Source organism: Stegostoma tigrinum, chromosome 19, assembly GCF_030684315.1.
Source record: "Stegostoma tigrinum isolate sSteTig4 chromosome 19, sSteTig4.hap1, whole genome shotgun sequence".
Classification (NCBI taxonomy): Eukaryota; Metazoa; Chordata; class Chondrichthyes; order Orectolobiformes; family Stegostomatidae; genus Stegostoma; species Stegostoma tigrinum.
In genome coordinates, this window is record NC_081372.1 from 40,821,932 (window position 1) to 40,937,364 (window position 115,433).

At 41.3% G+C, this 115,433-nt stretch overlaps 1 protein-coding gene and 1 long non-coding RNA gene across 3 annotated transcripts; one reads left to right on the plus strand and one right to left on the minus strand.

Annotated features, from left to right (window-relative positions):
• Positions 1 to 8,937: 8,937 nt before the first annotated feature.
• On the minus strand, positions 8,938 to 102,521 carry dpm1 (dolichyl-phosphate mannosyltransferase subunit 1, catalytic). 2 transcript variants are annotated; one of them, XM_048550244.2, is made up of 9 exons: positions 102,351 to 102,521; positions 73,345 to 73,444; positions 64,873 to 64,906; positions 47,694 to 47,770; positions 47,582 to 47,607; positions 45,528 to 45,623; positions 34,870 to 34,938; positions 32,554 to 32,668; positions 8,938 to 9,234 (listed from the first exon to the last, which is right to left on the minus strand). In XM_048550244.2, exons 1-9 carry the CDS (start codon positions 102,485 to 102,487, stop codon positions 9,130 to 9,132), a joined length of 759 nt encoding a protein of 252 aa, XP_048406201.1. In that variant the 5' UTR covers positions 102,488 to 102,521; the 3' UTR covers positions 8,938 to 9,129. The 2 variants fall into 2 exon arrangements, with proteins under 2 accessions (XP_048406201.1, XP_048406202.1); XM_048550245.2 differs by lacking the exon at positions 102,351 to 102,521 and adding an exon at positions 77,321 to 77,340.
• LOC125461449 (uncharacterized) lies at positions 76,239 to 83,061 on the plus strand. Its single transcript, XR_007249498.1, has 3 exons — positions 76,239 to 76,524; positions 77,600 to 77,661; positions 82,997 to 83,061. It is a non-coding gene; the product is annotated as an uncharacterized LOC125461449 (long non-coding RNA).
• Positions 102,522 to 115,433: the final 12,912 nt, after the last annotated feature.

Below are 115,433 nucleotides of genomic sequence, written 5' to 3' on the forward strand. Positions count from 1 at the left end.
CTCAGCACACATATGTGAGTACAACTTCATTCAGCATTTGGGTTATTACTACGCCTCAGGCCTGCTCCAGCACTACTTTCTGAGATCTTGGTGGGATGTCCTCCATTTTGTCACACCAGAAAGTTGCAATGGACATAGGGGATGAAAATATGCCCATGTTCAGACCTCAGAATCTACTTACTTTTACACACATGATGTCATATTTGAGAAAGGCTCTCGCCCAGGTGTGTAAAGAGTCACAAATATCTTCACAATGAGATAGGGAGATTTAAAGAACTGCTATCATGACAGCCCAACACTTTAGTAGATTTGGTTTTGAAATTTGAGATTGTCACTACTGCAGGCTATTGTTAATGTTTAGAGATCATGCAATTTGTTATTATGTATGTTATTTGAATTATAGATTGGCTAGTAAATGTCAGTGTCTCAAGTTGGCATACAAGTGTACCATATTTTTTAACATAGGTTTCCATGAAACAGCTATGGTAACTGATCTATCTCTTTGAATCTTTGTATTTCAAAGTTAAAATCAGGAGTCTAGACAGTTTAATAAAGAGAAGCTTTCCATTGCTAGAGAGGTCATGAACCAAAGGTAATCAAATTTATGGTGATTGGCAAAAGATCCAACAGTGTCATGAGGAAATTTTTTTTATTTAAAATGCAAACAGTTGGTAACTGGCAAACCTAAAAAAAATGTTGTGTTGCAGATTTGACTGACATTTTAATGAAATAATCAAAAAGGTTGACGAGGGCAGAGTGGTAGCTGTTGTTTACTTCAACCTCAGTATAGCCTTAGACTACCATGCAGAACCTTGTCAAATAAGTTAGATTATGTGGGATTCAAGATGAGCTTTCCAACGGTGGGGGGAGGTGGTGTGGGTGAGGGGGGTTTGGGGGGATGTTTGCAGCTGGTGGTGGGGGGGGGATGTGGGGAGTGGGAGGTCTGGGGAGTGTTAGGGGAAGGTGTGAGGGGGGAGGTGTGGGGAGATGGTGGGGGGGTGGAGGTGGGGGAGTGGGGAGGGGTATGAGGTGGGGGTATGGGATAGGAGGGTGGAGGTGGTTGGGTGGGGGTGTGTGTGTGTGTGTGTGTTGGGGGCGGTGAAGCGGGGTACGTGGAGGTTGTGTCAGGGTGGAGATGGTAGGGTTGGGGGTGGTGGAGGAGGCGGCAGCGGCAGAGAGTTGTTTGGACTGGAGGCCTGTGAACAGCAGTGTTCCAAAGGATCAGTACTGGGTCCATTTTGGTTTGTCACTTATATAAAAATGATTTGGGTGAGAATATAGAAGGCATAGTTTGTGAGTTTGCAGGTGACACCAAAATTAGTGGAATACTGGACAGTGAAGAAGGTTATCTAAGATTACAAAGAAATCTTGATCAAATTGGGTCAATGGGCTGAGGAATAGCAGATGGAGTTTAATTTGGATAAATGTGAGATATTGCACTTTGATAATACATAAGGGACAGGTCTTGTACAATTAATAGTAGGGACCTCAGTCGTGTTGTGGACCAGAGACACCTCGGGCTTCAGTAACATAATTCTTTGAAATTTGCATCACAGGTAGACAGGGTGGTTAAGAAGGCGTTTAGCACGCTTGCCTTCATTGCTCAGACTTCCACTCATAGGAGTTGGGACGTCATGTTGATGTTGTATAGGACATTGGTGAGGCGTCTTCTAGACTAGTGTGCAGTTCTGCTTGTCCTGTTAAAAGGAAGGATATTATTAACTAGAGAGGGTGCAGAAAAGATTTACCAGGATGTTACCAGGTGGGATGAAATGTTTGAGTTGTAAAAATTGACTGGAAAGGCTGGAATATCTTTCACTGGGATGTAGAGTTAGACCGGTGACCTCCTTTGAGGTTTATAAAATCATGAGGGGCATAGATGAGGTGAATGACAAGGGTCTTTTCCCTCATGGGGTGGGGCGGGGGGGGGGGGGGGTGTTCAAATTTAGAGGCTTATTTAAAAAGGACACAGAGCAACTTCTAAATTTTTTCTTTAAAAAGAGAGTGGCTAGTGTATAGAACGAACTGCCAGAGAAAGTGGCGGATGCAGGTACAGCTACACGTTTAAAAGACATTCAGATAAGTCCATGAAAAGAAAAGTTTGGAGGGATGTGGGCCAAGCACAAGCAGGCATGTCTGGTTTTGTTTGGGAACATCACTGTGGACTAGTTGGATCGGAGGGTCTGTTTCCAATCTGTGTGATTCTGATTCTTACCAAAGCTGACACAGACATGACAGGCTGAATGGCCTTTTCTTGTGCTATAACCATTCCAACTATTTTCATTATTATAGGATGTATAATAAAAGCGAGGCATCACCTTGTACCTCATTGCATTCCTACAAAAGTATCACGCTAATCTTACACGGAAAGTTCAGCACATCCAACAATAATAAAGCTGCATGAGTTTTTAAATTTAAATTCAGAAAAAGTGCATTCAGTGTTTTATCTGAAATTAAACAGATAGTGAACTTTTAAAGGTTGAAGTGAAAGTTGTGTTCTGTAACTGTGGCTGAAAATATGCTTTGTCTAAATTGGTTCTGGGAGACACTGAGCTCGTTACTGACTGAATGTGTACACCAGTAATTAGCAGTAACAGGTCATTTTGAAAATTAGAAGGATATCCAAGTTTCAAATGTAAAGCCCAAAAGCAGTTAGTTAATGGATACCCATTAATTTACTAACACTGTACCTTAAAGTTATTACTTTAGTCAACATGTCATGACTTTTATGTAACTTACGATATTTTATAGAGAACACAGATGAGATGCACTAATTATGTGAACTGATCCCAAGTTAAGAAACTACTTATTGCTTGTCCTTCAACCAATATCTGAATATAGATTGACTATTTGTACTGAGGACATACCTGTGCATGAATGATTAGAAGTTATTCCAAAAGATTTATTAAAAGGGATTTTCATAATGTTTTCAGGTTATTCACAAGTTCAACATATAGCTGTAAATGTTTCCACCTTAGATTTCCTCACCTTATCAAATTGTTTTGTTAAATATTGCAGTTTTCACCCCAACCCCTCACACGCACACATCAGATATACACATATTTTTGGATTTGCATATTCCAAATTCATGGCTTTCTTTTTGCACTCTACCCATCTTAGTTTGGTTTAGAGGGATATGGGCCAAATGCAGGAAAATGGGACTAGTTTAATTTTGGTAAACCTGGTCAGCATGGACGAGTTAGACCAAAGGGTGTGCTTCTCTGTTGTGTGACTCTATTGCTCAATATACCTTAACCTTATTTTTGAATGAAGAGTGACCAATACTCAGTATGGAGACTAAAATCACAGCTTTAGAGAAGAGCTTTATTTCTCTTCAATGATGTGTTGAACTTAAATTGCAACAAGGAACACAGCACATTGTTTTGATTCAGCAGAGTAGCTTTAGTTGTATCTAAGAAAGAAAGCTAAAGGTTATTTAAATCTCCAAAATTGGTTTTAAATTTAATCACCTTCTCTTGATATATACCATTATGAAATGTAAGATTATCCTGGTCTAGAGCTTAAATAAGTCAGTTCTGGAATTCACTTTTAAAAGTGGCGATAATTCATTTCAAAGTTTCACCTCAGAATATAGATTAATTTTCCTACATTCATTAATTGCCATTTAATTATATATTTTCAAAATGAATTCTACCACAGTGAGCCCAAAATCACTGACTTTGACATTTCTTGACTAAATAATTGTTACATTTTGGCCAGTATAGACTGGAAATACACACACCCAGTTAGTAACTACCTCATCTTATCTGCTGAGAGATGTATAACATGAAATCCATTATAAATACAGACTTTGTCCCAATGTTCACCTAATATTGCTTTGTTGCAAAAGTGTTAGCATAATTGACCAATAAGAATTCTGGTACTCAAATAGCTATACATAGTTGCAACAGTTGTGCACATTTGCAGTGCATTGATCAACAATATTATTTCCTATGAACACAAATGCATAGTATTACATCAGTGCTGTCACAAATTTACAAATATTAAATTTAAAATAAATGTATTATTGAATGATTTTATTGAGCCAGTCAACAAAAGTTGGATTTTTAGTATTTTATAAATGTATCTTTAAGGGTGAACGGGTAGAAAACTAAAAAAAAATTCTCCATTACTATTATCAGTCAGTATCACACTTACTTCTGGAGACAGCATACAAGTCACTTTGCCAACAAAGCATAATGACTTTACATGCCTCCACCTTCATATTTCTGTCCTTAAGGGGAATTGAGGGTGATGGATACTTCCCATAATAAGAGAGAATCGAACCATCTTGCCTTGACAGTCATGGTATTACCATTGCTGAATCTTCTACTATCAACATTGACATGAGGTGGTTCCCGTTGACCCGGAACTCAGCTGGGCCAGCCACAAGCCAAATATGATTGTAGAAACAGATGAGAAGCTGGGAATTCCGTAACAAGTAACTTGGCTCCCGATTCTCCAGTATCTGTTCACTGTTAGAAGTCGTAAGCCAGACTGTGACAAAATACTCTCCAGTTGCCTGGATTTATGCAGCTCCGATAACTCAAGAAGCTTAACACCATCCAGGAGAAACCAGCCTGCTTGAATGGCATCACATCCACTATTTTAAAAAATCACTCATTCAACCAATCACACATATTTGCAGTAATGTAAATTATCTAAAAAATGTACTGCAGAAACTCAACATGTGCTCTTTCCAAACCAGTGACCTCTACCACCTAGAAGAACAAGGTGGTTCTTCTGGATGCATGGGAATACATAATCCTGCATCAAAAATAGAAACTGATGCAAAAGTTTAGCAGGTCTGGGAGCATTTAGGGAGAGAAATGAGTTAGCCTTTCAGGTCTAGTGACCCTTCCTCAGAACTCAAATACTTGGATACATCAGTGGCCCCTTTGTCAAATTTGGCATCGTTGAAACAAATGCAACATCGACAGAGAAACTGGGAGAATTGAATAGTGTCTTTATAGGAAGCAGGGTGTGAGGATGTATAATCAAGGTGACTGTGAGAGTGAGTTGGTTTGTAATGGATATTGTTGGCCAGCCTATCTCCAGAAATGGAAATAGAAATGTCAAGGAAGGTAAGGGAGGAGTCAAAGATGGACCAGGTGAAGGTGAGAGTGGGGTGGAAATTGGAAGCAAAATTGATAAACTTTTCCAATTGTGGAGGAGAGAGGGAAGCAGCAGCAATAATGTCAATATGACGGAGAAAGAATTGTGGGTGGGGTATGGAACAAGGAATGTCCACGTACCCCACAAAGAGACAGACGTACCTGGGGCCCATGAGGGTACCCTTAATTATGCCTCTGACCTGAAGAAAGTGAGATGAGTTAAAAGAGAAGTTGTTCAAGATGACAATGAGCTCTGCCACATGGAAAAGGGCTACAGTGGATGGGGACGGTTCAGACCTCTCATCTGCCAAGAAGCAACGGAGAACTCTGAGACTTCTCTGATAGGGGATGGATGTGTAATGGGATTGCATGCCATGGCGAACAGGAGCTGGTTGAAGCCCACAAACTGGAAATTCTGTAACTGGTAAAAGTGTCGGCAGAGTCATGGATGTAAGTGGGAAGGAAGTGGACAAGGGGAGAAACAGAATTGAGTCAAGGTAAGAGGAGATGGGTTCTGCAGGAGCAGGCAGTAACAATGGGTATGTTGCCATCCAAGCCACACGCCATCTTGACTTGAAAATACATCATTGTGCCTTCACCACCATTAGGTCAAAATCCACAAACTCCAACCCCAACAGCACTGAGAATGTTCCCACACCACATGGATTGCAGCAGTTCAAAAATGTAGCTTACTACCACATTCTGAAGGACTAAGGATGGGCAATAAATTTTGGCCTAGCCAGTGACATCCTATGAAAGAACATTAAGAAGTGTAAGGATAGGAACTTAGTATGAGGATCAAAAGCATATTAATAGTCTACTTTTCACTGCATTGATGTTGTACTCCCAAGGTCAGGATTTTCTCTGCAGGGCTTTCAAACCCTACTGTGAGGCTGATGTGTAGGTGAGAAGCCTGCACAGTGCAAAAAACAATCACTCACTCATTTTGATTTTCCCCAGGGCTGACTAAGAATGGCAAGAGGGCAGATTTACCTTCCAATTATGGGCGATGGATGGGCTTGAAGGTGGAGAGCCAGACACAGGCCTTCCAGGTTGAAAGGACCAGCAATCTGCAATGGAAGGTGAATGAGTGAGATGATGCTTCAAAATGGAGCAACCCTCCAAATTATCTAAAATCAAAAAAATAGACTACTTATAAGTGGGAAGGAATTTGCTCCTCTAATGTGCAACCTTAAGTAGTTAAAAGGGCCCCAATGCCTGCAAGGGTCTGAAGGATAACAGGCAAGTCCTGGTTCCTAATCTTCAAATGGATTTACTAGGCTAGTAGCAACCTCAGTGAATTCACTGTTACAGATGAACAGTCCTGCCCACATCCTACCAAGAAAATGGTCCAGGATTGGACAGAGGACTGGGAAACAACTAAGTGATGCCTCAGAATACTGGACTAAACTACCCAGATTACTGTAACATTCAGATCATGAAGAGAACATGCTGAGTGTTGTACTATAAATAAGTATATGAGGTAGTAACAAGAGGGGGAAAAAGGAAATAACAAGTAGGATCAGGAAGAGCCTGTTGACCTTTCAAGGTTGCTCAGTGATTTGAAAAGATTTTCAAGAAGCAACCAACATCAGACCAAATTTTATAAAGATTTAATTAAAGAATTATTTGGTTTTGCCTGTATCAAATGAAGATAGGTTTATGTCATTATAAGAAGTTGAAAGAAGTCAAGAATGTCAGTTACGGTATTCAAAAACACCACTAGAAACAACACAGATTAGTTAAGCAAACATGCAACTGCTTTTCCAATGAGTCTATGCAGTAAACGTACCTGTGCAGTTTTCATTGATAACCTGAAATAATGCAAGATTGAAAGATTAAAATTTGTGCACTCTATTTGAATGCACAATTAACTAGAAAAATGAAAAACTGAATAATTTGGTGTGTTCCAAATATGCTAACTTGAAAGTAAAAATCATAGTTAACTTGTTCACAGTTCGTGCAGTGGAGGCCAGGACGTTGGATGCCTTCAAGGCAGAGATCAACAAATTCTTGATCTCAAAAGGAATCAAGGGCTACGGGGGGAGTGCAGGGAAGTGGTGTTGAAACGCCCATCGGCCATGATTTAAATGGCGGAGTGGACTTGATGGGCCGAATGGCCTCACTTCCACTCCTATGTCTTATGGTCTTATTTTCAACTTCTGTTGAAATGTGATGCTATGAAGAGATATAGCAGTGGTTTACATCTGTTATTTCAACCATGGCTAGTTTCACAGCCAGACTGGTGGAGATGCCAAGTAGAGTCTAGGACCTTCACTAATTTGAAAATGAGATAATAAACCAAAAAACAAACACACGTGTGCCGTTGCCTGTTAATTCAATGGTGGCACCTGGATAGTTCTAAGAGTTAGCTCTCTGTGAAATAAAAAAAAAATTACAATATGCTGGAAGTCAGAAATAGAAACAGAATTTGCTGGAAAAGCTCAGCAGGTCTGGCAGCATCTGTGGGGAGAAATCAGAGTTAACATTTCAGGTCAAGTGAGCCTTCCTCAGAACCGATGGTCGCTAGGAAAATGTCAGTTTATATGCAAAACCCAGGTTGGATGGGGCAGGGAGTAAGAGGTAAACAATAGTGGGGGATAGAGCCCAAAGAGAGACAGACAACAGGTGAACAGACAAAAGGAGTGGATAATGATCTGGCTAGGAGAATAACTATTAATGGGGACTGCTAGTCACTAACAATGGGTGGTGTATTAGCCACTAATAGTGCCCATTAATAGGTTTACACCCACTGGCCAGACTGTAATCAACTCCTTTGTCCAACTGTTCTTCTCCCTCTTTGGGCTCTATCCCCACTTATCATTTACTCCTTACTCCCTCCCCCAACTCTTATCTTCTGCATATCAACCAATATTTTCTGAACTGCCATAAGTTCCAAGGGTTGTTTGACCTGAAATGTTAACTCTGATTTCTCTGCACAGATGCTGTCAGATCTCAGGAGCACAAAAGCTGACACTTCAGGCCCAGAGCCTTCATCAGAGAGCCCTCTGAAGAAGGGTCTGGGCCCGGAGCGTCAGCTTTTGTCCTCCTGAGATGCTGCTTGGCCTGCTGTGTTCATCCAGCTTCACACTTTGTTATCTTGGATTCTCCAGCATCTGCAGTTCCCGTTATCTGCTGTCAGATCTGCTGAGTTTTTCCAGCAATCCCCAAATTATGTAGTTAGATGTAGAGAAAGAAAATTATGGTGGGTGGACTTATTGAGGCAATAAAATATCCAAGGATAATACAAGAAATGAACCTACAGCTGGATGCATCACTTTAAAAGAGGAAATTGTATTAAAGATGTTCACATGGACATTTGTGTACATTTTAGCCTTTAGCTTCTGAAACATGAAAGATCAAATAAGCTTGGAATAAAAATGTACAATTACTTTAATTAAATCCAACTCATCTAAATAAAGAAAATTAAGTGAAAAAGATTGAAATTAAGTTACACAAACTTTTATAACCCTGGATGTTTTATCTTTATACATTGTTTTACAGAGTATGAGAATTCATTCTCAATCAGAACCCAGTTTACGTGTAGAAGTTTGTACTAAGCTACTATAGTAATGAAGTGTATCTGTTAAAATAAAGTTACTCAGGTAGTTTGATTAAATGAGAAAAGTGAGAGACATCCGTTATCTTAACGTATGTTCTTTTGGTTTCACTGGAGGACTGAAAAGCAAAATCTTAGAAATGGCATATTGTGGTTGTAATAAATCATAAGCCCACAACTGAATTCTTAACTATATAAAATAATACAGCAATATAGCCTATGGAAGTGGTAGAATTATTAGCATTAAATGAAGAAAAATTAATATTTAATAGACATAAAGACTAGATTTATTTTATTTCAAGTTATATTTTACAGATGTTCACTTATCAAATGTGCTACAGATTTATACAAATATAAAATCTGACTTTACAAGGAAATTGTGAAATAACGAAATCACAAATCTAGTCTCAAGGCATTCTGGCCAAAGAACATTTCAGTACTAAATATCAGATTTGATTATGTTGTAGCAAACAGATGTAGCAGTCCTTTCAAAAATGACACAATTTCATTTCCTCCCAGTTTGGATTCACCATACACCCGATCCACAAATGTTATAGGAACCTGTAATAATTGGGAAGGAGAAAAAGACATGTTAATTCAGTGTAAACATGAACATTTTCGAACAAGAGAAACATTCAAGAATTACAGAACTTGAAAATTTGTTAACCAGAGAGAAATATTTCTAAAGATTTTCAGGACAAATGCAACAATGTCAAGTTTCAAAAGATCACATCAAATTGTACCATGGCAGAAAACAAAGCTGATTTTTGGACAAGCTCACACTGACTGACTGTGGCAAAATAATGGGGAATGATGGTCTCTCCAAGCTCCTAGCTATTTCAAAAGCAACATGTGGCTTTGCGATCAAATGTCACTTCCAAAGTGCTAGAAGCACCAAACAACAAACCAGTATCCATTTCTCCTTTAGTATAAGTTGTCGTGATCCTTTGAAATTTGGTATTCTTCTGTTTGCCTTGATGAGTGCAAGACGAAAAGCTTTGGTAACATGCTCATTTCTCAACAATATTAAAAATTAGTCATCAATGTACAGATGCACTGCATAAGTATTATCTACATCTTTATGAATTATTTTCCAACAATAAAATTATGTATTTACAAACATTGATAATATAATTATAAAGGAATTTACATTCCCCAATACTCTACTGAAACTATTTTGTGATGCCATACAGAGATTGTGGTGGCAATAGAAACATGTATGAAAATATGTGTGACATGCTGTAAAACTTAATTTCATTTTAAGAAAAGCACATCTTGCACAAAACAGCTAATCATTGCAATATGCTATTTTTGATGCAGGCTATGGATTTTGGGGTAATTCCATCTTCCTTCTTTAATGTCTAGCTGAAAACTTCGGATAATATTGTCATAGGTAGTGTGCACGCTGAAATAAATTGGCAATATCTTATTCTACATTTTCCCATCTTATTCTTTCCAAGTCGGATTTTATGCCTTAAAAAGCATTGGCAGCATGTGTAAAAATATTAGTGAACTCTAACCATATTATAATTTAAAAACATGTATAATTATAGATGCAAATAAATTAATACTATAGAAGCAGCAAAGAATGATTGAAACAAAGAGAAATATTTCAATGGGTTACAACTTAATAAATTTAGCGGATGAGTAGCTCAATCACACTGATCAGGAAGATCCTAGGCTCGAACCCTGAATTTTGCAGGATCAGCTGGGTTTAGCTGGGGTGGCACAGTGGCTCAGTGGTTAGCACTGTAGCCTCACAGCACCAGAGACCCGGGTTCGATTCCAGCCTCGGGCGACTGTTTGTGTGGAGTTTGCACGTTCTCCCCGTGTCTGCATGGGTTTCCTCCGGGTGCTCCAATTTCTTCCCACAGTCCAAAGATGTGCAGGCTAGGTGGACTGGCCATGCTAAATTGCCTGTAGTGTTCAGGGGTGTGTGTGTTATAGGGGAATGGGTCTGGGTGGGATGCTGCAAGGGATGGTGTGGACTTGTTGGGCCGAAGGGCCTGTTTCCACTGTAAGGAATCTAATTTTTAGTAGGGTCGTCCATTAAGATACAAGAAAGAAAGTAGCCATTGGCTCCTACTTTATGATGGTGTGGATTTATTCTTGAAATTTCAATGCCTGAAGTATAAATCCCTAAACATTATATTGAGTTTACAAATTGTAAACTATCTTTCATTGTAAACTAAATTAATCTAGCTTACAAATTGTAAATGATCTTTAGCATATCAGTGTTAAATCACATTACAGTTAATAGTAACTGAGAAGCCACAAACCCCCAGCAACACCATCCCATGCACAAATCATTTGCAAACACACATTACAGCTTCCCTATAAACAATCTCTTAATTAAATTATTGAGAAACTAGTTGGTATGTAATCATACCAAACCAAAAGTGAATGTTAATATTTTTTAATGATGGAAAGAAACACAAGCCATAGGTGACTGCATATCATCAAAGAGTCTTGCTTGTATGCTTTATTACCTTTCATCACCTTCAATGTCACCTTCCATCATTTTGCCCTAAGTTAGTTCTTCAAAGTTTGGATTAAGGAAATACTAGAAACCGATCAATTTCAGGAATTTCTTATGATAGGCTACATCCTACAACTACTTTCTAAATTATACAAAAACAGGTCTTTTGGGGTCACTTCATCATAATTTTACTGTTAGCAACACATTCTCGATGTCATCTGCCAATAATGAAGTGAACATTCTACTTCTATCATTGGCTGTAGGTAATCATATGATAGACTTTGAATGCTTCAGGCACCTGTCACTCCAGTTCTCTCCATGTATCTGGTAGGAGATTTGACAGCCTTGATTGGACCCTAGTAATAATATGACCAATGACATTAACTTTTTTTCATGCATTATTATTGGTCTGTAGAAAATGAAAAATCTCATTTCGCATTCCCTATGGTAGCTGCTACTCTTTGGTCCCTAATAATATGACTTTAACAAGGATTGATACTGTAATGACAATACAACTTCTTTTTGGAACTGCAATGGTACAAATAAAATTTCTCAATTAAATTTTGAGAAGATAATGTAATGTTTTCTTCTTAGCTATTAGAAATTTAAGTGATATATAGTAAGACAGGTAATCAAATTAGGAGGTATAATCAAGTAACTTTCATAACAATAGTAAACAGGAACAGAAAGGGACCATTCAGCCTTGAATCAGTTATGGCATTGAATTCAATCACATCTGATTTCTACCTCAAATTCATTTGTTCACATGCACTCCACATCACATACCCTACAAAAAAAAACTCAGTGTTTAAAGTTTCTCAAAAAATAGTTCGGTCAATTTTAAATGTTTTAGATTTCTACTAACGTTTCACTACAAAATTACCTAACTTTCACTTTGTAAAAAGCTACTAAATCAAATAGTTTCTCTGTATTTACCCTACTCAATCATGTTAAACAAGATAATTTTGTACTTGGACATCCTGTATTGAAGACAAGCCAATTTAAATTTCTGGAACCTTCCCTTATTCTTGATCCTCTGAGCTCCAGTATCATTCTAGTGAATCTGTGCTACATCACCTGTAAGGTCAATATATTCTTGAGATATAATGTCTTCTCAAGATCTGGCTAAGGTTCTCTCCACTGGAAGCATAATTCCTCCTTCTGATTCCCAAAACTCTCAAGATATAGACCAACATGCCACTACCGGTTTGGTTACGTTGTGCACATACAATTTAATTTTATTCCCTTCATCTCAGGTTATTCTAAAATATGATGCACTGGCCAGAGTCCAACCCAGCAAAAGCTTCCAATCAGCCTGCCAATTGGACTCAATGCAAATGTTTGATTGAAAGCAAGCTGCCAGTAGGAATTCAGAGGACCAGCCATTCTCCAGGAAACATTCCAAAACCTCTCACGATAAATGCTCAGGCAACCAGGTTCACTATGATGTTGCTGCCTAATGTATTGTGCCTGGTGACGGCAAGTGCACTTTTTAAACCGTGCCAGCAAATGTGTCCCCACCCTGGTTTTGTTGCTTGTACACCTCTCAAATTTGTTTCTCCCTTTCCCTTCCTCAAGTTACTCGGTGTCTCTGCCTCATTTCAGATCAGCAGGGTTTGAGGGCTGTGTAGATAGTAATCAACTAAGAGTGACCTATTCGGTGGTCTCTTTACAAGTCTTCAAGGTTCAGCTCAAGTTGTAGATAAAGTGGACAATATGATCCAGTTTTTTTTTGCATCCAGAAGTGTTTCACCAGTTGCCTCACCACTCTTCATTTCTGTTTCCATTTGCTGGCAACATGACTTCACCTATTTGAATCACTTGGGGGGCTAGCCCATCTTTTTCAGAACCAAATGTAAGCCCTAAAGTTTTATTGCAGAGTCTCTGGCAGCGCAAGTTCTACTCAGACAGACTCTCATTTGAAAAGTCAACTGTATAAGTGGCAGTAGTCAGCCATGTTGATGTTAATGTTAATGGGACCTCAAAAGGCCCTTTTCATATTCCTATTCTAGGATATGGGGTAGGAGAACAATTAGGCTTGTGTTTTATTGAGACAAGGGAGTGAAAGATTAAAGCCTACAGTACATGCATAACCGAGTTGAAAACAGTAGGATAGGTGAGGTAACAAGTTTATTTACTTTGGAGACAGTATAAAGAAGGTTCACCAGGCTGATTTCTGGGAGGAAGGGATTTGTTTTATGAAGGCCATCACTTATTGGAGTTTTGAAGAATAAAATGATGAATTTTATTGAATCATAAAAGATTCTGAGGGGCCTAAATATGATAGATATTGGCTGGGTGGTTGTTTTGTTGAGAATACCTAGAATGGGTGTGGCTCGTAATTAAACGCAGGATCTCCCATTTAGGACAGAAGTGTAATTTCTTCTCCCAGAGGTTATTATTCTTTGGAATTCTCTACTCCAAACAGCAATGGAGGTTGAATGTATTTTTGAATGTACTCGAGGTTGAGTTTGACCAGCAAAAGAAATTCATGGGGTATGGGGTACAGACAGGAAAGTGGAGTTCAGGCCACAATTGGATTATCTACAACCTAATTGAGTGGGGAAACAAACTTGATGGACCAAATAGCCTACTTCTGCTCCTGTTTCTCATGAGATGGTCTGTATTATATAGTAGTACCTGCGTCGTATGTCCATTTCTGTCAATTGGGTGCAATCAGTATCTGTAATGCTATTTTTTAAGAATAGTTTGGTTGCTTACAGGAAATGGAGCTTTAAAATATTATACATGGGACACGTTCGTCATTAGGATGGTTGCTCACATCCAGGCTGCTCCTTAATTTCTGCACCAGGGTTTCACTCCACCAGATAACATAGGGTCAAACAATCCAACAATCCTCAAAGTGCACAATACACTTCTGAACTTTGTTACTTCGAGACTAGAAATTGTAACCTTTTTGACCCAGTGATATCAAGGAAAAAAAATGGCTATTAATGTTGTTACATTATAACAATAAATATTAACTGTGATATCATTTTGAAGAAATTTATGCAGTTAGCATTTTCAGCCATTCAGATTGAGACAGTTTGGAAATATATGAAAATTGAAGTAGGCACGTCGAACATAGCACCACGGACTAGAACGTGGCCCCATTTTGAGAATAAACATTAAAATATGGTCCCTTGGATAAAAAGATGGGACCATCCCTGATGGGATATCTATCATTTTAAGTAGGAATATGACAATAATAAAATAACTAGGAATTAGAATATGTGACCATTAGCTGCTACACAGTCTAGCTAGAGGTATGAGACATTGTACCTCTGCTTACGTATAACAATAGTTGCTGAACTTTAATGGTGAATGTTTCTGCTGAGCAATCTCATAATATATCTTTATAAATAAACAAAATAGATGTTTAGTTTCCCAGTTCTGGTGACAGATTGGGAAGTTTACTTTAAGCAAACATAGAATCACAACATCACATTATCTTACAATCCAGGAAGCCTTTTGGCTCATACTTTCTGCACTAGCTTGCCAAAATGAGTACTATGACTTAGTGCCAATCTCCTGCCTTGTTCCCAAGCCCTGCACATTCCTTCTATTCAAATAATCATCTAATAGTTTCTTGAATGCCTTAATTGAAACAGCCTCCCCAACATTTCCAGTTTCGAACCACTTGTTGCAAGAGGAAACTTTTCCTCATTACATTTGCTTCTTTTGCAAAGTTCTTTAAATCGGCATCCTCTCATTCTCCATCCTTCTATGAATGGCACATTTTTCTCATCCCTAGAACTGGAACTATTCCTGTAAACCTCTTCTGCACTTTCTCCAATGAGTTTACAACATTTTTAAAGTGTGATGCCCAGAACTGTACACAATACTTCAGCTACAACTAATGACTTATATAGTTCATTAACTACCTTGGTGTTTAATAAGTACCTTGTTCTTGTCTTGTATGCCCTGATTAATAAAGCTAAGGATATTGAATGCTTTATTAACTGCTCTCTCCAAACGATGTCTCCCTTAATAATTTATACACACAAACAAATCCCGCTGTTTCTGCACCTGTTCGATTTATACTGTCTCTCTACATTCTTCCCAATAAAATGAATCATCCTATACCGAACTACATCTGCCCTCTCCACCAACTTGTCTATGTCTGTTTGAAGTTCCATGCAGTCCTTGACGGTGTTACAATGATTCCAAGTTTTGTCTTGCTTTCAAACTTCGAAACTGTTCCCTGTACAATGAAATGTGGACCACGGGTATAGATCTGCAAAGGCAAATATCCCAATAATGACCCCTGGGGAACTCCATTACTAAGACTTTAAGAAGTAATGACAGCAGTGGTACGACTTTGAAGATCACAAGAAGACCAAAAACATTTAAATACTACAGAGGCTGTACGTACATCGCAACTCGGGGAGACAGTACCCTTTACAAACATCACTGGCTAAACACTGATTACAAGATTTGTCAGCAGACCAGATTGGTGATTCATGGCAAGTATGAGTCAGCTTTGAATCGGGCTGAGAGAGGGTCATAGAAACATGGAAAATAGCAGGTGTAGGTCATTCAGCCCATCAAGCCTGCAGTGACCTGCAATTTGATCATGATTAATCATCCAACTCAGTAACCTGTTCCCACTTTCTCCATATACCCTTCAATTCCTTTGGCCCTCAGTCATGATGCTTTACGCATAACTGCCTCCTGTAACAGAAAATTCCACAGCTCACTGCTTTCCAAATGAAGACATTTCTCCTCAGCTCAATGATAATGACCTACCCACATCTTTAGATAATGACCTCTGGTTTTGGACTTCCCAGCCATCAGGAACATCCTGTGATCAGAGACGATGGGAACCGCAGATGCTGGAGAATCCAAGATAACAAAGTGTGGAGCTGGATGAACACAGCAGGCCAAGCAGCATCTTAGGAGCATAAAAGCTGACGTTTCTGAGAGGGGGTTGGGGAAAGGGTTCTGGAATAAATAGGGAGAAAGGGGCAGGCGGACCGAAGATGGATAGAGGAGAAGATAGGTGGAGAGGAGAGTATAGGTGGGCAGGTAGGGAGGGGATAGGTCAGTCCGGGGAGGATAGACAGGTCAAGGGGGCAGGATAAGGTTAGGAGGTAGGAAATGGAGGTGCGGCTTGAGGTGGTGGGGGGGGGGGGGGGGGGAAGAGATGGGCGAGGGGAAGAACAGGTTAGGGAGGCAGGGACGAGCTGGGCTGGTTTTGGGATGCAGTGGGGGGAGGGGAGATTTTGAAGCTTATGAAGTCCACATTGATACCATTGGGCTGCAGGGTTCCCAAGCAGAATATGAGTTGCTGTTCCTGCAGCCTTCAGGTGGCATTGTGGCACTGCAGGAGGCCCAGGATGGACATGTTGTCTAAGGAATGGGAGGGGGAGTTAAAATGGTTCGCGACTGGGAAGTGCAGTTGTTTATTGCGAACCGAGCGTAGGTGATCTGCAAAGCAGTCCCCAAGCCTCCGCTTGGTTTCCCCAATGTAGAGGAAGCCACACCGGGTACAGTGGATACAGTAAACCACATTGGCAGATATGCAGGTGAACATCTGCTTAAATGTGGAAAGTCATCTTGGGGCCTGGGATGGAGGTGAGGGAGGTGGTGTGGGGGCAGGTGTAGCACTTCCTGCGGTTGCAGGGGAAGGTGCCGGGTGTGGTGGGATTGGAGAGGAGTGTGGTGCGGACAAGGGAGTCCCAGAGAGAGTGGTCTCTTGGAAAGGCAGACAAGGGTGGGGATGGAAAAAATGTCTTGGGTGGTGGAGTCGGATTGTAGATGGCGGAAGTGTTGGAGGATGATGCGTTGTATCCGGAGGTTAAGGGAGGACTAGGGGGATTCTCTTTGGGCGGTTATTGCCCACACAAGTCCTCCTCCTGGACACCACCCCCAGGTCCCCTACCCTCCCTCGACCTCTTCATCTCCAACTGCCGTCGAGATATTAACTGCCTCAACCTCTCCACCCCTCTCAGCCACTTCAACCTCTCCCCCGCAGACGGGCAGCCCTCCATTCCAACCCCAACCTCACCATCAAACCCGCAGACAAGGGAGGCACAGTTTTAGTATGGCGCACTGACCTCTACATCGCTGAGGCCAAACGCCAACCCTCCAATACCTCCTCCTACCACCCCCGGATCACGACCCCACCCGAGCACCTAACCATCATCTCCCAAACCATTCACAACCTCATCACCTCAGGTGACCTCCCACCCAGAGCCTCTAACCTCATTCTTCCCCAACCCCGCACTGCCCGCTTCTACCTCCTTCCCAAAATCCACAAATCTGCCCTCCCTGGTCGACCCATTGTCTCCGCCTGCTCCTGCTCCACCGAACTCATCTCCACCTACCTGGACTCCACTTTCTCCCCCTTGGTCCAGGAACTCCCCACCTATGTCCGTGACACCACCCACACCCTCCACCTCCTCCAGAACTTCCAGTTTCCCGGTCCTCAAAAACTCATTTTCACCATGGACGTCCGATCCCTATATACCTACATTCCTCATGCAGATGGCCTCAAGGCGCTCCGCTTCTTCCTGTCCCGCAGGCCCGACCAGTCACCCTCCACTGACACCCTCATCCGCCTAGCCAAACTCATCCTCACCCTCAACAACTTCTCTTTCGATTCCTCCCACTTCCTACAGACAAAGGGGGTAGCCGTGGTTACCCGCATGGGCCCAAGCTATGCCTGCTTCTTTGTAGGTTACGTGGAACAGTCCCTCTTCCGCACCTACACTGGCCCCAAACCCCACCTCTTCCTCCGTTACATTGATGACTGTATCGGCGCTACCTCTTGCTCCCAAGGGTTGCTCGAACAGTTCATCCACTTCACCAACACCTTCCACCCCAACCTCAAGTTCACGCGGGCTATCTCCAACACATCCCTCACCTTCCTGGATCTCTCAGTCTCCATCTCAGGCAACCAGCTAGAAACTGATTCCATTTCAAGTCCACTGACTCCCACAGCTACCTGGAATACACCTCCTCCCACCCACCCACCTGCAAGAATTCCATCCCCTATTCCCAATTCCTTTGTCTCCGCCGCATCTGCTCCCAGGATGAGGCATTCCACTCCCGCACATCCCAGATGTCCAAGTTCTTCAAGGACCGCAACATCCCCCCCCGCAGTGGTTGAAAATGCCCTCGACCGTGTCTCCCACATTTCCCGCAACACATCCCTCACACCCCGCCCCCGCAATAATTGCCCTAAGAGAATCCCCCTCGTCCTCACATACCACCCCGCCAACCCCCGGATACAACGCATCATCCTCTGACACTTCCGTCATCTGCAATCCAACCCCACCACCCAAGACATTTTTCCATCCCCACTCTTGTCTGCCTTCCCGAAAGACCAGTCGCTCCAGGACTCCCTTGTCCGCTCCACACTCCCCTCCAACACCACCACACCCGGCACCTTCCCCTGCAACCGCAGGGAGTGCTACACTTGCCCCCACACCTCCTCCCTCACCCCCAACACAGGCCCCAAGATGACTTTCCACATCAAGCAGATGTTCACCTGCACATTTGCCAATGTAGTATACTGCATCCACTGTACCCGTTGTGGCTTCCTCTACATTGGGAAACCAAGCGGAGGCTTGGGGACCGCTTTGCAGAACACCTACTCTCGGTTCGCAATAAACAACTGCACCTCCCAGTCGCGAACCATTTTAACTCCCCCTCCCATTCCTTAGACGACATGTCCATCCTGGGCCTCCTGCAGTGCCATAATGCCACCTGAAGGTTGCAGGAACAGCAACTCACATTCCACTTGGGAACCCTGCAGCCCAATGGTATCAATGTGGACTTCACAAGCTTCAAAATCTCCCCTCCCCCCACTGCATCCCAAAACCAGCCCAGCTCGTCCCCGCCTCCCTAACCTGTTCTTCCTCTCACCCATCCCCTTCTCCCACCTCAAGCCGCACCTCCATTTTCTACCTACTAACCTCATCCCGCCCCCTAGACCTGTCCCCTCCCTCCCTACCTGCCCACCTATACTCTCCTCTCCACCTATCTTCTCTTCTGTCCATCTTCGGTCCGCCTGCCCCTCTCTCCCCATTTATTTCAGAACTCTCTCCCCATGCCCCTGTCTGAAGAAGGGTCTAGGCCCGAAACGTCAGGTTTTGTGCTCCTGTGATGCTGCTTGGCCTGCTGTGTTCTTCCAACTCCACACATCAGGAACATCCATCCTGCTTTTATCCTGTCGAGTACTGTTAGAATTTTACAGTTTTCTGCGATATAAAGTCTTAGAGACATATAGCATGAAAACATACCCTTCAGTCCATCTCGTCCATACCAACCAAGTTTCCCAAACTACCTAGTCCCACTTTGAGATAAGAAGAAATGCACATGCTGGAATCAGACTCGATACAGTGTAGAGCTGGAGGAACACAGGTCAGACAAGCAGGAGAATCAACATTTCAGGCCTAGATCCTTAAATCAGGGAGGCAGAAAGGAGCTGGGAGTTAAATAGAGGGAAGAGGGGTTGGGCTGGGGCCACGTAGGTGGGATGGTGATAGGTGGATGCTGGCGTCATGGAGCGAGTGGTCCCTACGAAAGATAGATAGGTATGGGGAGGGAACTCTCTCTTTGGTGCGAGGATTGTATTGTAGGTGGCAAAATGGTGGAGGATAATGTGCTGGTTGTGGAAGTTGATGGGGTTGTATGTGAGGACCAGGGGAACTCTGTCGTTATTTTTGTTTAGCGGGGATAAGGGGATTTGAGGGCAGAACTGCGGGAAACGCATGAGATATGGTCGACTTGTTCTGTGGTGACTCTGCTTCACACACTCCACACCAACCCTAACACACCAGGTACCTTTCCCTGTAAACTTGGAGATATTACATTTAGTCCCCTCATCTAAATCCTTAATATATCCTATCCTTTGTTTCCTATCTACCACTAGTCCATTATCAACGCAGTATACTAACCCTAATTCCACGCACTTCAATTAACACACATATCTCTCTCGTATGAGACCTTATTGAATGCCTTCTGGAAGTCCAAGTAAACTACATCCATTGGATCGCAACTCCACGAGTTACAGCTTCAAAAAATTCCAGTAGATTTGTCAACCATGATTTTCCTTTCATAAACTCTTGGTCTCTGTTCAATCCTGTCACTGTTTTGCAAGTGCTCTGCTATTTCAATCTTTTATATCAGATTCTAGCATTTTCCCCATTTTTAATGTCAGGCCAACTAGCCTATATAACCTGTTTTCTCTCTACCTCCTTTATTAAATACCTGTAGTTGGGTTTCATTAGCTACCCTCCAATCTATAGAAGCTGTTCCAGAATCTATCGAATATTGAAAAATGACCACCAATTCATCCACTATTTCTGGGGCCACTTCCTTTAGTACTTGAATAGAATCCCTGCAGTGTGGAAGCAGGTCATTCGGCCCATTGAGTCCACACCTACCCTCCGAGGAGCATCTCACCCAGACCCATCCCATACACCATCCCTGTATTTCCCATCCTAGACGCAATGGGCAATTTAGCATAGCCAATCCACCTAACCTGCACATCTTTTGGACAGTGGGAGGAAACCGGAGCACCGTAAAACCCTACGCAACACGGGGAGACTGTCTATGAGGAGCTTGCAGTCTCTCAAGGCTGGAATCAAACCCGGGTCGCTGGTGCTGTGAGGCAACACTGCTAACCACTGAGCCACTGTGCTGCCAACGTAGATCATCAAAACCCTGGAGATTTACCAAATTTTTATCTCATCAGTTTCTTCAACACGATTTTCCCACTAATACTACTTCCTTCAGTTCCTCGGTCTCACTAACCCCTATGTTCTCCGTCATTTTGGGACATTATTCATGTCCTCCTCTCTGAAGGCAAAACCAAAGGTTTGGTATTTAATTTGTTTGACACCACTGTGTTATCATTTATAACTTCCCCTGTTTCTGACTGTAAGGGAACTACATTCATCTTCACATACAGTCCGTTGTGTATTCCCATATACTCATCCCCATACTCTACTCACCCCCTCTTAATCAATGTCTTTCTCCTCCTTTGCTGAATTCTAAACTGCTCCCTCTCATGTTGGTTGCTTTTTTGGCCAAATTTTATGTCCCTTCTTTGGATCTAATACAATCCCTAATTCCCTATTGAGTCATCCTTGAGTGTCTTTTCCACACAAAAGAAAAACGTGAGGAACAGAAAGTAACCCTTTGAATCACAGTCCGAAACAAAACAGAGATGAGAAAAGCCCAGTGACTGCATTGCCAACTCTCCCTGTGGAGTAGCAAGACTATCAATCCTCTACAGATCAGAATATACTCAGATCTGTGGCACAGAAAAAGGCTCTTTGGTCCATCACATCCGTGCCTGTCAAAACAAGCACTTGACTATTTCAATCCCACATTCCAACACTTGGCCCAGAGCTTTGTATACCTTGGCATCACAAATTAAGTGTTAAGATGGTTTCTGTCTCTACAATCCTTACAGGCAATGAGTTTCAAATTCTCACCACCTATGGGTGAAAAAGTTTTTCCCTTTGATCTCCTCTAAAACTTCTACTCCTCGTCTCAAAATAGTTGATAGAAAACAGGTACATCAGGAACATGACCAGCAAATTCCCTAGCGTGAACCAGATGGCCAAAGATGTCCTATTCAATCGTAGACATTTTAAACGAAAGTAGGAGCTACGCTTTTTGGATGTACTTGTCAAAGAACTGCCTAAGTAAATGAAGAAAATAAAAAGGTAGTGATTGAAAACAAGGAGTTGCACAGTATGAGGACAACAGAAAAATCCTATTAAGCAATGGAACATGCAGGAGGGTGAACTTCACATAAAACTAAATTTTAAAATGCATCATTTGAAGCTTATTTGTTGCAGGCAGCAGCTACAAGAATTAAATAATCAGTTCCTCGGTAGATGCTGTGAGATGGTGAGGATTGCAATTTCTTCCAAACTGAGCTGTCTAAGCAGATAATGGCACTGGTACAAGACATTGTTGAAGCCACTTTTAGAATACTGCATACAATTCTGGTCTCCCTGCTGTAAAAAGGATGTTGTTAAACTAGAAATGGCACAGAAAAAATTTTGAGGATTTGAATTATAAGGAGAGCCTGGGATTTTTTTCTCCCCCTACTGTGTCGGAGACTAAGCAGTAGTTAAAGTTGAACAGCCAAGGTCTTTTCCCAAGGGTAGATGTGTCCAAAACTAGAGGGCATAGGTTTAAGGTGAGAGGGGAAAGATTTAACAGGGACCTGAGGGGCAACTTTCCACACAGTGGGCAGTGCGTGTATGGAATAAACTGCCAGACAAAGTTGTAGAGGCAGATTCAATTACAATATTTAAAAGATATTTGGCTAGGTACATGAATAGGAAGGGTTTAGAGGGATATGGGCCAGATGCGGGCAAACGAGACTAGTTCAGTTTAGGAAATTTGGTCAGCATGGACAAGTTGGACTGTTTTCATGCTGTATGACCTTATGGTTGTAGCTTCAACACCAATCATATCTTCCAGCAAGATCTTGGGGAAAAACAAAGGTCACAATATCAGTATACAACTAAAAGACACAGAACTTATGAAGCCATTGTAGCCAAACAACAAAGCCTGCAAGCATCAAATGCAACTGTCAATACTGGCACATTAGTCAGGACACAGAAAACAAGTAAATTGTGAGCTAAGTTTGGTCTGTTGCATTCTTTGTGGAGTTGTCTTGTTCCAAAACCTTTGCAAATCATGCAGTGTAAAAGGATAATGGGTGCACCTAAGTAGGAAAGCCGGTTCCTGATGTGTGATCAGACGCAACAACAAGATACAATCAAACCAAAAAAGCTTGTTTACCAAACCAGCAGTAACAATGGGGAGTATGCCAGAAACCCATATAAACACAATCACAGGCAAGATTAGAGGCTTTAAATGGAAGGGGAACAGTCTTTCCACTTTATGAATGTGACACATATGTGGATGAAGTCAAACAATTAGATGCTTTTGCTACATTCAGAAATGCGCGGCTGAAGTGACCAGCACAAGCTCAAATCCAAAATCAGCACAGGAGCAACTGTGAACATCTTAGCAGTTGGAATTCCTGAAGGATATGTATTAGATTATTGGAAGTTACTGATGGAACTTAAAACAGCCAAAAGCAACTGCATATAACGGGTTACCTGTTCCTTTCATTCGTACATTTGACACTAAAATGTAGGTAAGGCAAGGCATACATTGAAGCCACAACTGTCTAATTGTCAGACAACTGAAGGAAACCTCAAGTGTGGCAGACATAGTCCAGTATTCAATCTATTCAGGGCATCTGAAAAGACCATACTTGACAATGAGACTAGCACAAAATAGTCTTCAAACACTGGAAATAAATCTATTGCAATTTGGACTATGGTTTTTTGAATCTCATATGGTCACACGGTTGAATTCCATGCATACTGTAACCCTGCTACTACTGGTCCACTCTAGTCCACCACATAGAACACTTGTGGCTTATAGTTCAGTGACAATACCACACAACTCTAGCTTATTTTTGTGTAAGTAGTTCTCACAACTACTCTAATACGTATTTTCCACTTTTAAATGTAGGTAAAGTTAACTTGGTAAAAAGGGACTTTTGACATCACCTTAATAATAAGCCAATGGAATACGCTCAGGTGTAAGTGACCAGTATGTGGAACATGTGACCATTGCAAGTTCAGGTTGCAGCAGAATGTGCAGATGAGTTGCATGTTTTTTCTTGTAAAAATAATTGTTCAGCCTTGCCAGTAAATCTGACTGCAGAGTAATCCTGTAACAAATTAAACTAAACAGAACCTACATTTAGTTAGTGAGCTTGGTAAGTTTGTGTCAAGCAAAAATTGAACTATCACAATCCATCATTTAGACAGTGAAAAGCTGCACCCCAGTACAGAATAGACAGGATCACATCCTGCTACTCAGAATATGCTTCTTTCTATTCTTGTTGGGAAGCAACATAATAGAAATCACCTTGAAGTAAAACACTAGAATTATTATAAGAAAGAGCACTACATCGGTGACTTCACAGAAATGTTTTCTGCTATAGATATTGGACAGGAAAATCAAAAAAAATATTACAGATGTGTCAAATGTGCAAAGCATTAAACAACAAATGGCAGATAGAAATCAAAAGGCTTGATTTGGCATCTATTATTGATATGCAGTCGCAAAAAGACGAAGGTTCGGAACTAAATATTCCAGAATACTTCAGAAGGGATAGGTAGGGATGGAAAAGGAAGAACGGTAGTCCTGAAAATGGACAGTAACATACAGAGAAGTGTTCAGACCTCAGAAAATCAGCAAGTACATTCATTTTAGGTGCAGTTAAGAAACAGCAAGGCAGAAAACATAGGGCCAAATCCCTGCCTTTTCCTGCAACAGTAGTAGAATCGCCAACTTTAGGTACATTTAAGTCGTCATTGGACAAGCATCTGGACGTACATGGAATAGTGTAGGTTAGTTGGGCTTGAGATCGGTATGACAGGTCGGCACAACATCGAGGGCCGAAGGGCCTGTACCGTGCTGTAATGTTCTATGTTCTATGTTCTATAAAGTGTGTGGCCAGCTGCAGCCAAATGGTCTCCTCTAGCACTATAACAATGCTGTGATTCTGTGTATTGTTTCTAAATCCTTGACAGTAGCTGAGGTGCAAGGAAATATGTGGAAATAAGAAGCTCATGTCATTCAAGAGGGTCATCATAGACAGTTGTGTATATATAAAGCAAAATCTTTGTTTAAACATTCTGCCCATCTGCGAGTCATAGTTAACAGAATGATAAACAGGTGAATTTAAAAAATATTTAAAGCTGCATTTTCACTTTTACTTTTAATTCCTTGCCAATTTTCTCCTCCCAGAGGTCCTGGAATTCCATGGAAACTGGCTTCTGTTTGGGAGCTATTATAAGAGATCTTTATCAATTGTGTCAATGGGCTGGAGGACTGGCAGATGGAGTTTAATTGGATAAATGAAAGGTATTGCATTTTGGTAAAATAAAGGGCAGGACTTATACAATTAATGTTAGGGCTCTGGGTAGTGTAGAACAGAGAGATCCAGGAGTTCAGGTACATAATTCTTTGAAAGTTGTGTCACAGGTAGACAGGGTGGTTAAGGCGGCATTTAGCACACCTGCCTTCATTGCTCAGACCTTTCAGTTTAGGAGCTTGGACATCATGTTGAAGTTGTACGGGATATTGGTGAGGGGTCTTCTAGAGTACTGTGTAGTTCTGGTCACCGTGCTACAGGAACTATACTGGTAAATTGGAGAGGGTTCAGAAAAGATATACCAGGATGTTGGTAAGAATGGAGGGCTTAAGATATAAACATAGGCTAGAACCTTTTTCACTGGAGCATAGAAGGTTGAAGGGTGACCTTATAGAGGTTTTTAAATCATGAGGGGCATAGATAAGTGAACAGCAAGGATCTTTTCCACAGGGTGGGGGGTGTTCAAAACTAGGGAGCATATTTTTAAGGTAAGAGGAGAAAGTTTTGAGGACGACATCAGGGGAAACTTTTTTTTTTCTTTACACAGAGCGTGGTTCACATGTGTATAATGAACTGCCAGAGGAAGAGGTGGATGCAGGTACAGATACAACATATAAAAGACATTTGGATAAGTACGTAAATAGGAAAGGTTTGGAGGGATATGGACCAGATGCAGGCAAATGGGTGTAGATCAGTTTGGCAATAATTTCAGCATGGACTAGTTGGACCAAAAGGTGTTTCCATGAAGTATTACTTTTATAGTACTGCAGTAATTATGGGAGAATGTAATCATCATAAACTGGACACACCAAATTTGCAGCGTAGAGGATGTGTTCATGGAATGTGTATCACTTTCTTTAAGATCAGTCAAGGAACCAACTTAGGAACTGGCTATTTTGGATCCAGTGAGAAACAGTTAAGTAAAAACTGTGGTAAACCATAATAGGGCAGACTTTGATACTGAAAGCAATTTGTTAAGTTCAAACTAAGGGACTTGAATCTAAACACAACAAAAATGCAGGTATGAGGGACAAAGTTAAGGTAGATTGGAAAATAACATTTAAGAATATGACTTCAAACAAGAAATGGCCAGCAACTAAAGAATTAATCATAATTTGTAACAAATGTATGCTTCTTTCAAGACATAATGTCCTATTTGTGGTTAACAAGAAGAGTTAAGGATAGTATTTTATCAAAGAAAGAGAATTCTAACATTGCTAATGCCTGAGGATTTTGGAAAGCAAAGGAAGACCAAAACATTTGATAAGGAAACTGAAAAGATAATGAGAATAGGGGATCATGAGGCCCAAAAATTAGACTGCAATATTACTATAGTTGTGTTATTGGGGAGAAGTTAGTGAATGTAAACATGGCCCATTAGGAGGTAGAAATAGATGAAAATGCATTGGGGAATAATGAAATGATACAGAAATATTTTAGGCTGAATCTTTAAACAGCGGAGGCAGGCAGACCTGTAACTTGTCATCACTGGCTGGCATGTGGTTTTGCTGTCTTGTTTCCACTTCACAGCCATATTGAAACATGCCAATGCAGGAGTGAAAATATCACCAGGCACCATTAAGGCTACTCTGTCGATGCCAAAACATGTTGGGGTGTGGGGAAATAGTGAGCATGCTCCCTAACAGTCAAAAATCATACCTGGGATCAAGTACAGACATGATGTGTTGCAGAGACTCAGATATATACCTAACATTGGTGTCCCAACCCTAGAACTAAGTCCAATCGTGTGCGTCTGTCTTCATGATAGACAACACAAAAACATTTCTAGAATTAATGAGGATCCAAGTATTTGTCAATAATGTGGAACTCCAAAGAATTAATGTCAGTGAAAAAATGGTCTGGAAATATCACTGGGATGAAGTAGTAATAAATCTTGCAGATTTAACAACCTGCATCCAAGAATGTTAAAAAGAGGTAGCTACAGAGATAGCAAGTGGTGAATTGGTTTTCATCATGCAGAATTCCTAAGGACTGGAAGGTAGCACAAGAAACCCAGATATTTAATAAAGGAGAAAGAACGAAAATGTGGAACTACAAGCCAGTTAGCCTAACATAGCAGAATGCACAATGTCAGAATCCAATATTAAGAATACAGTAACCGGGTAACTAGAAAATCACAATATGAATAAACAGTGCCACAGATTTCAAAGGGTTTGACAAATAGTGTTTGACAAATCTATTTAGTAGTGCTTTGAGGATCTAACTAGTAAAATGATAAAGGAGAAAACCAGTGGATGGACTGTATGTGGATTTTTAGAAATTTTCAATAAGCTGGGTTTGGGCTAATACATTAGCATGGATTGAGGATTTGTGAATAGACTTAAGAGACAGCAGAATAAAAGCAGGATGTTTTCAGGTTGACAGGTTATAATTAGTGGGGTACTAAAACTATTTACAATCTAAATTAGTTACATAAGACGAATGTAACATGTCTAAGTTTATTGAATATACAAATGAAGCAGGACACAAAATAGTGAAGATGTCACGAGAAGGCTGCAGGGGGATATGGACAAGTTGGGTAAGAAGGCATATGGCTGAGATAATACAATGTGGATATTATTCACTTTGGTAGGGAAAAGTTTAAAATGGTGAGACACTGAAAATGTTTACATCCAGAGGAACCTGCGTACCTGTATTTTTCAAGTCGGGTGACCTGGACCAATACAGAAAATCCAGATTTGAATCCACAAAGCCATCAAGGAGGCCAAGAAGTAGTACCAAGACCAAATTAGAGGCCCAGACCGGCCAAACAGACTCCCGCTGTCAATGGCAGGGCCTAAACATCATTACGGGATACAGCGTAAGATGACACATCTCTCCCTGACACGTTCCATGCTCGGTTTGAGAAGAATACCACCATTTGGCAATGCCTACCCTGACAGCCCCAGACACACCTGTTTCCTCTGTCACCGCTTCAGAATTCAGTTCAGTCTTCCTGGGAGTAAACCCAAGGAAAGCAATGGACACAGATCCCTGGCCGAACACGCAGATCCTGTGCGGACCAACTGGTGGAGGTATTCACTGACATCTTCGACCCCTCCCTCCTACAAGTTGAAGTCCCCACCTGCTTCAACAAGACCACCATCATCCCCGTACCCAAGAAAACACACGTAGTATGCCTTAATGACTATGCCCAATAGCTCTGACTTCAATAATCATGAAGTGCTTCGAAAGGCTAGTCATGGCCCACCAACTCTAGTCTTTCAACCTGCCTCAATCCCCTAGTTTGCCTACCGACATAGCAAATCCACAGAGGATGCCATATCCCTAGTCCTTTACTCAGTCCTGGATCATCTGGGCAAGAAAGACACCCATGTCAGACTCTTGATCATTGACTACAGTTCAACACCATTATCTCCTCCAGACTGATCTCAAAACAGCATGACCTTGGTTTGGGCTCTGCCCCCTGCAATTGGATCCTCAGTTTTCCGTCACAAAGGCCGCAATCAGCAAGGATAGGTAACTGCACCTCCAAAATAACACTCAACACTAGAGCCCCCAAAGGATGTGTCCTCAGCCCCCTACTGCATTCCTTGTACACCTATGACTGCGTTGCCAAATTCTGAATGAATGCCATCTGCAAGTTCGCTGTTGACACCACCATAGTGGGACAATATCTAACAATGAGTCAAAATACAGAAGGGACAGAGAGCTTGGTGATGTGGTGCAATAAAAACAAGCCGTCTCTCAACGTCAGCGAAACTAAAGAACTGATCATTGGCTTCAGAAGGAATGGAGGAGAACACAACCCCATCTACATCAACAAAACTGAGGTTAAGAAAGTGAACAGCATTAAGTTCCTCGGAGTGATGATAACTGATGACCTGGTCTGGACTTCCCACATAGATGCGACAATTAAGGTGGCACAACAATGCCTCTTCTTTCTCAGGCAGCTCAGGAAATTTGGCATGTCCATAAGTTCCTTCGCCAACCTCTATACATGCACTACTGAAAGCATAATAACTGGGTGCATAACGGCCTAGAATAGCAACTGCTTTGCCCAGGACACTAAGAAACTATAGAAGGTGACATGTACAGCCCAGACCACCACGGGAGCCAACCTCTGATCCATGGACTCATTTACACAGCTCGCTGCAGTGGAAAGGCGATATCAAAAGACCATCGCACCCTTGTAATGACCTCCTACAACCTCTTCCGTCAGGCAGAAGATACAGAAGCCTGAACACATGCACAAAGAGGTTTAGGAACAGCTTCTTTTTGGCCATTATTAGACTGTTGAATGCACTGTAGCCTCAAATAACATAACCTGTATGCCTCCAAGTCTTTTGATCTGTACATCTTTAGCTTGCTGTGATCTGCGTGTATCACTCAAAACAAAGCTTTTCACTGTATTTGGGCACACATAACAATGAAATCATCAGATAAAAAGTCAGATAAATCAGATGTTACAATATTACAGAAACTTAAAATTCAGTTTCGTTAGAACCATAGAGATGTACAGCATGAAAACAGACCCTTCGACTCAACTCTTATGCAACAACCAGGTATCCTAAACCAATCTAGTCCCAAATGCTAGAATCTGGGCCGTATGTCCCAAAATCCTTTCTATTCACCTACCCATCCAGATGCCTGTTAAATGCTGTAATTGTACCCATCTCTGCTGTCTCCCCAGCAACTCATTCCATATACATACCACCCTCTGCATGCAAAAGTTACCCCTTATTGATGTCCCTTCTAAATCTTTCCCGTCTCACCTTAAATCCATGCTCTCTAGTTTTGGACTTCCCAAACCAGGGAGAAAAACCTTTGCTATTCACCCTATCCATGCCCCTCATGATTTTGTAAACCTCTATAAAGGTTACCCCTCAGCCTCCAACACTCCTGGGGACAAAAGCTCCAGTCTATTCAGCCTCTCCCTGTGGCTCAAACCTTCCAACCCTGGCCACATCCTTGTAAATCTTTGCTGAACCTTTTAAGTTTCACAACATCCTTCCTACAGCAGGGAGACCAAATTGCATGGCAGTATTCCTAAAGTGGCCTAACCAATGTCCCGTGCAGCTGCAACATGACCTCCTAATTCCTACACTCAACGCACTGACCAAATTCGGCAAGCATACCAAACAACTACTTCACCACTGTGGCTAAATGTGATTCCAAGTTGAAGGAGCTATGCATCCGGCCCCCTAGGTTTCTTTGTTCGGCAACACTCCTTAGGACCCTACCACTAACTGTGTCAGTCCTGCCCTGATTTGCCTTATCAAAATGCAACATCTCACATTTATCTAAATTAAACTACATCTGCTACTCCTTGGCTCATTAGCCCATCTGATCAAGGTCCTGTTGTACTCGGAGATAAACTTCTTCACCATCCACTACATCACCAATTTCAGTGCTATTTGCAAACTTATTAACCATACTCACTACATTCACATCCAGTGCATTTATATATATGATAAAAGCAGTGGACTTGGCGCTGAGCCTTGCGGCACACTGCTACTCACATCCCTCCAGTCCGATAAGCAATTCTCCACTGCCACCCTCTGTCTCCTACCTTCAAGCCAGTTTTATATTCAATTGACTAGCTCCCCTGGACTACTTGTGATCTAACCTTACTAGCCAGACATACTACGCGGAACCTTATCGAACACCTTTCTGAAGTCCATACAGACAATAACCACGGCTTCATCAATCTTCATTGTCTCTTCAATAAACTCAATCAATTTGGTGAGACACGATTTCCCATGCACAAAACCATACTGATTATCCCTAATCACCTTTCCAAAGGCATGTAAATCCTATGCCTCAGAATCCCCTCCAACAACTTAGCCACCACTGACATCAGACTCACCAGTCTACAGATCCCTGTCTTTTCCTTACCACTTTCCTTAAATAACGGTCCATTAGTAACCCTTCACTCTTCTGGCCCTTCACCTATGGCTGTCGTTGATGCAAATATCTCAGCCAGGGACCCAGCAATCTCTTCTCTAGCATCCCATGAAGTTCTGGGAATCATCTGATCTGGTCCTGGGATTTTTCTACCTTTATACAGTTTAAGGCCTCTAACACCTCCTCTTCTGTAATATGAACAACTTAAGACACTGCTATTTATTTCCCTAGTTGAGGCGAAAGTTTTGTTTCGTATCTCAGCACCTCCTGTGGCTCCACACATAGATGGCCCAAGGGGCCCTATTTGTTCCCAGTTATCCTTTTGCCTTTAATGTATTTGTAGAATCTCTTTGGATTCTCCTTAACCCTAATTCCTAAAGCTATCTTATGCCCCCTTTTTGCCCTTCTGATTTCCTTCTTGAGTATATTCGTACTGCCCTTATACTCAAGGAATTCACTCAACCCCAGCTATCTATACCTGACATACGCCTCCTTTGTTTTCTTGACCAGAGCCTCAATTTTGAGTCATTCTGCATTCCTGACATCTACCAGCCTTGCCCTTTGCACTGAACAGGAACGTTCTATTTCTGAACTCTTGTTATCTCATTTTTGAAGGCCTCCCACTTTCTAACTATCCCTTTGCCTGCAAACAGCCTCACTGAGTCAACTTTTGAAAGTTCCTACCTAATATTGGCCTTTTAGATCAGGTCTATCCTTTCCCACAACTATTTTAAAACTAATAGAATTATAATTACTTGCCCCAAAGTACTCTCCCACTGACAGCTCAGTCACTTGCCCTGCCTTATTTCCCAAATCTAGGTCAAATATTGCTCCTTCTGTAGTAGGTACATCCAAATATTTTCTTGTGCATACTTCGAAAAGAATGAATATGGTAAGTTTATTTACAAAGGGATTCAAGTGTATGAGTTAAAGATATATTAATACACAGAGCATTTTGCAATTCCTGCAGTGTGCGACATATTTTCCCTAGAGGTAATGCAGCAAAGATTCACAGAGCCAAATGACTTCCTCCTCCTGTTCAGATTTCATGTTTGATCCGTCTACCCCAACATCCAGTCGTGAAGAGGGGTAGTACCTGAAACCTTGACTTCTTTTCTCCAGATGTTGCCTGGCTTGCTGTGTTCTTCCAGACCCCTGTTTGTCTACTTTGTCTTTTCTTCTTGTTTTGCCTACATCAATCTGTCTAAATATTTGACACTGGCAACAAGAAAACTACATCTTATTTTTTATCTCATCCCTATTGGTGTGCTTACATGCACAGTGTGTGTATTGAGTTTACTGTTTAATTGTCCTGGAAAGGAAACCACCGTTAGTATCCCATATCCCATACATAGTATGTATGACAACATTAAAAACAAATCTGTAACAATACAAAAAGTGCAATGTCCTGCATTTAATCTTTTGAAGTCTGTACAGCAGACGTACAATGAAACAATAGTTATCATTAAGCTTTTCTCAAAAAAACTTCATCTTAGTTATGACATTATGTTCCATACCCAAGACACATTTTGTAATGGAGCACAAATGATTCTCAGAAATTCAGTTTTAGATTTATTTTGTGGAGCTTATTTCATACCTCTCCAATACTGTAATCCAGCTGGCGAGCCCTAATGATCATCTCCATTTGAAAGACATATCCTTTCGATACACACTTTTCTACCAGTTTCTGCAGCACTTCTTTTTTGTATAATCTGTACATAGAAATACATTAGCTTATATTTAAATGCATGACTTTAAGCAGATATTGGAGAGAGAGAAAACAATCAGGATATACACTTGCATTTCCTACAGTTTCTAATCCAAAACTGGAAGTACTACCACTGCAAAGTGCTGTTCCTGTAGTGTGTATAGCTTTCATCTCTGGAAGCTAAAATATTGAGAAACCAATTCATAAGAAATGCTGTGTATGACACCTCAGAGCTGCACAGAGTACAAAGTTCATTTTTTGATCTGAATTGCATGATAGCAGACTTGGTCTCAGCTGGAGCAGTGGTAGGGTAGTGAAGTGTTCCCCTAGAAAAAGGAGGTACAGAAATCTGCCAGGGGCAACTCCTCTAATTCCTTTCCACTGATCTACTGCTGAAAAGCACTTAACCTTCAGGAGAAAGGCAAGATTATGTAGAATCAGCTACACTGGCCTATTTTCAAATAGACAACTTCAGAAAAATGTAAGGGGAAGAACAGGAAAAATTTGGGATTCACAGGACATAGTGCAGCCCAAAACAGCCTCTTGGCCCATGACATTGTGCTGAACGTGACACCAAATTAAATTAATCCATTGTGCCTGCCATTGGTCTTTTCCCCTCCATTCCTTACATATTCATGCACTCATCTAAAGGCCTATTAAACACCCCTCTTGTATCTGCCTTCACCACCAACCCCGGCAGCACGTTCCAGACACCAACCGGACTGTGTAATAAACTTGTCCCTCACATCTCCTTTGAAATTCCATCTCCCACCCGCCCAAGCTTAAATGCATGCCCCGATAAGAGATATTTCAACTCTGGGATAAAGATTCTAACTATCAAGTGTATCTACGCATCTCAATTTTATAGGCTTCTATTAAGTCTCCCTTCAGCCTCCACCACTCCAGAGAAAACGACCCTAATGTTTCTAGTTTTTTTACTATAGCTGACAGTTTCCAGTCCAGGCAGCATCCTAGTAAACTTCTTCTGCACCCCTGTCGAAAGCCTCCATATCCTTCCTGTAGCATGGTGACTGAACTGAATGCAATACTGTAACTGCAGCCTAACTGAAGTCTTATAAAGCTACAACTTGACATCCCGATTCTTGTACTCAATGCCCCGATCAATAAAGGCAAGCATGCCATACACCTTCTTCACCACCCTATCTCCTCGTGTGGCACTTTCAGGGAGCTATAGGTACAGACTTGAACCCCTCCAAAATCCCTTTGTACACTTTAAGGGAGGCAATGACATAGTGGTATGATCACTGGACTGTTAATTCAGAAACGCAAGCAATGTCCTGGGTTCACATCCAGCCGTGACAGATGATGGAACTTAATTTCAATGAAAATCTGGAATTAAGAGTGTGTCAGCTTGACCATGAATCCATTCTCAATTGTTAGGAAAAAGCTATCTGGTTCGCTAATGTTCTGTAGGGAAGGAAACTGTCATCCTTACCAGTCTAGACCCACAGCAATATGGCATCAGTGTGGAATCTTAACTGCCCTCTAGGTTATTAGGGATGGACAATAAATGCTGACCTAGCCAGCAATACCAACATACTGTGAATGAATAAAGGAGAGAGAGAAAAAAAAATTGGTGCTGTTCAGAATCCTGCCATAAACTGTATATTTTTCGTTAACATTTGATCTCCTAAAGTGCAGCACCTCATTTGCCCAGATTAAACTACATCTGCCATTTCTCCACCCATTCTTACTTTCACTGACAATATTCAAGATTAGATTTCATTATAAAAGTGTTTAAGAAAATAAGTATCAGCAAATAAGTGTGTAATGTTAGATAACTAGTAAGCATGCAATGTACATAGTTTGTATTATGAAATAAATGAATGCTAGAAAATTAATATGAATTCTTTGTTGTTGATCTGTGGTAAAAATGCTGACAAAATTCTTCTGTCCTTCCACTCTACCCATGTTAGAGACTTTTACAGCTTTGTACAAACAATCAGATTTTGTAATTAAGTGTTCTGTGGGTTCAGTCAGGTTTCATGTGTTAGAAGATTAGCCTTAAATTATATTCTTCATTACTCCCAGTACAGTAGGAAGAACTTGCTTGATTGAACCTAATAGGAAAACGGCATTTTGGCTGTTGTTTGATAACTATATATACTTCTTTACATGCCTTCAAGGTACAAAATTACACCCACAAATGTAAATTAGAGGAACGATATTAAAACACACTCCTACCTGAAGCTACCTGTCAAGTCTGAAGCTCCTGGTCTCAACAATACCTGTGTGACAAAATTTGCTCCTCGGCTGCATGAAAGAACAGTAGTGAATAATTACAACATGAAAACAAAATGACATAATTTCACTAACATTTGAGAAATTGAAGACAATGCTTATTTAAATTTTACACTTAGCAGCTCAATGTATTAACAAGATTTAAACATAAAACAGTGAAGTAAATTAACCCATTGTCAAATATGTAAACATCATAATTATTTTGTTTTGTTTTAGCTGGATGACAGAAAAAGGATAAAAGGTATAAAATCGAAAAAGATTGCAACCTATTTTAAGCACTAATTTACCACACATTTGATATTTTAAAAAGAGAGTGATTGCAGCACTATAACAAGCTTTTGACTTTTATCCTCAAAATAAAATTCATTTCTTGCTATCAGATTAATTTTAATGCCTGTAAATGGGGTTACAAAACTTAATTCAGACTCCAGTCTACTTTGAAATTGAAATCTTTTTAGAAATCCATTACAAATTAGGCCAGCAATTCAGCTCAATCTTACCGTCAAGATTTACCTGGAAACAGTGTGCCAGTAATCATACTCGACTATTCCACAGGGCGTCCCAACATGTAAACGTAATTGTAAACATATGAAATCTCTATAAGGCCCCCAGATCAATTTGCTTGACTAAATGATACTCAAGACTAAAGCAATTCACACCAGGTTCTTCAGTAATACTATTAGAGAAGGGTCCCAACCTGAAATGTCATCTTTCTTGCTCGTCTAATGCTGCCTGACCTGCTGTGTTCCTAATTCCACAATGTATTGACTGTGACTCCAGCATTAGCAGTTCTTGCTATCTCCAAGTTACATGTATTTTTTACTTATTTGTAGGACATGGGCATCACTGGCTGGTCAGGATTTATTGCTTGGCCCTAGTTGCCTTTGAGAGGGTGGTGGTGAGCTGCCTTCTTCAACTGCTGCAATCCACGTGCTGTAGGTAGACCCACAACGCCTTTCGGAAGGGAATTTCAGGATTTGACACCGTGACTGAGGGAACAGTTATATTTCTGAGTTAGGATGGTGAGTGCCTTGGAGGGAAACTTGCAAGTGGTGCTATTCCTACGTATCTGCTGCCTGTGTCCTTCTGATGGAAGTGATCTGGGCTTGGGAAGTGCTAAGGATCTTGGGTAAATTTCTGAAGCGTATCTTCTAGCTAGTATACACTGCTGTTACTGAGCATTGGTGGAGGAGGGCGTGGATGCTTGTGAATGTGGTGCCAATCAAGTGGGCTGCTTTGTCCCACATGGTGTCAAGTTTCTCGGGTGTTGTTGGAGCTGCACCCATCCAGGCAAGTGGACAGTACTCCATCACTCTCCTGACTTGTGCGTTGTCAGTATTGGAGGGTTGGAGTTACAGGGAGAGGCTGAAGAGGCTGGGGCTTTTTACCCCAGAGTGTCAGAGGCTGAGGGGTAACCTTATAGAAGTTTATATAATCATGAGGGGCATAGATAGGGTGAATGGCCAAGGTCTTTCTTTTTCCCCCAGTGTATCACATTCCAAAACTAGAGAGTGTAGGGTTACAGTAAGAGGGGAAAGAATTAAAAGGGACTTGAGGGGCAACTTTTTCATGCAGAAGGTTGTGCATGTATGGAATGAGCTGCCAGTGAGGTGGGGGAGGCAGAATATTTAAAAAGGTATCTGGATGGGTATATGAGTAGAAAGAGTTTAGAGGGATATGGGCCAAAAGCTGGAAAATGGGACCAGTTTTATATAGGATATCTGGTCGGCATGGACCAAAGGGTCTGTTCCTGTGCTGTACACTTCTATGACTTGAAAGTGACAGAAGATATCATCAACAATGCAACCAAATAGCAGTTGCTCAGTCATAACCTGCTCAGTGATGCCCAGTTTGGGTCATACCAGGGCCACTCAGCTCCTGACTTCATTACAACTTTGGTTCAAATATGGACAAAAGAGCTGAATTCCAAAGGTGAGCTGAGAGTGACTGCCCTTGACATCAAGGCTGCATTCGACTAAGCATGACATCAAGCAGCCCTAGCAAGACTGGAATCAATGGGTATCAGGGCACAAATACTGCTGTGGTTGGACTCATACCTAACCTATGTTAAGGGGATTATGGTTGTTGGAGGTCAGTCATCTTGGTTTCAGGGTATTTCTTCAGGCATTCCTCAGGGTGATGCCCTAAGCCCAACCATCTTCAGCTGCTTCATCTATGACATTCCGTTCATCAGAAGGCTTTCAAGTTTAACAACATCATTCTTATAGCAGCGAGACCAAAATTGAATGCAGTACACAAAAGTGGCCTAACCAATGTCCTCTACAGCCCTCCCAACTCCTATACTCAATACACAGACCAATAACGGCAAGCACACCAAACACCTTCCTCACTACCCTGTCTACCTGTGACTCCACTCCCAAGGAACTACGAAGCCGCATACCAAAGTCTCTTTGTTTAGCAGCACTCCCCACAACATTATCATTAGGTGTATGAGTCCTGCCCTGATCTGCATCTCAAAAATACAGCATCTCATATTTATCTAAATTAAACTCCATCTGCCACTCATCAGTCCATTGGTTCATCTGAACAAGATCATGTTATACTCTGAGGCAGCCTTTTTTGCTGTCCACTGCACCTCCAATTCTGCAGTCATTTGAAAACTTACTAACCATACCTCCTATGTTCACACCCAAATCATTTATATGAATGATGAAAAGTAGTGGGCTCAGCACAGATCCTGGTGGCACACCACTGGTCTCAGGCCTCCAAGATGAAAAGCAACCCTCTACCACCAGCTTCTGTCTTCTACCTTCGAGCCAGTTCTGAATTCAAACGGCTAGTTCTCCCTGTAATCCACATGACCTAACCTTGCGAACCAGTCTACCATGAAGAACCTTGTCAAATGTCTTACCGACGTAGATCACATCCATTATTCTCTGTCCACATCAATCCTCTTCGTTACTTCTTCAAAAAACTCAATTAGGTTAGTGAGGCACGATTTCCCATGCACAAAGCCATGTTAATTATCCCTAACCAGTCTTAGCCTTTCCAAATACATGTAAACCCTATTCCTTAGGATTCCCTCCAATAACCTGCCTGCCACTGATGTCAGGTTCACTGGTCTGTTGTTCCCTGGCTTTTCCTTACAACATTTTTAAAATAGTGGCATGACATTAGCCAACCTCCAGTCTTATAATAATCTCAGTATCTGAGCAAGGGCCCCAGCAAACATTTACCTAGCTTCCCAGAGTTCCAGAGTACATCTGATCAAGTCCTGGGGATTCATCTACCTTAATGTGTTTTAAGACATCCAGCACCACCTCCTCTGTAATATGGAAATTTTTCAAGGTATCACTTGTTTACTTCCCTTTGTTCTCTATCTTTCATATTCTACTCCACAGTAAACAGTGCTGCAAATACATGTTTACTTGCTGTCCCATCTCCTGTGGTTCCACACATAGGCAGCCTTGCTGATCTTTAAGGTGCCCTATTCTCTCACTAGTTATCCTTTTGTCCTTTTTATATTTGTAGAATGCCTTTGGAATCTCCTTAGCCTATTTTCCAAAGCTTGTCTCCTGTCTCCTTTTTGCCCTCCTGGATTTCTCTCAAGTATACGCCTACTTTTCTAGGGATTCACTTGTTCCCTGCTATCTAAACCTGACGTATGCTTCCTTTTTCTTGACCAGAGCATCAATGTCTCACGTCATCCAGCATTCCCTGCACTTACCAAAGCCTTGCCCTTAACCCTAAAAGGAACATACTGTCACTGGACGCTCATTATCTCATTCGTGAAGGCTTCCCATTTTCCAGCCATCCCTTTACCTGCAAACATCTGCCTCCAGTTTTTGAAAGTTCTTGCTTAACACCTTCAAAATTGGCCTTCCCCCAAACTTAGGGCTTTAAACTTTTAGATCCGGTCTATCCTTTTCCATCACTATTTTCAAACTAACAGAATTGTGGTCATGGCCGCCCAAGTGCCCCCCCACTGTCATCTGCCCTGCCTTATTTTCCCAAGTGTAGGTTTGCACCTTCTCTGATAGGTTTATCCACATACTGAATATGAAAATTTTCTTGTACACATTTGATGAATTCCTCTCCATCTAGACCCTTAACACTATGACAGCTCCAATCCATGTTTGGAAAGTAAAGATCTCCACCATAACCACCCCATTATTCTACTGATGATTGAGAATAGACTGACGGGCCTGGGTTGGATTTGTCCTTTATCGTATGTGTAAAGGACATACCTGGGCAATTTTCCAGAGTGTCAAGTAAATGCCAGTGTTGTAACTGTACTGGAACAGTTTGGCCAGGGAAGTGGCAAGGTCTGCAGTATGTCTTCAGTAATATTGCAAGAATTTTGTCAGGGCCTTTAGCTTTTGCAGTACCCAGTATTTCCAATAATTTCTTGATATCACATGGAGTGAATCAAATTGGCCGAAGACTGGTATCGGTGATGCTGACGACCACTGGAAAAGTCCGAGGTGGATCATTCACTCAGTATTTCTGGCTGAAGACTGCTGCAAATGCTTCAGCCTTATGTTTTGGACTGATGTGTTGGCCGCCTCCATCATTGAGAATGGGGATATTTATGAAGTCTCTTCCTCCTCCCATGAGTTGTTTAATTGCCCACCACCATTCACGATTAGATGTGGCAGGACTGCAGAGCTTAGATTGGATCTGTTGATTGTGCAATTGCTTAGCTCTGTCTATCACTTGATACTCCAGCTGTTTGGGATGATTGTGGTCCTGGGTGACACCTCATTTTTAGGTATCCTTGGTGCTGCTCCTGCCATACCCTCCTACACTGTCCAGTGAAGCAAGGTTAATCCCTGGCTTGACGGTACCGGTTGAGGTCGCAGACTGTGCTGGAATATAATTCTGCTTTTGTTGACAGCCCACAGCACCTCATGTATGCCTGGTCTTGAATGTCTAGTTCTGTTTAAAGTCTGCCCCTTCTAGCATGGTGAACAACACAACGTAAAGTATTCTCTATGTGAAGATGGGACTGTATCTCTACAAGGGCTATGCAGTGCTACTCTTACCAATACTATCATGGTCAGGTGCATCTGCAGCTTGGTAAGCAGGAGGTTAGGTATGTTTTTGCCTCATCACCATCTGTGGCAGATCCAGTTTAGCAGCTATGTCAGATAGGATTCAACAAGCTTGATTATTAATGCTGCTGCCAAGCCATTCTTGGTGGCTGTCCTCCCAGGAGAGGACATATTCAGTGATAGTGGTGGTGGTGTCTGGGACATAAAGTTGCTGGTAAAGCTCAGTAAGTCTGGCAGCATCTGTGAAGAAAAAAAGAGTTGATGTTTCAGGTCTGGTGACCCTTCCTCAGATCCTTCCTTACAGTGTCTGGGACACTGTCATGCTGTGCCTCGACTAATCTGTGAGACAGCTTTCCCAATTTTGGCACAAGTTCCCAAATGTTACTAAGGGGGGCCTCGCAGGGATGAAAATACTGTTTTTGCTGTTGTCTTTTCCAGTGTCTAGGACAATGACAGATGATCCGTCCAGTCTAATTTCACATTGAGGCTTCGTAGTGACCGATACGACTGAGTAACTTGTTATAACAAAGTGTGGAGCTGGATGAACACAGGAGGAGGCTAACCAGCATCTTAGGAGCACAAAAGCTGACGTTTCAGGTCTCTGACGAAGGGTCTAGGCCCGAAACGTCAGCTTTTGTGCTCCTAAGATGCTGCTTGGCCTGCTGTGTTCATCCAGCTTCACACTTTGTTATCTATCTAATCCTTCCTCTTAACTGAAATGCTTGGGAAAAAAAACACTAACGTTTGCATGTTCATCACACATGGGGGTCACGCACTTGACCTGCATATCACCTGAAAGTGACGTTTCCCAAAATGGATTAATGAGAGGACAGATTCACCATCGAATTCAAGGCAGTAAGCAAGCTCTTATGTCAAAAGGAGGCCCTGCAGCTTGGAAAATACAGAAACCTAGAGTTCCAGTGAGAAACAGAGATAGAAGGGGCCTCTATTTTGAAGGCACTCTCCCCAACTACTTAAACTTTCATGTTAAAAATGGCCAAACTGAAAAAGGATCCCTCCATGGGACATGTGAAGCAAGATAGATGGAGATAGCTTCAAACCATTTGTTCGGTGTTTTGCTACTAAGAAGCTGCCTTTAGTCAGCTGACCCCATCCTCGAGAGGGCTCTCAGGCCAACCAGAAAATTTTATTCTGCCCCTGGTAATAGGTCTTAATAGGCCATTAAGTATCCTCAAGTACTCACTCTCTATGAGCAGGTAGCCCTTTGGCTACCAATTCCATGTTCACAAAAATGGCCCCAGTCATTAAGGTGCTTACAAATCAACACAGTGGAGAACAGTACAAATTTTCATGCCTATCCACCTTCATACTCTTTCCCATTCGGTGCTGAGGGTCATGCTATAGGTATCAACCTTGTGGTTTTTATCTATACATTTGAATGCTTTGAGCAGATGATAAGAGTGACAAGAATCAAACTCGGTACTCAGCATGCATTGTGAGCAATGCACTATACTCTGATCATACCTTACACCATTTTGCCTGAATAGCCAACATTCTACGGTCTTTTTAATCACTGCTTTGCTTTGATTGGACCCACTAAGCATGGAGTCCACGAAGACAAAGGCATCTTTCATTGTCAGAAACAAACAAACAAACAAAGTCTCTCTATAAGGTACAAAGAGGTAAAACAAAAAGAGGTTCTGAGTTTGTTTATCTGGACGGAAGGTAAAAATTACTTCTCAATAATCCATCTTACAAAACAAGTCAGAAGTCACACAACACCAGGTTATAGTCCAACATATTTATTTGGAATCACAGTTCTATTCATGCTAAGTGTATATGTCCCGGTTATCATGGGGGGGGGTGTCAAGGAATCTTATTAAAAGTCAGGTGCCAGGTTCAACAGCTGAACACAAGAGGGAAGCAGTTATATGGATTTCCGAGGCAGCCAGGGAACATGCAAGAGAGACAGAGAGGCTGCTATAAACAACAGGGGAAAAGGCTGTTCTGTTTGCTACCGAGCACAACACAGGTAGCAGCATGTTTATGGTCACAGAAGTGAAACCTGTGGAAATTCAAAGATATTGCAAAATTCACACTGGGGAGACCAGGAGATGGAATCAACAGAGTGGGCCTTGGTGCTAGAAGTTGGTTCAGACACTCTTATAAGATTCAAACAAGTAATTTTTGCCAGATACTGGATATTACAGCTTAATGAAATTGTGGGTTTCCTTGGATTGGTTCCTGTAAAGTCTGTTATTTTGCAGAGAATGCTGTGGAATATATAAACATAGCATGTATTTAGAAATATTTAGGATATTTTCCTGTCATTTAGAGTACTATTTGCCTATTAAGCACAGTTTTAGTAAAGTTAATTTTAGTTTATTACAGTAAAAGTCTTAAAACTTGAAATCTCGTTACATGATTTTAAAAAAAAACTCACTCACTGGGAATTTGAATCTCTTAAAAAATTACTGGGCTCCATGGAGATCATAACAATCTCTTGAATTGGAACTGCTCTTGCTCCTCAATCTGGAATCACAAGGTCAGCATCCAAAATCAGGTTTCAAGCTGAAATGTTGACTTATATGCTCCTCAAGTGCTGTCTGATTGCTGTGCTTTTCTAGCCTCATACCGAAAGACTCTGGCTTCCAGCATCCGCAGTCCTTATTGTCTCCAAACAATCTATAATTTTATTTGGGTACTATGAAACTATATAATTGCCACACCTAAATCTTTTTCCTATTTCCTATTAAATTTACATATTCTACCTTTGGAACATTATGCATCACCTGAAATTGATATTAAATGACTTCCGCATTGAGCTTAGGCATTTACCAAGTCTAAACCTCTCTGAACTGCATTTACTCATAGCATCCTTTGTCTCACAACTTAAGTTCACACTCATTGTACTTACAAGGCCGCTGATATTATTTACAGCATAGACGGTGGACTCTTGACGGTTGCAGCTTTCAAGCTTGAACAGCAGCCATTGACAACAACGGAGTTAGTTTTTCAATTTACAGTCAGTTTCTTGATTTTACAAATTTTCATTTAACCCACAACTTAATTTTTGAAGGTGAAGATTTATAATAACTGGAGTATCAACCACTAATTTCATAAAATTAAATTAAATACATTTGTTTATCACAACCTATGTTTAAAATCAGTTTCAGCTTTGATTTTCTACCTATACTGTCATAACATAACTTAGATTTTTTTTCCTTATTATTAGCATAATGTTATTTCCATTATGACTATCACACTAAAAGGCCTTCAAATTTTAACATCTTAGTTGTGATCCCTATTAAAGGATTGTGTGCCAATGAGTTGCAATAATTTCCCATGATTGTTATCTTTATTTCTGACGGAACAAAATAAAAACATTCTGGAATGTTACATGTAGGTTGAGGACCAGCAGTCCATAAACAAGTGCAAAGGCAGCAGAGGAAGACCAAGGCTATACTTACACAAATCCAGACAGTCCAGACACCATAAGACTTGAAAGTTGGAATGGTTTAACTGAGACAATTTTGACAAAGAAAGGATCAGCAAGCTGGAGGCCTTGAGGGGCAGTCCAGGTATTTAGCTCTGGGCCTAAAAGTGATTTACATCTTCCTAAATCTACAACGTTTAAGGCCTGACTGCAAATACTGAAGCATAACCGTTACGAGGGCTAAAAGGGAGCTGTTATTTTCTTTTCCTCACAGGTTGCTGGTTAACACAATAAAACAAAGTTAGGAGGTTAATACTATATAACTTCACTCTAATCCATTTAAAATATCTAACTGGATGCATTTCATGTGGCACATTTTGAGGTGGAACACTAATCTATCAAGGTTTTTCTCACTTCAGTCTTCCATTGATTATAATTTTATGAAACACTCAGACAAAAACTGACGAAGCCAAAAAGGAGAATTTAGGCAGGTGACTAAAAGCTTGAGCGAACAGATAGATTTTGAAAGGGCATCTTAAAAGGAGTAGTGCGAGGTAAAGAGCCTTCTAACTCTCTCCATAGAGTAATAGGCCCTGTACTAGGGCTTCCCTATGTCCGAGTTAGAACTCCAAGCGGGGTTACAAGCTAAAATTTTGAACTTCAAGGCAACAATGAGCTCATATGTACCAACTGCATCCCACACGAACAGACAGGCCCCCATTTACTCTTGCAGTCCTCCTTTCACATGCCTCTCCCCTAGGTTTTCACTTAGGGATAATGCTGTTTTCAAACTTCAAATGGGGTCAGAGTCAGAAAAGTTTTGGGAGATTCTCGTTAAGACAACTGAAGGCATGGCTGCCAATATGCGGTGATGCAAGTGAGGGATTAATAGGAGTCCAGAGTAGGAAGGAAACCAAGACGTTGCAGGCCTGGAGGATGTCAGGCATAAAGAGGCCATAAAGTACTCTGAATTTCAAGATAATAAATAAATCACCTTGTGGATGAAAGCAAATGTAAAATCAGTAAGCATAGAGATGATACAACGAAAGACTTGACACAGATACGGTTACAGCAGAGTTTTAAATGAATTTAACTTTATGGCGGCTGGAAAACATGAGAGGAGTCCTCCCATTTCCAAATGCAACTTGACCCTTCTTTTCATGGTACCTTCTTACTAGAACCTGATTTAGTCTTCAGTGTTTACCCATTCCCATCTCTGCCCTCTCTAAGGTATGGTGAAGAGTAATGGTCTCCGCAGTATAAAGGTGCGAATGGTGCAAAATAAAAACTAAGGGATTATAATCTGGAAAGACTGACCAGTTTATGACATTTCTACCAAAACAAAAGGAAGGCCAATGGCTAACCTGATAGAGATCTTTAAAATTCAGAAAGGGCTTAAGGTATGCAATCAGATGTTTCCACTTTTAGGATTCCAATATTTAAGATTATAAATATTAATAGTCACTAATAAGACAATAGAGAATTTGAGGAAAAGGTTCTTCATTCAGTTGTGACAACGCAGAATTCAGTACCACAACAGTAGCTGAGGTGAGCAACAGATGAATCTGAGGGGAAGTTGGATAAGCACAGGAATCAGAAAAGAACACTAACAGGATTTGGTGAAGACATGTGGGAGGAACCCATATGGAACGAAGCATACTCATTAGGCAGGTGGGCCAAATGGGTGCTTTTGTGCTTTTTTTTTTAAATGTAAAACTCATTGAGATAGCAAATACTTAAGCAATCTTGATCACACAATATTTGTGGGACTGGGGAAGGATCTTACGGTAAGAGTCACTAATAAGGCAATAGAAAATTTCAGAATCAAGTTCTTCATTCACTTGTCACAATGCAGATCTCGCTAACTGATAAATCTAAAAGTACTTCAGAAGAAATGTAATTGCAATAACGCAGAAATATAAATTTCAGCACTGTTACACTGATTTTCAGAATTAAATATCCAGGAGTCCTCCCTTGAACCATGTCATTTCCAGTTTTAGGCAGCCGAGGTTGATCAAAGCAGAACTGAAACCGAACACTCCACACTTCTGTGCAAACTGCTAGGATCAAAAACTAAAATGAAGCTCAATTAAAAGAATGTAATCTAGCTGGGGAATCAACGTTTTACCAGTGCTGCAGTCACTCTTTTAGGTAGCAGTCCATAGTATTTATGGAAATGTCCTCCATACCTGATCAGTTTTCTTCTCAAATCCCAGCCAAATACTCCTCCATCCCCTTTGTAACGGGTGCCAGACACTACATCATAGTTTCCTTCCTTTTGTTTTCTGCAATGTTTACATATTAAGAAAGAACATAATTATGCTTAAACTTTACAGAATAGCTTGAGGTCTCTGAAACAGCAAGTTAGGAACAAAGTCAAAGTCATTCCATAGAAACTAAATTTGTATTTTCCCATTTCAAATTTCTTAACAGCTATTTCCTTCACTTCCCCAAAAACGTACCTTTTTATTGTACTGAAAAACAATGGGTGTATTCATGCTTCTAAATGTAAAAGTAATTATCTGAAACGTATTTGCCGTGTTTCTCTTGTGAATTAATAATTAAATAGATGAAGAAGAATTTCAGTTAAAGCAAGTTTTCAACTTTTAACAGAAAGAAAGACTTTTTTTTAAAAGTTTGTTGACACTGCTTGACTTAACGCTAAAGGTATGTGGCACACCTACCTCCAGAAACTGTCATGTCATAGCATAGCATGATAAAATGAAATTATATATCCAAAGCAGTCTATTTAATCTCTCTGCGCACAAAAGAAAAGACAAACCATTGCTGATCCAGGAAACTCAACTAAGATAAAACAAATCTAAAGAAAACAATGAACGGAAATTGATCAGAATCTATTCAAAAATGTAACTCTGACATTAAGTTGCCTCACTATATGTTGAAATAGCACAATGGCACAGGTAACTTATCCAGGAAACAGAGCTACTTTTGCAAGCAAGCCAACCGGTCAGTAAGTACAATCAGTGCGACCACCCACTGTGCTTTAGGTCATCTATTCAATAGATCAGAGAAAAGGATGTCCTCACTAAAGGAGAAAAAGTGCATTTTGGACAAGCAAATGAGGTTCTGTCAGTACAACGTTTTAAATATTTCACCTGATTTGGTAATTAATGTCATGTTTTCTACTACATTTAAAAATTGCAATAGATCCTTGTACACATGGGCAGCAGGTTGGTGCTCACACTGGGGTTTGGCAAAAGGCTGCAATATCAGCAGGATGAGTCCAAAGTCTTCCTCAGGGACTAGGGTATTCCTCACAAAACAATGCTTTAAAAGGCACTTGCTCCTTAGCCCAGGAGTTTCTGTCTCCCTTTAGCTGATAGTTTTCGTAAACCCTTGAAACCCTGCGTGGTAATTGCTATACCAGGTTCCCCACTTCACAGCAGGAACCTGATTAAATGTATTAACAGCAAGCTGTCCTATAATAGCACAAACAGGAACATATGCAGATAACAGAGATGAATGTAATTTTTGAAAGTTTAAACATCACTCCTCCTCATCCCTTCCAATAAACTGGGATAGGAGAATTAACAGTGAAGGTACTATTTCAGCTTTGAAAATTGATTAAAACAGACCTGGGAAGGCACTTTTCCACGAAGGGATGCAAACTGTGCAGTCACATATCTTTTGTTGTAACAGGAATAATTAATTCATCAACTAAGAAATATTATATCAGTGTAAATAAAATAAAAACTCAAGGCAACATTCATAGTATCTTAATTTTAGCAGATTAACAGTTTTGGAGATACTAACTTCATTGCATATATCTGCACAAACAGGAGCAGTTTAATATGTTATCTCTTGAGTTATAATGCAATTAATTTCATTTACAGTTCTGTTTTACCACATTAAACTATTGAACAGAACTGAAATGTAACATGCTTATTTTGCATGACTGTATACAATAGTCATGTTTTTGTGCTGATGATGGATACAACAGCAATCTTGAATTGATTAATAAAAACCATATTGACAAACCAAAGACTAGTTTAATTCATGTATTATTAAATTTTTGTGAATGTTTAACAATAAACAAAAAACATGTAAAATCACAGATGTGAAATCATACTGTTTTAACTGAAAATAGATTATGATGATGAGCTGGTTTATTAGTAATTTATACTGTACTCAAGAACCACAAAATATTTAAGACTACATGGTTAACAACTGGCATACAACTAAGTAATAATAAGTTAGTTGCAAAAGCTGAAAGAATACTCACTTTATAAATTCCGGGATAAATTTTGGCTAAATGTAGAAAGTAAAAAAATTGGTTAGTTGAAAATGTTAAAAAGAAAAAAAAAAATCCACTAAAAATGTCAAGATAAACTCACATGATGTGAAAGGTCAGCATCCATTATAAACACAAAGTTTCCAGTGGCATGTTGTATTCCATGGATGTATGCTGTTCCTAAAGCAAAAATAAATACTCAAGTAATTGAGTCCACCTTCCCCTGCAACCGCAGGAAATGCTACACTTGTCCCCACACCTCCTCCCTCACCCCCATCCCAGGCCCCAAGATGACATTCCACATTAAGCAGAGGTTCACCTGCACATCTGCCAATGTGGTATACTGCATCCACTGTACCCGGTGCGGCTTTCTCTACATTGGGGAAACCAAGCGGAGGCTTGGGGACCGCTTTGCAGAACACCTCCGCTCAGTTCGCAACAAACAACTGCACCTCCCAGTCGCAAACCATTTCCACTCCCCCTCCCATTCTCTTGATGACATGTCCATCATGGGCCTCCTGCACTGCCACCATGATGCCACCCGAAGGTTGCAGGAACAGCAACTCATATTCCGCCTGGGAACCCTGCAGCCATATGGTATCAATGTGGACTTCACCAGTTTCAAAATCTCCCCTTCCCCCACTGCATCCCTCAACCAGCCCAGTTCATCCCCTCCCCCCACTGCACCACACAACCAGCCCAGCTCTTCCCCCCCACCCACTGCATCCCAAAACCAGTCCAACCTGTCTCTGCCTCCCTAACCGGTTCTTCCTCTCACCCATCCCTTCCTCCCACCCCAAGCCGCACCCCCAGCTACCTACTAACCTCATCCCACCTCCTTGACCTGTCCGTCTTCCCTGGACTGACCTATCCCCTCCCTACCTCCCCACCTACACCCTCTCCACCTATCTTCTTTACTCTCCATCTTCGGTCCGCCTCCCCCTCTCTCCCTATTTATTCCAGTTCCCTCCCCCCATCCCCCTCTCTGATGAAGGGTCTAGGCCCGAAACGTCAGCTTTTGTGCTCCTGAGATGCTGCTTGGCCTGCTGTGTTCATCCAGCCTCACATTTTATTATCACTCAAGTAATTATGTTAGCCATAGTTCATTTCGTCAACTTAAAAAGACAAACTTTAAAAAACACTATGACCAACATGTATTTTTAAAATGTTTAATGTACAAAGAAGATATTGTCCATTGGGTGAATGGGACAGCCCATCAATACTATTGATGCTAGTGAGTTTGAACATCTTAATGACTGTACTTGTTCATTATTAAGGACAAATAAAATTGATTCCTTAGCCACATTACTCAGTCCATGGATGTTTGTGGTCTACGTAAGTAATTTAGACTTGCATGTAGGGTTAATGATTAACAAGACTGCAGATAATATAAAATTGACTGCATACTTAGAAAGTTGAAGACTACAGACAGTAATCGATGGACTGGTTAACTGGATAGGAAAGTGACAAATGGAATTCAACATGGAGAAATATAATAGAAAGATGTTGAGGAAGACAAACATGGCAAGAACATATAGAACTAATGGTAGGATTCAGAGAGGTGTGGGGGAATAGAGGGACTTAGAGCCAATGTTCATAGGTTCTTAAAAATGTACAGAGTAGAAGTATATGAAACATTTTTCATTATTGTTTAAGGTTTGAGTAGAGGAACTGGGAAGTTACACAACAAACGTATGAAACACTGGTTAGACTACAGCCAGAATTTGTAGATTCTTCTGATCATTCTATAAAAGGAGGCAATCACAGGTGATTTACAAGGATGTAACCAGGATTAAAGTGTGTAAAGAATGGATAGGCTGATGGTTGTTTTCTTTGAACAGAGACGGCGGACAGGAGATTTAACTGAAGGCTATAAAAATTTAAGGGACCTTAACAGACTGGATAGGACGGATTTAGTCACCTCCTTATTGGAGAAGTCAATTACTCTGATTTAAGGTAACTGGAAGGGTTACAGAAGAGTTAAGGAGTATTCTCCCCCCGCCCCCAAAGCCCACCAACACCCCTCACAGCAAGGTTTGGAACTCTGTCTTTTAGGGTGTTAGAGGCAGAAACGCTCATCACATTTAAAAAGAAACACCTGAACCTGTATTCAAGCTGCCCTAATACACAGGGTTGGAGATCAAGAGCTGGAAAGTGGGATTAAACTAGATAGGTATTTTTCAGTTAGCACAGACAGAATAGACCAAATGGCCATCTTGAACAGCTAGATGGCTTTTTGCAGTTTTCTTTTAGCAAAGCTTGTTTCATTGTTTTCTTATTCATGTCAAAAATCAGATCAGCTGCAGTACCAAAAGGAAATTTTGTTTAATTTATAATTATGCTTTCATATTTATGGCTGTGGTATACCATGACAAATAAATCTTGTGGTATCACTGCACATCTGCCACTGACTCAATGGCATAGCATTGCTAATGTGAAAAATTAACAGTGTAGAAAAAAAGAGGAATTGTAATACTATGCACCAAATGCAATATGTGCAATGGGTGTTCATAATGATTTAAATTCCTTCTACAAACATACAATCGAGAAACAAAAGCAGGTCACTCAGCTCTTTGAACCTGCTACACCATTCAACAAGATCATGGCTGTTCTCACCTTAACCTCAATTCTACATTCCTGCATATCATTCCCCGGTAATCAAGAATCTAACTCATCCTTTAAAATAAAATTAAAGATTCTGTATCCACTGCCTTTTGAGAAAGGAAATTCTGAAGTCTCTCAACCCTCAGAGGAAAAAATGCTTCCTCTGTTTTGAACGGATGCCCCCTTAGCTTTAAGCTATGTTCCCTCATTCTAGATTCTCCCACAGGATGAAACATTATTTCAACATCTAGCTGGTCAAGTCCCCTGAGGATCTTGTACGTTGCAATTAAATCACCTCTGTCTTTACTAATCTCCAAAAGATTCAGATCTAGTCTTTCCTCATTGGGCAACCTGCTCATTCCAGGTATTCGTCTAATAAATGTTCTCTGATCTGCTTTCAGTGTATTAACATTCACCCATAAGTACAGTTATTAATACTGTAGACCAGATATGGTTTCACCAATGTCCTGTATAAATGAATCATTACCTCCCATGCTTCAATACTCTTTGCAATAAGCCATAACATTCTTATAACTTTTCCGATAACTTGCTGTATCTGCATACCTTCTGTGATTAGTGCACTAGGACATCCAGATCTCTCTGCAACTTCTCCCCGTTTAGATAACATGCTTTTAATATGTCTGCCAAAATGGACAATTTCACACTTTTCCACATTGTACTTTTTTGCCCAACTCACATAAGCTATCTTTATCATTCTGCACGTTCTTTATGTCATCTACACAACTCACTTTCCTACTTAAACAAGATTACAGAGATAGGGAGAGATGAGGCCAAGAAAGAATTTGCAAATGAGGTTAAGAGTTCAAGGATTCAACTGTGAGTCAACATAGGTCAGCAAAAGCCTCCAAGATAAGTGAAGGGCGAATGGTAATTAGTCCATCTCAGTAGAAGAGGGGGAAAAATCAGACATTATGGTAGCTGAAATATGCAAAACATCATATTACAAATAAATTGAGAAGGAAAAACATTAGAAACTCTCAAATTATGCATATGAGCAGAGAAACAGAGCCAATACTTCAGATCAATAACTTCTGATTAGAACAGAAGGAATACTGAAACTTCAGAATTTTTACCAGGATGGACAAAAGGGAAGGGCTGTGTAGCATGACAGAACGGAGGGCAGGAGAATTAACAAACAAAATACTTACTAATGCAAAAGCCAAGACAGGGTAATGGTTAAATAAGTGAAACAAAGGCTGTACCCAGTTGAGGCATGAGTGGCTAAATAGCAGTCATCTTAATGCAGCATGAAGGGATAAAGCAACAAGCTAGCAAAAAACCTAGAAAAAAAAGAACATGATGGAAGCACAACCTATTATCTCAAGTTGTTGAATGCAGTCTTGAGTCCCAAGGCTGTCCAGTGCTAAGATGAAAGCAATGTATTGATCCTTGTGTTCCTGGAGTGTTTGAGCTTCACTGGAACATTGTAGCAGGTCAAGGACAGAAAGGCCAGAGAGGGAGCAAGGTGGAGAATGAAAATAACCAGCAACAGAAATTTTGAGGATGCTTTCAGATTGAACAAAGGTGTTCCACTAAGCAGTTACCCAGTCTGTGTTTCTGCTACCCTGCGTACAGGAGACCACATTGCGAATAGTGAATACAGTACAGTAAACAGAAAGTAGTACAAGTAAATCAGTTTCATTTGGAAGGACTGTGTGCAGCCTTGTTTGATGATGCAGCACCTGTCCTTTCACCACCTTGCTTCTCATCTGCACTTGCACTGAAAGATGTTTTTGAGAATGGAAATGGTAAGTGGTAGTGACATCACTCTGGAGCTGACAAAAATGTAGATGACCTTTTGAATATAGGACTGCGGTGAGGTGAGGATGACAGAGCACCTAATATGCCTCTGGGAAGAAGGGAAAAGGGTGAGAGAAGTGTGTAGTTGATTATGAAAAGGCCCTAGCAAGCACACTGGGTAAGAATCCTCAGTTGAGGATAAAGAAAGATAAAGAAAGGAATGTTCAAGTGGCAGGCTATCATCAGAATTGATGTGACAGAAAAGTTGAGTGAATTGAATGGAGTCCCTATAAGAAGAAGGATCTGAGGAAGTGCAGGTTGACGTAGCTGTGGGAGTGGTGGGTTTGTCGTGAATAATTGTTGATAATCGTCAGCTGAAATGGAGACAAAATCATCATCAAGGAGCGGAATCAGAGGTAGTCTTACGGTTTTAAGCTTATTCTGAACTGTTAGAAGTTGAATTATATTACTTTTATCTCTTGACATTCTTATGGAACAGCAAATAAAACCTCTTTGTTAGGTTAGTTCTCTAACAGGAGGAAAGTGAAGGAGGAGGAGGGGAACAAGCAAAGAGTGGAGTGGGAGAAAGCAAAAGGAATGAGTGAAAAGGGTTGAGGGGGTGTTGAACAGGGGAAGAGAATAGGACGCAAGGGAGAAAGGAAAGTGGAGAAGAAGCAAAAATGCATGAAGCAGCAGCGGGGCTAGTGAGGGAATGGAACGAGATGGAAAAAAAAGGGAAGAATACTAAGGTGTAAGCTTTCACTGCATACTGGAGTCAAATCAGCTGGATCATACATTTCTCAGCACTGCACTAATGTTTACCTAATCAAGATGGACTGCTAGTGCGTTTCTTTTGCACATACATCAAACTCAACCTAACAGAACTGAAGGGCATATTATCAAAAATCGGAAGGCCAGGAGATTTGAGAGTCTAATGTTAACACAACCATTCATTGAGACTCGTGTAGGCGATGGCCTAGTGGTATTATCACTAGACTACTGATCCTGAAACTCAGCTCATATTCTGGACCTGGGTTTGAATCCCACCATGGCAGATGGTGGAATATGAATTCAAATAAAGAAATCTGGAATTAAGAATCTAATGATCACCATGAAATCATTATCAATTGTCAGAAAAACCCATCTGGTACACTAATACACTAAATGTCCTTCAGGAAGGAAATCTGCCATCATCACCAGTTGTGGTCAACACATGTCTCCAGACCCACATTAATGTGGTTGACTTTCAATTGCCCCTTATAAATGGCCTGGTATGCCACTCAGTTGTACCAATTGCACAAAGTCTCAAAGAAATGAAACCAGACAGATCACCTAGCATAGAGATTGGCATCGGAAAAGACAACAGCAGAAACAGCCCTGTTGGCCCTGCAAACTCCTCCTCACTGACATGTTACAGCTGTTTCACAAGCTAATTAAGCAACAGCCTGACACAGAATCATATGTTACAGACATGACCATCACCATTCGTAATTGGGTCCTGTCTCACCAGCAGAGGTGGCGGCACAGTGGTATACACTGACTCCGGACCCCAAGTAGTATCACGGCTTCAGGCTAAACGTGGGCAAAGAAACTTTCTGCTGATTACCACACTGTCCTTCCTCAGCTGATGAATCGGTACTCCTCCATGTTGAACAACACTTGGAGGAAGCACTGAGGATGGCAAGAACACAAAATGTACTCCGGATGGGGGATTTTCATGTCCACCACTAACAGTGACTTGGCAGTACTACTGATCGAGCTGGTCGAGTCCTAAAGGAGGTAGCTGCATTTATACATTAAGGATCTAGATTAAGGAACTCTGAGCATTCTGGCTAAATTGCAGATGATACAAAGATAGGTGGAGGGATAGGTAGTATTGAGGAGGTGACAAGGCTGCAGAAGGATTTGGACAGTTTAGGAGAGTGGGCAAAGAAGTGGCAGATGGAGTACAACATAGGAAAGTGAGAGGTCATGTGCTTTGGTAAGAAGAATAAAAGCATGGACTATTTTCTAAATGGGGAGAAAGCTCAGAAGTCTGAGGTGCAAAGAGACTTGGGAGTTCTAGAGCAAGATTCTGTCAAGGTAAACTTGCAGGTTGAGTCAGTAGTCAGGAAGGCAAATGCAATGTTGGCATTTATTTTGAGAGGACTTTTATATAAAAGCAGGAATGTACTACGACGCTTTATGAGGCTCTGGTCAGACTGTATTTGGAGTATGGTGTGCAGTTTGGGGCCCTATTTCTCAGGTAGGATACACTGGCCCTGGAGGAGGCTCACGAGAATGGTCTCTGGAATGAAAAGCTTAACATATGAGGAATATTTGAGGACATTGGGACTATACTCATTGGACTTTAGAAAGACGAGGTGGGGGGGGAATCTAATTGAAACTTACAGAATACAGAGTGGATGTTGGGAAGATGCTTCCATTGGTAGGAGAGACTAGGGCCCAAGGGCATAGCCTTAGAGTAAAGGGAAAATCTTTCAGAACAGAGATAAGGAGAAACTTCTTCAGCAAGGAGAGTGGTGAATCTATGGAATTCACTGCCACAGAAGGCAGTTGAGGCCAGGTCATTGAGTAGATTTAAGACTGAGATAGATAGGTTCTTGATTATCAAGGGGATCAAGGGTTACAGGGAGAAAGCGGGAGAATGGGATCGAGGAACTTATCAGCCATGATTGAATGGCGGAGCAGACTCAATGGCCAAATGGCCTAATTTCTGCTCCTATGTCTTAAGGTCTTATAGATTGGGAATGCATCAGGTGGTGAGGGAACCAAGAGGGAAAAATACACCTGACCTCAGCCTTAACAATCTGCCAGTTGCAGTTGCATCTGTCCATGACAGTATAGGTAAGAGTGACCGCTGTGCAGTCCCTGGGGAGATGAAGTTCTGCTTTCACATTGAGGATAACCTCCATTGTGTTATGTGGCACCATCACTGTACTAAATGGGACAGACTTCGCATAGATCTAGCGACTCGAGATAGTGCCTCATGGATGCCCAATAGGCCATCAACGGCAACAGAATTGTACTCCAACACAATCTGCAACCTCATGGCCCAGCATATCCCCCAATGAACTATTATCATCAAGCCAGGGTATCAATGGAAAGTGTAGGAGAGTTTGCCAGGTGCAGCACCAGGCATGCCTGAAGATGAGATGTCAACCTGGTAAAGCCTCCAAACAGGATTACTTGCATGCCAAACAGCAAAAGCAGCAAAATGATTGACAGAGCTAAGCGATCCCACAACCAAAGGATCAGATTTAAGCTCTGGAGTCTTACTACAGCCAGTCGTGAATGATGGTGAACAATTAAACAACTTGCTGGAGGAAAAGGCGCCACATAGAACCCCAATGATGGGATAGTTAAGCATGTCAGTGCAAAAGACAAGACTAAAGTTTTTGCAGTAAATCTTCAACCAGAAGTGCCAAGCGGATGACCCATCTAGGTCCCCTCCAGTGGTCCCCAACATTATAGATACGAGTCTTCGATCAATTCAATTCACTCTACGTGATATCAAAAAGCAGTTGGAGGCAGTGGATACTGCAAAGGCTATGAGCCCTGACAACACTGCAGCAATAGTTTTGAAGACTTGTGCTCCAGAACTTGCCACTCCCCTAGCCAAGCTGTTCCAATACAGTAACAACACTGGTATCTACCCAACAATGTGGAAAATTGCCGAAGTATTCTTATAGAACATAGAACAGTACAGCACAGAACAGGCCCTTCAGCCCACAATGTTGTGCCGACCATTGATCCTCATGTATGCACCCTCAAATTTCTGTGACCATATACATGTCCAGCAGTCTCTTAAATGACCCCAATGACCTTGCTTCCACAACTGCTGCTGGCAACGCATTCCATGCTCTCACAACTCTCTGCGTAAAGAACCAGCCTCTGACATCCCCTCTATACTTTCCTCCAACCAGCTTAAAACTATGACCCCTCGTGCTAGCCATTTCTGCCCTGGGAAAAGGCCCTTATGTACAGGACAAATCCAACCTGCAAGTTACTGCCCCAGTCTACTCTTGATCATCAGTAAAGTGAAGGAAGGTATCATCAACAGTGCTATCAAGCAGCACTTGCTCAGCAATAACCTGCTCAGTTACGCCCAGTTTGGGTTCTGCCAGGGCCACTCAGGTCCTGACAACATTGCAGCCTAGGTTCAAACATGGACAAAAGAGCTGAATTCCAAAGTTGAGGTGTCAGCGACAGCCCTTGATATCTGGGCTGCATCCGACCGGGTGTGTCTTAAAGGAGCCCTTGCAAAACTGGAATCAATGTGCATCAGGAGGCAAACTCTCCGATGGTTGAAGTCATACCTGACACACAGGAAGACGGCTGTGGTTTTTGGAGGTCAATCATCTCAGCTCCAGGACATCTCTGCAGGAGTTTCTCTGGGTAATATCCTCAGCCCAACCATATTCAGCTGCTTCAATGACCTTCCCTCCATCATAAAGGTGAGAAGTGGGGATGTTCACCAATGATTGAACAATGTTCATCACCATTTCTTGGCTCCTCCAGTATTGAAGGAGTCCATGTTCAAATGCAACAAGATCTGAAAAATATCCAGGCTTGGGCTGACAAGCGACAAGTAACATTCACACCATACAAATGCCAGGCTATGACCATTACCAATAAGAGACAATCTAACCACCATCCCTTGGCATTCAACAGTGTTAACAATCACAGAATCTTCCACTATCACCATTCTGGGGGTTATCATTAACCAGAAACTCAACTGGACTCACCATATAAACACAGTGGCTACAAGAGCTGTTCAGAAGCTAGGACTACTGTGGCGAATAACGCACCTCCTGACTCCTCAAAGCCTGCCCACCATCTACAACGTAGAAGTCAAGAGTGTGATGGAATATTCCCCACTTGCTTGGATGAGTGCAGGCCCAACAACACTCACAAAGCTTGACACCATCTAGGACAAAGCAGCCCATTTGATTGGCACTGCATCCACAAGCATCTACTGCCTCTACCACCAACGCACAATAGCAGCACTGTGTACTATCTACAAGATGCACTGCAGAAGTTCACCAAATAGCCTCAGACAGTACCTTCCAAACCCATGACCACATCCAACAAGAAGGGGGAGGGCAGCAGATATATGGAAACACCATCACCTCCAAGTTCCCCTCCAAGCCACTCATCATCCTCACTTGGAAATATATTGCCATTCCTTCACAGTCATTGGGTGAAAATCCTGGAATTCCCTCCCTAATGGCATTATGGGTCAACCCACAGCAGGTGGGCTGCAATGGTTCAAGGCGGCAGCTCACCACCACCTTCTCAAGGGCAACTAGGGACAGGCAATAAATGCTGGCCACCCAGCGACACCCATGTCCCACAAATGAATTTTTAAAAATCCATCATTTTGTCAAATAACAGTCTGCAGAGTTGACACATTTTAGTGGGCTAAATTTTACCAAAAATCAGCAAAATGTCACTTCAGGAGTTTCATCAAAAGTTTCTCTGAGGTCAAGTGAGTTATTGCATGCAATTCTGTGCAGTTCATGTCACTATCTATGCACCTTGCCCCTACAGCAAAGACTGGTACTACTGTGTGCTTGGCTATGGAGGAAGTACACACCACTGCTGCCACTTCAAGGGATTTCAGGTGCCAGTGCCATATTTAAAACCCAGCCATTAACTAGGTCAAGCACCGCTAGCCAACAGCTACCCTTCACAATACACACGATGGGAGGGTCATGATAAAGAAAAGCTTTCAAGTACATACAGATGCTCTTCGTTGCAAATACAAGTTGACACTCAGAAATATATCATTATTTATATCATAACCTTTTTAAATCAGCTGTCATTTTAACTGCAGACACAATAATTACACTATAATACATTATACAGGTCACCCATTCTTGACGCCATACTATCTTAGTTCCTATCTAAGGATGTGGTATTCTTTCCCTCATGCCCAGCACAGCATAACATCTTTGATTGTTCAATCCGGAATGTTCACATAACGTACAACGTTCAAACCAGAAAGAAAAAGCTGCATTTGCCTCTGGAAACAGCCAGGGACTGTTTGCCTCTCAAGCAACAATAAACTTAGAGTCAATGAATCAAGACACCCAGCTCACATCTGTTGGAATCACCTTTGTCCCCCTACAACCACGCTCACCTTTGTCCCCCTACAACCACACATCAACGAATACCAGTCATGATTGGACATAGAGCAGTTTTCCGCCGTCTTCGCCTCCATGCCTACTTCTTCAACCGGAAGCCTAACCCTCCCTCCACTGACCCCTTCACCCGCTTCCAACACAAGTCCTCCTCCTGGACACCACCCCCAGGCCTCCTACCCTCCCTCGACCTCTTCATCTCCAACTGCCGTCGACACATTAACCGCCTCAACCTCTCCACCCCTCTCACCCACTCCAACCTCTCCCCCGCAGAACGGGCAGCCCTCCGCTCACACCGCTCCAACCCCAACCTCACCATCAAACCCGCAGACAAGGGTGGCGCAGTGGTAGTATGACGCACTGACCTCTACATCGCCGAGGCCAGACGCCAACTCTCCGACACCACCTCCTACCGCCTCCTCGATCATGACCCCACACCCGAGCACCAAATCATCATCTCCAACACCATTCATGACCTCATCACCTCAGGGGACCTCCCACCCACAGCCTCCAACCTCACTGTTCCCCAACCCTGCACGGCCCGTTTCTATCTCCTTCCCAAAATCCACAAACCTGCCTGCCCTGGTCGACCCGTCGTCTCAGCCTGCTCCAGCCCCACCGAACTCATCTCCACCCATCTGGACTCCATTCTCTCCCCTTTGGTCCAGGAACTCCCCACCTACGTCCGTGACACCACCCACGCCCTCCACCTCCTCCAGGACTTCCAATTCCCTGGCCCCCAACACCTCATCTTCACCATGGACGTCCAGTCCCTATACACCTGCATTCCGCATGCAGATGGCCTCAAGGCCCTCCGCTTCTTCCTGTCCCGCAGGCCCGGCCAGTCCCCCTCCACCGACACCCTCATCCGCCTAGCCGAACTCGTCCTCACCCTCAACAACTTCTCTTTTGACTCCTCCCAATTCCTACAGACTAAGGGGGAGGCCATGGGCACCCGCATGGGCCCCAGCTATGCCTGCCTCTTTGTAGGTTACGTGGAATAGTCCCTCCTCCGCACCTACACAGGCCCCAAACCCCACCTCTTCCTCCAGTACATTGATGACTGTATCGGCGCCGCCTCTTGCTCACCCAGAGGAGCTCAAACAGTTCATCCACTTCACCAACACCTTCTACCCCAACCTTCAGTTCACCTGGGCCATCTCCAGCACATCCCTCACCTTCCTGGACCTCTCAGTCTCTATCTCAGGCAACCAGCTTGTAACTGATGTCCATTTCAAGCCCACCGACTCCCACAGCTACCTAGAATACACCTCCTCCCACCCACCCTCCTGCAAAAATTCCATCCCCTATTCCCAATTCCTCCGCCTCCGCCCCTACGATAAGACATTCCACTCCCACACATCCCAGATGTCCAAGTTCTTCAAGGACCGCAACTTTCCCCCCACAGTGATCGAGAACGCCCTTGACCGCGTCTCCTGTATTTCCCGCAACACATCCCTCACACCCCGCCCCCGCCACAACCGCCCAAAGAGGATCCCCCTCGTTCTCACAAACTACCCTACCAACCTCCGGATACAACGCATCATCCTCCGACACTTCCGCCATTTACAATCCGACCCCACCACCCAAGACATTTTTCCATCCCCACCCCTGTCTGCTTTCCGGAGAGACCACTCTCTCCGTGACTCCCTCGTTTGCTCCACACTGCCCTCCAACCCCACCACACCCGGCACCTTCCCCTGCAACCGCAGGAAATGCTACACTTGCCCCCACACCTCCTCCCTCACCCCTATCCCAGGCCTCAAGATGACATTCCACATTAAGCAGAGGTTCACCTGCACATCTGCCAATGTGGTATACTGCATCCACTGTACCCGGTGTGGCTTCCTCTACATTGGGGAAACCAAGCGGAGGCTTGGAGACCGCTTTGCAGAACACCTCTGCTCAGTTCGCAACAAACAACTGCACCTCCCAGTCGCAAACCATTTCCACTCCCCCTCCCATTCTTTAAATGACATGTCCATCATGGGCCTCCTGCAGTGCCACAATGATGCCACCCGAAGGTTGCAGGAACAGCAACTCATATTCCGCCTGGGAACCCTGCAGCCATATGGTATCAATGTGGGCTTCACCAGTTTCAAAATCTCCCCTTGCCCAACTGCATCCCTAAACCAGCTCAGCTCGTCCCCTCCCCCCACTGCACCACACAACCAGCCCAGCTCTTCCCCCCCACCCACTGCATCCCAAAACCAGTCCAACCTGTCTCTGCCTCCCTAACCGGTTCTTCCTCTCACCCATCCCTTCTTCCCACCCCAAGCCGCACCCCCATCTACCTACTAACCTCATCCCACCTCCTTGACCTGTCCGTCTTCCCTGGACTGACCTATCCCCTCCCTACCTCCCCACCTATACTCTCTCCACCTATCTTCTTTACTCTGCATCTTCGGTCCGCCTCCCCCTCTCTCCCTATTTATTCCAGTTCCCTCTCCCCATCCCCCTCTCTGATGAAGGGTCTAGGCCCGAAACGTCAGCTTTTGTGCTCCTGAAATGCTGCTTGGCCTGCTGTGTTCATCCAGCCTCACATTTTATTATCATCAATTAAATCCTATCTGGTTAGATATGCTTGACATTGTACGCTCTCTGTCATCTTAAAAATCATTCTATTTTCTTAATGACTTCATCTTCCTCTTCAGAATACTGCTGCATCTTCCCCAGCTCTAGGATCCAACAAATTTTCTCCTTCCCTGCTCCAACTGCGCAGAGCACAGCATGCTCTGAATATGATGACAGATAATTCTTAGAATCCATCAAATCCCTACAGTGTGGAAATAAGCCATTCCGTCCAACAAATTCAGATCCACATTCCAAACGGCATCCCAGCCAGACCCATCCCCTACCTTTGTAACCCTGCATTTCCCACGACTAATGCACCTAACATACAGATCCCTGAACACTATGGGCAATTTAGCATAGCTAAATCCACCTAATTTGTATATGTTTGGACTGTGGAAGGAAACCGGAGCACTCAGCGGAAATCCACGCAGACACGGAGAAGAATGTGCAAACTCCCCACAGACAGTCACCCAAAAGTAGCATCAAACCGGGTTCCTGACGCTATGAGGCAGCAGTGCTAACCATTGAGCCACCATGCCACTCAAAATATTGTCTGAAGTCTCTTGTCAAAGGCAGCTGTGTTATGGTATGGTGCTCTCAACATGACGTGTACAGTCTATAGTGCCTTGCATCTGGGAAAACTGGTTATGTTGGCAAAGTCTCCTGTCCAGGCTGCGGCACTCACCTCATCATGAGGAAATGAGCAGAGGTGATCAGACATAAATTACATGAGTAACTGCTCTGATATCCCCCACAGGTCCCCAGATATCCTTGGAAGCAGCTATTTACGAAATTACTATGCAAAGCTATCAACTTAATGGCCACTGGGATAGGATGATCTTCCACTCCTTCAGGTTGCAAATCCCACTGGTGTAGTTCTATGACAGTGTCCCAGGACATCCTCAATCAGCGGTGGAAATGCACCTTGTTCATCTGGAGAAAGTCCCATCAAGGATGAGAGTTCTGTATCTCCTTTGAATCCTGAGGGGTCCTTCAGTTATGGTTTCATTACTGGTGCATCTGTTCCTCCTCAATTTCTGTACTCTCATCGAACTGCAGCTACAGCAGGGAGGACCACGAGATGGACTGTGGTCATGAATCCAATCACCTCTGTGGAAAATATGACAGCTGTCAACATTTGGCTCTCAGCATAGTGCTCCATTCTTGGGACACAGAAGGACTCTAACAAAGAGTGCCTTAGAACATCGCTGCGTGGATCTCGGACATACTGGACTTCATCCTAACGTACGCAGTCTAATGCAATTAGGGATTCTAATGTGGTACAGTTCATAATTATAGACCCCAAAGAAGACAGCAGTGCAAAGAAGATTACCAAATACTTACAGACCAACGGGAGATGAAATCAATTCAATACCCGTCTGCAGCCTGAGAGATCGAGGATTGTTTTTGTGAACTGTGCCTAACAGGTGAGAATGTTAAGGTCACCTGTGATTATTTCTCTTTCACAGAGATGACTATAATCAGTCTGGAATGACAAAGATTGTTTGTGGCTGGGACTTTTATGCTTCCCCCACAGTCGGGCACTGCGTACCTTTAACTTGCGGGTATTATGAATACACACATCTTCTACCTGTACTGTTGAACTGCCCGATTAACGTGATTACACTTTGAAGAGCCTCACTTAACTGACAAGCAGAGCCCATGTACTTAGACAAAAAGAAACCACTTACTCCACCCACTCTGGGTGTAGTTGTAGACATTTTCCATTTTACATTTACAATTTGCACGAGGATAGAGGGCAACGTAGGTCACGCTTGGCAGAATGAATTTTAGGCTCACCCCCTATGCCTTCATATTGTCTTCTTCCTTGCATGCACCACTGTCAACTCCATCGGTTCTGTGCTTTTAAACATTTCCAAACACCTCTTTAGACAGCTTCATCTCCCAATATCACCCTTGAGTGTTGGCTCTATAGCTTAAATACGCCAACTACACTGCTGTCCTGTACCCCTTCCACACTCTTCCCCCAACAATGCACCAAAGCCAGGATGGTTGCAGCCATCAATTACACCCCTCCCTCAGTAGTCCACATCTTTCAATGCATCAACACTTCCCAACCTTGAATGTAGTGTTGCACCCTTTCACAATTTTTCTCCCCCTCAGTTGCTGCCTCCATCTGAGGCCTTTTGCATTCTCCTCACCACTTAAACTTCCATCTAGACAATGGACTGCTGAAATTTCTTTGATTTTACGCTTCTAATTCAACACCAATGCACAATTTTAGTTCATTTTATCACAACTAAATTGCATGATTAAACTTTTAACAAAGTGAAGTCTATCACAGAGCCAATCTTCTCTCTAAGGTGCACATGAATACAAGTCCCTGAGTCAGCCTTTAAACTGTCATGTATGTATACCTATACAAAAGAATTTAAAAGGGCCACACATTTAAGAGTTACCTACAGTCTGCAAACAAAAAGGAATGTTGCCACCTACAGCCATAATTGATACGTTACAGTCAGATGTTGACACTGAAAAACTGATTTGGCCACAAGAGCCTGACATAAAAATCACAATTTGAAGTGAAAGTTGTAATCCACTAAGTATTTTAATAAAGTTTTAGGAAATAGGGAGTGTAAAAATTTATATTCAACACTAGTCACAAATTTTAGAAAAAACTAAAATTCTTTTATGTTTACATTTCTTCAATATTAATCAGTGTCATATTAAGTATACAACGGAATTAGTTTGTTAATTGATAGTTCATGATATTTGCAGTTGAATTGGATGTTGATGGTTCTTCCGATTGGATCATAGCAGTTTTCAATCAAAAAAAATCACTTTCACTTGTGCTCTACTAAAACCAGTAATATAAACTTATACAGCAGTTTTTTTTTTGTTGAGTAGCAACAATAGTTTGGCAAATCAACTAAAGAAAACTTGAAGAGGAGAAATAAAAGTTGTTCAGCACGCATTAGTTCTAAAATGCAATCATGGTAGTGATATTTATAAATGTAAATTTGAGAGATATTCAAAGATCCTTGGATAGCACTTTACAAACACATGACCACTTCGATCTGGACAGCACAAACTTGGAAATAGTTCCCCTCAAAGCTACTCACCATCCTAACTTGGAAATATATCACTGTTGTTTCACGGTCATCTGGTCAAAATCCTGGAATTCCCTCACAAAGGGCATCGTGGGTCTACCTACTGCACACAGACTGCAGCAATTCAAGAAGGCAAATCACTACCACTTTCTCAAGAGCAACTAGACAGTGGCAATAAATCCTGGCCAGCCAGTGATGCCCATGTCCCACAAAAATGTTTCCTAAAGCTCTTCTTAACTTCAGACCTTTTTTCTAGTCAGCTTTGTGAGGCAGCCAAAGATAACAGAAAAAATAAAATGTTCAAGGTCGCAATCTGTGTAAAAGTGAATGTGATAAGTGAAAGAAAGAAACAGAGCAAAGAATCTTTAAGTTGTTCTGGATTCCAGAGTGAGACAAGCAGGAACATCCTTAACTCAGCTGATCTGACTACTTGGTTTGAAGCTCAGGCAATTAGAGTGTGTATATAAATAATATATTTAAATTGGCAGAATTCAGATTCGTAAACCAGAGAGAGACTTTTTGTCACAATAAGCAGCTAATCTAAAATGTTTTCAAGGATTCTAAGATACATTTTTATAAATCTTTGGAGTCATTTATAATTGTACCATTAAAGAACATATAATGTCTTAGTGAATTAACGAAGATAACGTTCATCTTTAATGGCTAATTCATTAACGTCAACTCATTACTAATGCAGAAACATCATGCAGATATTTAGGTTTGCAAAAGGCTTTATTACACAAACCTTTGACTAGCAGCATTTATTGGTCATTCCTAGTTGACAAGCTTGCTAGGTCACTTCAAAAGGTCAGTTGTCACATATAAACCAGATAGAAAAGACAATCTTATAATTTTTTTACGTTATCAATGTAGATTCCTAGCTCAGTAATGCTATCACCACATCAGAATACCAAACAAGACCCTCTAAGGCCTGTGTTAACCAATTTGAACAATTCTACAATGCAGCAGTTTGACCCATGTTTAACTTGAGCAAGGATCAGAATGTTTTATTAATTATTTTTATTACAGGTGATAAATAATCAAGATACAAATCAAGTGACTTATGGACAAACTGCAGATTAAAATATCTTAAGTGTACATAGAGACAGGATAATATTGTTCTTACCTAAACCCAGCTTCTTTGCCCTAGGTCTCAGCAACTGTGAAGACATGAAATAATAATTGCACAAAATTCCTAAGAATTTAACCAGTAAGTCCCATGTTACAGTAAGGCACAGTTTATAGACAGTCCATTGTTCTTAATCAACTTGAAAGATATGGTCAAATTTGCGTAATACAAAGATAATACTAATTTAGATGATAACAGGTGGGATAGCGGTAATGCCTCTGGGCGAGTAATTCTTGTCCAAAGCTAAAGTTGTTCCAACATAGGTTCAAATCCCAACATAGCAGAGGGTGAAATATGAATTCAACATAAATCTAGAACAAACAAAAGTAGCGAATATGTAACTACTGTGAATTGTTTGAGGTGGCAGAGTGCCACTATTGTCTCACACAGCCAGGGTTCGATTCCAGCCTTGGTGGATCAACCATGGTAAATGAGGGGTGAAAGGCATAAGATGGGAGGCTGGGTCTGGGTGGGATTATCTTCGGTGTGTTGGTGAAAGGCCATTTCTTCACCTTTTCTGCTGCCTATTTCCCTCAACGAAAGCAAAGGACTCAATTTCTGGGCCACATCAGGGTTGCAATCAGAGGCAGACAGGCATTAAAAACAACACTGCTGGCTGACGTTCTGGTTTCCTAGCTTCACCCCACAACCTTTAATGAGGAAGATCACAAAATCATAGAAAACTGTGTGAAAACAGGCCCTTTGGCCCAACAAGTCCACACCAAACTTCAGCACATCCCACCCAGACTCATCACCCTATAACATCCCTGAACACTATGGACAATTTAGCATGGCTAATCCATCTAGCTGCACATCTTTGGACTGTGGGAGGATCAACTAGAGGAAACTCACGCCGACATGGGGAGAATTTGCAAACTCCACACAGACAGTTGCCCAAAGGTGGAATTGAACCCACGTCCCTGGCACTGAGAGGCAGCAGTGCTAACCACTGAGCCACCATGCCTCCTCCAAGATAGTGGGGGCTGCTGCCCAAATGTAGTGGATCGTTTAGTTGGCTCATTAAGGGAAACTTAAGATGGATTAGAGAAAGCCAATCAGGACTTCTAACTGGCCTCCAGGACCCCACAAACAGCGAAAGCAAATTTGATTGCCTACATGCAGTCTCCCGATGATAGACTGGGGGGTCAGGCAGGACAGGGAAGTAAACTGTGGCTACTTGAGCAGCAGGCTTTGAGAACTCTGCAGTGAGTAACTCATGTCCTATATCCCTAAAGGCACTGTGATTGAATACTTACCACATACCTAATAAGTATTGTTAGAACCCAACTTTAGAAACTCAACACTATCCAGGAAAAAGATGGTCACTTGATTCAATGTCTGCATCACTAATTTATAGTGTTAGCAATGATGTCAAACCTACTTCCTCAGCACTTTTCAAGCCTGCAACCTCTATCACTTAGAGGAACAAGGGGTAGCAACTACACAAGAACATCACCACTTGAAGGTTCTCCTCCAAGCTACACACCACCCTGTCTAGGAACTAGATGTTCGTTTTTTCACCGCTCGGAGTCAAAATCCTGGAATTCTCTGCGTAACAACACTGTGGATGTATGTTTGTCTGAGAAACTCCAACATTTCAAAAATGAGGTTTCATTGAGGCAGTTACAATTGAACAACAAATACTGGCCCAGATTGGGAACCTCACATTACAGGAAATTAAAAAAAAAGTTCTTCCTCTTCTGAGTCCCACAGGTGGAGACCGAGAGAGAAGTCAAACAGTTACTTCTTCAGGGAAAAGGCCTGGAAATTTTTAACTTCTGACTCCATTGGTGTAAACGTTGCTGTTCCACTCTAACCTACAGAAAATACTGGCTAGCCAGCAGAACATCATGCAATAGGGGAATGCTTTCGATTCAGAAGGAACAGTAGGATAGCAGATCTGCATATCTTTAACAGAGAATTCTCTGCACTTTTGCAACTGCCCATCTCTCCTGCTCAGATAAGTATGTTAACATAGCAATATTAGAATCTAAAAAAATACACAGCATTTTGGTGACTGGAATTCAACTTTATAAAGTAAAGTATTTTAATTTTAATGAATCCAGAATGTTTAACATGACCATTTGAAACAATACACAGACGCTGATTTTGGGGTGGTGGATGGTAACATGAGCTGGAAATTCAGCTGCTGTTACAAAAATACAAATTGCTTTTGTTTTAAGGCTTTTTGCAAAGGAGGACCCATAGGCAAGGGCAGTCTAAACTATGTCTGTAGGACAAGAGGACACCTGTTTCATATTACCACACAACTATCAACCTGGCTTTCACCTGTAACAAAATTTCTTTCATTTGCTCTCTCCAGCGTCTTTTTTTCTTCTTCAGTTTCCCAACAAAGCTTTTCTATTTTTAGATCTACCAATTGTCAAGGATAACTATGGAACAGATTTTGATAATCGCATTCATGAATAATTATAGGAGATTTTTTAAAATTGGTTAGCATAGCAAACAATTCCAGCCTCCTCTTCGCTGTCTTCAATGGTTTCTCTTTACGTTGTTCACTTTTTATTAAAAATAGAAAAACCAACATTCTCCATTTACAAGAATGCTATTGGTATTCAAGAATCCAATGAGAAAGAGAAAACCATCACTTAGTTTGTCCTGCTTTTGAGAAAGGAGAATCACAAATGGCCAATGAAAAATCAAGGACAACCTGTAAAATAAACGTACAACTGCAACTACCTAAAAATGGCCCTCTTCCACTACGGACAAATAAAATGACTGATTTCAAAAAGAAAGGCAGGTTTAAATAAAGATATGATGCAGGACATTTATTTCAATTGTAAAGTGCGTAGATGACTGAAAGGAAGCATTTCATGGAAACACAGACATCAAAGACTTTATGAGCTACTTGTTTTATTTATAACTGAATGTCCTCAGGATGATTATTTCATTTTTAGAGAATTCAGAATGCAGTTTAAAAGGGGATAATGCATTTTCTTTTTTTTTCTTGAATGCTGGACTAACTCTATCATGGCCTGATCCCAGCAGATTTCCAGACTGACACAAAAATGAGTCAAAGATGGATCTCCAAAACTACTGGCTCAATTTGGGGGAAGTGTTCTCCCATTCTCCCAGCTACAGCGCATGATCTTTCATCAACAGTGCTTCATTAGCTCTAGCATTGTCAAGGTAAATATAAATGTTGATGGTGAAATGCAACGTCATGGGGAAATGATGAATAAACATGAACTGGGAGCTCCACCAATTCTATGTTATAACATACAAATTAAGAAGAATTAGCCACTGACTCTTCAAGCCTGTCCGGTCATTCAATAAGATCGTAGTGGTTCTGATTTTATCTTCAACTCCATGCACATTACGATATCCTAGCAACCTTTCTCCTCTTTACTCAAAAATACTGTTCTGAGATTACAGTGCAGTTTTGCACATCTCATATGTAGACCGTCAAGGTCAAAAGAACACACAAAGAAAAAGAGCATTGTTTTTTCCCTTTTACAAATCCCGGTTTAAGATTAAGTACTCCCATATCAGGAATGACTGAAGCTAGATACTATTAAGAGAATTTTGTATATTCCTCCTGCAATGCACCTTAATCACAAACTGAAAAAAACCAACCCACTAATTAGGTACTTGTGTAAGCGTAATGCTCAGAAAGGATTAATAAAACGTCAAAGGATATCCTTATTGTTGCATATACAACAAAAGAGCTGTGCATGCTGGAAATCAGAAACAAAAACAGAAATTGCTGGAAAAGCTCAGCAGCTCTGGCAGCATCTGTGGACAGAAATCAGAGTTAACATTATGGGTCAAGTGACACTTCCTCACATCCGTGTTCAGTTCTGGCCTCCACGTTATGGGAAGGCTATTATTAAGCTGGAGAGGGTTCAGAAGAGATCTTCTAGGATGTTGTCGGGACTGCAGGTTTGAGTTATAAAGGACAGGCTGGGATGTTTTTCACTGGAACAGTGGAGATTGGGAATATATATATGGCGAATGGCAGGTGACGTTTCCCCAGAGTGGGGATTTTAAGATTAGGGGACATATTTTTAAGGTGAGAGCAGAAAGATTTAAAAAAGACATGAGGGGCAATTTTATTTTTTAAAAAAGTGTGGTCCATGTGTGGAATGAACTTCCAGAGGAAGTGATGGGTGAGGGTACAGTTACAAGACTTTTAGATAAGTACATGAATAAGAAATGTGTGGAGCAATATGGGCCAAGCACAAGCAGGTGGGACTAGTTTAGTTTGGGATTACGATCGGCATGGACTGGTTGGACCAAAGAGTCTGCTTCTGTGCTGTATGGCTCTACGACACTATTAGTCTAATACAGCTCTTTCAAAACAGTGATTTAGTACCCAGCAAAGGACAGACAAGAAACAAATGAAGGAAAAAGAGAAAAAAAGAGAGCATAAATGCAAGTTAGTGCAGAACATATTGATATGTGGAAGAAAAAGGATTAGCAAGGATTTTTGACAGCCCAGTACAGGTGAGAACAGGAGACTTCATGGTGGAGATCAAGGAAATGGTGAAGGAATTAAACGGTTACTTTGTGACTGACTGCACAGAAGACAACACAGAAATTTTCCCACAAACATGAGGCAGCCAAGGGACTTGTTTAACTGAAGACCTAAAATAAATTAGCGTTAGTAAAGTGGCACTTGAAAAATTAGTTGGTTTAAGGATCGATAAATCTTCTGGACCATATTAACTTCATCCAAGTGTTAAAGAAAGTAGCAATTGAGATAGTGGATGCACTTGTGATCATCTTTCATAATCATATAAATTCACGAAAAGTCCCCGCTGATTGCGAATAACAAGTATATCATTACTATTTAAAAAAGGGAGGAAGAAGGAAAGTAAAGAACTACAGACCTATTAGCTTGACATCAGTAATAGGGAAAGTTTTAGAATGACAACTGGGCAGAACCAACATGGATTTCTGTCAAACATGATTTCCCTTTCAAACTTGGAGTTTTTTTTAAAAAGAAGACGTTATCTGTAGCATAGACTGAGGCAAATCAGTAGATTTATATATTTAGATTTTCAGATTTCAGAAGACATGAAAAAATATCACAAGGTAGAAAATAAAACTACAGCACACAGATTTGGGGATATATTAATGAGCATTCAGTCACTGAATACAAAAGACAGTAGAAATGAACAGATCATTCTCAACAAGGCAGGCTGCTACCAGTGGGGTACTACAAAGGCCAGCGCCAGGTTCATGACTGTCCACAATCTACATAAATGACATAGAAATGGGGACCAACTGTAATATTTCCAAATTTGCTGATGGCACTAAACAGAGTGGTAACGCAAGTTGTGAGGAGGGTGAAAAGCGATTTTAAAGGGAACTTGAGAGGCTAAGTGAATGAGCTATAACAATGGTCTCCAACATTTTAAGCACAAGATCACTTTTTGAATTTAAGCACAACATGGAATCTACCCAGAAGAAAATATTGCATAAATGGTTTATTTTTCATGCTACATAATCTAAAACATAATTATTCATTTTGTCCTCTGTTCACCAAGTCTCAATGTGACACCTGTGACTGCAGTTAATCTGCCAGTGCCTTAAAGTGTGGTTTATAGTTTGAGGCTGCTAGTGGTATTGAGTCCATCAAATGGGCATCTGAGGTAGCAATATTTGGATTTGATTATCTTCCTTTGAAAAACACTGTCTCACAGAAGTACATGAAATCAAAGTTAGCTTTCACTTTAAAATTAAAAAGGTTGACCGGAGTGGATATTTCTCTGTTTACAAATTCTCAAAAATCACTGTCCCTTGAGCTGGCTATCAGCTCAATATCATTTTGCACAGCAATTATCTCGATATCAATTCCACAGCTTTATAAATCATAAATGTGATGGAATTTGGTAGCCAACCACCACTGTCAACTTGGAATGGATGTGAAACAAACAGGATAATTTGTTCCATCGCATCTAATTCCTGAACTCACCGGTCAAATTCCTTTGTTAACTTCCTCAGGTGTGGGCAATATTTTCTGGAACATTTCAGACAGTTCCAGGAGTATAGGAACTGCCCATCAGAAAAGTCAATTTCCAAACAACTTCGTCAAAGCATGCTACAGTGGGGATTCTACAGGGTCCCCATTGTGCATCTCCCATCTAAAATGGAATAACAAGTCTGAACAATGTCCCCCTAGTATTTTCCCCAGCTCAGAATGTTCCAGAAATTGTTTTTGACCTGGAGGATCACAGATTCTGTTTCGATTTGAAGGCATTCACAGCACTGATCACATTGCTGTCTTTGCTTTTTTTTCCTCCCCCTGTACATCATAATGTCAAAGCTGAATGAACTGAATTGTGTCTGTAAGAAACCCGAAGTTGAGCAACCATACATTGTCTGATAGCTCACTGTACACTTCATTCCTCAATTTTAAAGAAAGTAACAATTTCTTGCATTAGGACTTAAAATCTTTGCAGGACCATTCCTCAATGTCACCATCTCAGCATGAAGAATTAATTCACGAAAGGTCGCATCTGGTTCATCTAGTAAAAATGTAAACAAACAGCACTGAAGGGTACAGCTTAACAGAAAAACTTGTGCATGGCAGCCTTCTGATGCAAGAGCTTCCCATGCCCTAAAGAGTTTGGAGAGTGCTAGTTCAGGAGGCTTCATGGTTTGCTGAGTACATCTTGCAGATGGTACATACCACTACTATTGCATTGGTGGTACAGAGGATGAATGGTCAAGGTGGCAGATCAGAACAGCTTGTGGATATGAACAATACAGTGAGAAACCCTTGGACCTCTGGAAGGGCGGTGATATCTATCTCTATCTCTCTCTCTATTCAGAGAAATAATTGACAGCAAAGAAAGTACTCTGATTCTCTTTCAAAAAAGTGAAAGAACCTGATAGAAAGGCTCAGAGACCTATAAAAGGACTTGGGGAACAAAAGGAACACCTTCAACAAATCCTAAGAACAGGTCCCAATGAACTATTTCTCCACTAATTTTTCCCTCCATCAATAAAATCAACAGGTCAATGTTGTTTGCCTGTGGTTAAAATCTTGTTAAGTTCAGAAAGCTAGTCTGTAGTTTCTGTTAACCTGAGTCTATCAAATAGGTAAATTGAAATTCAGTATATTCTGATAACATTTTAATTTTTGCGACAACTTCAGGAATAGTGGAGCTTGATTTCCAGAATCATACCACAGAGGAAATAACACAGCTGTGTGCTGGATTGTATTAAGCTGCTGGAGTGTTGTTGAAGATGTTCTCAGCTAGCCAAGTGGACAATATTCCATCACACAACCAGCTGATGCCTTATATGACTTTGTGTACTCACACAAAAACAAAACGTAGAAGGTTTACATGCAGGAACAGTAATTAGTTAGGAAGTCAAATGGCATATTTGCCTTTATTACAAGAAAATTGATGTACAAGAATACATAGCATTGACACATTTGTATTCAGCTTTGGGGAGAGCACAGCTAAAGCACAATGCATGGCTTTGGTCTCCATACTTAAGAATAAATATACTTGCCTTGAAGGCAGTGCAGTGAAGGTTTGCTAAATTAGCTCCTGGGATGAGAGGGCTCTCACATGGCTACAGGCTGAGCAAAGTAGCCTATATTCTCTGAAATTTAGAAGAACAAAATGTGACCTCATTGAGCAGCAGCAGAATCAGCAGACAGGAAGTCAGCCAATTCAAGGCCCTAATGCTAATGGAGTTAGTCTGCTTTGAAAACCTCCACTATTGGTCTGCAATAGTATTTATTCCAACATCTTCCAGGATTAAGTAAAGAGGCTCACATGACAACATTTTTCTACCTCCTTTGTATTTTTAGCTGTCAGGTCCAGGTGCAACTTCCCCTTTCTACAAAATACATTACAGAATTCAGGATAATTTTAGGTGAACATGTCTGAGAGTTAGAAGAAATTTTTTTACATTGAACTGAAGCATGGATAAAGTTGCAATTTTGTGCAGTGAATGATAAAGTAATTGATTCTCTCAAAAAAGAATTAAGCATGTTCTGATTGTGAAATAGTTTAAATCTAGGACAAAACAACAATAGGAGCGGTTTCTTTGGTTGACAAATTTAGAAGGAACTACAGATAGGGACTAACTACTGTATCACAAAAACACCAGATGGAACTACAGTAGCCTGATAACCTTGAAGAGCTAAGTGGCCTAGCCTCATTCCTTACATTCTTATGTTCTTACTGCCACAGTATAACATTTCTAGTTCCCACAAGAGCTATGCTCATGGCCTCTCTAAGTGAAACTGCCAGTGAGTGTCAAATTATGGGGTGTTCTGTTCTACCAACTTTGGCCACAAACTCAGTTCCCTTGGAATCTTCAGCAGTTGGCACAGAGAGATCATGTTTTACTCTTCTTTGCATTGATTTCAAGAGAGTCTCAGGGATAAAAAGATTACACCACCCAACAGACCACCCAGTTCCTTGAAGAAAAAGACTGAACATATATAGTTATTAAAACAGATACTGCCCAAATACTTACAATTTTATCAGATCCGTAAATCATTTCCAACTGTTCAGCAACCTCAAGTGTCCCATCGGGACTTCCATCATCAATCACTATAATTTCATAATCAAATCCACTGCAAACAAGAACACAAGGCATCATTGAAATGCAAAGCTTTACATGGCAAAGCAATCACATTTTATCAAACAAGAATGGGCTTTTCAGTTGCAAGAAACTGGCGGGTTTATGACATGATGGCCTAGCTGTAGTTTTAAATGAAGCCCGAGCAGGATGGCTACAGGTTGTTTCCCACCAGACTGAACCAGAGCACACTAATGGCAGAACAGTCTAAAGTAATTTTTATTTTTCTGTCTTGGATTTGTAGGGCCAGGTGCAACAAGAATGCTGTACAGTGCTCACAAAGTTCGTTTTGGACATTCTTGCCCTGGGGCACCTTTGCAGGAAGATCCACTTTTTTCTAAATTGCTAAAATAACTCTTTCAACACTTCTACTGCAGCTGATGAATATTCAGCTTTCCCCACCACCCCAAACCTGCTTGAAACTGCCTTACAAGTGGTTTTAAAAAATGAACTCACATTCATTGTGAATTTATGAAACTCTATTTTGAAAAGAAACTTTCCAATACTGAAAATTATATGAATTTTTCATAACATCACATAAACTCAACATTCAGGCAGTAAGATTACCTGCCCAACAAGCCCAGCCCATTCAGACAATATGAGGATATTTCACTTTTTAAAATTCATTCATGGTATATGAGCAATGCAAACTGAACTAGCATTTATCAGCAATCTTTAATTACCATGAGAAGGCAGCAGTCACCTAACTCGAACTGCGGCAAACCTTGAGGTATAGGAGTTGATAAGGAGGGAGTTTTAAGAATTTTGCCCAGTGGCAATGAAGATGCAGTAATGCAGTTCCAAATCAAGATGGTTTGTGGTTTGGAAGTGACACCTCAGGTGAACATTTAGTATTTTGTTTTATTCATTCAAAGGATGTTGCTGGCAAGGCCAGTATTTATTACTCATCCCAAGTTCAGATCAACCACGTTGCTGTGGATCTGGAGTCAAATATAGGCCAGACCAAGTAAGGAGGGCAGTTTCCTTCCATCAAAGACATTAGTGAACCAGATAGTTCCAAAGTTTCCTCCCATCCAAACATAACTTCCCATGACCAATTTTTTTTTCGATAAAGATAGCCCCAGCTCAAGATTGGGTGTCATGTTAGTTCTCTCATTTATACTTTATCTACAGGCTCAACACTGTTATTGGCCCATAGATAAAAGATGAACATGCTACTCCCAACTGCTAGTCGAACAAAGCCATGTAGAAACTCAGTAATGATAAAGCTATTGTGTATTGTTCAAGCCATTCAACTCAAAGCAACATTTTATTTTCCAATGGCTCATCATATTGATCTAAATTTTGCGGTCAGTCGTGTTCACCACAGTGCTTGGGGAAAAAGAAACTTCCCACAAAGATCCATCAAGCCTTATGGCATGGTTTCACCCTTTTAGAATGGTCATTTAAAATCAGATACCAGGTAAAGGTGATGGCTTGGTCTACAGCAGCATGTTGTCAGCAAGCAGGGTGAGCAGCCAGTCATATCGAAGCATTATTTCACACAGTTAATCAGCAAATTAAAAGCAACTGAAATCCTCCATTTGTATTTAAATGTTCAGATAGAAAAATAAATGCATAACTGTTTAAAGAAAAAGTAAAATAAAGATAAGTTTTAACTTTTCTTTTAGTAACTGGAAAAAATTGGTATTCCAGAAATCTGAATGAGCTTTTCATGACCAGTGTTTAGTAATAACAATAAACGTTAGTAGATCATTAAAAACCCACCTACACCACTTCAAAAAATTAATTTTTTCAAGTGTTTTTACAGTGAAACGTGGAGCACTTCCCCATTTCACGATTGCAAGGAAGACCGCACATTGTGGGAATCTTTACATCGTACCCCAAGGAGGAATACAGACAGCAGCTTCTGAACTTTAACATTATTCTGCGCATCCTCAGATTCCCAAAGTTTCTGTCAGTTTCAATGTTATAACAGCAGTGTCAATACAACAGCAAAATCCATGTCATTTCTATGGATCTTCAACAATGCATGAGCTATGACCTCAAGGTGACTCTCCTGTTTTATAATTTTTAAGCAGGTACTGCTGCACATGCCTTGGGAATCTCAGACACAGATGTATAACATTGTACTTGTCCACACTGAAGAACATCTGTCATAACTGGGCCTATTCTCTCACTTTATCTAGACTGGGTTCAAAACTGAACATTCCAAATTGACGCATAAACAGAGAAATCAGGCCTGACAGAAAATTGGCCAAACTAAATTACCAGCATCCATCAGCTATTGGCTATAGAGAACAATGCAAACTAAAATCACAGAAGTCACAAAGATTCAGGGCATCAGTTAAAACCAGCCTGTGGGCTGTGTATTGGAGAACTATCAGACAGACTTTTTGGCACCTTGACTTCCAGTAACTGAACTGAAATTCAACCAAGACTGTTAGATAACATCTTCCAAACACACAACCAATTCCATCTTATAGGAAAAAAAAATCAGACATGAGAACATATCACCACCTGCAAGTTTCCCTCCAAGCCACTCACCATCCTGGCTTGGAAATATATTACCATTCCTTCACTGGGCCAAAATCCTGGAATTCCCCCTCTAAAGACATTGTGGGTTAAGCTACAGCACAAGGACTGCTGTTGTGCAAGAAGGCAGCTCACCACCATCTTTTCCAGGTCAAAGGACATGAAATAAAAGCTGACCAGCCAGCAGTGCACCGTCCCACGAGTGAACAGAAAACTGCCTTCGGATGTGAACTTTACGCGTCTCCAACATGGCAACGAAGAGTGTTGATATGACCACATTGGATGCTTTCAACCCTACTCATATCCCTATTGGCCAAAAGGCCACAGAACATTCAGAAAGATCTGGGGAAAGGGAATAATAACATATCTCAAAGTTACCCCCTCAGGGAAGACCATGTGGCAACCCAAGAAGACCCAAGAGAAGATCCACCCTGATCTGAGAGACTCATCTTCATGGAAGAGAGCCAGTCAACACTAGAGAAGGAGATTCCAACAGCCCAACTCAAAAATGTGGATCGTTGTGGGCAATATCCTCAAACAGATAGAGCTGGAAAGAGAGACAATATTGTGGGAATTTGGGTAAGGCTCATATGATGTTTTTACTAAGATATATTTTGTTAGTAAAATCGAATAGAACTGCACACTCAATTCTATATCCCTTTGACTGCCTCACCGATGAGAGCATTTGGGTGAATTGCTTTTAATATAAAAACTGGTCAAAGTGTCCAAAGCCTGGACAACACAAGAAATCAACACCATGGAGAGCAGCTTCGATTAGTATCTTTGCTAGTGCAATTATTGTCCGCTCCATCACCATAATACCAGAGCTTCAAAAACTGTTTGTACAATAAGGGCAGGAATTCCCTGCCTTTACTTTGGGCATTCTCAGTCACCTGCCATAACTGTCATATAAAAGGGCAAAACATCGTGGGAACACTATCTTCTTCAAATCATGGAACATTGTGATTTGAACACACAATACTTGTTATTACTGGGTCAATATCCTATAATTCCTTTTCTTACAAGATCAGAGCAACACTATTCCCCGAGGACTACCATGGCTCATGATTACTTCCTTCAGGTTAGAGAAGCGTGATCACAATTTTTCAAAACTGTGCCAAGATTCCAACCCACTGTTTCCTAGTGGGCTATATGTAGCAAGCATACCATTTCCTTTCAACATCTATTTTTCAAACAACAATGACAATCAGCTAGCCTGCAATTCAAAGTCTTTCAAACTTCAAAAAACAGTTATGAATTACTGGCTCACAATATACTCAACATTTTCTTTTAGCACCCCAAAATAAGCACCATGTCCTTCAAGCCAATTAGCCTTGAATGCCTTAATTATGGCCAAAACCATTCTTAAACTTACCGCATTACTTCTCACCATAAGTCACAATATAGTACTATCTGTAAAAATGAAAATATGGCACATTAACAGCAATCATTTTCTGTTTCCAACAGAATTAACAGGTTTACCATTACCACAGTTCTACTACAGATGTTAAGATTCAAATATTTACCAGGTGCAACATAACCTAATGACTACTATCCTGCCTCTTTGTTGAAGCTATAAAGATGTTTACAAATATAACTTCATTCTTCCTTTTTGACGTCTCCATTTTTATCACAACAATGTTAACTTTTTCAGCTCTACTTGAGAATCATCATTGGGATCCAACCATGAGAGATATTCAAATCTGACTCCTCCAGGTAAACATGTTTTAAGTATTATCATTCATATAGAAGCATTTAGATACGTCCTTGCATCTCGCACATGGATTCCCTTGTATAAATTGCCTTGTTTCCTATGTTTCGAACTAGGTAGGACTTGTTTACAAACACTTTGGTCAGACTTCCAAAACATAGTATTTAATTAGGCTGAATAAAGCTCTTGGAAATAATATGCACTGTGTAAAATATCTTCACACACCATGTCCCACGCTAGATACTTTCCATCTTAGTTTCTTTATTTCCCTCTTAAGATCTTTGCTGCATGGATCCATGCTCACTTCTCCCATTATTCTCATTACGGGCAACAGAGATCAGGAGTCAATGCCACAACTTTCATCCTTGGTGGCTGCACTTCATGTACTACTCTTTTGTCCCTTCAACTTGTCATGACAATGGAGGTCTCTTTTTTGCATCTCAGTGGGACATCAACTAGCTTGAAATGGCCAATACCTCATTGACTGTCCTAATTTGTAAATCAATTACTGCTTATAAGTTGATTTTGAAGTGCTACCTTTTGCTGCTTTTCAAAGTTTAATATAAAAAGCAACTCAACACTTGATTCAATCCAAGTGTTAGCTTTATTGATCTAATATCATTCATGCCTCAGATTCAAGGTTCATTTTGGACTCTGGCATATTGTCTAAATTTCGACTCCAATGGAGTACTGAGTGAATGCAACATTGGTGCAAGTGCTATCTTTCAGAGGAGGTCCTAAATCAAGGCTCTCCAGGTTCTGATATGTATGGAATAGCAACTCTTCGAAAAGCTGGGACTTCTCATCGTATCCCAGACAACAATGTTCCCCTAAACAACTCAATCAAACATGGATTACTTAGTCAGTCATTGACTTGTTGTGTTAGGTATTGATTATGCACAAATTGGGTTGTGGATTTTCCAACCTAACACATGTCTGTTTAAAAAAAACACTGGCCATACTGCATTTGGAATGTCCTGAATACATGATGAAATTCAAGGTCTTTCTTTTAACTTAATATAGATTATAAATAAGAGAAGTGTGTATCAAGCTCAGGAACTTTTCTGTTATACAAATTTCAATTACAAAACTTCACCACCGCAGAAACAGTGTGTGTATATGTAACAATGATGTTGCTGAGCCTTATAAACATGAATGTCTGGGACTAATTAACCTCTGTAGAAGTTTTGTTTTGGGTGGGGGGGGGGTTGTAGGCCGGCAGTTGTTATCATGACCAATTTTTGTGTTCCTCAGCTGGAAGGAGGGCGGGAAGCAGAAACATAATACAGCTGCAAATCCTAACTGCCCTAGTGAAAAGTACATGTGCATGTATCAGCATTTTGGCTGCAGTATTCTTCAGTTTCACAGTGCAATATAGCCTGTTGACGCTTGGTTTGAGTTCACATACAAACAATGGTTACTTGGTTTTTGATGCTTTTGAAACTGTACTCCATCATCATTTTACAGATAGTCATATATTTTAAGAAAATCTGTAAAGATTTCTGAAAGCAAAAACATAACTATTAGATTAACACTAAATAGTGATTCTCACACCTAATGCTTTAGGCCTATTTTTAATTCCCCTTTCTACCTTCAGGTACATTAATATAGTACCAGAGTTACATGTTTACTAAATCCACAGGAAACTAAACAATTAGGTTCAAACACAACTGAGATTAACACCCAATCCAAACACATTCCTCCTATAGATTTCCTTCCTTCATTTTAGGTCCCACATTTTCTGTCTAAAATGGCAGGCAGTCAAGTTACTCTCACAGCTTAGACAATCTTGCCCTGTAACTAAAGGCTGAAAATGTTCAGAGTTACTGGGTTGCCTGCCCTCATTTTTTTTCTGCTTCACTGGAAGAAGTGTGTATGGTCCACTCAAAGCCTCTACCAAAGGTAAGTTGTAGCCAATCCTCCTCTTGTGGGAATTATTACTTCCCTCGTGGCTACATTCAAAGGCTAAATAGGCATTATAATTAAAGAGAAGGAATAATGTAATCTGTATAATTCTAACATTCAATTTTGAAATTGCTTCACAGCCTAAAATTTAAATTGTACTGGATTAAACATTGTTTTAAGAAAACTGACATGACATTGTACCATATTGTGCAAGCATACTTCATACAGAGTGAGATCAAATACAGAGATAATTACAGTTAAATGACTTGTGCCACTTTGGGATGCTTCATTTTTGGCCTGTGGACTCCACCAGTTTTACTGTCCAGTATACGGTCATTTCATTCCTCTGTGCAGTTCACTTTCATTACAAAAATAAGTAATTAATTTCGGGCAATTAAGTGGGCAATTAACAATGTAGCCAAAGAACTTCTGTACATCTGTCACTTTTCTGAAAGTAAAAGATATAATTTTAAAGCTTTGCACCTTAGTCTTCAATGTTTCAGCTTTCAGAAAACACAGGCAGCAAAATTCTGTAATCTAATAACATTAGCCCATAAGCTACAGTTTATGCTGTTGTTTTTGTTTTACAAACCTTAACGCAAGTAAATTGCTTTTCAAAATCCCGAATGCTACTCTGAAAACTCAGGAGGTAAAAAGAAATTTTGTTGGATTGGATTTTTTTTTCTAATGTGCTTAGCCCACAATGTAAGCATGATATTACTAGCAGGGCTCATGCAAGGCAGTGATCTAACTGTTCATGTAACTAAATATGGTAGACTCCTGCTGTAACATGTTACTTGGGAGTCAGCCAAATGGCTTGTTATAACAATGTGCATCCTACAGGCAGGGTGGTTGAAAAAGAAATGGGCTCAGTTAAGGAAAATGGAGTAAATCCTATGTAGAATTGTATAGCAATGTTAAATATTTGTTTAGCTCATTAACATAGTTAATATTAACAATTTTCTGCCAGCAATGTCAAATTGAAAAAGGTTTAAGCTGCAACTTTTCAGATTTTCATTCAGAAATGTAGACAGTGGGGGCATGCACATACTTAGTTTTCTACACTGCTTTACAAATATACAAGGCCTAGATATTGTATTTAGGTTCACAAATTAAAACATGCTGCACTCAGAGTCTCGCATGAAAAGAACGAGATACAAAAACACAAATTGAAAAGAAAGAAAGAAATAGGAGCAGGAGTCAGCCATTCAGCCCCTTAAAGCCTGTCCCATCTTTCAAACAGAATCATGGGTGATCTGCTCCAGGTCCTAACTTCTCTTTCTAGCCAGCTCAGCATCGCCATCAACTCTAATATTTCCAAAATATAGCTCCTCTTTACATTATTTTCAGTGATCTATCTTCCAAAACTCTTTTGGGGGATAGAATTCCAGATATTCACTATGCTCCAGGAGAAGAAAATCCTTTTCATTTCAGTATTAAATGAGTTACAGAATATCGGTGCATTATGGCGCCCTACTTTGGGATTTCACTGCTAGCGGATACGTCTTCCCAACATCTGTCCTGTACAGGCCCATCATTATCTTACATGTTTCAATACTATCAACCCTTGTTGTTCTAAACTCTAATGAATAAAAGCTTAAATGTTTAGCCCTTCTTAATAAGTCACCCACTTTATCCCAGGAAAGAGCCGAGTAAATCACTTTTGAACTGCCTCTAAACGCTAGTACATACTTCTTTAAATACCATGCACTTTGCTCCAGATGCGGACGCACCAACATCCTGTACAGCGTAAAGAGGTAGTAAGAGCTGAAGATGAGGAGTCAGAGTCAATACCGTGTGGAGCTGGAGGAACACAGCAGATCAGGCAGAATCACAGCAGGAAAATTGACGTTTCGGGTTTACACCGTCCATCATCATCCTGATGAAGGGTGTAAACCCGAAACATCGCCTTTCCTGCTCTACTGCTGCTGCCTGACCTGCTGTGTTCCTCTTGTACAGTGTAAAATGATTTCCTTATTTTTTTAAACTTCAAACTCCTAGGAACAAAGGTCAAAATTCTGTTTGTCGTTTTTAATTACCTGATGCACGAGTACCAACCATTTTCACCTCATGTGCAAGAACACTCAGGTCCCTTTTTGTGCATTTAAATAAGTCTGCCTTTTGATTCTTCTTACCAAAGCACATGACCTCTCATTTTCCCCGAAGTCCATCTGCTAAGCTTTTGTTCACTAACCTAGCATATCCAAATACCCCTGAAGATTTTTTATGACCTCACCACAACAAGCCCTGACACCTACTTTTGTACTGGCATCAACGTTGGATACATTACGTTCTGCCCCATCCAAGTCATTAATATAGATAGTAAATCATTGAAACCCAGGACCTGACTTTTCCATCCAATTTGCACAGCTGCTCCAGGGTCCACGCATGCAGATCAACGTGCCAATGCCATCCTCCCAGCACTAACTTCCTGCCATGCTTGGAACTCAAAGGTCTGTGGTTAACTGAGGTTGGCAAAGATAATATCTAAAGAAAAACTAAGGAAGGCAAAATAGCAAAACAACAGGCCAGAAGGATATGAAATTTTTAGATTCATCCTTCTCATGGAGTCATTCTATTTGATCAAAATGAACTTTTGCTGATCATTATGAATTATCTGCTTAAATGTCTGCTACTACTGATCCACTGACTTTCCCCTTAGTCTTTTTTCCCAATACACTTCAGACCATTCTCTCTTCATATCTCTGCAATCATTCTTATTTAAAATGAGGACACTGGTCTGAGACCAGAGCTGCTCTCCCTCAAACCGAATTTTCTAAACTCTACAATGATAAGTTTTAACAGATTTAATGAAATTGTCTGTGGCAGAATGTTAACTAATCTGTCTGCAGATCCGCACAATATTAGGATAGATTCAGAACTATGCTTTAACAAGCATATATTCAGAAAACAAAGTGAAAATCTTGCTCAGATTATGTAAAATTTGCCAAAAACCACACTGACTGCATTTTTTGGTAGGCATGTTTTATTGGCCATGAGCCTAATTCATTACTTTAGTCAGAATTTCAGAATCGTGGCTTGAACTATGAATCAAGATCAAATTTCACTTGGTGTACATTAATACAGTACATGTTTGAACTTTGTCATTACATGATTTTTCAGATGCTGAATTCCAAATATTGTTAAAAAAAGCAGTAACTTCATGAAATCAAGATTTTGTATATCATAGTAACTTGTGTACATGAATAGGCAAAGTACAGTAACTACCGTACAACTAGATGTGGAAGGCAGCTATTCTATGCAAATTGTAGAGTAGCAATTAAATTTTCTAATTTATTCTATTCATGCCATGGTGCCACACAGAATATTGATCTGTTGGCACAATATATTTCCTCAGGCTACAAGTCTTAAACTGCTTTTTGATTTACAATTCAAAATTAACTTTATAATGCTATCTCTGGAAATTATTTCCAGCAAGCAAGCTGTTGCATTTATGCAAAGAAATGGGGATTGAGGAGGTCGCAAACCAGGTAAAGAATGAGACAGGTTTGAAGAGTAAGGATATTATACCAACTCTCCACCCACAGGTATGTTCATATCATTCTTCAGTAATTACAATGCTAAACCTCCTAATAAGCATCTCCACTAGTAGAAGCATCTTCCCATGCAATCTAGTAAAATCCTTAACAATTTGAAATGGTCTACTGAATCTCCACTTAGCCCTCTGCTCTTAGATTGTCTAGTCTCTCAACAGAACTAAAGTTTCCCAACCCCAGTACAATTCAAGTAAATCTATTCTAATTTTATCACCCCAGAGGGGAGGTAAAGATTAAAGAATTAAAATGTGTTTTTTTTACATCAGAAAACGAACAGGATTAAGCTGCCTTATCTATTTGCATAACAAGTGACTTCCCAACTCTCAGTAACCAGTCAAAGAAAACATGAGGTATATAACTGGCCTATATTCCGAAGTGGTTTAATATTCTCAATATAGTGGAATAATTAAATTATTCTATATTATAATTAGACACCTAAGAGTTAACCAACTGAATCAGACAATTATTCTAATTTATTTCTATAAGTAATCGAACTCAGCTCCCTCAATTACTAGAAGTGACTTCATCTTGACATGCCTAAACTAATAGTTTACTCTGGATTAATGGTCCATATATAAGCAGATGATTCATAATGCTTTGAATACAAAAAAATTCCTTCTACTGACATTTATCATTTAATCTGTGCCTTATAATTTGAATTATTTGTTAATCCAAATTCAATTTATCCATGCAAATAGGACCGAATTAGTGAAATGCACTGCTTCATATGAATTCAATCTCATGACCAATATGAAGGGGATATGATGGAATCATCTGAGCACAGTGCACTGTCAAATAGAAAGTATTTGAGAAGATGGTTAGTTAGAAGTATACTATCAGCTACTAAACAATGAAGTAAAATACAAAAGCAAATGGAGAAAGTTGCAGCTCAAATAGTAACTCACTAATTGTATTAATCTATCTTCAGAATAAGACTGGAATAATGATTTATTGCCAGCAACATACTTCAGCCAAAGGAACAGGCTTGCACTTCAACTTGTCCTGAAGTCAAAAGCAAATTGATTCATCAAAAAAATTTAGAACTGACTATGTTCTTAGATCACTGTTTCAAAAACCACTGGTCTAAACTTACGGCAGGTTCTCCCAGAAAGAGCATTAATAATAATTTTAAAAATAAAATTCCTGAAATTATTTTTCATCATATGTCAGAAAACAGCTTTACAGTTGGTGTACCATTTACTTTTCACAAACTTCATTGATTAAAATTGCACAAGTAATAGGGAAACAAAACAAAATAGAGTTATCATAACTGAGGAATAAAGAACATTGCTGCTAATGATGAAAGCAAGCCACACCTCTCCATGTTTTTGCAGCACTGTTGCTTTCTGTTGTTGTTTTAAGGTACAGAAGAGAAAAAAAAATTCTCTCAACAGTTGATGCCTGCAGGATTCACACAGAAACGTGCCAAAGTTGATACTTTCAAGCTAACTTAAATAGCTGTGATCCTACCAGTGAATGTTGTTGTAATTCATAATATGAAACAAAACCACATGAAATGTCAGTGCAAAAGTGATTTCCATACACATGCTGTTTCAACATTTCTATTGGACATTCTACAGAAACAGATGCAGCATTTGGCTTGGGAGAACCTGAAAGTAGAATCATTGCAAATTGTTTTTTAGCATTATAATTTCATCTCTGCAGCAGTTGAAGAACCTGCAAGCAACATCTGAAGTCTCCCACACAGACACCAATAACTGGCTAAGGCAGAAGTCTTGTGTTGAGCATGTGAATTTGTTGAGTTGACTGCCCGATAGGCAAATTTTGAATCAATTTCAGTACCAGTACAAATTGTGAGAAACCGCTGATCAACATAGAAGTCAGTCCTGCTTTAGAGCACGATATTGTACTATTAGAAGTGGAACTGAGAAGAATAGATTCAAACGAACTGAATCCAGTAAACAGATCAAGGATCAGCCAAGCTTTCCAATTAATGAGTAAATTTTGACAACTTGAACTGGAGACTGAAATGAAGCCAAACATCCAGACGGCGCCTGTCTCGATAGAATTTCTTTTGTGGGAAGATGTACTGTTAATAGGAAACAAACTACATGCTTATAAATGAACTATAATTGCGCATGTAGTAGAGCACTCAAATTCCAATTGTGAACTGACATACGCCTTAATGTTTTAAGGCATTCCTAGTTACTCAGTGTGCAGTTACGATATTTAAAAAGCAAAATACTGCTTATGCTAGCAATCAAATAAGAAAATGCTTGAGAAACTCAGCATCTATTGAATAAGAGTTAACATTGCAAGTCTAATAATGACATTTTCCAGAACTAAAAGGAGACAGAACATGTTTTAGATTAGATTAGATTCTCTACAGTGTGGAAACAGGCCCTTCGGCCCAATAAGTCCACACCGACCCTTGCAGCATCCGACCCAGGCCCATCACCCTCACACACCCCTGAACACTACGGGCAATTTAGCATGGCCAATCCACCTAGCCTGCACATCTTTGGACTGTGGGAGGAAACTGGAGCACCCGGAGGAAACCCACGCAGACACGGGGAGAATGTGCAAACTCCACACAGACAGTTACGAGGCTGGAATCGAACCCGGGTCCCTGGCACTGTGAGGCTGCAGTGCTAACCACTGAGCCACCATGCCGCCCCTTTTTTTGGTTAATTAGTATTATAATTCTACCGTTAAAGGAAAAAAGTCAGTTCTTCATTCATTCTAACAAAAAAAGAATGAAATTGTGACAAACCTGTGCCATGTATTATTTCACATTCAATATGCTCATTTAGCAAATATTTTCAGCATCATCTACCTGAGTCACCAGCAGTTGCAGGAAAAGGAGGAGACTGGTGTGAAATTCAAATATGTTAAACAGCACAATTCAATGACAAATTAAGCTACAATCCTCTTCTTCAACTAGAAAGTCTGGGATTTTTTTTTTTAAATGCTATGTCTTCCTGCCCATAATTCTGCAACTGAATTAAGGTGATCCACAAACACCCATGTTTGGACTAACTGGCAGTTTTACTCAAAAATGCCACAAATATAACAAGAGGTATCAAGTCAAATTGTCATACTTATTCAATTGGGCAGTGACTGGAGTTATGGAAGACTATGGAAAGTTCTGTTCTGCTTGTAACCTATCATTACAGCATCAACTTGAGGTTGACACGGTGATGCCAAAATGGAATAGCATTCCATTTTATACTACTTCATATCTGTCACCTTGAGAAAAAAAACACCCTCAAAAATTAAAGTTTTAAACACTGATATCTTAAGCAGCATAACTTCAAAACATTTGCACATTTTACATGTGCAAACATCTACAGTATGAAACAATCCAATATTTAAAGACTTAAATATTAAAAGCTTATGAAAACTGAAAGTGGCTGGGAAAAAAAATTGTTTCATATTCTCGACATCTATGGCTAAACCCAGCTTATCATGGTTTGTTTAACCTGACTTGGTGCTTGCATGCAGCATTACCACATCTGGACATACGTTTGTTCTAACTGGTTGCTATGTTAGGACCATAGCAACACAACAACCAATGCCTATCAATTTTACTAGGCCACCAAAACCACTGCTGGCAGTGGCCCAGTAGCATAGTGGGATTGTATTAATGCGGGGACGGCTATGTTTGGAGTGTTAGAAACAAGAGAAAAAGAAACATTGAGATAAGTCTGAACTGTGTTTCTCAAGAAAAGCAGCCAGCGGTATGGTAAATCATTTGCCTTTTTGTCAATCATCATAATCACTCTAACATTAAGCTCAGAATACCAGTAACCTGCATTTGCACGTCAATTTTAACATATTAAACTGTCTCGAGGCATTTAAAAAAAGGAGCCTATGGAGAAAAATGGCACGCTGGTGTCTAAACTAGGTTTTGCTATTCAATTGTTTTTATGAAAGACATCTACTTTTTGGTAACAGGAAATCAATTATGACGTTTGACTGGAGTTTATCCTATATTTCAAGCCTGCATTTGTGTGTACTTCCTGTCTGCATCATTTAACCTTAGACAGTCATGTGATCAAACTTTTATTATTCATCGGCAGATGACATATTTGGCACATAGTTTATACTTTCAAGGCAGACTGTTTCAAACAGTTGCTCGAGGTGGCCATGTGCCACATCCCTTCCCTGCTTATATAGCAGACCACACCAACAAAAATCTCCAGTTATTTCCCCCAAGGAATTAGAGTTGCTGTAATAAATACTGATGCCAGCATGAAATGAATGTAAAATAACGGGAGTGTAGTATTCTTCCCTTAAATGTCTACAATAAAAAGATTCAAGACAGGGGAGGCTGTAAGCCTCTGCAAGTTGTAGTATATGTCAATGCATGTTTTTGTCTGATTCCTGCAACAACCACAACCTACACTGTTACCTGGTACTTCTAATTTACCAGTGCCATCTGATCTTAGTGCTTGCTAACGTAAATTTCACTACATTCATACTTCTCTTGGAAATCGAATGTAGCTTTCAAATGTTAATGTCCAGGATAACTGTGTACCATTTAATAGATAAATCACTTTTTCACCATTCTGCAAGCAGAAAACGTGGCATCATACTAAGCAAACAAATCTCTGGCCCCGATAAAGATATTTCATATTTGTGGGATATCACCTTTTCTTTAAAACCTACTTATGATACTTCATATTCCACCTTAATACTATGTGTACATTCCTATTTTGTTCAGTTTGTAAGATGCGTTAGAAGGGAAGTATAATCCATTTCCTCTTTGCTGTGTTAGAACTCTTAAATGTGGTTGCTGCTGAGCCCGCTTGAAAACAGCAACATTATTGAATGCTAGACTAAACGTTACATAGGGAAAGGGGAAACTATGCATGACAACAGAACACTAATTTCTGCAATACGCTTTCTTAAGCTCAACAGCAAATGCCATCATTTCACCAAAAGCTACACAATCTTCATCACAGATAGATATTTCATTAATTAACGAATTAGCAATATGCTGTAACATGGGCAGTTTTCTTTTCTTTTGCTTTTCAGGTTACTGATGCACAGAGGTAGAATTAAAGTGTCATTTTGCTGCACTTACATTTGAAACAAACAAATAATATACAGCTGTCATTAACTAACAATATATGGACCGAATCAGTCTGAGGTCAACAGCAGGGAATTTCCAGCTGTCCAATCTACAGAACTGTGCGCTTTGTTAGACATTCTTTGGTGTTCTTTGCTCCTATCACATACCTTTGATTCATTGGCAGAGGATATCAAATTATACACTCAAATGTTGCTCAACCTTGTCCACCTTAGATCCAAGATAAAAGTGTGCTGAGTCCTCAGCAGAAAGTTCCTTTGCATTTATGCTAATAATGCAAAGACAGGTGGGAAAGTAAGGGGGCTTATATTTCCAAAAGACATTTGATCAGGAGTCACATGAAAAGATTATTGCAGAACATAAAAACTCATGGTGAAGGTCATAAATATATTGACCATAACAGATTGGGCAACTTTCAAAAATCAGAGTAGATAATGTTCTGTCCTGCTCCGAGACGGGGTCACCCAAACCAAAACATTAACTCTGATTTTACTCATGCTGCCAGACCGGCTGAACTTTTTCTCAGCGGTTTTTTTTGGGGGGGGTGGCGGCGGTGGTGCGTGTGTGTGTGCACGCGTGTAGATACTTTTCTGGTTGGCAAGATGTAACAAGTGGTGTGTCATAATACAATTTGTATAAATTACCTGGATGAAGGGACCAACGTTATGGTTACTAAATTTGTTGATGACATAAAGATAGGTAGGAAACTAAGTTGTGAAGAGGACATAGGACACTGAACAGGGTTATAGATGAGGGGACAAAGAAATGGCAGACGGAGTGTCATGTGGTTAAACTGAAAATAGTACATTTCGACAGTGATAATAAAGATGATTACAGAACTCTGGAGATGCAGAGACATCTGGAATGCATGATTTGCAAAAGGTGTCTAGGCTGGTACAGTAAGTAATATGGGAAGCTTGCTGAATGTTTTTGTCTATTGTGACAGAAGGTTATACAACAGTTATGCAAAGCTCTGGTCAGATCACATCTAGAGTTCTGTGTTCAGTATTGGCCTCCTAACCTAAGTAAGGATAGAATTGAATTGGAAGCAATTCAGAGAATATTTGCTAAACTAAACCCTGAAATTGGTGGAGAGATAGTAGGAACTGCCGATGCTGGAGAATCTGAGATAACAAGGTGTAGAGCTGGATGAACACAGCAGGCCAAGTAGGATCAGAGGAGCAGGAAAGCTGACGTTTCGGGTCTGGTTTCTGAAGAAGGGTCCAGACCCGAAACGTCAGCTTTCCTGCTGCTGGAATTGTTTTATGAGGAAACATTGGATAGGTTTGGAAAAACATGAAAAACTTGATTCAGACCTCTGTAAGACATGTCAGTTCATTGACATGGGTACTACCATCACATGGGGGAACACCACCTACCACGTACATGGCAGCTACTCATGTGACTCAGCCAATGTCGTCTATCTCATATGCTGCAGGCAAGGATATCCCAAGGCATGGTATTTTGACAGGATAATGCAGATGCTATGACAATGGATGAATGGACACTGAGCCACAATCGCCAGACAGAACTGTTCCCTTCCAGTTGGGGAACACTTCAGCGGTCAAGGGCATTCAGCCTCCAATCATCGGGTAAGCATCTTCCAACGTAGACTTTTAGATACACAATGACACTGGATCGCTAAGGAGGGATTGATCGCCAAGTTCCATACCCACGAAGACAACCTCAACTGTGATCCTGGGTTTACGTTGTGTTACATGTGATTCCACCAGACTGTTATATATCTGCAAAATCTTCCTTACTGTCCTGATTTGACAGCATCACCTTGATAAATTGTTATGATCTCTCAACCTTAAGTAATTTGTACAAATTTAATTACTTATTACTTTGGTTACACCCTTAGTGTGTGACTCTTATACCTACCATGTTATTCCAGTCATCTAGTTTGTCTGCAGCACCACCTTATTTTTAAATTTTTGCTATTATCTGTCTCATTTATTCAGATTATTGCTCATTCCTTTGCCGGTTATTCAGCTGTTGGCTCTTTATCACTGTCTAACACTCTTGGTCACCTGCAGAGACTTATCATCTGACGCTCCACTCACAGCAGTTGTATGATCTTTTGATCTCTCTGCCCTTGATCTCTCTGTCTATAAGCTCTGTGTTCTGTGTACTTCACTCTCACTGCACCTGATGAAGGAGCTGCACTCCTAAAGCTTGTGATTTCAAATAAACCTGTGGGACTATAACCTGGTGTCAGGTGACTTCTGGCTTTGTCCATCCCAGTTCCACACCAGTACCTCCACATCATCGTTATCTTGTTGCAATTTTAGACAGAGAATGCACCAAGAGTACTGTGGAGTTTTGGTCTCCCAATCTTACAAAGATATACTTGTCAGACATGGAATGCAGCTAAGATTCATTAGGCTGATACTGGATGTAGCAGTATCATCAAGAGATAAGACTGGACTACTGGGCCTCTATTCTTACATTTAGAAGGATGAAACGAAATCTTATGAAATGTATAAAATTCGAACAGGCCTAGACAAACTAGATGCAAGGAGGGCATTTCCCCAGTTCGAATTTCTTTATTCAGAGGGTGATGAATCTGCAGAATCACAAATGGTTGTGGAGCCAGGTCACTAAGAATATTCAAGAAAGCCACTGATACATTTTTAAGATATTTAAGACATGAATGGGTATGGAGAGAAAGCAGGAATATGGTGTCAAGATAGAAGATTGGCCATGATCATCATGAATGGTGGAGTTGGCCTGAAGGACTGAATGGCCTACTCCTGCTTCTGGTTTCTGTGTTTTGATACCCTACTCAAACATCAATTTTATTTGGCCGAACTACAGCGAAGTGCTTTTAATAACGGACAGGGTAAGGAGTCAAGCCCGAAAGCTAGCTCATCTGGAGTGGGGACTCAATCCCACATTGTTGCCACTAAGATTCACATGCTAGCCATCTAGTCAACTGAACTATCCACTCCCATGCTCAGATAATAAAGTGCTAGAAGTATTTACAGGAGCAAACAACTACATTTTAAAAAAGGGTGAAGAGAAACAAAAAATCCATATGCAAAGAAGCATATTGAGTTTAATATTATTCCTCATACTTTGAATAATCAATTTAAACAGAAAACACATGGCAGTGCTACTTCAATAACTTGCAGCTCTTCATTACATAAATTCAGAACTTTAATGGCACTTTTGGCACGTGCACATCTGAATCTTGACAAATTAAGAAAAAGAGATGTGCATCAATTACAATTACTAACCTGGGAAAGTCCAGTGCAAAGACACCTTTAATATAGTAAAATGTCCCATGCTGCTTTAAACAGGGTTATTGACAAACTAGAGATTTTGCAGAACAATATATTTGATCACTTTAGTTTGCCAACTGTTTAAAAAAATATATGAAAGCATCAAGATCATTGACTTTTTTTCTGATGAAGTGTCTAGGCCGAAACATCAGCTTTTGTGCTCCTAAGATGCTGCTTGGCATGCTGTGTTCATCCAGCTTCACACTTTGTTATCTAAGATCATTGATCTTTTAAGTCAGTAAACTTAAATATATCTCAAAAATCTTTATTGTGATGCAACTATCACTACAAAAAGAGACACATTGAATTTATCACAATTGCAATTTCATATGACTTCGCTCAAAGATGGGTCACAGCAGGGGCCGGAAAGGGAACTGGCAGGCAGTGCAGGGATCCCCTGTGGCCATTCCCTTCAACAATAAGTATACAGTTTTGGATACTGTTGGGGGGGCAAGGGGGACTTACCAGGGGAAAGCAGTGGGGCACACGTCTCTGGCACAGAGTCTGTCCCTGCTGCTCAGAAGGGAAGGGGGAAGAGGAGCAGAGCCGTAGTCATTGGGGACTCCATAGTTAGGGGGACAGATAGGAGGTTCTGTGGGGATGAGAGAGATTCACGGTTGGTGTTGTTGCCTCCCAGGTGCCAGGGTTCATGATGTCTCTGATTGTGTTTTTGGGATCCTTAAGGGGGAGGGGGAGCAGCCCCAAGTCGTGGTCCACATAGGCACCAACGACATAGGTAGGAAGAGAGATGGGGATTTAAGGCAGAAATTCAGGGAGTTAGCATGGAAACTTAGAGCTAGGACGAACAGAGTTGTTGTCTCTGGTTTGTTGCCCGTGCCACGTGCTAGTGAGGCGAGGAATAGGGAGAGAGAGGAGTTGAACACATGGCTACAGGGATGGTGCAGGGAGGGAGGGTTTTGGATTCTTGGATAATTGGGGCTCGCTCTGGGGTAGGTGGGACCTCTACAAGCAGGACAGTCTTCACCTGAACCAAAGGAGTACCAATATCCTGGGGGGGGAAATTCACTAAGGCTATTCAGGTGGGTTTAAACCAATTCAGCAGGGGGGGGGGGGGGGGTGAGAACCAAAATTGTAGTTCAAGTATAGAAAAGGTTGAGAGTAGGGAGGTCCGAAATAAAATTTCAGGGACGCAAGACGGCACCGGCAAGCAAAAAGTTGGTTTGAAGTGTGTCTACTTCAACGCCAGGAGCATCTGAAATAAGTGGGTGAACTAGCAGCATGGGTTGGTTCCTGGGACTTCGATGGTGCGGCCATTTCGGAGACATGGATAGAGCAGGGACAGGAATGGTTGTTGCAGGTTCCGGGATTTAGTTGTTTCAGTAAGAACAGAGAAGATGGTAAAAGAGGGGGGAGGTGTGGCATGGTTGGTCAAGGACAGTATTACAGTTGCAGAAAGGATGTTTGGGGACTTGTCAACTGAGGTAGTATGGGCTGAGGTTAGAAACAGGAGAGGAGAGGTCACCCTGTTGGGAGTTTTCTATACGCCTCCAAATAGTTCCAGATATGTAGAGGAAAGGATAGCAAAGATGATTCTCGATAGGAGTGAGAGAGACAGGGTAGTTGTCATGGGGGACTTCAACTTTCCAAATATTGACTGGGAGCAGTATAGTTCGAGTACTATAGATGGGTCAGTTTTTGTCCAGTGTGTGCAGGAGGGCTTCCTGACACAGTATGTAGACAGGCCAACAAGGGGCGAAGCCACATTAGATTTGGTACTGGGTAATGAGCCCGGCCAGATGTTAGATTTGGAAGTAGGTGAGCACTTTGGTGATAGCGATCACAATTCTGTTATGTTTACTTTAGTGATGGAAAGGGATAGGTGTATACCACTGGGGGAAAAGGCAATTACAATGAGATTAGGCAAGATTTAGGGATCATAGGATGGGGAAGGAAACTGCAGGGGATGGGCACATTAGAAATGTGGAGCTTATTCAAGGAAAAGCTCCTGTGTGTCCTAGATAAGTATGTATCTGTCAGGTAGGGAGGAAGCTGTAGAGCACGGGAGCTGTGGTTTACGAAGTGAGTGGAATCTCTGGCCAAGAGGAAGAAGGAGACTTGTTAGGATGAGATGTGAAGGCTCAATTAGGGTGCTTGAGGGTTACAAGGTAGCCAGGAAAGTCCTAGAGAGAGAGCTCAGAAGAGCCAGGAGGAGACATGAGAATTTGTTGGCGGATAGGATCAGGGTAAACCCTAAGGCTTTCTATAGGTATTTAAGGAATAAAAGAATGATGGGAGTAAGATTAGGGCCAATCAAGGACAGTAGTGGGAAGTTGTGTGTGGAGTCAGAGGAGATAGGGGAAGCAATAAATGAATGTTTTTCAACGGTATTCACTCTAGAAAACGACAATGTTGTCAAGGAGAATACTGAGATACAGGCTACTAGACTAGGTTGGATTGAGGTTCACAAGGAAGAGGTATTAGAAATCCTACAGAGTGTGAAAATAGATAAGTCCCCTGGGCCGGATGGGATTTATCCTAGGATCCTCTGGGAGGAGATTGCCGAGCCTTTGGCATTGATCTTTAACTCATCATTGTCTACAAGAATAGTGCCAGAAGACTGGAGGATAGCAAATGTGCTCCCCCTGTTCAAGAAGAGGAGTAGAGACGACCTTGGTAATTATAGACCAGTGAGCCTTACTTCAGTTGTTGGTAAAGTGTTGGAAAAGGTTATAAGAAATAGGATTTATAATCATTTAGAAAAGAATAAATTGATTAGGAATAGTCAGCACGGTTTTGTGAAGGGTAGGTCGTGCCTCACAAACCTTATTGAGTTCTTCGAGAAGGTGACCAAACAGGTAGATGAGAGTAAACCGGTTGATGTGGTGTATATGGATTTCAGCAAGGCTTTCGATAAGGTTCCCCACCGTAGGCTATTGTACAAAATGCGGAGGAATGGGATTGTGGGAAATATAGCAGTTTGGATCAGAAATTGGCTTGCTGAAAGAAGACAGAGGGTGGTGGTTGATTGGAAATGTTCATCCTGGAGACCAGTTACTAGTGGTGTACCGCAAGGGTTGGTGTTGGGTCCACTGCTGTTTGTCATTTTTATAAATGACCTGGATGAGGGCGTAGAGGACAGGTTAGTAAATTTACAGACGACACTAAGGTCAGTGGAGTTGTGGATAGTGACGAAGGATGTTGTAAGTTACAGAGAGACATAGATAAGCTACAGAGCTGGGCAGATAGGTGGCAAATGGAATGTAATGCGGACAAGTGAGGTGATGCACTTTGGTAGGAGTAACCGGAATGCAAAGTATTGGACTAATGGTAAGATTCTTGGTGGTGTAGATGAGCAGAGAGATCTCGGTGTCCACGTACACAGATCCTTGAAAGTTGCCACCCAGGTTGACAGGGCTGTTAAGAAGGCATACAGTGTTTTAGCTTTTATGAATAGAGGGATCGAGTTCCGGAACCAAGAGGTTATGCTGCAGCTGTACAAAACTCTGATGCGGCCGCACTTGGAGTATTGCGTACAGTTCTGGTCACCGCATTATAAAGAAGGATGCGGAAGCTTTGGAAAGGGTGCAGAGGAGATTTACTAGGATGTTGCCTGGTACGGAGGGAAGGTCTTACGAGGAAAGGCTGAGGGACTTGAGGCTGTTTTCGTTCGAGAGAAGGTTGAGAGGTGACTTAACTGAGACATATAAAATAATCAGAGGGTTAGATAGGGTGGATAGGGAGAGCATTTTTCCTAGGATGGTGACGGCGAGCACGAGGGGGCATAGCTTTAAATTGAGGTGTGAAAGATATAGGACAGATGTCGGAGGTAGTTTCTTTACTCAGAGTGTAGTAAGGGTATGGAAGGCTTTGCCTGCAACGGTAGTAGATTCGCCAAATTCAAGTACATTTAAGTCGTCACTGGACAACCATATGGACGTACATGGAATAGTGTACGTTAGATGGGTTTCAGATTGGTATGACAGGTCAGCACAACATCGAAGGCCGAAGGGCCTGTACTGTGCTGTAATGTTCTATGTTCTCTGTTCAAAGACATATTTGAAAAAGGGCTCAAATCAAGATTTAAATGTATCAAGGAACATGAAGTAAAGGCAGGAATGGAGAACAAAAGGTGGCAAACTGCAGTTGAGGTACAAATCAGCCATGATGCAGCTGAACAGCAGTACAGACTTGACATAACCTAGTTCTGTTTTTGTGATACTTTGCAGTTCATGTCTAGAAATGTTACAGAGCTGCTACAGCATGTTATCAACATCCTGGTGACAAAACTACACAGAAACACAACTGGGCAATCTAGATTCTTTTGAAAGTACTCAGGGAGGATTTTCTGAATGTTTTATGTTCAAAGACGTGCAGGTTAGGCGGATTGGCCATGCTAAATTGCCCAGTGTCCTGGGATGTACAGTGTAGGTGCAGTGTTACAGGAATGGGGTAGGGGGGCTGGGTCTGGGTGGGATGCTCTTCAGAGAGTCAGTGTGGATTCAATTAACCAAATGGCCTGCTTCCACACTGTAGGGATTCTATGAAATATATTAAACATAAATGAAGAAAACTAAAATACATGCACACAGATGTTGTGATTTTTTTTTAACAATACTATCTTAAATCCTTCATTTCTTTCATAAAATTCCAACTTTCGAGGAACAATCTGAAAAGCACTTCACAGTTTATTTTTACAGCTAAAAAGGAAAAGGTAGATCATGCACTATAGCTAATGTGAAATTTGTTTGTGTTAAGAGGTACTATTATTTAACTCATGGATATGATGGTATCTCTTCCTTTGTAAATTAAAACACCTTGATACCAATTCAACTTTGCTTGAACATTCCCACTCCTTGCAAGATAGAAGGTAGTTCACCTAATGATTCAGGCAATATTCTTCCATCACCAACACAGGAAATGACATCACCAACCCAAGGAAACCTAACCAGATAAATAGAAAGCGGGACATAACACCAGCGCTTCGTTGGAGGCTCACTGATGATGTTACCTAGAATGGTGACGAAACATCTGGAGAACCAACCTTCCAGCTCAGCGAGCAAACTCAGAACTTCAACCTGAGCTACAAATCTTCTCAAAACTCACTAATATTCTTCCCTCAGTAAGTGCCACAAAAATTGGAACCTCTGGATGTGGATGAAAGCTACATGTTTCAGAATTCTTGAATCATGGGACAGACAAGGGCAAAGTACCAAGCATATCATCGTATGAAACCAATGATTAGAAACAAGAGTGCTTCATGTCAACGTCTTGGGATTTTCTGTGAGTATGTTAATACTTCCGACGCTAAACACTACTTGCTATACAAGAGTTCAAGTACATTATTTTTAAAGTGACTGATATGAAATAGAAAACACGAACGAGGTAATTTTGAACCAAGACACTGATTAACTTTGGAGATAGGGAAACCAAAATTAGTCATACTTGAAAGGAATAACAGAAAAGTGAACCAGGCAGCAGCGAGCACATAATGTTCTACGGTAGAGATAGTAAGAACTGCTGTTGCTGAAATCAGAGATAACAGTGTGGAGCTGGACGAACACAGCAGATCAGGCAGCAGAGAAGCAGGAAAGTTGTTGTTTTGGGTCAGGACTCTTCTGATCCTTTTAGCTTTGATCAGCAAGGCACAAGAAAAGCATTCAAGCCCAAAAATGATACAGAGAGAGATTAATTCTAAAGCTAATTACTACTGAAGGGAACTTACACGATATCATATGATAACGGAAAGTTATAAAATCTTGCTGTCTGCAAGACCATCTGATGTAGGAGCAGAATTAGACTTTGTAGCCCATTGAATCTGCTTCACCACGTTAATGGCTGGTATGTTTCTCAACACTGCCTTTTCCCCATGACCCTTGATCCCCTTTATTAATAAAGAACCGATCTCTGTCTTAAATACATTCAATGACTTGCCCTACAGCCTTTTGAGGGAATGGGTTCCACAGATTAACCACCCTCAGACTGAAGAAATTTCTCATGTCAATTCTAAAAGGGTCATCTCTTCACTCTGAGGCTGAGCCCTTGGGTTCTAGTCTCTCCTAGTTACGGAAACATCTTCTCCACAGCTATTCTATCCAGGCCTCTCAGTATTCCTCAGGTATCAATAAGATTCCTCCTGATCTTTAAAATTCTAAGTACGGCAGCAAAGTCCACAATCATACATATGACAAGATGGTCATCCATGGGATCATTCTTGTATACCTCCTCTGGACCCCTTCCTTACATACAGTGCTTAAAGCTGCTCACCATATTCCAAATATGGTCTGTCCAGAGCCTCTTGTAGCCACAGCAGGAAATCTCTGCACTTGTATTCTAACCCTCCTGAAATGAATGCATACATTGTATTTGCCCTTCTACTGCCAAATGAACCTGCATATTAACCTCCAAGTCCCCTTTCCGTTTCACATTTCTGAAGCCTTTCCCCATCTAGAAAATAGTCTATGCCTCTACCCTTCCTATCAAAGTGCATAACCTCACACTTGCCCACATTGTATTCCAACTGCCACTTTTTTGCCAATTCTCCCAGCCTGTCCAAGTCCATCCGAATCCTTCTGCTTCAACCTACACTCCACCTGCGTTTGTGACATCTGTAAACGTGGTAACAATGTTCTCAGTTCCTTTGTCCAGATTGTTCGTATAGAACATGAATAGTTGTGGTCCCAACAACAACCCCTGCAGAGCTCCACTAGTCACTGCCGCCATCCAGAAAAAGATCCCTTCAAGGTTTTGGAGTAGATCTGTAACTTGAGTTGCAGGTGTTGAGGTTGGTTGGCTCGCCGAGCTGCTTTGTTGTTCCGCAGACCTTTCGTTACCGTGCTGGATAACATCTTCAGCGCAGCCTCTGATGAAGCAGTGTGTTTTCCCGCCTAGTTTTTAAATTCTGGGGTCCATTACGATGGATTGCCTCACTTCCAGGTTTCCTTCGTAGTGGAATATATACGGGGTGAAGTTCAATACGTTTATTAAGAGCCTGCTTCACAGAGTGCCATGCTTTCAGGAATTCTCGTGCTTGTCTCTGCCTACCCTGTCCCTGGATCTTGGTGTTGTCCCAGTTGTGGTTCTCCTTGTCCATGTGGATTGAGATGAGTGAGTATTGGTGGTATCTTTTTGTAGCCAGTTGATGTTCATGTACTCTTGTTGTTAGTTTCCTTCCTGTTTGTCCGATGCGGTGTTTCTTGCAGTCTCTGCAGGGGATCTTGTAGATGACATTGATCCTGTCCACGGTGGGGAGTGGGTCTTTTAGTTTGGGTGAGCACTTGTCGTATAGTTGACGTGGGTTTGTGTGCCACTCTGATGCCCAGCTGTCGAAGAAGTCTTGTGGCAAGTTCCGACATGTTCCTGATGTAGGGTAGGGTGATGAGTGTGTTGAGACGTATAGAATCTTTTTGATGCTGTTCCTGCAGGCATCTCCTGACTCAGTTCTTTGGATATCCATTATTCTTGAACACTTGGAAGAGGTATTCCTCCTGCTCTTGGCGTAGCTCCATGTTACTGCAGTGTGTTGTTGCCATTTTAAATATTGTTCGCACACAGCTTCGTTTGTCTGAGTTGCGATGGTTACTATTGAAGTTCAATACCTGGTCTGTGTGAGAGACATTATGGTGTACTTTTGTTTGCGGTTCCCCACTTGTCTTGCGCTCTATAATGACATCCAGGAATGGGAGTTGTTTGTTCTTCTCCTCCTCCTTCTCCTCTCTGGTGAATTTTACTCCGGTGAGGGTGTTGTTTATGAGTTTGTGTGTCTCTTCTAATTTGGTCCATTTAATAATGACAAATGTGTCCTCTACACAGCAATCCCTTCTTCCTCACTCTGTGCCTTCTGCCAATCAGCCAATTCTCTCTATATGACAGTATTTTATCCTTAACACTGTGGGCTCATCTTATTTAACAGCCTCCAGTGCAGCACCTTGTCAAAGACCTTCTGGAAATCCAAATAGGTCACATCAACCAACTTTTCTTTGTCTAACTTGCTCGTTACCATCTCAAAAGAATTGTAATAAATTTGTCAGGCATGATTCCCCCACCTTGGTAACATTGTGGTGACTCAGCCCTATTTCACCATGCACTCTAGCATTGAAAAGATCAAAGTAATAGGAAGGCAAAGGTGTATGAGAGCAGCAACAGATATTACAAAGATAAGAGAGACACCAGATAGAAGAGGTTCTTCATCAACAAACTTTGTACTTGTTCGGCAGCTTTAATGTACTAAAATGTCAAAAAGCATTCCACAGAAAAGTCAGCAAACAAAGTTTTACAGGCAGTCACCTACAGAGAATACGAGATCAGTAACAAAAAGTTTGGTCAATGATAAAGTTTTAAATAATATTCTAAAAGAAAGAGAGAACACGATTTCAACTTAAAGGGCAACAGCAGGACTAAAGAAAACATGGACACAGATGAATGATAACAGAATATCAATGGTAGAAACAGATGCCATGAAGAAAACCATGCATCTTGTGAATAATGAACAAGACAGTTTAAATAACAAAATGTAGAGCTGGATGAAAACAGCAGGCTATGCGGCACCAGAGGAGCAAGAAAATTGACGTCTCGGCTCTAGGCCCTTCTTCAGAAATAGGGGATGGGAAGGAGACTCTGAAATAAATAGGGAGGGGGAGGCAATGATGGACGGTTGATAGAGGAGCAGACACAGAGAGAAGACGTACAGGTCAAGGAGGCAGGGATGGCACCAGTAAAGGTGAGTGTAGGTAGGGAGTTGGGAATGGGGGTCGGTCAGTTGAGTGAAGATGGATTATCAACGCGTCATCCTCCGCCACTTCCGCCTCTGCAATCTGACCCCACTACCAAGAATATATTTCCCTCCCCACCCTTATCTGCCTTCTGGAGGGACCGCTCTCTCCACGGCTCCCTCATCCACACCACTCCCCTCCAGCCCCACCAGCCTGGCACCTTTCCCTGCAACCACAGGAAGTGCTACACCTGCCCCCTCACCCCAATCCCAGGCCCCAAGAAAATCTTCCACATCAAACAGATGTCCACCTGCAATTCTGCTAATGTGGTATATTGTATCTGCCGTTCCCAATGTGGCCTCCTCTCCATCGGGGAAACCAAGCGGAGGTTTGGAGACCGCTTTGTGGAACACCTATGCTCAGTTCATGATAAACGACTGCGCCTCCCAGTCGCAAACCACTTCAACTCTCCCCCTACCCCCCCCCCCCCCCCCCCCCCCGCCACTCCTTGGACGACATGTCCATTCTAGGCCTCCTCCAGTGCCACAACAATGTCACCAGAAGTCTGCAGGAACAGCACCTCATATTTCACTTGGGAACCCTGCAGCCCAATGGTATCAATGTGGACGTCACAGGCTTCAAAATCTCTCTGACCCCGACCTGTTTCCAAGATCAGCTCAGCTCATCCCCACTAACCTTTTCCATCTTTTCTCCCGCCTATCTGCTCCTCCCACCTCACTGACCAATCCCCACCCTCACTTCCTACCTCCCAGCCTCATCCCTGCCTCCTTGACCTGTCTGTCTTCTCTCCACCTATCTTCTCCTCTACCCACCTTTCATCATCACCTCCCCCTCAATTTATTTCAGAGTCCCCCTACCCCTTCCCCATTTCTGAAAAAGGGTGGAATCTCAAAATGTCAGCTTTCCTGCTCCTCTGATGCTGTCTGGCCTGCTGTGTTCATCCAGCTCTACACCTTGTTATCGCAGACTCCAGCATCGGCAGTTCCGACTATCTCCAAGACAATTTAAATGCTCTCTTATGTACTTTTCTTTGCATCTTTTTCTGACTAAAAAACATTTCATGAATTCATCAAACATTGTTCATTAAGAGCAAGAATCTTAAAATAAAAAATGCTGCCAATGTCGATGGATATCAATCTGAGAAATACCACATTGCTGTTTTAAACAGGAGCACATATACAAAAAAAGGCAGCTCAATTAACATAAGCAATGGGAGCTGAATCAGACCATATAGCCAAGAGCTTGCTGTGCCGTCCATCATAGCTGATCTGCATAAATGACAACTTTTTGAACTATAACCTTATCCCCTCACTCCCTCAATGTGCAAGAGTCATAAAACTGTCCATAATTCATACAACACTAAGTCACACAGCCCCCAGGGCACAGAATGCCAAAGTGAATTATTCTTATTTCACAAAGTTCCAAATATCTGACTACTATTTAGTCTCTTTCTTCCCAAGAAAGATGTATAATCCCCCCCCCCCCCTTACGTAAAGTCTCCCACCTGTCTGGTCCTTCCATCCCACTGACCAATCCCCACCCTCATTTCCCACCTCCCAGCCTCATCCCTGCCTCCTTGACCTGTGTGTCTTCTCTCCACCTATGTTCTCCTCTACCCACCTTTCATCATCGCCTCCCCCTCAATTTATTTCAGAGTCCCCCTAACCCCTCCCCCATTTCTGAAAAAGGGTGGAATCCCATAAGGTGGTCTTTTCGAGTGAGCAGTAAAGACTCGGGATTCTCATCTTGAAAGGTTTCGCGAAATCATCTTGCAACAAAAGCTAAATCGACCTATATGTCGCAGTACAGTACTTAAGTGACATAAAATTTTCACCCTTTGACTTCCTCGACATGACCCATCAAAATATCCCACAGATAAATAAACACTGTTAGTATCAGTGAACATTCTTTGATCCAATGGAACCCGTCTCAAAAAGCTTGGTTGAACATCACATCGCCAGTGTTGACAGATCCCTCTCCCTTGAGCTTGTTGCTCATTTGCAGCATTTTCTGGTTGAGATTGAAGCAGCCAACTGTCTACTAACGGACGGGCTGTGTCTGCATTTACCTTCAACTGCCCAGCGGTCAGCCAGCTGTGTTCCAGTGCGTCCGAGGCCCCTCTCCCCACTCACAGGCCTGTCCCCCTCCCCGTTTACCTGCTGACCCCGGATTAATTAAAGCGCACTCTGGGCCAGGCACCTTTCATCGAAGTAGCGGACCAACAGCCAAACGATGAGTGGCAGGTTGTCCCTCTCGTTGTAAGTAGGCAGCAACACCGAGTACTTGTCACCTCCCCGCTGCCACCGCCGTTGCTCCGCACCCTCCCCGCTTGCCATGTTGGACGCTCCGCTCCGACAGGAAGTCAGTGCCACACCTCCAACCAATCCTCCAGCAACCATAGGAGGGCTTAAAGTGTCCGGGCTGACAGCCTCAACCGGACAAGGAGCGAACACATGGCTTTACGACAAAATTTCAACACGGCAACTGGAACAATTACCCAAGTCTCGTAAACTTACAGCGGTACTAATGGAAATAAAATAAATTATTAGCTTGTTTATTGACAAAACAGTGACTTGAATTCCCTTTGTCCACCGAGAACCCTGCACTGATCAGTGTTTTCAGCTACTCGAGTGTCTCTGCTTCCCATTAATTTGAAATAATCGCACTTTAGACTCACAATGTCGGATCTTAAAGCGAATTCTTTTTCAGCCGCATTAAAGATCGATATATTCCAATCAGTGACAATGCATTTTTGCTGATTGTGGTAATCGTTGCTGTTAGCTTTTGGTTCACTTTCAGGGAATTCTGATCCTAGAACAATAAAGACCCTGTTGCAACCATCAATAAAGAAGAAACAGCAAAGCGAACTGAGCGGATCCTTTTTTTACCAGCATCAGCTGTCTTATTCAGTTTTTATTTTAAATACCTCAAGACGGTCTATGGGTTAGAATGACTCCATTGACGAATGAATGAGTGAGCGTATGGGCTAGGGGCACGGGGAGGGGTGAACTGTTAATCACCGAGATGCACTATGGATTAAACAATGTAACAATTCTGAAGTATCAGGGTTGGTAGCGCGGATGTAACCCAAATCTCCAGATTAGTGTTCGCCCGTGCATTGATCCATCAGGAGTTATATTCACATAACAATTAGCTCCTCGCTCTTTTTGAATAATTTAATAATCACTCTATGCTTGTTCACAGGAACAAGATTTTCTGTCTACGCTAAGCAGCTAAGATAATCACTTCCAGCAGCAACAGCACTGGGTGAAGGACGTGCAATTAGTCGGGCAAGGAAATAAAGAATATATATCTGCATTCAATTTACTGCACTAAAACAGGGAATGGTTCACATAGATTCACGTTTCTTAGGTTAGGGTGTGGTAAGTTGTATCCAGAATATTCTTTTACCTACGTCTATCTTGTTTATTTCAACTATTTTCTGCAGCAACAAGTTCCACATTCTAAACCCTCTCACTTTACAAATTATCCTGAATTTGTCGTCATATTTGTGGCCGACTACGTTATTTCTGGTCCTTACTTTTGAACTTGACCATAGTGACAAAATCTTTACTATATCGAACGCACTATAATTTTAAAAATCACCTACTTGGTCATAAAGGAAAAGCTTTTCTTGAGTAAACAGGCACAGCCAGTTCAGTCTTTGCTGACAGCTGCAAGTTTCCAGTCTTTGTACTATACAGGTAAATATTTTGTTGCACTTTCTCAATAAGCTTCGATAAGCTTTTATTAAATGGAGTCCCTGAGCTGTAAATGGTAAGTGTCGTTTTAATACATTTTTCAGCACCTCAGAACATAGAATGACATCAAACTGACTCTTAGGACCTTGATATAAATTGGATCCCAAGCTGAAGGGTAAAGAATGAAACGAGATGCTAATCCTTTTCTTGATAATATGTCTATTTGTAGAATATGATATTAGATTTATCTGCCTTCCACCCAACTACACTCCATTTTCCAGCAGTCTATATTTAACTGTGCTGTCGGATGTTTTGCTATTTAAGGATGTTATTACACACGCTGGCAGCAGGTGGGATTTAAACCTGGGTATTCGTGGCTCAGAGGTGGGCACAATACTACTACACAGCAAGATTCTTAAAGATGTGCTAGGTATTTTTTATTTGATCTGTTCAGATATATTTTGAGACATTGCTGAAACAAGTGGGGGTCCAACCCAGGTTCCCTGGTTTCGAGATAAAAATATTACCACCGTGCCATAAGAGTCCTATAGGTGCTCTAGCTAGTTAATTAGACAATACCCTTCACCTTTTATAGCTTCATAACATAATTAACATATTGTTAACAAATTCCCCTTTTACCTTTAAACAAAACAACTACAGCACACAAAATAATCATGAAACAAGGAATAAGACAATTTTCATAGTTTGACAGCTAATTACACATAGAATGCATCCCTCTTCTAGGACCTCCCAACAATTTCTTCAAGCAAGCATTCCTTTCTGTTAAAAAATAGGTGACTTGCATTGACCAATTTTATTTTAGGGATCTCTTTCCGCACTAACATTATTTTATGCAGGCAAGGTCAATCCTTGCATTTTCTAAGCCACATTCTTTTTTGAATGGAAGCTATCTCATGGGGAATAGTTAAAGGAAAAGCATTCAATAGACAAACTCTTCACAGAATGCCTTTATATATTGGTATTTCCTCAAAATATTTGAGAAGTATAACCCCATATCTATTGCTTCCTCTAGAACTATTTTTTCTACTACTAAGGCACTTTTAGCTACCCTTTGGCCTCCTCAAACAAGGGACAACCTTTTAACCTCACTGCGAAGCCTCTTCCAGGGATGCCTAACCTGAAGAAGTTACCCTCCTCTCTCTGGACAAACCTCAGGGGATCTCTCTCCCACTAAAACTCTCTTGTTCTCTCCACCTATCTTCTCCTCTATTCATCTTTGATCTGCCTCCCCCTCTCTCCCTATTTATTTCAGAACCCTCTCCCCCTCCCCCTTTTCTGATGAAGGATCTAGGCCCGAAATGTCAGCTTTTGTACTCCTAAGGTGCTGCTTGGCCTGCTGTGTTCATCCAGCTCCACGCTTTGTTATCTCGGATTCTCCAGCATCTGCAGCTCCCATTATCTCTGATATAACATTTTCCATTTTCACTCACCAAGAATATTGAAGATTGGCATGCAAAGCGTCACTAAAAAGGGCTGATTTTATATCCCCTGTCATTGAAGGCTAGAACCCTAGTATACACTTCTTTGAATTTAATTTCCTTAATGTTTGACTTGTCCTCAGTGCTTACTTACTCATAACTTATTTAATCATAATACTAAGTTCTAATATGTCAGAACTGGTGTTGTGTCTTATCTGTGTATATAGCCAATTTAACTGTCCAATCAAGCTTCTTAAGTTCTCGGTTTCTTCTTTGGATGTAAGACTTTCCTTATGTTAGGAATTAGCTTGATTTAGAATCATAATATCTCTACAGTGTTGGAAAGACACCATTCGGCTTATAGGGGCTGCACTAACCTTCTGAGCTGCATGCCACTCAACCCAGCCTCCCTACCATATCCAGTGTTGGACTGGGATGGACAGAGTCAGAAGTGACATGACACCAGGTTATTGTCCAACAAGTTTATTTGAAATCACAAGCTTTCAGAGTGCTGCTCCTTCATCAGTTGAAGTGAGGGAAGCGCACAGGCACAGAATTGACATGCAGAGACAAAATGGCAAGATAATTCCATGTAATTAAGAGTGTCAAAAGATAATTACAAATAGTGTGAGTGAAGTGGCAACAGGCCACAGAACAAGTCTTTGCAGGTGATCAGAAGTGTCAAATGGTAGAAGTGTCAACAGGTGAATAGCAACTGACAAGATGATCTATGATGCGATTAATTAAGTCAGAAAAATAATTACAAACAGTCAAAAATAAAATGGTGCTAGAGGCAAACTAAATCACTGGAATAATATAATCGGTATAAGAGTTACAAGACCAGGATCTAACCAAAGAAACAAGTAGTCCAAAACTATACAAACTAATTGAGGTGGAGAGATAATAACAATTTATCAAGGTGATGGCTTCAGAGTTGAACAATAAGGAAGATTTTACACAGAACAGTATGGTGGGGTAACATGTAGCACAACATGAGCCCAAGATCACTGTTGAGATCATCCTCATGGGTACAGAACCTGGCTATCAGTTTCTGTTCAGTGATTCTGGGTTGTTGTGTATCTCAAAGGCTGCCTTGGGGGATGCTTACCCGAAGATGGGAGACTGTATGTCCTTGACCACTGAAGTGTTCCCCGACTGGGAGGGAACGTTCCTGCCTGGTGATTTTTGCAAGGTGTTGTACATCTGTTGTGTTAGCTTCTGCATAGCCTTGCCCATATACCATGCCTCAGGGCATCTTTTCCTGCAGCATATGAGACAGACAATGTTGGCCAAGTCACATGACTATATACTGTGTACACGGTGAGTGGTGTTCCCACGTGTGATGGTAGCATCCATATTGATGTTCTGACATGTCTTGCAGAGTTTGCTGTGGTAGGGTAGTGTGGTGTTGTAGTCGCTGCTGTCCTGAAGTTTGGGTAGTTTGCTGCAAACAATGGTCTGTTTGAAGCGGCAGTTTGAACGTGAGAACCTGAGGCATAGAGATGGCCTTGGCGAGACATTCATCATTGTTGATGACATGTTGAAGGCTGCAAAGAACATGGTGTGGTTTCTCTGCTTAGGGGATGTACTAGATAATGAAGAGTATTCCATCTGGCATTTTAAGAGGCAGGAGTGTTCCCTCTCTGCTTCACATGATGAAGGAGGGGGTGCTCTGAAAGCTTGTAATTTCAAATAAACCTGTTGGACTACAGTTGGTATTGTGTGACTTCTGACTCTATCCTTGTAACCCTGCATTTCCCATGGCTAACCTACCTAGCCTGCACATCCCTGGGCAGTATGAACAATTTAACATGGCCAATTCACCTAACCTGTACATCTTTGGACTGCAGGGGGAAACCAAAGCAGCTAAGGGAAACCCCACACAGACATGGGGAGAATGTGAAAACTTCATACAGAGGGTTGCCCAAGATTGGAATCTAACCTGGGTTCCTCCAACCGCACCAACAATCTAGCTGTCAAGAATAATTGACAGGAGAAGTGGAGCAGGTATCTGGAGAATTGAGCTTGTTGCTTATTGTGAAGTACAGCCATGTTGCATATGACTGAATTACATCACAAGGCATAAGGCACAGATGCACACAACTTTGTTCAAGGCCACACAACCATTGCAAGCACCTCATAACCATCAGAGTACCTCAGTGCTACTTCATCACTCGGGAAACACAGGGGTGTTTTGCAAGGATCATCAGCATCTCACTTTGAAAGGCTGCAATAAAGACACTTTGCACACAGGAGCAGGGTCCCTGTTTACAGATTTGACCAAGCTGTATCTCATGTCTCAGAGTTAGTAGGAACTGCAGATGCTGGACGATCTGAGACAACAAGGTGTAGAGCTGGATGAACACAGCAGGCCAAGCAGCATCAGAGGAGTGGGAAGGCTGACATTTTGGCCCTAGACCCTTCTTCAGAAATGAGTCTCCATGCTCACTCCTACATACTCACAGCATCCATGCCTTGCTTTCGTGTGCCAGTTAGAACAGTCACACAATCAGGAAGCTTACCACACTGGTCAGCAGTCCTCAACCTAGGGGGCACACATCGTAGTGTACAACAGTGTGCTATGTCAATCTCACACCTGCTCCACATGCCAGCAGCTTATGTGGCAAACACTCTGCATGTGCAGCAAGCAAGCAGCCATGTCTCCAAGTCCCAGGGGAGTGGTGCTGACCGAGGTTGACGGAGACACCCATCAGCCAGGGGTTCCTGGCACACTAAGTCAAGAACAGTGTCTGACAGCAATCCAAGGGATTATTCAGAGTTAGGTATCCAGTTAACGTGATTTTGGGGATGGGGTACAGATTAGAGTCACACAATCATAGAATCCCTACAGTGTGGAAACAACCCATTTAGCCTATCATGTTCTGCACTGACCCTCCAAATAGCATACCATCCAGACCCAGTACTTTACCCTATTCCACAGTCCCCTGCATTTAGCATGGCCAACCTACCTAACCTACACATCGTTGGACATTGCAAGGAAATTGGAGATCCCAGAGGAAACCCACACTGACACAGGGAGAACATCAGTCTTCACACAGAGAGTCACCCGAGGCTGGAATTGAACCTGAATCCCTGGCACTGTGAGGCAGCAGTGCTAACCACTGATCCATTGTGCTGCCCAACAGATATGGCTTAGGCATGATCAGGGAGATGCACAGTCATCAGTCAGGTTTCCTTGGAACCTCACCTGGGACTGAACAGCTACATTGCTCAAGGGTCCCATAGGGTTATTCCACAGTAACTAAAGGGAAAGGGAATGGTGGGGTCGCTGACACTGGAAGGCGATCTGGTAAATTATTCTTAGGGACAGAAGTCTGTAGGCTGGCTGAGTATGAGGAGGAGAGATGACAATTGTGAAAGCAAGACAACAGTATCGGCAGGGAGGTAAAGCATGGATGGGAAGGAAGTGATGCAAATGGAAGTTCATCTACATTCAAGAACACCCTGAATTCAAATGGTAGATGCTGCTGACACTTTTTGGCTGTCCTCCTACAACATCCCTATTCTTCCTTGCCTCTTTGTCTAAAAGTCTTAGCATGAACGATTTGGTCAGCAGTGTCTGTAGCAGGGACATGCACGCAATACATTTGGATGGCCAGGAAACACAGATCCCACAGCTCTGTGAACTGTGCAGTGAATGGGTTGGTGTGTGATGTTGTTTCCCTTTATAAGCTTTACATCAGTCGGTCCTGCAGACCCCTCCCTCACAGGTTCCATAGTGGAGCCATAAAAAAAGTTTAAGGAGCATAGTTCTCCATAGATTCCAAGCTGTTGGTATACTGTTGCTGAGATATGTAGAAGAGTGGGCAATATTCACTAGGTAGGCAAATATCGGCACAGGTACAGACCTGAATGATATGCTGGTGTTTCTCTCTCAACAGATGAATGTGAGGGGAACGTATGTCATTTCCAATTGTGAAGGCAGCTCACTGATTGGGAACTGCTATAATATTTATATAACAGTCGTCACTGGGACACATTGTAACTGGACTGACTTTGCATGTAGGCATGAACTGTAGACTGCCCAATATGATGGATGCCACCCACTGCAGCCCAGAAAGAACTTGTGGTTGAAGAGTTGAGAGGCATCATTATTTGTCTTCTTTTTGAGTTCTTGGCCCAAAGGCAAGTCCAATCCACAGCTCTACAACATCCACCACAGGTAGGGCAAGGAAACAGGTCCTGAATCCATCTCAGCTGGAATGGAGATCAAACCTGTTGCTGTTGGCACCAATCTGATTCACACTGAATCCAGCCAATTTTCCCCGTAACATATCAATGCACATTGTAGACTAGAGCCATGGGTAAAGATGGTAGATACTCTAATTTCTTTTCATCACATGGATTACCAGGAATCTCTCCCACTTTTACTGTCTGCAATTGGCACACGATTTCTAAGTTTGTAATCAAACTGTTTGGCTATATTTATGAATGTAACTTCCTTGGTCATCAAGACCTGGAGTACACAATTGATGCTAACAACTGAACAACAAGAATTGGTCATCATTACATGTACTGCCGCAGATAAAATCATGTCCAGCTGAGAGGATAAAGGTCTTCCTGTAAATGACTGCAATAGTCTGTGGAATTTGCTCTGCATAGGCACAGCCCCCTGACATTCAGCTGCTAGCAAACTAAAGGTAGTTGGCACAGCTCCTGTGGGATCATGGGCAGATTAGGAACATCCATAAACAGCTCAGCTCTTTTGTGGTTGGAGCCAAATCCCAAGTATAACTCCCTGAAGTTGTCCAAATTCCTTTTGTTGCTATTGCCTTCTGTTTCCTTCAAAGTGAATCTTGATGGTGATGTTCAGTTCAGTTCAGTCCCAACCTCACTTCTACTTGCCCTCCCAACCCCCTTCCGTAGTTTCTCCCGATTCTGCGCAGAGCAGTTCCCATACCAGGCTGCTACGCACCCAGATAGTATACTTTCTACAGGGCATCTGTAAAAGTTAGTGTTATCATTGTATCACAACACCAAGCCCTCTATCTCCGTTCCATATTGTGGCTCATCATTGTTGATGTCCACCCAACCACAGTGGTGTTGTCAGCAAACTTGTACTTGACATTTATTTGGATTTTGGCTATTTGGAAAATTTGGAATTTAAAAGATAAGATGAATTCAGTTATTGTGGAATAGAATTCAATTGCATGGTTGGCTGGTTCTCTTTGTAAGATTTGGGCATTAAGAAACATGCTGACATGGGGAAAAAAATACAATGGATTGCAAAGTGAAAAGAATGTTTCAGAACCAGTTTTAAAAAGTGAAAGCTCTGAGATGAGTTCTGGATAGCCCTATTGATGATCTGGTGCCTGGAACCCAAAATGAGGTAAAGTGCTGAATCGAGAAAAGACATAGTGATATGACCGGAAGTTTCTGCTTGACTCCAGTTTTAGCAATCAGTACCCAGAAACAGGTATGCTGTTGGCAGACCCCAATGTTGCTCTTGACAATTTTAACCAGATCAAACACATTGCAACATCTTTGAGCTCCTGAAAAATGGCATTTTGTGGCCAAAACTTTATGCCAAACTTTACATCAAATTCTGAAAGGAAACATGAGGAATGTAAAACTAATGTACAACATCTTAAAGAGAGGCATGGGAAAAAACTAAGCATAAAGCAAAATTAAAAGGAATTTTTTGGGGGAACGCTGAAAGACAATGAATCAATAAACAGCAAAACTTGTCTTTTTCATAGAAAAATTGGGATTGGAGGATATATGCAATTTGATCTTTAAATCCTGATTTAAATATTCGCTTGCTTTTTCACTCTTTAGTTTTTGTAAGTATGTGTAATTGTGAAGTGTGACTAAATGGAAAGTAATACCTTTATGGTATGATTGTTAAGTTTATAATGTTCAGAACCTGACAGGTTTTGAAAAGGTAGTGAATAAACAAGGCCTTCTTATTTTGAAAAGGGGAGCTGTGATGAAATGCAACTGCAAGCTGATGTCAATTTTTTTTGACAGTCCCAACCTGAAAAAGAAACCAGAATCTGAAGTTTCTGGAGAGTAGTGGACGGTTGGGGGTATCCTTTAATTCTTCACTGTGACTGATGTCTTTGTAATCTTAGATAACCTTCTTCACTGTCAACTATACAACGAATTTGGTGTCATCAGCAAAGTTACTTATCATGTCTCCTGTATTTTGATCCAAATCATTCATATAAATAGCAAGCAAACGTGGACCTGTGGAATACCGCTGGTTATAGGCCTCCAGTCTGAAAAACAAGAAGGATATTATGAAACTGGACAGGGTTAGGAGAAGTTTTATCAGTATACTGCTGGGTTTGGAGGGTGTGAGTTATAAAAATAGGCTGGAATAGGCTGGAAGTTCTTTCACTGGAGAGGAGGAGGTTGAGGGGTGACCTTATAAAGCCTTATAAAATCATGAGGGGCACAGATAAGGTGAACAGCAAAGATCTTTTCACCAAGGTGGGGTGAATTCAAAATTAATGGGCAGAGTTTTAAGGTGAGATGAGAAAGGTTTAAAAAGGACATGAGGTGCAACTTTTTCACACAGTGGTTAGTGTGTGGAAGGAACTGCCAGAGGAAGTGGTGGATGCAGGCACAGTCATGTCGTTTAAAAGACATTTGGGTAAGTACGTGAATAGGAAAGGTTTGGAGGAATATGGGCCAATGCAGGCAGGTGGAACTAGTTTAGTTTGGGAACAGTTGTTATGGACTAGTTGGACCAAAGGGTCTGTTTCCATGCTGTATGATGCTGTGACTCTGGCATCCTGGGTTACTTACTGGTTTTACTTCAGTGTAGTGACCTCTGCTGGTAGTGTGCATACGTGCACTCCAAAGAAGAACTTGGCTGTGTTCCTGCCAATGGCTGATAACCTCCTCGTGTTTGTTGACTTTTTCAGAACAAATGTTAAATTAAGGCCCCATCTGTTCTTTCAGGTGGATGTAAAAATTCCATGGTAGTATTTCAAGAAGAACAGGAGAGCTCCTGCAGAGTTGTGGTCAATATTTATCATAAATCAGAGGGATGAATAAAACAATTGTCTCAAACATTCTCGGTGGGCAACAAGAACTAACTGAGTTAAGAGATTTAATTTCTTTTAGATTTCAGCACCGAGCAGTTGCACCTACAACGATTGTTTAACTCATACTAATTTTTGTCGGCAAATAGAAAGCTGCCATAACCTAGTATGACACTGTAGATGGCACCATAATACTTTATCCTACAAGTGCAATTAAAAATGTTACAGCAGAGGGCAGTATTGTTTCACTATCGGACAAATTTAAAGAAGAAATTCATATGAAGGCTTGTATTCGATCATTTTATTGTATATTTGTAGTAGCTCATATACATTCTGAATGTAAATTAAAGAAGATGTAGTTCAAGTTAACGGAGCAATATCACATAATGTTTAGAATATTTATTTCTATAGTAGGTGACAAAGCCAGGGAACTTTGGATATACAAAGGTATTTAGGTATCTATGAATACAAATTGCTAAAACTAGTGCATAAGTACTAAAAGTAATAAGAACGATTATTGAAATCTTAACTATTACCTTAAAAGTATTTGAATTGAACATAAGACCATATGACATACAAGCAGAAGTAGCTATTCAGCCCATCGAGTTTGCTCCACTATTTAATGAGATCATGACTGATCTGATCGTCCAAAACTTCACTTTCCTGCCTTTTCCCCATAGCCTTCATTCCCTGACTGATTAAAAAAAAATCACTCTGTATCAATCTTGTATAGATTTGATGATGCAGCCTCAACAGCTGTCTCTGGTAAAGATTTCCACAGATTTACCACCCTTAGCGAAGTAATACCTCGCCATCAGTTACTCTGGGATTATGCCCTCTGATTCTGAACTCTACCCTAATCGAAACAACTTTTCCACAGTTTCAGTAATGTTGCCTCTCATTCTTCTATGTTGCAATGTGTATAGATCCAACCTACTCAATCTCTGCCTCATCCTGGTATCAGCTGGTGAGCCTTCTTTAGACTGCCTTTTTCTTAGATTAGGGGTCCAAACCTGTTCATGGATTCCAGCTGTGATCTAATTAGTGCCTTGTATAGTTTTAGCAAAAGCTCCCTACTTTTATATTCCAGTCCCTTTCAAGTAAAGCCTGACATTCCTTCAGCCTTCCTTAATAACAACTGAACTTGGATGCTGGCATTTTGTGATTAATGGACAAAGACTTAAAAATCTCTCTGTTCTGTAGCTTTCTACAGTCTTTCAGTTCCTCTATTACTTCTGCCAAAGTGCGCAACTTCACCTTTTCTAACATTATATTCAAAGAACAAAGAGAAAAGAATACAGCACGTCTACAGTCCCTTTGGCCCACCAAGATTGCACTGACTCATGATGCCTTTCTAAACTAAAAATCTTTCGCTTCTACATGGTGTGCATCCCTCCATTCCTGCCTATTCATGCTTGTGTCAAGATGCCTCTTAAACATTGTTCTTGTATCCACCTCTACCACCTCCTATTGCAGCACATTCAAGGCAGTTACCACCTTCTGTGCAAAAACCTGTCTCTCACATCTTCTTTAAACTTACTCTATTTTATTTTAAACCTAAGTCCCCAAGTAATTCAAATTTATACCCTGAGAAAAAGAATCTGACTACCTACGCCTCTCATAAACTTCAACTAGGTTGTTCCTTATCCACTTGACATTCAAGTGAAAACAAACCAAGTTTGTCCAATCTACTGCTGAAAGCTAGTACTCTCCAAAACAGCAAACATTTTCTGTACCCTAACTAAAGCTATATACAGCTGCAACATGACTTGTCAATTTTTATACTCTATGCCCCAACCGAATAAGGCAAGCATGCCATATGCCTTCTTGACTACTTTCTCCATTTGAGTTACTGCTTTCAGGGAACTGTGGACCTGTATGCCTAGATCCCTCTGTACAGTGATGCTAACAAAGTTTCGACAGCTCCATTTGCCGAGTTTTTGTCCACTCACATAACCTTGTCTACATCCCTCTGCAGACTATTTGCATCATCCTCTCCACTTGCCTTCCCACACATTTTTGTGTCTTCTGCAAATGTAGCTAAAGTACATTTATTTTCCTCTTCCAAGTCAGTAACATATACTGTATATAATTGTGGTCCCAAAACTGATCCCTATGCCTATCACTAGTTAGAGGCTGCTAGCCTGAAAATGCCCCTTTACTCCCAACTCCCTGTCTTCTATTGGTTGATATGGAGGACTATGCTTAGTTTTGGGCACTAGACTTCATAAAATGAAACAAACACGCCGCAAAATCACCAGAATGTTGACATATCTTAAATTGTTAAATGTTGTGTCATATATCTTTCTTGTATTCTCTTGAATTTAGAAGTTGGCCAGTGATCTAATTGAGAAATTAATTAAAGGATTTCATAGTATGGACACAGAGTAATCATTTTCTGTGATGGGGGAATGCAGTACAGGAAGGCATATTCTTTAAAAGAGAGTAATACGTCTAAGCAATGTATTAAAAAGTGCTTTTCACAAAAGTGACTGTGAAAATCTAGAACTCACTCCCCAAGCAGGCTGTAGATGTTGACCAGCTGAAAGTTTTAAAATTGAGACCAATTTGTTTCATAAGCCTATCAAGGATATGGAAGAAAGATGGATAAATGACATTTAGGTTCAGATCAGGCATAACCTAAATGTATGTTGGAACAGAACCTGCCCTACTCCTAAATGGCTTCAATTTATTTGCACTAAAAGAACTTATCACCGTCTTTTCTGGTCAGTGAAAAGTCAAAATGATGAAGATGAGATTCAGCTGATAATGTGTCATAGATGTGACCATGTTAACTTTTGATTCATGAAAGTATGAAGGTAAGGCTGCTTCCAGCAAGCACAAAAACCTCAGTAACATGCCTGATGTGGCAAACATGTCAATGGTATTCAGGGAAGCATCCATTTTAATTTCAATACGTGATGCTGTTACATTTAATAAAAATCATTCACCAATTTTCTGTCTTTACCAGAGCTATAAAATAGATGCTATGATGATTGTCAGACGTTATTCTAAACATAGATTTTTATTTTGGGTTTCATGGACATTCAAATTAGTAACTGTTATTGTAACGAATGCAGTCATATTGTACCATGAGAAAGATGAAAAATAGAAATGAGATATTCCTAA

Bases quoted from the DNA above. Each gene is read 5' to 3' on its own strand.
- dpm1 (XM_048550244.2), bottom strand. From the start codon at position 102,487: ATGGCAAGCGGGGAGGGTGCGGAGCAACGGCGGTGGCAGCGGGGAGGT. The intron at 47,771-64,872 runs GTAAGAACAATA...TTTTTGCTTTAG, and splicing joins GGCAAAGAAGCTGGGTTTAG to GAACAGCATACATCCATGGA. The intron at 47,608-47,693 runs GTGAGTTTATCT...TTCTACATTTAG, and splicing joins ATGCTGACCTTTCACATCAT to CCAAAATTTATCCCGGAATT.